The sequence below is a fragment of the Phoenix dactylifera genome, chromosome 2 (assembly GCF_009389715.1).
Source record: "Phoenix dactylifera cultivar Barhee BC4 chromosome 2, palm_55x_up_171113_PBpolish2nd_filt_p, whole genome shotgun sequence".
NCBI classification, from domain to species: domain Eukaryota; kingdom Viridiplantae; phylum Streptophyta; class Magnoliopsida; order Arecales; family Arecaceae; genus Phoenix; species Phoenix dactylifera.
In genome coordinates, this window is record NC_052393.1 from 6,217,312 (window position 1) to 6,339,240 (window position 121,929).

The window sequence follows — 121,929 nt, forward strand, 5'->3', positions numbered from 1 at the left end:
TAACTAGAAACTTCTTTTTATTTTTTACGAGGTCTCGCGGTTAATCTTTCATTTTTCTCACTCACCATGAAGAACCTGTTCAAATAACTTCCACATATTCGACGCTTTATTTTTCCACGCACACCATCAATTCATACCCATGCCATCGTGTTCAATAGTAGAAAAGAAATATTAGACGCATTTTTCTTTACCATTGACACCTTACATCAAAAAAAGGTTTCTTTCGTTATTTGGCATTGCTTTCATATTCTAAACTATTGCTCTCAGTAGTTATTTCAAGCTAACTGAGATACATTGATAAACAAGTTAATGTTCACTAATGTCTAATACTTTAACGGAGAATGATAGTGAGACATCTCACTATGTAGACAATCATCGGGACATCCTTACACGCCATTGGCTGTTGAGGTATCCTTCCCACTGGGTTTTAATAGCAAGTGGGACCTAATTGCTCCATCCAACTTTAGTTATGGACAAATATCATCCCATCACGAGACGGCCCAACTTCAAGGTAACAACAACGTGAAATTTCCTAATTTGCCAAAGCATGGTCTATTATTTAGTCCGCCTTCAATCTTCCATTCCTATTTCCTGCATTATTTTATCTAAGTTGGGTTGGCGAGGCACAACCAGGGGGGACGCTCCTTAGTGCACATGGAAAGCAAATGATCAAATGGGCCAACAATCTTTAGGTCTGCCAGCGACAAGGATGTAATCTATTTCCATTCTGTGGACACCATAATGTCCACATTGACAATTTAATTTAGTGCGCATTTAGGTTGAGATCGGAATCGAAACAAGTTGGAATAAAAATCAAATTGGCCATATTTTTCAAATTATTTAAATACTGCCTACCAGATCTAGCTTGCGAGGAACGTTTGGACGTTTGGGAAGATCAGTCCCCCTCCGAGGGTAGTGGTGGAGAGAGTGCGGCTGCTAGCGATGGAGGCCTCTTAGGCAATCTATTTGGAGAGACCTTTAATAGTTCGGGACACTTGGGGCTCTACTCCTGCTCGTCGAGCGCCCCGCATGGTGTTTTTCATGTGGGAGCCTCCATCTTCAAGTTTTCTTAAGGTCAACTTCGATGGTTGTATTCTGCAGGGGAGGTGTGGGCTTTGTTGCGAGGGGCCCGGATTGCAGGGTGATTGCTGTCGGTGGCTGCCAGCTTTTTAATATCTCAGTACCTGTGAGGCCTAATAATTCCACATCGGAAAGACTCGTTTCAGAACTTGGGCATATGAGGCGGGTATCTCCAAATCCCGTATATATGTTTTGGGTGGAAAACAAAATCGGGGAGGAGTGAAGGACGCTTGCGTGAAGCTTCAGAACCAGACAATATCTAGCAGGGGAGCCTTGTGTTCTTCCCTCATGTGGCCCCCACGTGGGTACTGGGTGCCTCACGTGCCCCGCGCAGGCGGAGGCGTGACAATACTAGAGGCGGAGCTGAGAGTAGCCTGGTTAGGATTGAGGTATGTGCGGCGTGCGTTGCAGGCTAGAGCTGTTCTCCTGGAGGGCGACTCTGCAATGGTCATTGGATGGCTTCGACAGGCCACAGGCGGGGTCGGTGATTACCACCCGTTGGTAATAGATGTCCGGGCCATGGTGCTTGATGGGATGGTCATTCAGGCGGAGCATATGTTCAGAGAGGCGAATGGGGCTGCGAATTGGGTGGCTTCCTATGTCGCCAACCATTCAAGGGACCATATATGGGTGGGAGAGGCAGAGTTGCCGCGATGTTTTGTTTTTTGACTTTTTTAGTTGTATCCATACACATTATGTATTATACTTCCGTTCCAGAAAAAAAAAGAAGAAGAAGAAATATCATGTAACTCTTTCGAATTAAACAGTTGAAGTGGAAATTACTTAATTCTATTTTTATTTTTGAGTTTACTGATTCCGATTAAGATGATGGATCTATTTGTGCCGTCTAAGGTTACTAAAAGAGCATGAAATTTTATATGGTTGAAGTTTAGATGATGAGAGGGTGCAGACCCGTGATGATGATTATAAAAAGATGGCGCATGTTTTTTAAATTCCCTCTCGCGATCGTTTTCCTCGGGTTTTGGTCTACAATTTGGCCTGATAAGGGTTCTCTTACGTCCCCACTGGTACTTGGTTTTTGGTCTACAGTTTGACCTGATAAGGATTCTCTTACATTCCCGTTGGTCTTTATTTAAGTCTCAAGTCCCAACGACCGCCAATCACCCCAATAAGAAACAAGGAATGGGTAGTTAGAACAGCCAGATTCAAACGGCATTCTATCCATGATTTTTTTTTTTTGAGTGTCGTACGTATTATTAGTTTTTATCATGGCAGGCCGTATGAATCAGGTTTAGTCTGTTAATAAAATGACTGATTGTGAGAAAGACATCTTGGTTCCATGTTAACTGCATTGGTTTAAGTAATTCTTTCACAACGATTGCCATGAAAAAAAGGTATCCATGCAATTATCCAATGAAGCGCCCCTTACCGAGCAGGGTTAGCATGGTGGTACATGAGCGTGAGGGCTTCTTGACCTTTGACATTAAATATGTAAATTTAATATATAAGAAAAGAAACAAATAAATATGCAAAAGAGCTCGATGCATTATTCTTTTGCATTATAAGCGGCATAAAGATCAAGATTAAAATATTATAATATTAAAAAATTCTGTTCGGATGGATTTTTGTGAGGTTCGCCAAGCGTGCTCGTAGAGTGTGCCTGGAGAGGGACTCAGCCATGGTAATCGGCTGGATACGAGGAGAGAATCGACAGAAATGTGGGCATCCATTGCTGTGTAACATTTGCAGACTGGCGAGTGATTTGGACTTCTTCTAGATTGTCCATATATTTTGGGAGGCGAAAGGGCCGCTGACTGGGTCGTCTCGTTTATTGCTCGATACTTCGGAACGGTTCTATGAACGTATGTGTGATGTAGTGACCCTTCTTTTTTATGCCTTTTTTTTTTATTCGATTGGCTGTACTCTAACACGAGTTGTATGAGCTGCCGCTGTGCCAAAAAAAAAAAGAAAAAAAGTTTATCCGAGCCAATTAATGATACTTCATGCATTTCACGATAGATATTGTCAATCTTGCATTGATAAGAGATTAATTCGACTTACAATGATATGTAAAGTGATAAAGAACAAGCGTGATCTTTTTTTATTTTTTTGTGGAAAGAAAAAAAATACTATATTTCACTTCGTGACTCCAAATTATCCCTTCAGGAGATCAACTCTCTGTTGCTAAGCTTGGTGCTCAAGCTTCATCACGCGACTCCAAGACGTCTTGCTAAACAAAATATAGTTTGTGACTTATAATACGTTTGCTGTCCATCTTGCTCAAGTTATGCCTCGAGGCTAACCAAGCGGGGCTAATGCAATTCCCACGCTGTGGTGGTCCGCAGTTTGAATGAAACCTTAACCAGCTTGAGTTGGTATGAATGCAATCAGGTTTCATCCGAGTTTGGTCCGTGTCTTATTATGAGGCTCATGTGTTACTCGTTGTTCTTTCTTCACATACATATTGGTGCGTGCATTTATTGTATATATTATCTGTTCTGAACAAAATTTGGAGCATCCGTAGATTGAGTTTGTCAAATTCAAAATGAGAGAATGTCTCGCCATCTCTCGTGCTGCATATAGAGCTCTAATTAAGGTGTAGATAACTACCAGCAGATTGAAAAGAAAATACTGAGCAGAATCATCTAGAAATATGCTTCAGATGCCACCTTTCCCTATATGAACAGTACATGCCAAAATCTAATATAGATTAAACGTATGGCTCCTGTGCTCGGCAACATATTCGACAATTTGGTGCACGTCATCACACATTCCAACAATGTGAAGTTACGAGCCATATTAGGACTCGTTGAGTTCCTTATGTTGTATAAAATATCTGGATTTTCTTAAACTTAAAAATATTTTTTAAAAAATATTTCAATTTTTGGCCAGTGAAAAATGGCTTTTTTATATCCTATCTAATTTTTTTATAAAAAACAAAAATATTATTTTTATATAAAAAATATTTTTTATTTTTTAAAAAGTAACTAAATATAAAATTTTTATTTATTTATTTATTTTCATCTTCTCCCCGTGGACAACATGAGTTCCTACTTCCGAGACGGCTCAGCTCCAGCAGCTCTGGCTTCGGTCGTAGGGGTGAAGCGTTCGATCCGGCCGTCACCTCCCTTTGTTGGTTCGGGAAGCTTCGATCACGCGGACGTGACACCACCCATTCGGACGGTACGGTAGGCTCGCCGTAGGGCAGCGAACTTTTGCGAAATGGGTGCACGTAAGCGTGGCCCGTTCCGACAGTCCGCGGTACGTACACGCAAATGATTGGTTCGTTGACATAAATGTGATTCCAAAATTAATGCGGCCTGCTCTGTGTTTGGGCTATCCTCGATATGAGTTCCACAAGAGTCACCTCGGTCATGTCCATGGATTGGCCATGAAATGGATAGACTAAGTTCTTAGTTTTAACTCGATGAATAAGATGGATAAATAATTTTAAGCGCAAAATACGGAAGTCTGGCCGGCAAGATGGTCCAAGATCAATAATTTCATTGACCTACTGATTTTGAATTCAAACCTAATTTTACATGGCAGTAGAGATGATCGAAAAAAAGCCAATCCTACCAAAAAAAAAAAGGCAACATATTTATATTATATTGGTTTATATTGGTTGAGAATCTGGAGATTGAGACCTACTATATACCATATCAAAGGAGGTTGGGCATCAATATAAATTGATACCCATCTATCTATATGTATGTATGCATGTTTGTAATCTTTTTTGAGCTGGGTTTAGTTTGGGTAAAAGCAGAGCCGGCCCGGGCCCTAGGCGACTGAGGCGGTCGCCTAAGGCCCCGGGCTAATGCAAGGCCCCCGGGAGGCTGACCAAAAGGAAGCAAAGGCCTCGATCTGGGGCTGGCTACGAGTCTTCTCCCTTGATGGAAAGGAGGTGGAGAGTTTTCTGGCCTGCAGAGGGGCAATTTGGGATGTTGGGGACAGTAGTTTTGTTTTGGGTGGGGAGAGCGAGAGAGAGAGAGAGAGAGGAGGGATTTGGTTGGCTTGATAGACGCCTGAAGCCACTCTTATCTTTCATCCCTTCTCTTTTTTGGTTTTGGTCTTGGTTTTCCTTCCCTCACATTACTCCTGATCCAGCTGGGCCATCCGGAAGAAAGATAGGGGGATTGGAGATGGACTTCTTCAAGGGTGGAGATTCTTTTAGTTTTCTCCTCTGGGTTTCTTCTCCCCTCTTGGGTGGTACAGAGAGAAAAGGAGGGAGGGGGTTTAATGGCTGCTGTGCTGTGATGTTGCAGTTGCCGCTTGGGTACTTACTTGAAGGGGGAGATGGTGGGATGGGGTGAATTTTCCATAATGACCCTACTTTCTCTTATAGAGAGGTTCCTTTATGGAAAAATTCTTTCCTTTACCTTGACTATGAAGTGCCATGGGATGACATTTTCCTATTTGGCTCTTGCTTGACATGGTAAACAGTATTGCCAAGCATTATCTCAGTTATTTAATCAGTTTCATGGCCCTTCATTTAGTATAATTACTTTTATGTGCTTCCATTCAAGAATTATATTAAATAAAAAAGATTTTTTGTCTATCTTTGTTAGATTCATGTATCTTTGTTAAAATAGTGTACTTGATAGCTATCTATTTTTATATATTTTTTTAAGTATTTTATATTTATTAAAAAAATTATTAAAAAAAAAGGTCTTGTTCATTGGATTCGCCTTAGGCCTCAGAATGTATTGAGCCGCCCCTGGGTAAAAGGCTTGAGTAATTTTCAATCCAACCAAAATCTACTAGCTCGCCTAGATTTTCTAGTCAATCTTTAATTGATAGAGGCCCTAACCTATTCTAACCCAATCAAATCCAGCCTGACAATGACTTAAAAAGTCAAAAATATTGATATGATAAAATCCCGACCAACCTTGCTTGACTCAATATGATCAAAACTATACTTGGAGTTGGCTTAAATTTGGTTTTGGGCTCTCTAATTCATTGTTAGACTTGGATTTGTATTGTTATCTTGGATCGTTATATAGGCTTTTGATCCAATCCAATCCAATCCAATCCAATATACAAATGGCTTCACTATACCATACGAGCATGTTTAATCCAATATACAATATGATAGTTATATAGGATCAATAAATTCAAATAAAATTTTCTGGCTAGTTTTTCAGATGAGATTCTATGTTGCTACAAATAATATCAGCACAAATTCAATCCATGGTCCATGTGTGAGTAGAGGATACTGAATACAAACTCGCTAGAGGCTGATCAAAAAAGTTGATCATGATGTTTGATTGCAATAGAGTTGGACTCTTGGCTTGGTGATGACACCAAGACTTAAACAAGGAGAATATGCATAGGCACATAGGAACCTATGTTTAATTCTATATCTGGAGAGATCTTGTACACATGTATAGGTAAAGAACCCCAAATAATGTCCTTAAATTAGCTTTAATCCAAATAATGCCTTCAGATTAAACTTTTTTGAGAGAGGTCCTTGACTGATGCAAACCCAGAATATGATACAAATGATATGGAACTAAACACATGCTGGTGCAGGGTCCTACAAATGATACAAATTTTATTTAGATTGCAATTAACCAATTCAACCTAAGACCTCCTTTTAGATCTATCCTAGCTCAAATAGTGCAAGATAAATATGACTTCATGTTCTAGGTCTATCATTCTCAATTGTTTCTACCTTGAGTTGAAGTTGAAGAGTTGAATTTGGTATTTTCAGATGACTTTTGGACTCTTCTAGTTGAATTTTGTATTTTTAGGGCACTTTAAGTTTTAATTTGGCGTAATTTGACATGCCCAACCTCGACCAACTAGTAGAAAATAAATATAGTTCAATTTATAAGACCACTCATCAAGTCCATGGAAATTGTTAATTAAGATTATTTACAGGTTATGAAAGGAAATGAGCTCTGCTTATGTTTAGAGGAAAAAGTTATCAATATTTTATTTACTTTGATATTTACATGACTTCTTACTTTCCTCTTTCGGGGGGAGGGGGGGTGGGGTTCTGAAGCCTGAGCTCGGCCTAGTATTTTCTAAATGCTTAGGACTCGTTTATTTCGTGGAAAAAGAAGGAGAAAAAGCATGGTTAGCAGAAAAAAAACAAGATCTCTTGTTTAGTTGTTTAGTTGGAGTTTGCAAAGAAGATATAAAAGTAGCATTTCCATGAAAATAAAATTATGGAAACGAAAAACTCATGAGGGACATGGAAAAGCTTGTTTTCCACCGGTTGAGAATTGAAATCTTTTTGTTTTTCTAAAACTACTTTTAAGCCATCAAAATTCATAGATAAGGTCTTTTTCTTTATTAAAGGTATAATAGATATTTCACACAATTTTTTTAGAAAACTAGATGCTCAACCAAACATAAGCCATTTAAAATATGTCATTTTTTCATGATCAACCAAATATGTCAAAGCTATTTTCTCATGTATCATATTTTCAGAAATCAGCTTTTCAGAAAAAATATTTCGATAAGAAAATTTTTTTTCCGCTAACCAAAGGAGTCTTCATTTCGCTTGTAAAGCCCATGGGCTGTCTTAACCTACATGTGCCTCCCCAGCTTAAAGGTTGTTTGGATGCCTTCGCTTGATAAGGGATACGTAGGATTGATGAAGGGTGGAAGAGGTCGATTTGTGGTATCCTAATATGTATAAAGATTGTCGGAGTTGCAATATAGTGTTCTAAATACCTGCATGTATGTCAAGGATAAAGGAAGCAAACAAAAGCAAGCAAGAATTCCTTTGAAGGGAGGATTTTCTTGGATGCTGAGTTGCTGACTAGCATAAATTGATCATTACCATTCCTATTTTTCTGTCACTTCTCTTGGCAATGTAACATTACCATTCCTATTTTTTTGTGACTTTCCTTGGCAATTTAACAATGTTCTTATTACTATTTAAAGGCTTCAGTAATTTTGTTGGGATGTAAATGTAAGTGCAGTGAACTTTGTAGTCCAGTCCATATCCCATACTAAATTGCGTTTGCATAACTAAAAGAGTATTTCCCTGATACAATGCACCAAATGCATGAGATGCCCTTGATATGGTGCTAGAGGTTGCCAAAACATGAAAGGAATTATGTTGGGAAAGTTGCAATGAGGCTTGTGGGCAGCATTTCATCCTTGATGAGGGTGGAGAAGAGAGATGTGGGCGCGAAGGAGCGCAGGAATACCGGGGTCTGCGGAGGATCATGACGGCCTGGTTAAAGTGGTGGAGTGGCGTGGGAAGAGAGATGGTGTTCTTGCAACTTGATGAAGGCCAACCTCGGCGAAGCAGAAGGGGAGGAGGTGGTGGATGGGGTGGTGATTGAGGGCAGGGCGGAGGATGGGGGAGGTGGCAGGGTTGGTGCAAAAATTGAGTGCGCATGCACCATCCCTAAGGGGGCATTTGGTATGGGGTGATCGGCCCAGGATCAAGGGTGATGGGGATGGAGGTGATGAGATCACCGCATTTGGTTGCACCACGGTGATCCTAAATTACCTCCACTCCTCAAATCACTCCCCAATCCGATGATAGGATACCCGTCCTTGAGGTCGGAAATCCAAGATCACCCCATGACAGTGATCCTAAGTTGAAATTTATAAACCAAAATATCCCTTAACTATTTTTTATCTCGAGTCATTACCTTTTCCTTATCTTTGCTTCGATCTCTCCCATCTCTCTGCTCTCCTTTCCAGCGAGCGCAAAAGGAGTCCGACGGCGACTTCCGGTGGGGATCCGAGAGGCCTCAAAGATTCAGGCATGTACTCTCTGCTCTCCATCGCGTTCTTGTTTTTTTTTTGACTTAATTGATCTGTAAAAAAGAAAGGAAGCTCCCCCTTGATGGAAGGGAGGTGAAGAGTTTCCTAGCCTGCAAAGGGGAGGGGGGGAGGAGAGGGAGGCTCGATGCCTGACCAAAAGGAAGCAAATGCCCCATATAAAATAGGAACAGGAGCTGGCTACGAGTCTTTCCCCTTGATGGAAGGGAGGAGGAGAGTTTCCTGGCCTGCAGAGGGGAGGGGGTGGGAGGAGAAGGAGGCTCCTTGCCTGACCAAAAGAAAGCAAATGCCTCATATAAAATAGGAATATGAGTTGGCTATGAGTCTTCTCCCTTGATGGAAGGGAGGTGGAGAGTTTCCTGGCCTGCAAAGGGGAGGGGGGAAAGGAGAGGGAGGCTCCCTGCCTGACCAAAAGGAAGCAAAGGCCCCATATAAAACAGGAACAAGAGCTGGCTACGAGTCTTCCCCCTTGATGGAAGGGAGGTGGAGAGTTTCCTGGCATGTAGAAGGAAGGGGGGGAGAGGAGAGGGAGGCTCCTTGCCTGACCAAAAGGAAGCAAAAGCACCATATAAAACTAGAACAGGAGCTGGCTATGAGTCTTCCCTCTTGATGGAAGGGAGGTGGAGGGTTTCCTAGCCTGCAGAAGAATTGAGTGGTTGATGTGCTGTGATGTTGTAGTTGCTGCTTGGGTACTTGAAGGGGAGATGGTGGGATGAGATTTTTATTAGTTAGATGGAGTGAATTTCTCATAATGCCCTTGCCTGTGAATTTGTCCCTTTCTTTGTAACTTAAGGTGTGCCAGGATGGTATGAACTGATCTTATCTATATTTAAATAATTCCTAATTCTCTGGATTTCCAATGTCATTGCCTTTATTCATTTGCGCTAAGCAATGTTGTAGTTCTTAAACCATCTTCTCTCACCTAAGTTAAACTCACGAATCCATAGCCAAGTGGTGTATCTATTTCTTTTATGCATTCAAAATCAATTTATGCTAACCTTTGATTCATAAGATCTTTGTAAGGGATCTACTTAATTCTCAGCCTTGTCTTGACTGTGATGATATCCATTTATAAAATATGAACTGATTTATTATTCCATTTAATAGTTGAACATGTCAAAAAATAATGTAAATAGTTAAAGACATGAAATAAGCTGACAAGAATATAAACTGGTAGGTATATATGCTTTACTACATAGCCGCATTTTTTTTAAGTGCTCAATGTTTCATTATAGTTCTGTATTATTAGAGAATTTGTGTCTGGATCCTTTTTTCCTCCTCTCTATGGCTACTTGTTGGTTATTGTAGCATGCCAGTGAATTTGTCCCTTTCTGGACAAATTCTTTCCTTCACCTTGACCAAAAAGTGCCATGGGATAACCTATTCCTATTCTGGTCTTGCTTGATATGGTAAAGATAAGTTTATAGATAAGTTCCTTATGTGGTTTTCTTTTGAGATTAAAAGAAAGCTTGCCATGTAAAATTAAATTGTTTACATTATTGTTTGCAGTAATGGCTCGATTTTCAAGGTCAAGGCATTTGCAGTTACTTGGTGTCTTACTTTTTCGAATGAAAATGATGGAGCACATGTACTTCATCATACAATTGCTTACTACTCTCATATTTAGGAATCAATCTAATTTGAGATTAAAATGGAAAATGGATTTAGTTAGTAGGCAGTACATAAGGTCTAGAACTACCTCGGAGCACTTGATGGAACATATATAAAAGTCAAGGTAGAGGAGGTCGACAAGTCTAGGTATCGAAGCCGCAAGGGTGAGATTGCTACTAATGTTCTTGGTGTTTGCACTCGAGACATGCAATTCATTTATGTATTGCCTGGGTGGGAGGGATCAGCTACTGATTCTCGAGTGCTTCGAGATGCCATTTTGAGGAGAAATGGCTTAAAGGTGCCCCAAAGTAAGTAAAAAAATGATAAATAGAGTAGCCAAATTCTCATACCAAGTGATGCATTACTTATTTTGAAAGTAATTATCGTATTTTACAATATACATGTTACTATTATCTATGTGATGCTGGATACGCAAATGCTGAAGGCTTTTTGGCTCCTTAGAGGATAAAGATACCATTTGAATGAGTGGAGATAGAGTCAACGACCCACAAATGCTCATTTGTTCTTTAACATGAAGCACTCTCGGGCTAGGAATGTTATAGAGAGGTGCTTTAGGTTGCTAAAAGGAAGATGGGCAATTCTAAGGTCTAAGTTATTTTACTCTGTAAAAACCCAATATAGAATCATAAGTGCTTGTTGTCTTCTTCACAACTTTATCAGAAAAAAATGCGTATTGACCCAATGGACATCGAGGTTGTTGAGGATGTCACTAGCTCACAAGAGGAAGAAGTTAGTGATAGAATAACCTATGTAGAGACAAGTGATGCTTGGGCTACTTTCAGGAAGAATTTGGTGAATGATATGTTCGAGCAATGGATGAATAGTCGAAATGCATAGGCTAATATGTTTAATGAAATTTCTATTTGTACTTAAACAATTTTTTTTGTTATTTTTGTAATGTCATCATCTATTTTGCTGTTGTTTTATCTATTATGTTTGCTATATAATATTCAATGATTTATTTGTCACTTCTTTTATTCAATTAAATATGTACAATTACTTGTGTCCAATGCGTGCAATATATTATTCTTTCTGTCTAATTTTTAGGATGGAAGAACCACTTTTTCAAGAAAATAAAAAAGCAAACTCAAGGACAGATAGAACTACTTCCTTGAAAAGAATTTGGACAAACACTGAAGATGCAAAGCTGGTTGAGTGCCTTATTGAGGTAGTGAATGCTGGTGGTTGGAAGGGGGATAGTGGCACATTTAGGCCAGGATTTCACCAGCATTTGGAGAGAATGATAGAAAAAAAGCTTCCTGGTTGTGGATTGAGAGGAAATCCACACATTGAAGATTGAAGATTTGAGTGAGGACGATATGTTGATTGCTAGCAAGGTCATTAGCAAAGATAAGTCCAAAATTGACTTCTTTTTTACCCTGCATCAACAGTTCAAGAGAAGATATGTGCTAAAGCAGTTAGAGGGCGGTCCATATAGACCCTCATTTGATTTTGATCCAGTGTGATGCTACCTAGACCTCCTCACAGTTATATTTTAGATGTTTGTCGATTTGGTGAAGTTTTGATGTTTATGGCTTTTTATTGATTCGGATGTTACAATTCTTAGTGTTATCAGTATATATACTACTGTTTTGCTCTCTTTTCGAACATTCCGTTCGTGTTGGAAGAAACTCTCTACAACATGGTACAGGTCCAAACTAATATGTCCATCTTCTGTACTAGCTTTGTCTTATCTTGAAAAAAGCTTCTGCATCCATTAGTACTCGAGCTGATTGCTGACGCGGAAAACTATACATTTCCATTACATGGAGTTAGCTGAATTTTATGGTATTACATTAATACACTAGTTTGTCAAGCAGCTTCTGTATACTTATCAGTGAATTTCCTAACTGGAGAGGCTGACTAAATTTTATAGTATTACATTAATACACTAGTTCATTTGAAAAGAATTTTATTAGCATGAATGGCCGTCAAAGAATCAAAAAGAAATTTTTTATAGGGGAATAAGCAAAAGAAACTTATTAAGGGCTATAAGTGACAAAATTATAGAGCTATTATAGGAATTAGCATATTGACTTATATTTTTATTTATGAGAATTAAAAACACATAAAAATCTAACTAAGATATATCAGGGGTATTTGTGATATTATGTGGTCGGTGATCTTGGATCCCCGTACTATACCAAACAAGTTACTCATGGATACTCAGGGATTTTTAATCACTGGACCATGGCCAACCAAACACAGTGATCTTAGATCACTGGGGATCAAATCACCCTAGTATTCGGATCATCGGGGATCTTAGATCACCGTGGCGATCCTGTTGGGGTTACCAAATGCCCCCTAATGAAGATGGTGGCTATGTTTGCTAGAACGTGCCGCATGTTGTATTAGGCTCGGAGGGAAAGAAGGAGATATGATGGTGGTGGTGAGTCTTTGAGGAGGATTTTTGGAGTCTTTTATCAGTGCATTTGAGAGCTCAAAAGTCCAGTAGACACAAATCAACACACATGCATTGCTAACACATTTTTAATAAATGATGCACACATAGCATATAATGAGTTGTATGCCTTTTCCAAGGATGTAACTTTTTGTTTGACCCACCATTCAGGAACATTCATGGACTTGTTTTTGGCAATACTCATATTCTGATCAACTATACCCGCAGTGTCTATTAGTACAAATTTCTTTATCAAGAAGACTAGGTACAACACTCTGATGCATACATAGTATTCGATACACATGATACGCTACTCGATACACACTTATATTTTTGGGCATATTGAATCCGATGCTCGGCGTACACTTACTATTTACTCGATATAAATATCTTTTCTTAGTGCACAATTATGTTTATTGTCTAGGTCACCAAGGCATACACAAACAATTTAGGCTATATATATAGTTATCTATATTCATTATATACAGTATAAGTAGGTATTTACTTTTTATCATTGATGTGCCAGTGCCTCCTCTGATTCAAAGCAGCTTGGAACCATGAAGGCTGGACTAATATCTCCTTTGAAATCCACGAGTAGGTCCTCGAACAAGACTAGGGATGCATGGATAACGAGTCCTCAAAAATTCTCCCTCGTGCCAGCTATGGAAGAATCAACTTTAAATGGATTAGAGGAAAGTAAGCTGTCGAGAAAAAGAGCTTGACCGAGAGGAAAGTAGCTGGCTGACACTTCATTTCCTCCAAGACTCACTCACAGATGCTCGCCCCTACCTTCCCTCCCCCGTCTTCTCCTCCTTTGGGGTCAGGTCTCCCTCTCCCTTGGCCCCGCTTCAAAATATCAGCACTTTGACGAACGCCATCATCCTCTTTCCGTTTACTGGACGTTGCGCTGCCCTCCTCCATGCCCACGTCACTCTACTTAGCCTCATCCAGAGCACTCATCCTTGCCCACCCCCTCTTCTTAACCGTATGCCTGCCTTGATGAACACCCATCCCTGACTTCTCTCGCATTGCTGCCGCTTCCTTTCATCCCCTCGGACATCCATTTCACTTGGACAATATCTTAAATATAACGCTTATCTTATGATCACTCTTATAAAACCTCCTTTTTTAAATAAGCCCTCACGACGAATGCTGCAGGAGTGCCATGCTATGCAGATCAAGCATGTCCTACAGAAGACGAACCAAGTTATTGACTAGATCACCTCATTTGCTACTCAAGAATTTTTTTAAACTCAGTGGTCTTATATTTTTTTTATTTTGTGTAACCTTTTTGCCAAAGGTGTAGTGTATAAAAAAACTAAATTATTCTGTATTATGCTGCTTGTATTTGGAAGATAGAGGAGATGGACGGGCCCCACAATCATAGTCGGTGTACCGGCTGTTGGCGTGAAACACGTCATATGCAAAAGAAGAAGAGGAACCTGAGTGGGAACAGAAATTTAGAAGGTCACGATGAATGTTGACCAGGGAAGGCACGCGTTCTGGAAAGAATTTTCTTTTTCCTAATAATTTATTTATTTATTTAATTTTAAATCCTGTGAGATGCAAACGAAACCAAGGCACCCACAAGATGGCCTGCACAAACGATATAAAACGCGTCTGGCGAGCAGTACGGTCGGTGGAGGTAAAACGGTGACCGAATCAAGAATTTAGCGGTGGTGGCGAGAAGTACAAATCTTTTACTCCTATTCTTAATTCTCTTTCTATTTCTTTCCTTCTCGATTTCCCTTCTGCCATCGAAGCCCCGATCCCTGAAAAAGAGGTGCGATTACAACATCCTCGGAAGATTCTTGCTCTACGACATCCTCTCTCTTCCATCTTTTCGGAAATCTAGGGTTCTCGTTGTTGTTTTTTTTCTTGAGAAAATTTGGCTTCTTTCGCGCCGTTTTCTGGGAGGGGTTAGGTTTTCCTCTTCTTTTTCTTTGGGAGAATTTAGATATTTCGCTTTCTTTTACTTTTTTTCCATATGGTTTGTGGTTGATTTGCATGCTATAACTTGGATTCTTGCTTTAATGAATTAGAGATTGGGCTTCCAGCTCTGGTTCTGCTCCGGGTTCTTGATTTTAATAATAAGGTGTGAATTCGGGTTTCTTTTTGTTGTTTCGAGTTTGAAGGCTCCCGGAATGAGATCGTTATTGATTAGTTAATATCAAATCTTGGTGTTCTTTAGTTGTTTTAATGGCTATACCAGTTTCAGCTCTTAGGGTATAATATGGAATTGTTGATTTCTCAGTTACTTTGATTGAATTCTTGATTTCAAGATCGAGCTATCGGATAGGGTTTCTTTAGGATTGTCCAGCATCAATGCAACCAGAAGTTTCTTTTCCTTTCCTTTTCTTTTCTTTTTCATTTCTTTTTCGTTTTTTGTTTTGATGGAAGGATGGCAGATCCATCCAGAATTCATTGACAACAAGTTCTCATTGTCTCGTTGTTCTTTAGTTTATCAAATGACCGGACCTGTTCATTTATTAGTTTCTGAGTTGAACTTATGAATTTATTGTTCTCTTATAAGCTGATGCTGCACTACTTTTAAACTGCAGGAAAGGAACGCGGTTTGCTTTGACTGCACGGTTGAAACTGAATGTTGATGTGTACCAGATTTGCTAGGTTAAAACATCATACCTTGTACGCCACTTTCCTTTTATTAGTTGAATTTATGATGTATCGGACTTGCTAGGTTAAAACACTAAACCTTTTACTGTACTTTCCTTTTATTTATATTTGAATTCTTTTTCTTTATCCATTAGTAATCAAAATTCTGTGATGAAATCATGCTCCCTAATTGCATTGACTTCTTGTAACATTTGTTCGACTCTCTTGGGTTGTTTTGATGCTTATCAAACCATTGAAAAGTGGAAGTTGGGTTTATACATTTGATAGATGCTTAGTAAAGTAGGCTTTAAGGGGATGGTGTATGCATTTCTTCTCCATTTCCTTAATCAATTGTAAACATTTGTTGGTACTGGGCCAAGGAGGCAAGAGGCCTTATTATGTAGCAGTTGACTACCTTCAGTCTATTGTCTTGTTTGTACAGTTGGGCTTAGTTCACAGTCACAAGTTCAGTGTTAAGGTGCAAGTCGGGTGGGTGTAGATATTTGAAATTTGGAACCCAATGTGGATGGAATGCCAGAAGTTTTCAAAGGATCCAGATTTTAAGTTTTCTATTTTTATATTGTAAAAATAAAAAAGATCATGTGATTTTTTATAAATTCATTTAAAACCAAACATGGCCAGGAAATGACAGTAAACACTAGCTGCACCACCAACACCAAGAGCAAGATATAGGCTCATTAACTTGCAGTCTATGGTTTTTCCTTGAATTAATCAACAAATAATTTTGTACCATCTGTAAATCATTTATTTTTTTTGACCAATTTGATTATTATGGAGGAGTAGCTTGAAGAATCTCTCGGCTAATGAACAAAAAATTTCAGTTTTTTAAAAAACTTTGAGCAGTGTTGATAATAGTGTTACTATGATTACAACAGTCTACCAGACTGCAGTAGGAGACAGAGAAGCTTTGCTTTTTCATAATTCAAGCATATAGTTCTTGTAATTAATGTGAACTTACTGAAGGCTTTTGCCTTGATGATCTTTGAAATGTGGAGATCTTTTCTGTACCTTTTTTTTTTTTACAATGTCTTTAGTGTAGCTGCACTGATATCCTTGTACCTTTGCTTCTTGCATATGGTTAGGCAGGTGATCATTTCCATGGTACTGCTAGGAAATTATAAATGAGGCCAACTCATATATAACACCCGCAGTTAATGTATTCTATCCTTTTGTTTGATTCTTCTCAATCTCAGTTAAAAAAGCTAAACGATGGTTTTTACCACCTGAAGTCGCCTGAAGTCACCTGGTCACCTTTCTGTCAGAGGGTTAATAGCCTGTTTGTGGTTACTAAACTGGATTTGGTATGCACCGCTATGATCTGTAGAATATGTGTGGTTGTTTAATGATTTAGAACATTCTGAATTCTTAAAGCATTTGCTCTAGGAAAAGCAAATTTGCATTTGCTGATCCATCAAGTTTGTTTTGTGTGATACATAAACATTGAGTTCCCTTCTCATCATACATATGGATCTCTTTAAGGATCTCATTATTAATGCTACTGATTTTTAAATGAGGCTTTTCTGCTCTCAGAATCTTAGTTTCCTAGTAATGCATCAGTGGTTTCCCCCACTAGAGTTCTACTCTGACAATTAGATTTATGCAGGTTGGAGCAAAACCATCTCCATAGATGAGTAGGAAGGCTGCTTGCCTGCTTATCTCAATCTGTTCCTTTTGCTTCTCAGTATTTTTTTCATGATTCTCAGATGATTAGAATGCTTGTCTGCAGCTAACTTCATCATGTATTAGCTAATTTCTTCTTACTCAAAGTAATAAGTGAGCCAGATATCTGGGCTAGGCACAATGACTCAAAAGGGTTAGGACTCATTAACTTGAACCTAACCTGACCCATTTGTTGGTCAGGCAAGACCAATCCATATCCAACTCATGGAATGAATGGGTCAGGTTAGATTGGTCAGCTATAACTTGGATCAGATTTGGTAAAAGGGTCTAGGTCAAAACTGCAACCCCTAATTATACTTAAGAGTTTTTTTGTATGGACACCCTCCTAAATATCAAATTTTGTATGAATACCCTTCCAAAATTAATATTTGCATGTATACCCTCGTAAAACACTTGTTTTGCTATTCTACCCTTTTTTATCCTTATTTTTGCATATATACCCACATTATCTAATACCGTTAAAAAATTAACAGTTTTAAATTAAAATAACTAAAATACCCTTAATGGGTAGGTATGCAAAAATAAATATTTATAAGATGATCGTGATGAAGGACAAAAAAGTAATTTCAATATTTTATTTTATTTATTTTTAATTAAAATAAATATAGTTTTTATTAACGGTGTTAGAAGAACTGTTATGTTAGGGGCATTTGTGCAAAAACAGCGTTTTATGAGGTTACAAAAATAAATATAAATTTTAAGAAGGTATTCACACAAATTTGAATTTTTAGAAGGGTATTTATGCAAAAAATTCTATATTTAAATGTATAAGAATAACATCTTAGAAAAATATTTACTCTTTGGGAAAATATTAAGAGCGCCCATGGCATTAACCCTATTAACTTGGAAGGTGGGTAATTACTTAAGATGCTACTTTAACTTGCAGTATTAGGCTGATGGAGTAGGTAAAACCCAATGATTAATCCTCCCCCAATGGATCAAGTAATCTATATGTCATTTTACCTTGTACTTTCAAATTCTATATTATATTTTTAAATTGTAAATTATTTCGATCATAGCTTAGTTGTTACTTGTTTAGTTCTTAAAAATTGAGATAATAAGCTTATCTTCCTAGTAGTCAGCTCGAAGTTCATGGTTTTTGGAGTAGTATTTTAGCTCTCAGTATTGAGCCTTGCATCGGTAATCTTACCAGTATGATATGGTGTGGTAATGTTCCCTTATCAACACATGGTGCAATATTGGAGTTGGCACACCATCTGTACAATGTGCCAGTACAGGGGTTCGATAAGTTATCGTGTAAGTATTGGTAGGGGTGCAAATGAGCTGAGTAGCTTGCGAGCTGCTCAAGCTCAACTCAGGTCTAAGTTCATCTCGACTCAACTATTACCGAGCTGGAGTAGCTCGAATCATTTTTTAGGTCAAGCTCAAGTAGCAAAATACCCGGCTTACAGCCTAGTCGAGTATATATATATTTTTAATAATATTATATTTTACTTATAATACATATTATTAATTTAATATTTTTGAATACAATATTTAACCATCCTTTTGGATTATAATATATAGACCGCTCCTTGCCTTTTATTTTGTATTTTAACTGTATTTTTTTAATTATGATTAATGATCGAATTTAAGCTTGAACTCGAGCTTGAGCATAGCTCGATTGATATCTAGGTCGAGTCGAGTTGATCTTGAGTATTGCTTCTTTTTTTTTATCGAGTCAAGTTTGAGCTTGGATATTAAGGCTTGATCAATCTCGAGTCGAGTTTCGAGCTTGAGTATTTTGAATGGAGTCGAGCTCAAGGCTCTTGTACATCCACGCTTCAATTGAAAATGGATGTAAACACTATACTAAGTTTCTCAATGAAAATATGATATGACACATTAACAGTATGAAAGACCAATGTTTTCGGCATGTATCCATGCTTGACAAGTTGAAAAAATTATGATTTTTATTCAGATCATATAAGGTTTTGTTATTGGTGGTCAACAATTTTACAATACTTTAAAAGGAGGAGCATGGTTTCTGTTATAGTTCTACACTTCTACTGTTCCTCCACTTTTTACTGATATTGTCTGACAGAAATAACTTGTCTTTCAGTTAAATAATTCAAGGGAATATGCGTGACCCTTTTGAAGTGCAACGAAATGTGGTTAATGCAGACCGACGAGCACCAAATGAACTTATGTCACCTGATCTGATGCCATCTGGTACTAGCAATGTGCTTGGAAATGGTGATGCTGGATTTGGGATTCCAACCTCTGATTCTTTAATCAGGTCATACTCAGTAAAGAGTCGAGTTTTTTTTTCTTTTTTTTTTTTTTAATTTTTTTTTAACAAAATTAAATCTATTTTTGCTCAATTTTGCTCTATATCCATGATATTAAATTTACAAGATCTACACAATCAACCAAATATCAGACATGTTATTGTTTTAGCAAACAACTGGTTTTTTCATAGGCATCAAATCCAAAGAGCTTCTGGTCCAGGGAAATCAAGAGGAGATGAATTTAATAAGCATTTATTGGACCCAGAGATCATGGTAATGGTGCTAGAGAATTGTATTCGAAGACTATATTAGGTTATTCTATAATCTTGTAATTTATTCTTGAATAACTAGCGCTTCAAAATGATTTGCTTAATTCAATTTTTCTGCAGGAACTTTACTATAGATCCCGATCACAGGAAGAAGAGATCCTGCTACTTCGCAAGCAAGTTGCTGATGCCTTTGTAAAAGTACAGATCTCATAACCCTTTGGCATGATGATTGGACCATAACAATCTTCCAGTTTCTTCTAATGTTAAGTGCTCAACTAAACTATGTGATTCTTGTGGCTTTTAGGAGCTTCAGTTACTGAATGAGAAGCACATTTTAGAGAGAAAGCTATCTGAGTTGCGGATGGTTTGTACTCGTTGAATTGATATATCTTGATTGGGAAGTCATTTATATATGTTTCTTTTATGGAACTAACATATATACATTGTGCAACAGGAACTTGATGAGAAACAGGATGATGCCATATCGAGTACCGTGAAAGAGCTGACTAAGAAGAAAAATTGTCTTGAAGAGAATTTAAGACTAGCAAATGATCTAAAAGTATGGTATCTCAGTACATTTCAAGCAGATACACATATGCAGTCTGAACTGTAAAACAAATATCTTTTGCACTATTCCGTCTCTTTCATTCAATAAAAAGTTGTTTATCTTAAGTTTCAGTTGTTACCTGTAACTATTCTTTGATCAATTCTTGTTTGTTAAACTAATAGATGTTAATCAAATAATGGAATAAGTAGTATTGGACTGATTCGTCTCTAAATTAATACAGCAAGTCTGCCCCAAGGCATCTTGTTATTGACATATAGGCAAATGAAATGTACCAGATGTGACAGTACGTCATGGTTTTATGATAACTATGAATAAGGAACTGAAAAATATGGTTCTCTTTTATCAGATCTTCAGTGAATTCTTTTTGCAAGCTTTTTCACGTAGTATTAGAATACATCTCTCAGATGAATTGCAGGCTTAAATTACTGAATCATATGACAGGAAGAATGCTGGTAGAGTTAGTGACTTGTGGAAACATAATCAAGTGCTAGAACATTTCTAATGCCTAAGCTTTTGTATCATCTTAAGGACTGAAAGTCGCATTTATTTATTCCCCAAAACATTGCATTTAATGAACCATGAGACTATTTTAAGTATTTTCAAGAATCAAGATACTAATCATCAATTTGATGACGGCATTACTAATTATTGGTTCAATATATAATGGTGACTTGGGAGAGCATTGACATGATGAGAGAAAACTCTTCCTTTATCCACTTTCTTGAGCTCATTTTGGTTGAGCAAGCTTCTTTGAGTTGAAATTGATGATTTGAGATTCTTAAATCAAGTTTATAAGCCAAGAAAGGAGGAAAATTAGTCTAGTAGAGGTTATGGCATGGTTTGGCCATCCACTATACATACAAGGAGGAGGAACCTCTTCCTTCATAAAGCTTTTCTCTCACCATTCGATTGAGCTTGAATTTTATTTATTAAAAAAGTTTGATGCATTTGACAATTGGTATGCTTATTGTTAATTTTATACATTATCAGAGTGTGCATTTTGTTGGTTGTAGCATAGATAGTTTCTGTTCCTAGCTTGTGTTGTTGGCCCAGTCATATCTTGTCTGGTCTGGATGGTCAGAACTCTTCTAGTGTTTGGCTTTCTAAAACATGGATAATCATATCCTCCTCATCTGCCAACTGTTTGAGGAGTGTTTTACTTCGTTAGGTCCATTGTGAACTTGCATATTTCCTGTGCAACACTCATGCTGGAAACATCATTAAACATTGCAACAAAATCTGATATTACATGACGGAATGCAGGAGAAAAATCCCATAATTTTTGCTAAGGGAAACTGTAAGTATGAAAGAGTAAAAAATCTCTACCGTTCCATTCAAAAACTCAAATAATTTCTGAAACTAGGAAGGAAAGAACTTAGTAAACCATATGCCTTAAAACTGACATAACAAACTTGATGTAGTTAGTATTTATCCTGTTCCTGATTGTAAATTATAGCTTAAAGACCTGCTACGCATATAGTAGTCTTCCAAAATGCCTGGTAAGTTTGTGATGTTCTAGAATAATCAGTTTTTCCCTTTCTGAAACATACAAATCATGGGATTCTTTTGAACATCTTTACATGTTCAATCTGACTATCTAGCTTTTTGTGAATATAGTGATTCTTGATTTAGAACTTTTGGTTATTGTCCTACTTTTCAAGGTTCTGTTGTTCTCAATGTAGATAATCTGTGTGTGGTCTGGTCTACCAAAAGAAAAAATAGTAATATGTTCTGAACAGCATCTCTATCTCCTGATTGACTGATTGATCTGTGTTGTTATGTTAGTTGAGATCTCTCGGGGAAATGATTTCTTTCACCCAGAATTTGTAAATTGTTAATAATAGATGTTACACCCAGAATGACGTTGTGACATTAATTGAGATCTCTCAGGGAAATGAATTTCTTTTGCCAAAATTGTATCATTATGAGTTAGCTTTTGGTGTGGCTAGCATGTTACATGGTTCTACAATTACTGAACATTTATTGTTGACAATTTTCCATGATGGTTTCATTAAGATTTTCTTTGTAATTCATAAGCACCATATCCAGCATCTAAAATTGTTAATAATAGATATTACAACCAGATTGACTTGTGCTGATTCTGTGGTTCCAGTTAAAAGTGGTTATCGATTCTATCTTTGAATTCTTTGTGTCCATCCATTTCAATAAATCATGGCTAATTTTGCTATGAGGTTTAGAGCCACTTAACTGGCATTGAAATAATCATGCTCATAAGGGTCATGATTTTCTTCCCTTCAGCTGGTCTTGTTATCATGACTTTGGACTCAGCATGTGGATGCCTGTCTTATTCTGTTGGGTGCCGTTTGATAGGAGTATAAGAAAAATGGGATAAGGACAGTCACACTAAGCGCTTATGCCAGATGCTTTTTCTTTCTCCAAAATTTTTGCAATAAGCTGAAAATTTGAATAAACTGTCCAATTTTTCTGAAATGCAGCCTTGGACTGTTATAGATAATTCACCCAATAATATTATTATTTTAAATACAATATTAATATTAAAGAATAATAAAATATATTATAATAATATAATTTTATAGCATATATCATATAATAATATTAATATCTTAAATATAATATCCATATTAAGGAGTAATATTATATATTACTTATTATAATAATGTAATATTATAATATTACAGTATAGTATATTATTTAGTGAAATGTATGATAGATAAAATATATTATATGGCATTATGATATTAGTATTTTAAATACTATCGATAATAATAATATAATAATTATGCTATAATAATATATATTATTTTATTACATCAACATGGTCTACATATAATGCTATAATACACCATTTGAATTCTATATAATGATATTATGACATTAATCTTAAAGAATTATTGTAACTAGTTTGAAACATAAAAATTCAACATTATATTATAATAATATTATATCAATATAATATAATTATTATCTAATATATAAATTTATTAGAGATTTATAATCATTCAATAGTAATATCAATGCTATTATATTAATAAAATATTATATAAAAAAATATGATAATAGAATATTATAATACAATACAATATTATGTAATATTAGAATTATTTTAATATTATTGTTTTAACTATAATACTGATTTTATAATTGTGTACAGAATATTGAATACTTACTATAATGGTACAATAATGTTATAGATTATTATATTATGATAATATCATAATAATTATTATAACACATTGTGATATAAAATATGATAGTAGAATATTATAATACAATACAATGTTATGTAATATTAGAATTATTTTAATATTAATTTTTTAACTAAAATACTGATTTTATAATTGTATACAGAATATTGAATACTTACTATAATGGTACAATAATGTTATAGATTATTATATTATGATAATATCATAATAATTATTATAACACATTGTAATACATTAATATCATGTATATTATATATTATCATACAAGACAATAATATTATATTTTTGTTATAATAGCAAAAAATGATAATATTTTATCTTAGTAACAATATATATATATATATTATACTATTATCATAATTATAATATTGATTGCCATGTTATAATATTTACATAATATAATTATAATGTATATCTAAATTCAGAGATACAATTTAAAGGGGTGAAATGGGCATGAAAAGTGGGCATAATTCTATTCCAAGGACCCGTTTGAGAGAGCTTTTGGAGGGCCAAAAAGCACTTTTTGGCCCTCCAAAAGCACTTCGGTAAAAAAGAGTATTTGGTAAAAATTTCAGAAAGTTGTTTTAGCTTTTTCAGAAAACTAAAAACAGCTTTTTAGGAGAAGTTCCATTTTGGAGCTTTTTAAAAAAGCACTTTTAGGCTCCGTCGGAAAGCTATTTTTTTAATCAAAATACCCGTGATAAAATATAACAATCACACAAAATATCTCTTTATAATTCTGAAAAATTAATTGCACTAATAATTATAATATTTTATATCTTTATTATTGTATTATACTATAAATATAATATTATATTACGTTATATCATAATGCATTAATATGTTATGTTAAATAATTTAATATTATATTATATTATAAAAAATTAATTTATGCTAATAATTATAATATTTTATATCTTTATTATTATATTATACTATAAATATAATATTATATTACATTATATCACATTATATCATAATACTATGTTATGTTATATCAAATAATTTAATATTATATTAAATTATTATGCTATAGTATGCAATGTTATAGTACTATATTATAATAATATTATATTACATTGCAGTAATGTTATACTATATCATATATTTATGTATTAATACATATTATATTTTATTATACTCTGTTGTATGATACTATGTAATATCCGTTATGGTCATTTTGTCATACCAAAAGTACTTTCTCAGTTTGTTTACCAAACACATGTTAAAGTGCCACAACACTTTAAAAATATAGTTACCAAACAATATACAACTTTTTATAAAAGCTCTACTTCAGATAGCTCTGCTTCCAACAGCTCTACTTCCAAAAGCTCTACTGCCAACAACTCTCCCAAATAGGGCCCAAGATGAACTTGGAATAGCCTACGCCTAAAAATGGCATAAGGTGGTTTTACTGGGCATATGGCCTATTTCAAGTCTATTCCCATTTCGCAAATACTATTGGAGTTCCAAGTCCTGTGCCCCTGCCAAACACTACCTTGCTTTTAACCTTCTCAATTCATTAGCTGAGACACTTCATGCAGTGATATTGGTTGCTTGTCCTGCACCCTATTTCTCATGGTTCATACACATTGGTATGGATTCACAAGATCATGTATTTAGAACTCCTTAGCGCATTAACGCACTAGTTTGAAATCTGTGGTTTCAAGAAAACAACACTTTTTGTACCAGATAATGCAAATTTTGCCTATTAAATGAAAAAAGATTTAGAAACCATTGATTTGTCTCGGAATTATTAAATGATTTTAGTGGACAACTCTTGAACAAAGGAAGCAAAAAACATTGTGCTTTCAAATTCAGAATAGTTCAGATTTAGGACCTGAACTCATGCTCTTTCTACAAAGCTTACGAAGTTGCTGAATCAAATACCATATGATTGATATCTATGCTTTATTTTTTTTACGAAAAAATGTGTAACCTTGTTATTTTGCTTGCATTTTTTGTTATTTTTATCCAAAATTCATTTATTGGATCACAAGATTCTTTTTATAGTTTTGTATATTCTTTTATAATGGCTAATTTGTTTAGGTTGTAGAGGAAGAGCTACATATATTCACTTCATCGTTGCTAAGCTTATTAGCTGAATTCAATATTCGACCCCCGATGATGAATGCTTTCACAATTGGTAGTGGTGCTAAGGTAACAATCATTTGGCTGCTAATCTTCTATATTCATCTCTCTCTCTCTCTCCTCCCTCTCCCCATGGTCATCATGAGGGCATGCCCTTATTTGTTAAAATATGGTGCTTTCTTTGGTCCTTGCTATACACAAGTAAAGCTGCCTAAGCTTGTTGTTGCTGCTCCTACTGGAAAATTATGCTTTGTATTCACTTCCATTTTTTTAAATTTACAATTAGCTGTGCTGCCCAAGGAGACAACCCAATAGGGGGGTGAATTGGGTTTTGATTAAATATTGACCAATTAAAAATTAGGTGAGTGATTAACTAAATTTATTGCAAGTGGATTAGTTAGATCACTAGATGCAATGAGTGAAGAGAGAGAAAGAGACAAAGACCAATACAAACACAGAGAGGTTTATAGTGGTTCGGAGCCAACACTTGCTCCTACGTCCACTCCCCAAGCCGCACTTGGGAGTTCACTGTAACCCTAGGATTACAGCCGGTTGTTTTGCAAGCTCACAACCAAACTTGTTGTTTTCACGAGATCACAACGAAGTCGGTCGGTTTTGACAGACTCACCGACTAGAACCAAACAATTGTTTTTCCGGGGTGACAATCAAACCCAGTTGATTTTTTCCGGTACACCAACCACAATCTTACACCGTTGGTTTTATCTTTGGCTGACCAACAAACCTTACAACCCTTGATTCAATCCTCTGATTGAATCAAGTACAAAAAGCAAGAGTTTGAAGTTCACAAGCAGAGCTTCTGAAAAGCAAATATGAAACAATATAAACAAGATTGAGTTAGAAGCCCTCAAACAGATTTGAGATGAGAAAGTGGGGCTTCTCGATTTCTGAATTTCTTCTTGAATGAGTCGGAGGATGGGGAACAGTTGGTAGAGCTTTGAATGCGAAGGAAGCCTTTTTGGTTTGAGTTGAATGCACACTCCCTTCTTTTGCTTGGATTCGCTCTTGAGATGCTTTTGGTAGTTGAAAATCTTTAATGCTCAAATGGAATAACTCTCTTCTATTCTACTACTGTTCACTTTGGCTATTTAAGTGATCCCCTTTGAAAAATACCCGTTAGAGACTGATTTGGAGCCGTTCTGACCCATCTGCACAATCTGACAATGTATCCGTTGGGATCGGAGTCGACTCGCGCGATCTGGAGTCGACTCGGCTGTTACTGGAGTCGACTCGTGCTATACTGGAGACGACTCGGCCACTGTTCCAAATTTGAATTAAAGTGCATGCCTTGTCCTGAAGTCGACTCGGACCAAACTGGAGTCGACTCGCCAACAGCTGGAGACGACTCGGGCACTTAGGAGTCGGCTCGTTCTCAGGAATCCAGATAGCCCATTTTCTGATTTTCTTCCTCGAGTCGACTCGGGTTAACTTGGAGTCGACTCGGCTGACTTGAGAGGCGACTCGAGATCTTCGGAAGACGTCTCGCTCTCAGAGACCGAAAAATTGATTCTCTGTCTTTTTGAACTGATCTGCCTCGGAGTCGACTCGGGCCTCGCTGGAGTCGACTCGACTAATCTTGGGAGTCGACTCTGGATCCAGTGGATACAACTCGATATCAGGTCCTCAAAAATCAACTCTGCTGTTTTCACTGTCTTCTTCCGGGAGTCGACTCGGGACCATCTGGAGTCGACTCGCCAAGCACCGGAGTCGACTCGCAACCTTTTGGAATCGACTCGCTCTCAGGGTCGAAAATCCAACGTTCTGTTTTTCTGTCTGTTCTCAGTGGAGTCGACTCGGGATTATCTGGAGTCAACTCGCCAAGCACCGGAGTCGACTCGCTCTCAGGATCGAAAAACCGGTCTTCTGTCTTTCTATCGGAGTCGACTCACTCTCAGTCGGAGTCGACTCGGGTGCGTGCTAGTTCCAGATTTTGTGCCGGAGTCGACTTGGGAAATCTAGGAGTCGACTCGAGTGCAGGGCACATGCAAGAATGATTCAAATGAAGTCTGAACTTTATCCAAATGCTTTAAACTATGTTTTACCCTGAAACACTCAGTTGAATTCATTAGAATAACAAAAAGTATGCTCAAGTGTTTTGGATTCATCAAAATCAATTAGGAAAACAAATCAATCACTCCACAAGCTGGATCATGTTTTATGTAACATTAATATGCAGTCACCATATGAAATGTTTTTATGGAAATTACACAATACTGTGATACAGTCAACCCGTACTCTTGAGATAAATGATTTGTTTTCCCATTTGAAATGACCTTTTTCTGTTACTCTTTTACATTTCTATCCATTGTCTCAACTAGTCGCCTTCCTGCATAGCTGTGTTTTGCTAGTTCAATCCTTAGATAGGACTGCTGATTGCATGCATTGTGTCTAATTATGATAGAGTTTATTTTGTAAGGTAAAGTTATCTATTGTTGCTGTCTCCTTTAAAATATAAGTACCCATTTAATCTTTATTACTTTCTTCCATAATTTGGTGTAGCTTTATCTTTCACATTTCAAATAACTATGACTTGTAAAATTTTTGATCCAATTGTTTGTAAGACTAAATTTTGTTTTAATAATTCTTGGATTCAGTCTTTTGTATCATGAGTACAATAATTGATGATGATTGTTGCACTTAGATATTTGACATCTTTTTTGGTTGGTGTTTACAGCGTTTATACCATCATATGCACTGGAAGATAAGATCTGCGAATGTAAGTCAGCCATCTTGTGATCTCCTCAAAGTCATTCTTAAACAAGATCACAGTTGTGAAATAAATATGGAGTGTCTACATCATACCAGGAAATTGATTATGATGGGTTTATTTATAATTGTGCCTTCAGAGATCTGTAGCTTGTACCTTACTATTTAAGCTGCTTTTATTCAAATGCAGTTTGGTCTACGGTTCCATGTAGTTAACTATAATCTTTCCTGGTGGGTTTCCTTTTCTGTTATTGAGTAATTGGACATTCTTGAATAGTTTTACATACACATCGTGATGTGTCAAGTTGCTAAGAGTATCTGAGTGGGCGAGAAGGATATATATAGTGTCTTTATTCACACCAAGCTAAAACTTGTCTCCAGAATACCCACAAGAAAGTATCTGTATGTCTGTGTTACGTCTATATATATGTACTTGCATGAATATATGGACATATGCACATACTTGAGGGATTCTAGATGCCTGTGTTATATATAGTGCATTTTGTGTATTTGTCTTCATATCGTGTTATATTACTTGTGTGGTCCTCTCACCAAGCTGAAAATGATCTATTGGATACCATGAAGAAAGTATGTGATACGTCTTTTTTATGTATATATGTATGCATTTGCATGAGTACGAGGTTCTCTTCAGATTGGTGATAATACCCCACAAAGTACTAACATACTATACAAAGACCATACATCGAAATGCACTATACACTAAATATTGGCTATTAAAAATCAAAGAATAATTCCAGACACCATAGCAGGTTGCCAAGGTCCATGACATGATAGAGGAGCGCTGAAATTTCACAGCAACAGCCAGAGTTCTCTGAATATACGTCACGTATGCTAAAATGGATTTACACTATACTGATGGTAAAATTTGAAAAACACAGGCAAAAATCAATGAATTGCTTATTCCCTTTGTGAAAATGTAAGGTGTATTATGAAATTAATAGTATGCACCATGGTCTGCCGTATCGGTCGGTACGGGCCGGTACCGGATCCTACCGGTACGGTACAGCTACATATTTCGGTACCGAACTGTACCGGTCCGTACCGATGCGTACCGGCCCGTACCGACCGGCACAGGCCCGAACCGACCAGTCCGTACCGGCTTCTATTTTTTTTTGGCTTTTAGCCCCATCGGTACAGTACCGGTTTGGCTCGGTTTGGTTCGGTACCGTATCGGTACCGATGCCCACCGGTACGTCGGTACAGTTGGTACCGCGTACTTTGGTCTGCACCTTGCTTTTCAATAGCATATTTAAAATTTGAATTTGGAGAATCCTAATATAATGACAAGCTGAAACATTGTCATCAAGTAAGATGGTCTTAAAGTATAATTTATGTTAGAAATATAAGAATATATGTTATGGATATGCAAGGTCCATTGCATTTCTTTGTATGTTGGTTTGCTGCTACTTTTATTGCAAATTGTTAATTCATTGACTAGTTACTCTAGTATTGTAATTGATAGTGATTAGAATTTTCAGTCAATTGAATCAACTGCCATTTTTCATGCAGGCTGGTTTTGATGATATAAACCATCTGGTAGGAAATCAACCTAGTAATCTGACAGCCAGTTATGGTCATCAGCCTTCAAGTTCTTCAAAAAGTCAACTTTCTCAACCATTCATGGTATTGTCTTCATGGTGTACCGTTCTATTGCTGTCAAATTCTCTTGCACACTTGCAGACATAACAAAGTGATATTCTATGATAGGGGTCAAAAGTGAACGATTTTCCTCAATACAATTACTATCCAATGGATATGCACGTCGAAGCAAGATCTAACCAGTCAAGATTTATTCGAGACTATGACATGCCATTATCCAATAATGACAAGCCAAGGTAGTTGCCATCGACTGTTTTACAAGTTAGTATTGTAGTGTTAGTCAGATTTAGTATACCATCAGTAAATGGAAAATTTAATGCTTATTTACTTTTCTTCTTCTTTTTCCTCTTCTTTTCTTTTTAATCATTAAAGCGATAAATGAATTTTAAAAACATTGTGATGCATCTTCATTTATTTACTGCTTACCAAGTTGCTTTACTGTGGATGCCCTTTTATGTTACCCTTCTTTCTGTCTGTAAATTAACATGCATGCTTACCTGAAAACATGCCCGCCCATACAACTACACAACTACACCTGTATTGATACATATATGTGTGTTTTGAGTGCATGCATACATATGACAAAATTTATAAATGCATGCATTCATGTGTACATTTGATGGTCTGGAACATACATGTGAATTTGCTTGGCTTGGACTTCAAATGCTCAATAAATAGGTTATTGCCCTTTCAACAATGCTTTGGGTACTTTAGAACATTCAGCATGAATCTCAAATCAAAGCAAGTCCATGGCAGTGCATCTAATTATTAGACATCGTTTTTACTACATTATTTTTTTTTTATTTTTGTTCCATAGAAAGAGTTTTGGAACACATTAAACACCAAACAAACTTGAATAATATATCCAGTTTCAACATTTTGTATAAGATTCTTTTGGCTCTATTCTGCCTCGCAAGTTCAATTTAGTGAACCAAATTTGCAAACTCCAACCTTCTACAAGTGCTGTAACCAACCCCTGAATATTTGCAAACAAAATAGCAATTTTGCTCATATTGATTGGTATTAGGAACTTGCAAATTCACAAATTACATTATCAAACAGGAATAAGGTTTGGCTAGTGTAATTAATGGTGCAACAAATGTATCAATTATTTTGCAGTATGTATATCCTTGTAATAATAACTTTTTTGGGCGTAATACATAATAAAAATCATTAGGTGATGCAAAAGAGTTAAGCAGCAATATCAGCAGTGTGATTTATTAGCTCTAGCATCTTTACACGCTATTATTGTATGTGAGACATACTATTATGTCCCCATAGTTTTTCTTCCCTATTGCTTCAGACCACTTGAGCCGATTTTGCATTGCCTCTCATGTTTTCCCCACTGATCTGAGCAGGCTCTTTATTAAGTTTGTTGTTGGGCCTCTCTTTGACCTACGATCCCTACTCTTAAGTTTGTTGTTAGAACTCATATATTTGCCTCAGTTAACTAGGAATTGGTGGTGCTTATGGTGGCAAAAATTGAACCCACCTAATAATGCGACTCAACCTGACTCTGTTTGGTGGGGTCTGAGGGTTTTTTCAGTTTGGATTGGGTATGGGTCAAATTTTTTGACCATAATTTTAAGTGGCTCAAGTATGTGTCAGAGCTTTGACCTGACTCGGGTCATAAGGTTGTTCTATTTGGGTTGAGACGGTTTTAAGTTGACTAGGATTACCCTGTGTAAGAATCTTATGAGTGGTTGGTCTTTATTTAGTAGTAGCTCTTTATTTAGACTATATTAGAGGTCCAATAGGTCAAATTGGGTTGTGAGGATCGATCATGTGTGGGTATGGCTAGAAGAGTCTTGACCCGATGCCAATTTGGGTAGGGTATGGCCTAGGTCTTGTAGGTTGTTGTCCTAACTTGACACAAGACTGACCTCAGCCATTGCCACCCGTACTGGTGCCCTGCATCCTGTATCTTTGTCTACTTTGGCTTCATGCACTTTTTAAGCAGTTTCGTCCCTGATACATTTTTTATTAGTATAGACTGATGCTGCTTGGACTTCTCCTATTTCTTGTAAAGGTGGCCATAAAACCTCATTCTTTTTTATGAATGGAAACACTTCTTATTAATTTGAAGTATCAAGCATGTCTTCTCTATAAAACACTGGCTGCCAATTTTTCTACATATCGCTTTGAAGTTTTCAAGGCCCATAGTTTTAATTTTGGTTGCAACTACTTGTCTTTTGGCTTATATTCTTTCTTATATGGGAACTTGGCTTCTTCTTTCCAGTCTTCTTCACTGCATTAGTAGAATGAAGCTGTTAACCATAGGTATTTGTATAGTCATTGTTTTGCTTCTCCCTGCTTTCGTACTAATTTTTAGCAGAGGTTGTTCAATAGATACCTCATCAACCATACATCTTTTGAGGTTATTGTAGGCATTCCTGCTTTCTATGTTTATACTCTCAACCTTGTACACAAAGGCTGAAAAAGGCACAGGATACTATTTACATATTTGTGTGTGATTGCATGACAAACTTTTCTTTCACCTTCTCTGATATGCCCTTTGGTTGATCTTGTCTTCAACCACCCCCCCCCCCCCTCTTCTCCTAAAAGATACGCAATTTTCATGCATAGCCTCCTTAGATGTGTGATGGACCACGTTCAAGTGAGCCAGCCACGTCAAGCTCACCAGACATTTCATGGGCTGGTACGAGCTTGGCTTGATTACTTTATTGAGCCTGCTTCCCGAGTTCAGGGCCATATGTATTCATTAAAGCCAAAATTGAGGTGATCATGAATGATGTTCATGGGATTGTCAAGTACCTGAGGTAAATCAAGCTAAACACAAACTCTCATAAATAGACCTCTCTACTGGAAGACCTAGCCTCCTTTTCTGATTCGTTTCCTTAACATTCAATTATGTCTATATTTAGAGATCGATCTTCAAAGTGCCTACTCTGGCTTCAGATCTCATCATTTTTTTTCCTTGTAGATGACAAACATGAATAAGAACCTGTCTTTCATAGGCTACAGTAGAGAATAATTTATTCTATGGAACAGCTTTTCATTGGCTAACTTTATGAGGATTTCCTATAGTTTGGTTGATGTTCTTTATATACTTATGAGCTATGTCATGCAGGGAGGTTGGAGGTACTTCTGCTCCTAATTTTTTTGAAGATAATACTGGTGAGTCATACAGGAAATTGATGACTGATTCCCAATTTTATATGCCTCCCCCACATGACAATCAAGCATCCTCTGTTTCAGAAGGTAATGCAAAGTTTAAATTAACATTACCATGGATGTTTATAATTCTTGATTTATAATAATTTTTTCTAGCAGGTGAGGCGTCTCTACCTGGTATAGAAGGATTTCAAATTATTGGTGAGGCAAAACCAGGAAACACATTAAGAGCATGTGGTTATCCAACAAATGGTACAACTCTTTGTATCTTTCAGGTACTTGGCTTCCTATTTTTTGATTTTCACTTCTCATCGTGGTTATAGGATGTTCAACTCCTTTTTCTTCAATTTTATTATTGGATTATAATAAGATTTACATTGTTTTTTAGTGGGTTCGTCATCTTCAAGATGGTACTAGGCAGTATATTGAAGGTAGGCATTGGGGCGCTTTCAATGTATTTTGTGCATTAGATTTATGTTGTTGCATAACAAATTTAATGTCCCAATTTACTCTAATCATCTTTCTAGTTTACCATCTAATCCAGGAGCCACTGTCCCGGAATATGTGGTAACTGCTGATGATGTTGACACACTTCTTGCTGTAGACTGCACACCCATGGATGACAATGGTCGTCAGGTGTTCTACTCATTATTCTCAGATATTCTAGTAATGCATGGTAGATTTTTTTTATTACTCTAGATACTTTCTCATTTTATGCCTATGATTCTTATTATGATTCAGTTGTGTTTGTTGTCCATATCTTGATTGTATATGATGGCACTCATGTAAGATGGATGGGATTCTAATACACGAGCATGGGGTTTATTATATTTTTAATAAGGTGTCTTCACTTTCTGTTATTTCGAGTGTGTAAAGACTTAATGAAGTTTAATATTGTGCACTTGGTACATACTTCTGACCGAAAACGGATCGGATGTCTATGTAGCCATATCTAATAACTATGTTCTATTTGGCAAATATGAAACGGATAGGAATATTAATCAGATGCTAAAATTTGTATTCAGATTTGTATTGAACAGGTTCGGATACAAACCGGATATTGACAAATATGGATATTAATGCAGATGTAAATTGGGCAGTTAAATTTTATGGGTAAAATATTATTTCACTTTATATTTTTAACTCATTCCAATTATTTAAGCCTCCTAACTTATCTTTTTTCTAAAACAAACAAATGATTGTACAAAAAGCACTAAAGATAAAATTGCTCCCTCCAATTAATCAGCTGACTTTTTTTAGTGGACCCTATTAATTCTAATAAGTTACTTTGGATTAAAAGACTGATTAGTAAGGATGCAATCCACCAAATCAAAGATGTCACAGTTGGAAAGAAGATTAGACCACAGATATGATGTTATCATTTTTTTTTGAGTTTATGAGAGCTATATGAAACTAAATAGTTGCAAATGGAATCAAATATTTGGATCCAGATTGGATATTAATGTGTCCTTATACATATCCTCTGTTCTTTTATTGTTTCAGATACGGATATGGATGTTTGTCGGATGCTTTAATTTGTGGCACTACACGGATAGATTCAGATATGGAAACGGATCCAAATGGATAATATCTGATCTATTTTTAGTGCCCTAGAATTATTACATCAATTGGCTGCATATTATTCTGTGTAGTAGTCTGCTATACTACTGTACTAAAAGTTTAAATTTGTGTCTCTCATTCTCTCTGAAACTTTTTTTTATTATTTTTGTTATTATTGAAATGACCTGCAACCTGGGTGATTCTCTTTTTTTTTAAAAAAAAAAAAATGTTCCACTTGGATTAAGTCATTATTTCCCATCGAGGTGGTTATGTAGGCAGGGCGAGGGTCGGGGAGTTAAAAAAAAGTTAGTTGGGGTGTTGGTCCTGTATGTTTACATTATTTTTTGATAAATAAGATAAACATTGTGATGAAATCCAAATTCAGTATTACGATGATTGTTGAAGACAGTCGCAATTTAGTGTGTCCTTTCTGTTTTGGAATTTAAATTTTGTGATGAACCAAAGCAACACTAACAAATATACTATAAAAGATATAAGCTCAAATTATATTTATAAAAATGCTGTTGTTTTCTTATTTACAGTAAAGCATGGAAAGAGCTTTTGTTTATTGCATCCAAGAGGTAACAATAGAGGACAATGAAAAATAGGAAAAAGAACTGAAAATTTTGAGTCTACTTAGGCAGTGTCACCTCTGCAATTACAGTCGCGACTTCCCCTTTATAAACTAGATATAAACATTACATTTGAAGCACCTTATAATTATCTTTGATAGTTTAGCTGAAAAGAAGTAAATCTTTTTCTCAAGAAAATTAAAGAAAGGTTAGAAACAAATAAATCATGATTGTGATAAGACCAAAGCTTCAGATAAACATAATTGTACCCAAAAAACATAAAAGATGACAAAAACATATTTGAAAAAGATTGCAAATGATTTGACTTATTGGAGGGGATTTATATAGATGATGAGCAGCAAGGTTAATTGGGCTCTCAGTCCAATAAAGAACATTTGGAACTAGAGAGGAGGCTTTTAGTAATATTTGGAGCTACAGAGAAGGAGGCTTTTAGGTGAACATTTAAGAGTGATGAACCAAAGAGTTTATAATAAAGAGAGATCAAGTGGTCTTTTGTGGAAAAACATCAATTGGTGAAAAAGGAAAGCTTAAGAAATAAGAAGCTTTATTACAGGTTTTTAAAGCGATTCAGTTGAGGGCTCTTTTAGTTAGGGTTAGTAGAAATACTTAAAAGGCAAGGCACTGCATTATTTGAAGAAATTTTACGGGCATGGCTAAGGGGTCGATGAATAGGGTAATTATGAAACAAGTGTAATCTTGTTTTGATAATTTAATCTGAGGCATTTTTGACTGGATATCAATAATATATCCTTTGTAAAAAAAAAGAAAGAGGCCAATTAATGGTGTGCTTTTTTCGTATTTTCTTCTTCAGTGAGTGTTTGTTAATGTAATAATACATGCCACTTCTGTGTTCTGTATCTAATATTACCATATCCTATCATTACATCGCCTACTACTTTTGTATCCCATCTTGGATCTTTTTATACAGTGAGTCTCATAAACATCCTGTACTGGTGTGTGCTGTGGGTTTTTACTTGTACATTTCTTTTCACTATTATATTACAGCAACACACTATAATATCACAGCAGTGTTGCATTTTTTTTTAACATTATAATTCTGAAAGCCACATCAAAGAGTGCATTGCATTTAGCAATGATTTTAATTTTGTATCATTGTTTTTTCATGATCGTGTATGCCACTAGGTGCTTTTTGTTCCGTGTTATTTACTGCCACTCTTCCCACTTGAAATACATCTGGTTATGGTACTGTAAGCTGTTGGCTTTCATGTATTGTACTTCTATGGTTCAACAACAAATTTATGGTTCCACAGACAAGACTCCTGCCAGGTTAGAGCTGGATTTGATAAAATTTGGTTCCACTAACCTAGCATGCTATTTTTTCCCACTGCAACCCATTATGGAAAAGATATCTTTCTTTCTTCTTTTTTTTTCAATTTTACGTATAAGAGGGTATCAAAATGTTTACTTACATCTCTATATTTTCCTCTTTTTTAGCATCATCATTAGATGATTGATCCTCTGTCTAGACATTAGACAGTATGGTTATGCACCGGGATTAGGAGTTGAATGTGGTAAAATCCTCCATCTTGTACTACCATTGGCACAATCATCATGAGTTTTGTAATAATCTTTATATACTCTTGTTGTCTTGAGTTGGTTGTACTAGCCAGTGTCCTATACTCCTATTATTGTTTTTTCAATTCAATATATCATGGTAATTTCATGGATTTTAGTGCCAATGAGCATGATGCAGCATGAGATGATATGTACCAGGCTAGTGCCTCCACTGACACTGGAGCTATGTGCCGTTTCTTGGCATGCTGCCCTGCCAGTGAATGCCAAGCACTCTGGACTGTCGAGGAATGTCATGGCAGGGCACTGCATTCAGTTCTAGGACGACACACAATTGGCACGTGACACTAAATCCTTCCGTTATCATATGCCAAAGTGGCAGTACTCATGTAAATTTCAGAGCATAGAGAAATAGTGAGTTGGAAAACCTAGGGGTGGTTGAGAGCGTATTAATGAAGCAGGATATTTTCTTTTTCCTTAAGAGTGCTAATGAACGAAGCCTAGCAGTAAGTTTCTCAGGTTCCGCTCATCAAAAAAAGGTATTCAAGCTTCTATTTACTTTCGCAAGCCTGAAGTGTCCAGGTTTGATTAGCTTATGGATCTAGCTTTGAAAAAATGTTTAAGCTTGGGTTGTTTCCTTGCTGAATAAGCTCAACTAAGCTTGTCATTAATCGACTCTGAGCTGTTCACGAACAGCTTTATTTACCCTTATTCAGAAACACATAAAGAAAGTATATTCAAAGAGAAAATAAGCCAATTGGTGCTATGAAGTAGCTGAAGTTTCATATGCACATGCCATAAAACAATATTAGCTGTAGTAAATTGATCAAACAGGTCTTCGAGTATATATCTTCCAAACAAATTTGTTTGTACCATGGTAAGCCAGTCACTTCTTCCAGCTGCGGAACTAGTTATGTCTTTGCTTGTGTTTGCAATGAAATGCATCAGGTTGCCATGATATGCTTAATCTCTTCTTGTTTAACCAAACTTCATATTTTTTTTGCATTTTTTTTCTATAGCAATGTTTATCTCTCCTACAGTATTACATTTCGAATTATCTTCAAAATCATGTTATGAAATGTTTCATCATATCCTGAGTCAGTTATATCCTTTATATAGGGGGAATTGGTGAGGCAGTTCGCCAACAATCAAAACAAAATAACATGTGGTGAGTTACTATTGTGCTTGGACTGCATAAATCTTTATCTGCTGTCATGAAGCTATTCTAGACCTGGAAAATTTAGATTGTGGTTTTCCCCTTTTCTATTTGCTTATATTTCTACCTATTTGTGGTACGTGTGTATGATAAGCTTCATCCCACTTATAACATCTGCTCTTCCAGTCCCCATTACATTTGAATGAAGAACTGAAGGATCCTAATTTACAAGAAAGAGTCAACTATAAGAAATGCCAACGAATTCAATTTCTGAGATAAGAAATCCAACAAATCCAGTATCTTTGATGTTCTTTTCTACCTTAACAAAAGAAAGAAGTATATGACATATTCAAGAATTTTGGGTGCAACATGCAGGTTGCTTCCTCTTAAAACATATGGAATTTTTGCTATATTAATGTTGTATATATACAAACATGCTGCTAATATAAGATTGCTCTCTTATTTTCTTTGCATACTCAGTTATAGATGATTAGTTGGACTGCACATTTAACATTAAACTTTTGATAAAAGACTTGATGTTTCCAAAATCAGTAGTGGGCAATACAAATCAAAGATCCATACAATTTGTTATGATCTACACTTATAAAAGCACCTAAAGATAAAAATTGTATTGGAATCTCCAACTATGCTACAAGCGAGTGCAAAAAATGGACAGTGCCTATTGTAGTAGTGTTCTAAGGTACATGAAATGGTATTTAAATTGCAAATATAAATATTGATCATGATCTGCACATTTTAAAACATTTATAGATTAAATGGTTTTTGATGCTTGGATCATAGCAAAACATGGTCTTGTATCATTAAAATCATTCAGTTTTGCACTTAGTTGAAGCATAGGTTAGATACTAATAAAACATGTAACTTTTGTTTTCTAGGCCTTTTTAGTGTTGTACATCATGATCAATGGTGCGGATCTCCAATTTGGATGCCTCATCATTGATTTTGAATCATCATCTCTTTAATCAAATTTTAGCTCTTTAAGTATGCAGTCCAAATCAAAGTATGCCATACCATACTGAACCGAACAATATGGGGTGTATTGTACTATACCAGCACCGAATTGGTACACAACATGGGGCCCAATAGCGAGACAGCGCACCTTGGTCTAAATCATAGAGGATTATTGATTTGTGTGATTTTTGCTTAATTATTTCAATATGCAATAAGTATGTTGAATTTTACTTATTATTGTAGATTCATAGTATGCACATTAATGCATGCATAAAATCAAAATATTTATATAGTGTGTTATATCCTTTTTTTGGATTTATGGTAATTCAAACACCCCATAATGGTGTCGGACATTAATTCTGTATTATTATTAAGCAACAGAACATTGATTTACTAATTGCACCATTATGTTTGTTTTTCATGCTGGTGTAATGCTAACTGCAACATTTCTTTATGAGACATGATGTTTCTTATTTTATTTTAAATTAATGTATTTTATTATGGATGAAGCTTAAAGCATTCTACATTCGAGGCAGCATCATGGATGCTTGAGAAAATTTAACCCATTCGTCACTTTTTGGACATTATTTTTCTGAATTATAGTTTCACAATTTATTTTATTTTAGACTAATGTATTTTATTGTGGATGAAGCTTAAAGCATTCCACATCAAGGTTTGTCGTACCGGTACCGGACTCCATACCGGTGCCACACTAACATAGTTATGGTACGGTACGGAGTTTTTTGGGCGTATCGAGGGTCGGTATGCCACCGGTACCGGTACTGAACCGGTATGGTACAGTATGCCTGGTACCGTCCAGTATGGTACGGCATACCATATTCCACATTCAAGGCAACATCTTGGATGTTTGAATAAATTTTAACCAGTTCTTCACTTGAATGGACGTTATGTTGTTTTTTGATTTTGAGTTCCATGTCTTGAATACCATTTCACTAGCTTGACCTTGTCTAGTTATCTTTCAGTACGCTTTGAAATCTCAAAGCAAAGTAAATAATCAAACCATTACACAAACCACATACGAACTAATCAAATGTCAACATCATAGGTAAATAGATTAGATAATCACATATACTAGTTATTCTACAGACTTGACATCTGCAGTAAGATATAAAATTAAGCCACAAACATAGCTTAGGATCTTAAGCTTTTGCTCCTGTTTACTTCGAAATGGCCATCTAAATCTGACTGATATTTTGCAGATCAAGACATGCAGCAAGAAATTGAAGGCTATATCTCTTCAGGGAAAGCTCAATTTAACGTGTTATTGTTGGTGGGTCAAATTTCTTGTGCTTTTGATGCCATATGCAAAGTAGCTTCGACACCATGCGACAATATTTAAGTGCTGAAATACGAAAGCATTGCAAGCACGGTTTGCTGTACCGGTCAGTACATACCGTACTGGTATCGAACCGATATATAGTCTCGTATTGTACCGACACTTGGTACACCTCACCATCTCGTACCATACCGCATACCGACACTATAATAGGATGGTACTAGTACATGATTCGGTACAAAGATGGTGAACCTTGATTGCAAGTTTTCTTTTTTGTGTTTATTTTGTGTTTGCATAGTTATACTTACAGCATGACATAATGGCCCGATGAGGCTGAATCTCAAACTTTTAGTAACTAGTACTACCATTTGGTACTACCTCTTGAATTTTGAGGATTAAAAGATAGTCATTTAGTTTCACAACTAAGTACATAAAGGATATGTATAAACTGTAAACTCGTATTTTTTAATAAGACATGGGTGGTGTCCACTGTCCAGTAGCTACTCTATTTGCCAAAAGCATGACAAAGGCTGGAGAAGTGCTCTAAGGCATATCTTGCGTGTTTGCCCATTGCCAAGGCATACAATTTTGCACATGTGGTGGTCAAAGAGTAGCTTATTAGCATTGATGCTGTCAATAATATGAGATTGATGTAATGTTAGGTTGTGCTGCACAAGAATGTCCCTAAATCCATGCTGTACAAATCATGGCCTTGGTACTTATTTTAAAAAGTGATTTGGTGGAAACTCTGATAGTTGCATACATGACAATAGCTAAGGTTCCATAGAAACATAGTATATGTTTCAGGTGATTAATTAGTTTGAAGGAGCATGTTGTTTGGGTTGTTCCTCTACTTTTGATTTTAACTAGACCTGCACTAAAAGGTCCAAGCCGCCATATACATTACTTATGGTTGATCCTTATGATGGTTATATTTCCTTTGAGAGACCTTCTGACTCTGTAATTGTTAAATTGGAACTACAAGAACAGATATTAACTCTATCTCCTTTTTCCCTCCCTCCCTTCCTCACTCCCTCTCTCCCACCCACTCCTCTTTCTTTCATATCCTCTTGTCTTCATTATTTGCTCTTGTTTTGATATATGAAACCTTCCATAAGATTTTTAAAATCTTTCACCATGGTTCGACTTGTTATAAAATCTTGTCTTCTAACCAACCATTCCCTGAGAGCCAAAAGGCTTCTCTTCTTTCATAATGGGGTAACCAGGCATATATTAGTGAATTTGCATTTGCTTACCTATCAAGTTGATGCGCTTTGTTTGTATATGCTTCTCTTTTGTTAAAATGAACTTGTGGAAGCAAGGTTCAGAAGCTTGGTTTTGATTTAGGGCAAGTCAAGTGAGTTTTAGTTTCAAGACTTTGGCCATTTTTGTTCTTTAACAGTTTCAGTCAAAAAAGAACAAAAGGTTGCTGAAAAATCAACAAATTAGGAAAACATAAGATAATGAAGGATAAATAAGTTGAGAAAACAAGTAAGAAATTTTTTAAATTATATTATATTGTTTAGGGCTGTCCATAATGTTGCTTAGGGTTTCATGCTGGAAAGTTTTATGCATATATGTATGAGATGCATGCGTATAACATTTTTCAAAAAGAAAAGAGTTTATCATCATGCTTCATTATCCTTTATATTCTAATACATCGACATATTAGATGATGATGTGAATTGGGGCTTGCCCCAATTGTTACAACCCTCTGCTCAGCAACCAGAGGTTCAATTCTTGGGTGGTGCTTTCCTGAAATCTGGACTTGGATAATTATAATGAACACGGGTTTCCCTCCCTCTCTCTCAGAAGAAAAGGATGACAATTGAACACAAAATAAATTTCAATCTTGCATGAGTTTTAGATAAGCCAAGTCTATGTCAAGACATTTACTTTTTCTAAATTTCTTTGGGACCCAATATCATGATGCTTCCAAATATTCAGTAAACTGGCAAAGTTTTAGCATAATTTTGGGAAAAAGCTCCCCGTATTTGGAAAAAAATGAGGAAATGAGAAAATGTTAGCTTGTAATAGTACTAGCAATAAATTTGGCCAATAAGCTGTTTTTAGCTGAAAATCCGAAATGGACCCCACTTTCAGCTGAAACTTCAAATCATGCTCCCTATAACATGGCTTCAACATTGGATTGATGCCATGCAAATTCAAACTATTAGAGAGAACTTTTCAATGTACAGATCAACAATAAGGAAGGTGTGTCCTTGAATATGTTGACAGTTTGCATATTTTTGATCCTCAATCGAGTGTAAAACATGCAGATACACGTGAGAACTGAGCACAAGTGGAAGAACATCAAACTTGAAACTTTCATGCTTGGAATGGAGCCCTATACAGTTTGTGCCTTGTTGAGTTGATTCAATCATGTAATAAAAGAATACTAAAAAGTGGTTGCTGTTGTCATTCTTCACAGCAATTGGCAGCATGTCCAGTCTAAGATGGAGGACACAAAATATGCTGAAACTTGACATCTCAGAAAGCACAATGTTCGAATAATAATTATCTTCATCATTCACCTGGTCATTTTGTCATGTAAGGTATGAGTAAAAATGGGATTTGATTTATATGTAGCAGTGTGAAATGGCCTTCATAGCAATCGTAGGAGTATTTCCATAAGATGTCATTGTACTTAAGATAATGTGCCTTAACCAATAATAAATAAAATATTGTCGAGGGTCTGTTTAGCTGGAAGCCTGGAAGTCATTCACATTGAGTTGAATATCTATAGCTACTGGTACAAACTTGAGAAAGCTAAAAGGTGCAAGGTTGTGAGAGTGGGAGTTGGAACAATTTTTTTTCACTTTCATGCGCCATTGAAATTTTAGAAGCTGTACTTTTTTAGGAATTCCCTTTGCAAGAAAATAACTAACTTTCTAGCATCCGACAGTGCTCAAGACATTCAACACCAAAATCTGACACTTCTCCAGAGATATTTTTGTCTGGTTGTCTGAGGAGATCATGGAAGATGAATAGCTTCAAACCTCAAATGGAGATGTTGTCTAGCCAATCACCATGAGAGCTTCCAGCCTTCTGTATTATGATTAAGTTGGGCTCTAATTCCTGCTTTTGTAGGAGCAAAGTCCAAGATAATGGCATTGCCCCACAATTGAGGGAAGTAATTTCATGAGTTATGTACAAGATCCAATAGTCGCTCGGTAATTAGCATATCACAAAAGACCAATGATTGCAAAAGTAGTTTGTATAACTAATATACAATAAAATCATTTTTATAGACACTAAATATAGATATCTATTATCATCACAAATATTTTCCCTTGTGCTTGTAAGACTATATATTGCACATCATGTCCCTGCTGTGCTTCTTACGTTTTTTAATTTTAAAAGATTAAAGATCGTATGGAATTTTGTCATGTTCAACATTTATTCTTTACATTCCTGAATTGTTACATCAATCATTCTTTAGATGGATTCATCCGAGGATTGGGAACCAACAACTTTGACTTTGAAAAGATCTAGCTATCAGATTAAGGTATCTCGTACAGAAGCAGTGGTAGTGGAAGAAAAATATTCGCCTAACTTATATGTAAGGTTTTCTTTACCTGCAATGTTCATTTGTCCTGTCAATTTCCATATTCTTGTGATGCTTTTTTGTGACTTTGCGGTTTTCACAGATCAAAGTTCCTTGTGGACACTCAACCCAGTTTGTGTTAATTTCTTTTGATGGAGCTAACCTACCATTCTGCACGGATGGGATGTCTCAGCCATATTACTTTGAAAATGATGTTCGGTAATTCATTTCATGCAAGTTTCTTTTAAATCATTTTTAGGCCCATTTCTTACTATTGGACTACATCTAGTTAGTTAATAATATTTAAACAATTTATGGTTTCCTTCTGCAAATACACTATAAATTGGAGGAAAGAGAACAGTTTTTACTAGCATAATATTGTCCTCTGCACTATGACTTGTATGAAATTATTCAGTTATTCATAACACAAAACAAAGATGACAAAATTCCTGCTAGATCAATTCGTAATAAAATTTATTGGCTACAGTGCTTATTTATATGAAAGTTGGAGTAAGGGTCCACAAGTTGAAATTTTACTTGAAAGAAAATTAACCTAAAAGTGCAAATCAAATCAGGTTAATTATGCAGAGAACTGTTAAAAATAAAACTCTTCACCAGGTGTGAATAGCATGCTCTTAATTTATTTTTCTTCTGAAGGGGTGAAATGTTCATGCTAGCACCTTCTTCGTACAGATTTCATGTTATATATAGGCCTATGAGGTTCAGTCTGATATAAAACTTGTTTGATTTTTCATAACTGCGTGAAATTTATATCGAGATATTGATATAAGCAACCAAAATAAAATTCTAATGAGCTTGATTAATAATCTGTCAGTTACTATCCTGTAGAGTATAACCAAATATTATCTGAATTGATGTTGTAGATTGCGGGACATTATCGTGATGACCATGAGATATTTCCAGTCTAAGGTATGCCTCCTTGTAGCTAAACCTGCTATCATATTTGTATTAAGCAACGAAGGTTTTTACGTGAAACAAACTCTTGAATGCATCTAGCAACTATATATCTTCCATATGTTGCATAAAACAGGCATCTTTTTTGTCTGTTTTAGATATTGGAATAAACTATAAGGTGTGAGGGGCTGCAGAGACATGGGGAGTGGAAAACTCATAACCTGTCTACGTGATCCACATAATACCCCAATTCGTCTCCTAAAGTGCCCAGGTCTGGTTGCATAGTTGTGCACTCACTACGGACCTTTTATTATACTTGATTTATTATAAGTTTCTTAGATGCCATGCGTGCATTAAATTCTTTGGAGAAATAGATGGTTATATGGTATGGAAATACAAAGTAGCTGTCATATATATGGTTTTAGTATAGGGTATGATGAAAAAGTAGATTCAGGCAAAGATGACAATCAGAGCAATAATATTGATGGGCATGTGGCCTGACCATTCTCTGGTCCATGTAGCTTCCAGATTCATGGAATTAGTGAATGAAGGTACTGTTAAACATTTCTTTTCCTTTCAATCTAAAGGAACGTTGTTTCTTTCATCTTTATGTCGAGTTTTGATTGGTTCTACCTTTATAGCAGTGTTCACCTTAATTGAACTTTATTTTTCCATTTAGTGGTGTTTATCCGGGCTGATTCTTCGATGGTGAAATTTGGAATCCAAGTAATTCAGAAGGCATTAGGTAGTGGGCCATAAATCTATCGTCCATGGATAGAACATGTGCTTGATTATGCAGACTCGTTGCCAGAATACTAAAATTTTTGCAATCCATGACCAATATGGGCAAAATAGGATGGGTAGCCAGGCAATCCTAAACAAAAGAGAGATTTTTCTAACTTCATGGGTGAACGGTGGTAAGTGGATAAGAGTAACTAATATGGGCAAAATAGGATAAGTACACTAGAATTTCTTCTTGCAGATATACTGTTCCCATGAGCCTTAGGCTGGAAGGCTTCATTCGGTTGGGGGTAATTTGGCATGGAAAAATAAATCTCATGTCAAATTACCATGTTTAGTACAAAAAATGATGAGCAAGATGGTAAAATAAATGATGAATCACACACCTATTTTATTGAGAAAGAAGGTAAAAGAAATACCACAAAGAGGATGGTATTTTTTTCCGCACTGGATTATTAAGTGGAGATAATCTCAAATTATTATTGCTGGATAGAAATGCCCTTGCTTTTTTTGTTGAAACCCACGAATGCCCTCTTTTAAGGCCTGTTTGGATGATTGGGCTGAAAATCCTATGAGATTCGTAGGTTGGATCAATACAACTAGCAAAATTATAGAATTACATGTTGGATTAGGATTTTCAGCCCGATCATCCAAACAGTCCTTTAATATTGTCAATCCCACAATAATCTCAACTCAAAATATAACACCAGCTGATTTAATGACTTAATTTTTTTGCAAATTAATCAATTAGCAGTGTGGTTGCTTTTAAATATATTTACTTAATAATAAATATATTATCTAATATATGTATAATTAATTTAAAAATATTTATTAACTCATATAAATATTTTCAACATTCGAAATGATCTGTATTTATAGCCTTCATGTAAGTGGGCCATAAATGCCCAAAAAATGGATTGAAGGAAAAAAGTCATTACTTGAATTTTTAATTCAAGGGCATTGTAGAAAATTTAGAAATATTTTCATATAAGATTACCTCCAAACAAACATAGTAATCTTTTTATGGTGCCATTTTTTGGAGTAATTTTTTCACCAATAAAACATGATAAAATTTATTTTTTCCCACAATCATTTTTCCAAATAAATGATTTTTAGGAATTGTCAGATTGCCCGATAATCTAACATACCCCGACCAAATGAACACGGGGATTATGTTTATTCAGCAATCTTAATTATCCAAGTGTTCATGATAGATAAACAAAATCAGTTTCCAGTTGGACTTTTCCAAATTCATGAACAAAGTTGATGGATTATGATTTTGTTAGCTGTGCAATTTCAGAGAACATATTTACTGAATGCTTTAGGAGCAAAACTCCTGCAAATTAAGTTCAGGTTCAGGTATTATAGTCTTAAGAAATGAATGTCACTTCGGCTGAACTATTCTACTGCATTGGCATTCAGAAGTGTCAATTTCTAAGTTACCCAAAGTTCAGTTTCTTTTATGTAATATTTTGGTCATAAAGTTCATTTTTTTTTTTTGACATGGCTCAAAAAATGTTTTGGCAAGTTGTGAAGTTGACTATACTTGGCTGCTACACCAATTTCCACAGCACAGCACATTATTACTGTCCTCAGAATTTTGGGGTTCAGGTGGAAACTGTAGAAGTACAACGATTCATCCCATCTTTAATTTCATGGAAGCATTCACTACCTATTTGACATATGGAAAATTAGTTATCCGTGCCAATAGCTCTTACCTCAGCTGGTTGGCACCCAACTGTAAACAACCACCATATTGCTCAAAAAAGAATATTTATCCATGTTCAACTAAAACCCCATTTTGTATCTGTACAACTGAAGTGAGATAAAACTAGAGCAGGATTTTATACTCATTATATCTTAAGATGTTAGCATTATTACTGTTATTTATACTTTGTTGTCCAGCAATTAGTTGATTCTGATTGGGTTTCGTGCAGGCTTTAGATGGTAAAAAGAAAGGCAAGATTTAGGCATCATCATCAATTTTGAAAGTTTTGGAGAAGCTCAGTGATTTTTTATAGATATTTTAATCACAAAGGACATATTTTGTATTGCAATGATGCGTACATGTAAATGAATATTCTCTCATAGTTAGTATTGTATATGAAAACAATAATTCCGAGTTCTTCAAAGAACTGTGTATCATGAACATGTATCTTAATAGTGGCAATTGTTCGATCTTTTGTATTCAATAAAATTTATGATCGTCATCCTTGAATGGGGCAAACTTTTGGATTGATGAGTTTTAACAATTCCTTAAAATATAGCATGTGATCGAACATCCAGGCCTAGAAGTGGAACCATCCCATGCTAATTTATAAACATGAAAAGGTTTTTTGTTTATTTTGGCATTATTTTATGCCTGAATGACCTGCATGGAACGGTTGGCCGTGTCGTTTTAGACAGCTTTTGTAGGCACCAGTCTCAAATCTCTGTTGGCACGTCTCTTTAGGGACCTACTCTTAGTTTAATGCGATCCATATATATATATATATATATATGTATATGTATGTATATTGTAAAAAAAACTGACTCTTAGAACATGTGAGGTGCTACCTCACGGAGGTTTGTGGAAGTAATTCGTAAGGAAACTGACCGAGCCGCGTTGCCCTACAATAGCTTGCTAGAGAGCTTTGAATTACGCTTTTTCCTGGCAAGAGTTACTGTCTGTGCAGTGTTTACAAGATTCATTCGACAATCCGAAAGTTTTAAGCAACATTTTCCATCTATAATTGAAGGGAATTATTTTTAACTCTCTCCCCTTATGGGGTACAAAAAGCCTCGTGCCGAGTGATGTCAAGTGATTGAAATCTTACCTCTAATAGGAGACTGCCATGGATGAAGAAAACCAAGCGGAATGGAACCCATAAAACACTTAAAAAAGAAAAAAAAGAGTATTAGTGTATATTCTTTTTCCTTATCTCGAAAGGCGACCGGAGGTTGAGGCTGGTGATAGCGAGCCCGTCCGACTCTCTGGAGACAGCCATATACGCGGCCCAGGGTCACCTGAGGTAACAGCACTCCCATGGGGGGTGGGGTGGGGGCGCCTGGATATATGAAGGGGCCAACATCCCTAGCTACTCGGTCTCCCTCACTCTCTCAAGCCTCCTACTGCAAAGAGGAGGAGGAGCACCGTGAACTAAAATCCAGCAGCGTCGCTTCTCCCTCATCTTCTTCTAGTAATGATGGGTAACAGCACCAACATGGTGTGGAGCACCGTCAACTTCTGGACTACGCAGATAATTGGTGATACAGAGAGGTACTCTCAGACGTCCCATTCTTAATAGCCGATCATGTCTTGTATCATGTTGTTTGTAGTGCTGAACCTTAATCTGGTGCAATGTTGATCTTTATGTTTCTCTTTATCTATTAGACTATATGCTAGCAAGGCAAAAAAATTAATCTCTCAGTGCACCTATAATGTTTATTCTCCCAGTGCACCTATAATGTTTATGTTTGATGAATTAATCCATACTTGACCTTATGCAGTGGTTTTGGGAACCAAGGCTGTTTCAGAGTTTATAGCACCAGTCTCTTCAGCATGTTAGCTAATGATTCCTCTCGAATTTTTGGAGTAGGAATCGAAATCTTTTCTAGAGTTATAAACTGTGTCTACCAACTCCAAGATCCTGCGTTCTTTCTTCTGTGCTATTGCTTGTTTGTTTTTTTTTTGTGTGTGTGTTAGCATATTGTATATTTGTCATTGGTAAGATGCCATTTGAGATAACGCGATTCTTGTAAATTCTATTTATGAGGAATTTTTTGATCATTGATGGCATTATTTGAGTTTCATTTGGTCTTGAAGCAACCGAAGCATTTTGGCTTGGTGTTTCAGCAGAGCTCTCAACAGTTTCCTATAGGATCATTTGAGGCTGTGTTGAAAGTTCTCAATTTTTTTTTCTTTGGCGCATGCGAGTAATTGTTTATTATATGTCTGTTTATATTGGACAAAGCAAATGTCTAACAAGATGCAGCTAGGAGTTGTCTTCTGGCATGTGGGTAGGATTTTATATTTAGTTGATTTATAGCTCACCATTCAGGAGAGGTTCTATGGACTGAGCTAAATTCTGTTTCTTTTTCTTTATGTCGCCTTCTTTCTTTTAGTGCTGAAGGTAGTGTTTATGCGACCTCATCCATCTTTACATTTTTAACTCAGTAGACAAGCGCACACCTATACTTCGTCCACCTTGTACTAGTTTTCAGAAACTATTCATCTATCTCCCCTTTCTTGCATGTAATTTTCTTATAGACTCAGAAGTTTGCTATGGCTGTTCTGTGGCCATTTGATTTTGTATCAAGATATCCCTGATTTTTGTGTCAATAAAAATTGCACTCCTGATTATTTATTTACTTATTTATTTTCTGTGAAAATTTCTTCCCTTAAGCTAAGTCTGTCATCATCTAAAAGTTTCCTCCTAGACTTCAGCACTCATCCCTGGTCTATTTAATTATTCACCCATTTCTCCAATTACTTATTTCTTACTTCTTCTGATTGGGTGCATACTTTTGTTTATATAGAAGAAGGGATTTCTAGATGTCTAAGAAACATTTGCTGGCGTAATTCTTGATAACCATTGTTGAAAAACGATTGCATTTGGGACATTGAAAATCCCACCCAAAATAATAATTTCTAATGATATTTTGTTCCCATTGTCATGAACTTTCCTTATAAATCAGGCTTAGGCTGCAATCGATTCCTTATAAATGGAATCGACTATCGGATGTGTGTTCATACGAACAACTGACAGATCCCAAGCAGTAAGCATCACAGTTAAATCTAAATACCTGTATTCCCATTTTGCTTCTGAAGGAAGTCGGGCATTGCATGCAGTATTGCCACATTGGAAGGAAATATAATCCAGCCCATCTCGAACATGTTAGCCTTTCTATCTTCCTATTTTTACGAAGAATGCACTGTGTTATTTCTTGTTATACATAACCTCCTTGTTCCATGTTGATTTTTCGATAGGCCAAAGGACATGGACACTTCGAATTCTCGACGGCTCTGTCGTTTGCTTCTCAGTATAGTTGCTATTATTGGATTGGCAGCCATTTTGACAATCTCTCTTTTGAACCAGCCACCAAAGAGATCTCAAAGGGTGTGGTTGAAGAAAGGGGATTCAAATAACGTGTCTCGATTCTTCGATCGCATGGCTTTGCAGTTGAATTCTATAGAGTGGCAGTGCCCCTGCAAAGCAATGGATGTGGTCGATTACGTTGTGGCCATGAGCTTCAATTGGACAGACTACTTCATGCTGTGTGCTCCAAGCTAGTGCGAATACCTCGAGGCCAATACTGCCAAGTGGGTTCTCTTTGCTGCTGTTGCTCAGGTTGGTGGCTTTGTTTCAGCCATGTTGTTCGCTCTGCGCACTGTGTGTTGGCCATTGTTCTGTATGCTCGTTGGTTGGCCTACTTGTTTCGAGACTTGCCTGAATAAAAGAGCAAATGTAAAGAGCCAAGGAAGTGATGAGCATGGAGACATTCTAATGGTTAATTGCAAGGAGAGTGAGAGTTACTCATGCTGAAACCTTGGGAATTCTTGTGCTCTAAAATTATATAGCCGCTATAAAATGATTGAGAAGTTTGCGCTCATGGTCGAATTTGCTACTCGCTAAATTTCTTCCTATACGTGGACATTTGGTAGGTTTTCTTGTCGATAATATGGACATTTGCGGCTTTGCTGAAATGTAATCAGTTAATGAACGGCGACATCCTTCTTCTTTTTTTGGCTTAATTGCAGAGATTATCTGAACATGTCATTTGGTCTTCCAAAAACGCTTCAGTTCCGTGGTTACCGAAAAAATTATTGGAATGATCTTTGGCTTGTATTGGTTAGTAGACCTCGGAGCCAGTTTGGAATTGAACCAGCAGAAGTTTGGTCCGAATGGCTGATGAAAGTTGGAGAAATCACAGCTGATGTCTTTATTGCTTCCCGCTCGTTCTTGGCTTGCTTTGCATTTGGGCTCGCAGCTCACATGTTGGGTGAATCATATTTAGGGGTTAAGGTTAGTTTATCTGTTTTTTTCTGAAAAGCTTAATTTGCCCTCTCCCTCACACTCACACACACACACACACACACACACACTAGCCCATGTTTTATTGTTTCTGGATAATATATACTAAATATTTCGTTATCTTGACTTTGAACATGGATTCTTACAATATGACTCATCCCGTGCAGATGACCATCTTCGGACCCCAAAGACCTTAAGCCCATTTACTCTGTTTGAACCGGACCGTAGACTTGAGAACTTTATACAAGCCCCAACCTGGCTATGTTATTCTGAGATCGTAGTAGCAAGTGTTAGAATAATTTTAGGAATCACATAACAACCTTCATGGCTCATAATATTTTTCTTTATCAGTGTGATTCTGTATCAATTTATATTAGTATTTTTTGTTAAAGTAATTTTAGGAATCACATGACAACCTATACCATCTATAATATTTTTTATGTATTGAGTCCAGTATGTATAATTTCTAAAATATATCGAACATATTAAAAAAAACATAAAAATAGGCATCTCCTCGCAGCAGTGTGGAACACCTAATGACCCACAACGTTTTTACTTGTTTTCTTCTCCGTCAACGCCAGTATCGTATTTGAAGGCATAGAATGGGCTTTCATTCAAATATTGTCATTCCTCTACCCATAAAAATGACCCATCCGTCTCTTCCGTTCTGTAGTCCATGCGCCCATCCCTTCCAACCAGTCCTAAAAGATTGCTTCCCCAAAAAAACTTCCCTTCCAACCAATTGCTATCATGCACTTGGAGTTATTTATTGTGCATTCAAGAAGCAAGAGAATCATTGCAAGACAAATTCCATACCAGACGCAACGTTGTTCCCCTGCCATCATTTTTTCTTCTTTTTTTTTGGTATAGCATCTGGTCTCTGATAGTTAGTGAACCATTAATGCACTATTATTGACCATGGACCACATTAATGTCCTATTCTGGGGAATGCTCGAGAGAGGACTAATGAAATCACCATATATTGAGGGTGCGGAGTAGAAGAATATGACCAGAAAGAACGCGTAGAAGTATAAAGTTGTGCTTCCCCCAGAGCCTCTTCCGGAATGGTTAAAATAATACCACCTGCGACGTTTTCGATTCATATTCTTCAAGCCTTATTCTGGATATCTTGATTTTTTTCCCTTGCACGCTGAATAGCAATAGCCGCCTCTTTTGTCCACGAGCAATGTACAAGCTTTCTAGATTTATTTATTAAATAAATAAAATTCGAATTTAAATTTTTGACCCATTTAATTTGTTTTGATCTATTTAACAATAAAATTTAAATTTTATTTAATATATTTAAGATATGTTTAATACATTTAAAACTTAATTAATTTGTTTATATTTTGTTTAATCCGATATGCTTAACTTATTTAATCCGTTTAAAACCATTTAATCTATAAAAAAATCATATAATCTATTTAACCCATCAACTTGACTTAACCTATTTAATAAACGAATTATGTAGGTCGGATTTCATTACTTATTTAATAAACAAATTAGATTTAAATCTGAATTTTTAACTTATTTAATAAACAGATCAGGTTTAGATTGATGAATTTTTATTCTGATCTGCATCCAATCCGACCAATATCCAACTCAACCCATTCCGAATGCCACCCCTAGCCCAGCTCAGCTAAGTTCCAACCCTTTGGTGGTATGATCTGACAGAGGTTATGACAGTAGCAGCACATGATAGAGTTGGTAGGATGACGGCACTAATGATTTATATTGGTGGTAGAGACGATAGCGGCACGATGATAGCGGTGGTGGAAATGATTGTGGTAATAATGGTGGTGGAGATGATGACAACAATAGTGGTTCCAATGATTGTAGGAGAGGATAATGGCAGCGATGCAAATGATGGAGGCAACAATGAAGGTGGTGCTGGCGATGATAAAAGATATAAATTTCTTATTTTTAAAAATAGTGAAAATAAGATCTTCTTACTTTCACATTTTTCAGAATAATGAAAATAATTTTTGAAAATAAAAATAAAAATAATAATCTCAGACATATATTTTGTAATGATTTTTTTAATTTTATTTTGAAAAATTAAAAATAAGAAATGAAAATGATACCAAATAAGTTTAATGTTGTTTTCATTTTCTAGGACCATCTGCCGGTGCAATAGTTGGTGTTCGCCGCATCATGTCTCGGACGTTCAGTCCATCCCCAAGCTTTGTGACCCACTTCAAGCAAACTATTCCAGAAGTTCAAGCAACCTAAATTGGATTCCAACTTCAGACTCAATGAGGTCAACATATCAACAGCTATTTCAACCAAAAGAAACAGTCTGCTCCCCATGGCCACCAATGTAGGCCACATTCAATGCCGTCATGCTAGCTCTGGACAACCATGGAAGATGCCTTCTAGTTTGCTGATAAAGTCTCTTAGCAGTTGTGCCACAGTGTAAGTGATAAGGTTCAGGGGAGCTCATGAGTACTAAATAAGGCTATTAGGTGGCCAAGAATTGCCCGCATGCATCATCCGTACGTGCGTGTGACTACATCGACAAGCATCCACCATTTGCAATGTACTGAATTGGCTCATAAGCCTCAATTGCTTTCTTTACGTTAAAACAAGGCCTTCGCCAATTTTGATCCATAGACTTACAGCTTGAGTTTCGCACGGAGATCCTATGTGAATATAAAATATTGCAGCATCCTTTTACACCTTATGTACAATCTCTTGATTAAAGAGGAGATTCTCGGCATGCAAATTTTGTTTAGGACGGAGCCATGGACCGTACTCGACCGTAACGATCCTACTCCATTAGGCTCTCCTTTTGAAACCCAGATAGAAAACATTATTCTTACGGACATCTGATCCAGGTCCGACTCTGAAAGTCTTTCCACGTTCCAGCTTTCCACGCACTCTTTTATTCTTTCCACACCTTGGGTGACTTGAGCCTTAGCTACGAAGCAAGCACCAAAAGCCAAGCTCTTCCAACCACAAGGCATAAAGCCCGTTTTGCTCTGCCAAAGAAACGCGTTGGAATAGGACTACAAATGATTGCTTGAACACGTGGACCGAACCATGCCCCGGGCAAGTCGATCGAACGCCAAAGTTCACCGAAAGTTTATCCTGGAGACAAGAATTACCAACCAGCAGCCACATAGGCGAATCTAGAGTGCTTCATATAGATATTGTCCTTTACATCAAAAAAATATAGATATTGGCTTTGGCTGCATCTCTATCTATGATCAATATAGAGTGCTTCATACGAACCTTCTCCTGACGTTCCGAACGCTTTGTTTGCAAGTAAACGCTTGGTTTTCTTATAGTGGCATCTGTTGCACTCGAATAACTTCTCTCGGCTGAAGTTCTTTGGAAACTTCCTGTGTCTATACATACACATAAATGTCCTTCCTTTGCTCCATTTAACTTCTTCGTAGTCAAGATTTTATGCAATCGGTAGGCAAGATATCCTAAAAGAAGTCTCCGACTCAAGTCTTGTTTGAAGATATTTCCATAGACTTTCGAAGCCCTGGGGTTTGACCCAAGTCTCCCAACTTTGTGGCAGCTGTCTGCACCATGGCGAGCAGTGATTGGAAAACTTTTGCACCCCCAACCAACATTATTGATCGAGGTGGAGTAGCCGAGTAGGTGTGAATCTTATAGAAGACCCCGAGTCATCCCACTCGCAGCTGCAGCAAAAAGAATTTTCTTTTTCTTTTTTATGTCTTGGATGCGTTATTTGAGGCTCTTTTAGCACTGCTCTTTCTGGATGATTCCATACACCCCCTTTCTTTTGTTTTTTTTTTCTGTGATTGCTTAATCAGAGGCCTCCTACCCTTTTCCTTCTCTCATGCCCTTGTTTTCTGAGGGACTTCACAAGGCTAGGGAAAGCAAGCATCCAACAGTACTCCCTTGAGATTAGATTAGTTCAACACAAGGTGGGTCCATAAAGTCTCGTTCCTCACGGGAAGAAAACTCGATCCAGCATTTAAATCATCTGATTGTTATATGTTATCAACGAATTGAATTGGTCATCGAATGGAACTTGTGCCAATCATGTCTTTTTTATCAGATAATTAATTAGAAGCTAGGTGCGAAATGTATATTAATTGATCCTATGAAGGGTCACCCTAACATAGAAAACTCCAACTAAAATATAAGTTACCAGTCCGTCCTATGTCATTCAACCATTCAAAATAACACAAATAAACAATCGTCAGGATTCAACTAATTGAGATGAATTCAAGGCAGATGATTATGATATTAAGCTTATAATAATTGACGGTCTTGCACGTAATCTAATTTCTATATACAACTCCCCTTATTAAAGCATCAAAGTCAAAGATAGGTATGTTTTGTTAGAAACGTTACCAGTGTCCATCAAATCAACTAGGCAAAATAAATAGGTCGATGAATACTAGTCTCAAATCAACATCATCAGAATGGAAGAAATTAATGTACACAGCCCATCTTGCCCATCCCATTTCATGCTGTTTAATGGATGCCTAGCTAAAGTTGTGGCAATCCATGCCCTCGCGATTATTTTTCACCAAAGAGGACACACGTGGACAATCTGACACACGTGCGAGCACGGAGTCAACCAGGTCGGCTGGTGGTGGGACCCAGGGCGATGGCCGCGGTGGATGGCGCGAAAGCGACGCGTTGGCCGGCTGGCGCTGCTTTCCCGGGTCCTTCCTGGCGTGCCGTGGATGGCGGCTTCCACCGCCCACTGCCTTGACCTATGGAGCCGCCCCTCCCCCTCCGCTGGTCAACACCCGGACGAAATAATAAGCTCCAATAAAAATTATATATCAAATTAAAAATAAATATTATGCGTTTTTTATTTTTATTTTTCCAGATCAATTGGTTTTATACGCATTGGTTATTGAATCGATGCGACCAGACGCAATCAAGAAAGATGGTGGTCTCATCACGGTAGTGATCATGTGGGTGATACGTAGCCACGTAGGTGGGTGAGGGGTGGACGAAAGGAGTGCACCGCGACAATGGACAACTTGGTATGTATGGTCAGTTTGAGTCCTGTACATGCCCATCAAACGCTGGTCATCCTCGCCGACGAGTGAAGGCTCGTAAGAATTTATTTAAAGCTAAATCGACCCATCAGGTGAACTTCTACTTCGCAGCAACCATGCAGTGATACCGGAGGATGCCCGGAGAAAAAACTAAGCTGCCTTGCACCATCCAAATCATAGATTGAGGTTGCTCCTCTCTTCTTGATTTGATTATTTAATATATATATATTGGTGTTTTGCTCGAAAATATTCATTGGCGAGTTCGATTTATAGGGCAATAAAAATATAGAATAAGAAGATATTACACATTTAAAGCTTCAATGAAACAGCCTCTTTATGTAACATTTAGCTAGTTATGCAATTAGCTTATACATGAGGCGGCATACATATTTGTTTGGTTTATTCTTTAAAGTACATACATAATTATGATTCCAAAGCATAAACATAGGAAATTAGGTTAAACAGCCAAATATTTTTTTATTGCCTCCGTGCTAGGACCACATAAATTGCATGACACTCGACAAAGATCTCCAATAACAAGGGCGAAAATTAAGGAAGAAAAGAAAAATAATATTATCATCTTTACTTATTTATTTCAAACAAAAGATTGGTAAAAGCCCCCAAACTTATATATATTTCACAACTCCGTATCAGAATAGGCATGGCTACCTGAATTTATCTATCCATAAAAGCAAAAGAAAAAAAAAAAAAGGCGTACCGGTAACACCATACCAACACCGGACCCCCGGCTTCGCTGACGGTTTAAGCTATAAGCCCTTGGAAGCCCAAATGCTGCGGGAACTAGCCGATGCTACTCCGGCCACAATAAGTTCACTCTGCCTTTCTGAAAATGAGAAGCATATAAGATACGGCTAAAAGAAGACAGCATATCTTTCTACGTGCCAGAAACCTAACAACCCGTCTCCTGCGGCACTATTCCGTTAAGCCATGATATCATCCCCCCTTAGATTTTTCCAAGAGTCAATTTCGTCAATCTAAAACCAGGGTTTCCCATAACCACAGGCCAAGGTTTTTCCATGGGGGCAGCAGCACTAGAATTAAATAATCCTATCCACCCTCCACTAGAAGATTCCCCGATGGTTCTGTCCACATTCGCCGAATTGCGCATAAATCGGACTTTTTTCGGAAAATAAGGGATGATAACTTGGTATCGCAGACAAGCGTCCCACCTCCTACTGTAGACCTTCCCATGGACCATCCCTGTCTCTCTTTGTTTGTCTTCGCTGATCTTTCTAGAGGCCTATAAAATGACCGGATTGGCCTAGACCCCGAGCAACCGTCATTAAAGAGGCAGTTAGTGGATGATGAAATGTTCATGTGGTTCGATTAATTGTCTTTTCTGGTGGAGGTCGGTTTGGCTTGGATGTTCTCTTAAACTTAATTGGCTGGAAGAGGAGATAACGTCTGACCAAGTGGCTCAAGTATGAAATCCACTCCTCTGCATGCTATAAATGAACTGTATTCTATTTATAATTTTATTGGCAGGATCGTAATCAAGAGCCTCGTGAGTCAAAAAGATTAGGCAAAGTGCTTTGGTGAGGCAAGTTTCTTGAAGCCTATGCGTCAAGAAACGAGAAACTATTCAAGCAATATTCAGTTTCCGGCTTCTTCTGCGAAAGTGTTTAAAATTACATATATCTTTCGCTAGTATGATTTCGTTCATGCTACATAATTAATACGTTACCAATGTACCAATACATTAAGTACAAGTTGATACGAACTCTTCAACTGTCGAACAACCAACTGCTACATATCCGGCGTACAAAAGAAATTCCCAGAATCAAACTAAACGGTTGATATGGAGGCTCTTGCAAACTAGTGTACGCACGATTTCAAGCGTTGCCGGCATGTGTCTCGCCCAAAAAAGGTAGGGTGTATGCTTTGGTCTAATTGGCAAGAATGTGGTCTGTGGCCTAATTGATGATTATAACATGGTAATTATTTTTTTATCTCTAATGGTTTTGGCACCATCGTAATTGATCCGCAAACTGATTCCTAATTAAATAAGAAGTGAGGCAAGAAAACAACGTACACCTAATTTAAAAAGTGGCATCAGAAATAAACAAATGGGATTGATGGGTTGGGGGGAAGATGTGAGGGAGGGCCCAAGGCAGCTTAGGCTCGGAGGGAGCCTCGGAGGAGAAAGACTTTGAGCGGATAAGAACAAACCAGACCCCTTCGTCCCACTCACCCCTTAAGTCTACAAAGACCTTAATCCCATCCCCCACAACTCCTTCTAACCCCTTCTCTCTAAGCTCTCTCCTCTCTCTCTCTCTCTCTCTCCCCCTCCCCCCCCCTCCCTTCCCTCGTCTTCCGCCGAGTGCGCCTCTCTTATCCTTGAAATAGAACGAGAAAAAACGAGAACACTTTGCTCAGCAAACTGGCGATCGATCACGAATCCCCCTTCAAGGAGCTCAAAATCAAGAATAGAAGGGTCATGGTGAGCTTACTGTTCTTTCATACTTCCTTTCTTGTTCTTGTATTGGCTTGTAAGTTGTTAATTGTTGTGTGGAATGGGGATTAATTGGCCTTGTTAATTGATGTGTGTTATGGGGATTAATTGGCCTTTTGGAACAGGGAGCAGGAGGTCCGGACGACGACAACCGGTGGCCGCCATGGCTCCGGCCGCTGCTGTCGACCAGCTTTTTTGTGCAATGCAAACTCCATGCCGATTCGCACAAGAGCGAGTGCAACATGTACTGCCTCGACTGCATGAATGGCGCCCTCTGCTCGCTCTGTCTCGCCTGCCATCGCGACCACCGCGCCATTCAGGTATTTTTGTTTCCTTCAATCTCAATACTTCATTCAGGTATTTCTGTTTCCTTCAATCTCAATACTTCATTCAGGTATTTCTGTTTCCTTCAATCTCAATACTTCATTTACGGATTTTTCTTCCGATAAATTTCTTCTTTTTCTTGCAATTCGTGTTCCTTTTTTCAATAAATGCTAAACGGTTGGTCTTACCAATTAAGAATCCTGTTCTCCTTTTTTTTTCTCCCCCTTTTTAGCTATCGGTTTTCTTGTTTCTCAGTCTCGTAATCCCACTTCCCGGATTTGTGTGTTATTTCCCTCTCAATGCGACAATTTTTGGGGCATCTGATTATTTCTACTTGTGATGAGACATAATTTCTTCGGTAAATTTACTACAGATAAGGAGGTCATCCTACCATGATGTTATCAGAGTGTCGGAGATACAGAAGGTGCTGGACATCAGCGGCGTCCAGACTTATATCATCAACAGCGCCCGCGTGGTGTTCCTCAACGAGCGCCCCCAGCCGAGGCCCGGCAAAGGCGTCACCAACACCTGCGAGGTCTGCGACCGGAGCCTCCTCGACTCCTTCCGCTTCTGCTCCCTCGGCTGCAAGGTATCCATCCCCTCCTTTATTCCCTTATCTTTCGCTTGGAACTATGTCTATTGCCCCTGCAGCGCAGATTCAAATTCTAGTCTTTTAATTGAATGTATTGCTCGATGAAATGCCTAGATTGTCGGGACCTCCAACGATCACAGCAAGAAGAAGAGGAAGAGAAAGAAAGCAGCGGCCTCGTCGGCCTCCGACTCCGAGGAGTCGTACACCAGCACCAGCCGCGGGAGCGAGAAGAGCAATGCAGTACAGAGCTTCACCCCGTCGACCCCGCCGCCGACCGTCCTCAGCTACCGGACCGCCAAGAGGCGAAAGGGCATTCCCCACAGGGCCCCCTTTAGCAGCCTCATCTTGGAGTTCTAGACTGCTCCGATGCTACCGCAGGATGCATACCAGTATAGACGTAATATATACGTATATATAAGAGAAGATAAGAACCACCAACCCAACTCTCTCTTGATGTCATATAGTTCATAGCTACATGGGGATCATCCACGGCACTCTGCGCTTCCTGACGAGAGGCCGGTGCTGGGAACTCACATCGATTCACAGAGAAACAGAAGGGCAGATGGAAAAAGGACCTCAGACAGCTCATAGTTTAATTAGGCTTGGAAGTGTAGCTAAAGACCGTAGTGAAACAGATGTTATCATAGGTTCTGGTGTTTTAGATGATATAAATGGTGGTATGCGTTTACTACTCTCCTTATACCTAAGTTTTGTGATAATATGTTGGTTTAGCCTTTGTTAAATGTAAATATCAAGGAAGACAGAAGAATGTTAGAGAGAGAGAGAGAGGGAGAGAGTTTGTTGTAGCGAGGGAAAGGAGACAACGTCTGTAAGATGGGGAATGTAATAAAATGCTCCTTGTTTTCTTCAGGGGTAGTCTTGATCCTTGGATCGTACTCTGCGCAGCTCTCAGAGCACTCCGAACTATTTTTTTTCATCTGTCTGCGCGGATCCTGAAGCGATTATTGCGCAAAATCTAACCGCGGCTTCGCGCGAAGAAACGTTAATCCTTCTTCCGCGCGAAAGATGCGAACGCCGCTGGCTGGCTGGATCTATCGGGTCGCTTGTGGGTCCCATACCGGGGGCCGAGTTGTTTTGGTCCGGGTGGCGTGGGGGAGCTGCTAGACTTCTTGCTTGCGTGGGCTGGCCTGATGAAGACGTGGCTGTTCATGATTGGAAATTGGTGGGGTGTACCATACCGCCTCCGTTCGTGACCCGTTCTCGGAAAGCAGCCCTTGTCCTCCGTTTTGATGAGCAGGTGGTCCATGGAGAACGACCACCGCGTGATCAGCATTCGATGGTCGCGACTCGCGAGTTTGTTTGGTGTGAGTCACCGTCCTGTGTGGAAGATATTGGGCAGAATGCTCGTTTCCCAGGGGGCTTGTTCCCGTGATCCGATATTTGTTTCATAGCACGAAATATGGTGCTCACCATCTCTTAGCGCGACGCTTTATGCAAAGAGGAGAAGAAGAATACACGTGGCAGCAGAGTGGCCATCCGCTGCTAATGGCGACGCGCTTGCTGACGAAGGACCGGGAATGCCGTCTCCGTCGTCGTGGCTCCACTTGTAAAAGTTGGGTCCAGCAGAATAGTGCCACGTGGCTCACGCGGGCTGCCAATAATTCTCCGCACCTCGACTCTCCGCCGCCCAAGACTTACCGACTCCTCTTTTAACTCTTCCGAACTCGTTTACCGACACGTGCGGTCCCTCCGTTCCACCAATTGGGCGTCGATTCGGTTGTCAAAAGACTCAGAAAACGAATCGTATTGGTTTTAACTGCTAACGAGAAGCGTTTTTCTGGTCGATGCGTTTCCCACGAGCAAAGCACTCATAGGTAGAGTGGGAGTGGGTGGAGATGTGGATCTCTCTAAAGCCTTTTTTTTTTTTTTTTCTTGCCTCTCCCAATTCCCAAACCTGGAACAGCCCTTAATTTATTAGATTCGGCTCCTTGTGCTCCGCCCACTGGCAAGCACAAAAAAGCCCCGCCTATGGGTCGTTAAAGTGGGTTTGGGTGGAGAGGAACTGGGCCCCACCCCGGACCCTCTGTTTCACGGATTGGCCTAAGCCATGATGTCATTTGCTCCCTGAAAACCTTCATCGACAGTAAACCAAAACCGCGACCTCTCTTCCACGGCGGTGGGCCCGGCCTTCGTTCGGTCAGCAGCATCGATGGGCCCTCGCATCCGCCGCTCCGTTGATGGCCGGATTTTCCCATCGTTGCGGCCGACGTATGTTAGGTGTTAGGTTTCTGGTTCAAATGAGAAATCTAAGGCTTGGCAATTAAGCTTAATTGGATACTTTCATGTGAAAGCAACAATGATCCGGTGTACTTGTTCTTGCTTTATATGGTGGTAGGACATGGTTCTGGCAAGCTACTTTTCTTCTTTACTTCGTGACAGGAGACGGAGTGTGGGTGGGTTGAGGTTGATGAGAACCAACCGATCTGAGAAGTGATAAGGCATTGAGGCCATGAACGTCATGTCGAAATATAGAAAGCCAGGTGTTTTAATCGTCCGCGACCCACCTCTTTTGTGGGGTCATCTTTCTTTTGTCCTCAAATAATAGAGGACGAAGAGAAGGAAATAAATAAATAGATAAATAAGAAAGTAGGAAAGAAAAAATAATAATTAATTTTAAGGCAGAGATCCTGAGGGGAAGGGATCGCAAGTAATTACTACAAACACATTTACATTGCATAATTAGAATGTGAACGTTTTGGGATTAAGATTAAGGAACCTCTTTTGTGCAAGTGTTCAAAAGGAGGTACCTAAACTGTTTGGCCTTTATATTTGACAGTGGAGAAGTCACATGAGAATTTTGGAGTGCTACGGCCAACTAGTCCATCATAAATCATGACTTATGAGCTCGGTTAAGTTGCGCCTGAGACATGCGCAATGTCTCGTGCCTTGAAAGCCCAGTTAGAGAGTTCTATCTGAACTTGTCCTTTGTAGAAGGGAAGCATACAGTGTCGGTATAAATTAAGCAATCTTCTAGGTTGCATTTCTGAAATTTTTAGCATACAAGAAAAAAGAATATGTCACATGATTTCAACCGAAAACAAACTCAACAACTTTATAGATATATTGCTGAGGTAATATCATTATACTTCGGTAGATCTAACCCTGTTGTAGGCCAACATCAAGCTAGCCCCAAAAATAAATCATCAGAGCCCGAAGATCCATTAGGAGTAAAAAAAAAAAAAATGCACCATCCTAAATCAAACTATGGTGCGCTAGCCACTATAAAAGTCTTCTGATGGTGGTTCGAGGGTTTCTGACCTTATTAGATAGATTTTGAGTCTCAATAAATTGATGATTGTGCTATTCATCGACAAATTATCCAGTGATGCCATAATTGGCGTTGGAAGGCAAGATAGCTTAGTTTATTCACTTCGGAGTTGTTTTTATTGTTATTATTGGATTCTGAGAATACCTAAACGTCCCCAGCTTTATAAGGGATGTAAAGCAAATAATGCCCTTTCTTATACTTAGTTTTAATCATTGAAAAATTAATATTATTTTTCTTTTACTGGGTGCATGCTGATATTTTCCTTTTATATGAAGATCTGCATGATCCAAGGAGATTCTGAGAAATGGCAACATACCTAATTAGTGGTGTCTTTAGTCATAGAGTATCTTAAAAGTATCGGTGGACTTATTGACGACGATGTGACCCTCTTAGTTGTCCTTTCTTTTATTTTTTTTTTACGATGTAGAATATATTTGAAGGTTTTTCTGAAATAATAATTAATAAACCAAATAAACTAACAAACTGTGCATTGTCAAGTTAGGTTTTTTTTTTAATCTTATCAAGTCCCAAATGCCAAACTGGAGACTTATCCCTAACGCTTGAAATCTAAGGTCTTCGGTGGAAAGTTCCAGGCAAAGATTAGTACAAGAAATCACATTTTGGCAAGCTAATGGTTGTGCTAGTCCACTTAATCTAACACATTTAATAGCTGGTCAGTTCAAGATTGATAGAAGTGTACTTCTATTTGGATAGAAATCATCAAGCATATTAGCTAGGAAGATATGCTTTATTAATGGTTAGCTGCTTATCGGTAGAATATGTCCTATGACCTGATAACTCTGTTCATGTAAAATCCAAATCCACAAAAATTAGAGGATAAATGAGCAATCTTGAGACTTCATCAACTGCACACTCAAGACTCCTAAAACTAAAAACAAGTACAAGGACTACAAGAGTATTATTGTACACAGTATATAGAAAAATTTAAAAACTACTTTTATGTATACATGTGTTATGTATGTAAGTGTGTGTGTGTATATATATATATATATATATATATTGTTTAGACGCGTGCATCACAGTACATGAGTACGGACATACCTATTAGAATCTGAAAACAAAATATCGCGGAAAGTCATAGGCAGCTTTTTCTCCTGTGTTCAGAGAGTACTGCTTGAGTGACTAGCCACGTAAGAAGCTACTCAATCCGCGGCTTCGTTGGTTTTTCTATAAATATGCTTGGTCAGAAAGACTTATCCATTTTTGTTCATGACCCAAATGTCTCGAAGTAGAAAATAGTCCTATCCAATATCCTCAGATTTTTTTAGATCCATCCTATGATAACAGCCAAGTCGTCCTCAAGGATTCACCGGTCACCAACATACAAGTCAGTAACTTTCAGTCGGACAATAACTTGGCGGTTGGGACCCAAAAATAACCATTTTCTTGGAGCACAAATTCAGTAAATTTTATATAAAATTTCATCTGCGTCTCCACGTTGGCACTCTGGCGATGTTTATCCTCTAAACGTAAAGAAGCAAGGCAAGTTAATTTCCAGGCACGTGGCCCACGTTTTCCAAAGCTTGATGGACACAATCTTCGATGTCAAACTTTTCTAACGACACAAACTTCGATAAATAGCCAAGAGAACGTGAGCTTGCCCAATTACCATGATAGCAAACCACTTCGCCTCGCGGTTTCACCTTTCCTTTCGGGACATCGACGAGGCTGTTGGCTCAAAACATAATGCAACCGGCCCCACTCCGTGGCTGTCGGATGTGCTGCAATTGTCTAAATTATCTCTTAACTTAGATAAATAAAAATATTTTAATTCTAATTATATCTACAGCAATAGCTATAATTGCTGCAATAAATTATATCAATAATTATACTAACTATGATAATAACTTTTAGCAATATCATTTATTATCATTATCTGTCAACCATTGGGATAGATTTTATTAATAATTGGTCATATTTTTTATCATGATTTTAACTGCTACTTTATATATTTTTTTTGGTTTGTAACGTGTAATTAGGCCAAGAGTTTTGCTAATTGCCCGATGTACACGTGCGTAAGACTCATGCATCTTATGGGCCCTGCACGATCGGCATGTAAGTCTTTTATGACCGTAGCTCTATAGCGCCCGTGAGTACGTGGGACCTATGCGCGCATGCACCTCTAGTGCATCCTCGAACTAAATGATGTTGAATTGTAATTATCTCAACTCGGTGGTTTTTTGGACGACTCATTATGTTAGAACATTTTTTTAGAAGAATTGTTTCTTCTTCAATCTGTTCGTTTTTTTTTTTTTTTTTGATTTTGCTGGCTGCACTCATACATACATCTTGTGTGAGACGCTGTTGTACTAAAAAAATATTTATAAATATTTTTTGTTAAAAAAACTATTTGGTTGCTCCAAAAATTATTTATTTTTTAAAAAATTCAACAAACAATCAGTTTTTATATTTAAAAAATATTTTTTTGACATAAAATAAACTTTGGACCATCATACGGGTGTCCTCTAAGTAAATGCACAGCTTTGGCTAATTTAATACAAATATACTGACAGCAACAATGCAAATAATACATGTTGATCTTAAATTATATTCTTATAATTGGTCGCGAGAATAGGAATATAATGGTCCAATAAAATTTTCAATAGGTACAAAAATAATTTTCTTTATTTTCGATTTTTTTAAAAAAAATCATGCAATGGCCGGGACATCCAACAAACAGTCTTATTATTATTATTATTATTATTATGACCATTTATCTTTGTATACAAACATTATTTTCTATTTTTTTATTTATAGTTCATAAATAGAAATTGCGTGGATTGATGGAACCTTTTGCCGCAGCACATTACACGTTTCAAAGAGTTCGCAATTTGGTAGGATTAGGAATCAGTCCTTTTTTTTTTTTGGCCAAATGGGATCAGCCTTTCATGAGCTAGTAAGCTAACTGGCTTGAAAGATGGGATAGGTTAGTTCATGGGTTCTTATCACGACTTTGGTCTCCTGACATGTTCCATCTGTCGAAGATTGTCACCAATTTTTGTCCTCCAAACTATCCCACATACTTTGCACCAGAAAGAACTATTCCGATGCCAACTTGTTTTTTTCTACTGTGAGCGAAGGGTGCCCTCCATAGGTTCATCCCGTGCTTTGAGGAGCAACATATTCCTAGGCGGCTTAAATAGGAGAAAAAATACCATGGGGGGCCCTCCATAGGTTTGTCTCGCCCCGGTTCTCTGGAAATATCGCCGTGGAAATTAAGCTTCGACAGTCACGGGTCCTTAATTCTCATTTGTTTAGTCTGAAGTCTGAATTATGTTAGTCAAAGTAGTCAAAATCATAGACCATGACTTTTTCCAAGTAAGCCATTTGAATGGTTCCAAATACAGCGTTTGTTTGTGGAATTAGTACAGTCTTGCTTGGAAAAGGTTTTGGGTCGGATATCCGGTTCTTGCTCTCCATGTTTGTACTCTACTTGCATAGGTTACTTTGGGCTTCGCCTCCCAAGTGTTTTTTTTTTCTTCTTCCACTAATTCGATTTGGTGATTTGTTTGTTTTCTATTATTTGCATCATTCCCACCAAAGAATAATTAATCTTTTTTTACCGTACTTTACGGAGATCTCCAAGTGCAATGAATCTTTCCTTCGTCCACCTACCTAGATTTTAAAGTAGCCATTTTATGATCTAACGGTTGACGTCATGAAAGAACATAAATCATTCTCTAACCCGAACCCAATTGAAAGTTAGCATTTACATCAATTCTCAGTTGCAATCTTAGCTCAAACTGTCCAAGTTATTAACTGCAAACACCAAAATCCATGTTTGGCTTATTTACATCTTCAAACTCCTGCCTTCTCATTGTCTGCAAGATAAAGATCCAACAATCTCTTGAATTGCACACATCACAACTCTTCCAAGCGATGGAAGGATGCAAGCTTTCATTCGGTCAAACTGTAATGTCACAATTTTCCAAAGTTTACCAAGAAACGTTGATGGAATGTGGCCATCTAGATTCAAACTTAGCCTCCTCTCCAGCATCAGAGGCTTTGCCGAAGCTCGCGCTCAACGGCAGGTGAAACCCTAACATAGATTCAAATAATAGTAATTAAAAAAAGAAAAAAGATCTAAACCTAGAAGCTTTCACCAACCTTGTGTTGACATGGATGGTCTGTACCACCGGACCCTTTGTATAGTGAAAGCATACTAACACTGCATTGCACTGCTCGCATGCGATGTGGCATAAAAAAATCCATGCAATTCACAAGATAGGTGCAATATAAGGTGATTATGGTCTATAGTATTAGTAGGCAGACTTCAAGGCTGTATAATAATTTCTCACGAGCATGTGCAACACATGCATAGCATAAGCTATATTGAAATAGACTATCAAACACCACAGGGGAGGAAGCAAATGCCTTAGATGGTTGGTCTTATGACACATTTAAGGGCCTATTTGGATAGCCATATAGGGTTGGGCAGAAAATCTTATAAGAATTAGGTTTATTGGCCCATCTAGGTTGCATTTAATAAAAGCCAATGCAAGTCCAACCCAAATACTAGCCCTTGAACTGCAGGATGATCGAATAGAGAATTTGGGTTGGGTGGTGTTTGGTTGATACAGAGCCATACTTAATTGAATGGCTCAATATATGAATCCTACGAATTTTTCAACCGATTATGCAGGAATATCCAAACAGATCCTAAGAGTCGAGAGCCTATGGGCTTCTATAGCGGGTTCACCAACATCGAGAAAAAATAAAAGCAAACAAATAAAATAAAAATATAAATAGAAGAATCCATCAAAATGCTCTCCACCGTGGTGCAAATTATAGGTGAGTTTGGGCCGACTAGGGCTTTCAATCATGCTAAATTAAGGTCACAGAACATCGAGGACCACTTGCTGGGCTAATTTGTTATGAAGTGTAAATTATGACCGGAATTAAGTTCCCCTTATTTTAAAAATTGAAAGTGACTTGTTAAATAAAAAAAGCTTTCATTAAATGAAAGAAACATCAATCAGAGACTTAGATATAGCGACATGTCATATGGCAAAAACAATTAAAACATTGTGACTTCAAGGATCAAAGATCACCAGCTGCAGCACGGAGTCATGCATAATTAAACAAGCAAAGCAAATATTCGGTGCCCCGCTATAGAAGGCTGCTTTACACATCCACACCCTTCTATGCAGTAACTTCAGGGAATCTCCTATCCATCGTCTCTCAATTAGTCTTATCTGAATTTCACCTTTATTCCCTTCCCACCACAACCAATCCTTATCACCACACTCACCACGCAACCTTCGTCCCACCAAAATCTCACTTCCATATACATTGCAGTACCTTAGTGTATTGCCCTACGACCATCATACATATACTATGTGTAACCTTGCTTGTATCTCCGGAAGAGCTCACCAGTTCTGGTAGTCCGTAAGGCATAGCAACCCATCACGAAGACACAGATGAGGGCCAGCAGAGTGACCACTAAGATCAGATCTGCCCTCCTCCATTCCTTCCTAAGGTTGGCCAGGAGACCTGCCTTGCATGAGGAACACGAGTAGCAGAGCTGTGTCTGGTTGTTACTCCACAGGACGCAGTCCATGTCGAATGTGATGCTGATTGGGCTGATCCAGTATGTTGGGTTCACGAATGTATACCCACATTGGGTTGGTGGCTTGCAGCATCCTGACTGGGGAGTGTGCATCAAAGAAAAGAAGCGGTCAGTATGGATGGAAAGAATGACCGAGATCGTTCGAATCACTTAGGAGATTGATCTGCTTATTGAATAGTTTAATATGTCTACTTACAGACCACTATTTTTTGTAAAAAAAAAAATATTTTTTTTTGTATTTTTTTTAATAAAGGCCGGGATGCTTTGCCTCCCCCTCTTCATCAAAAGAAAAAAAAAAAGAAAAGAAAAAAAAAAAAAGACTCCTTGCAGTTTGTGGCACATTATGGGCTGGACATTGGGAGGTCAATAAAGGCTGGGCCCGAATCGTTTATGGCATCTATTTGGTTGTGTTTGCTCATGTGAAAGCTCATCAACAACTGGTGTAGATGCCGGGCTTACTAGTTCTTTAAGTATAGTTATTGTAGCCAAAAGAGATGACAAATGGAGAATTGTCGCCAGCCTATGGTCGCATAAGAATATATGCCTGCTAGGCTTGTGCTCCTATACGGATTGATGTCATACCAATGAGATTTACTAGAAAGGAAAGCATTCTATATTTTATTTTGAAAATTTAAAAAAAAATAAAAGATTTACAAGGAAAAGGGAAAAACTGATGGTATCCAATGCTCTAATGCTCGCATGGACGTACCCAAGATATATAGAAGCAAAATAATGAAAGCCGAGGAAGTTAAAATTCACCTATAACTTTCATATTATATATAAGAACATATCACGATCATACCCTTTTTTTTTTTCTGAGATATTGTCATGATCGTACAGTGTACATATCTCAAGTTATATGTACATATATTGCTCGTGGTAGACACGTCTAAGGTTTGTTGCATGAGTTTTTATGATTCCTATAAATTCTCGCATTAATATAGGAAGAACTAAAAGAAAACGATGTATATTGATAGCAGTAATAGATGGTCCAATTTCTGGAGACAGATATTGAGATTATGTCCGAAATATATGTCATCCTATATAAGCTGAGAATTAATTCAATATGAAACTAGGATTCCTCGGTAAGACTTATAAAGCAATCCACAAAACAAATGCTCAGATTTGCACTCACCTCTAGGGGACTGATCCTTGCATTGAAGAAATCCTGGGCCTCTCTATAAGTTTGGTTCAACTCAGCGCATGTGGAAGTCGAGCTAAGACACTTCTTGATCCGATCCCACTTATGGGAGCCCTGGACTCTTTGTCGAAGCCACCCCGAGTAGTCCTCGAGCCGGTACTCCAAGTAGACCCTGCCTGGGGCAAGGTGGGCTTCCCCACGGTTGGTGACGACGTAGATAAATATCACCAAGCTCGCGAGCAGAAGAATGAGGACGAACATGGCGACGAGGTAGAAGAGGAGGAGCCACGGCATGCGCCAGAAGGCACCCACAAAGCCTGCGAAGGCCACGACAAGGATCGCGATGCCCAGGACGATGACCGGCCATTGGAGGAGTTTGACGCAGGAGTTATCGGTTTGCACGGAGAGCCAGATGCCGGCTGCAATGACTGGGATGGAGAGCAGCATAGCCACGAAGTTAATAGAAGCAATGACGGTGCTGCTGAGAGCCATTTCGAGGAGAGCTGGGCGAGGAGGATCGATGGAGGATGGTTTTGTTATGGAAGTTCGTTGCTTGGGAATGAAGGGAGGAGGATAGCTTGGGGGTGCAGCCTTGCTATCGGCTGCACTCTTCTGCCCTTCTTTGATATGGGGGACATTGTTGGAAAAGCAAAGAGATATCTATAGGATCCTTCAGGAAAAGAGAGGTTGTCTCTTGAGGCAATGCTATTTTCCGTATTCCCTTTTCAGATTGGCTGATGAACTTATGGCACGGCAGGAATATTATGAAGTTTTTGGAGACATGCATGCAGTACCTCACGCACGCATGACAGCTATGAGACGCTTCTATGACTCAAATCACAAGCACCGAATCTCTCCAGCCATCGTCTGGCCTGTAGATTCTAGCCATAATTGACCGTGCCTCGTACTAGTAATTTGTGGATACGAAATCAAAGTTGTCTTTCGTCTTTTCTCCGGGTCTCTTAAGAGCATGCCAGTTCCTACCGATCCATGTTGAAGATTTCTGGTCTACATTGCTTGTGTTTTTACGTACCATCCTGATCAATCAATCGATCAGTTAATTATCATTGATTGGTCTAATATGATAGAGGAATGTTTATCATTGAACATGTACTTCTCTTGGAGATCTCTTTATTTTGGCTTAGAGCCTCCATTTATCCACTATGCGAGGACGATGACAGGATGCTGTCCTTTTGTCTACCAGGGATACATATGAGATGATGGTATGATCCAATGTCCTTTTATTAAGACTGGAATGAGCATCATATCAGCCTTGTAATGGAGATTGTATCACGAAAACCAACTATCTGATAAGATTTCATGACTGTCAAATCTCCAACTCATATTCCATAATCCTTGAATTTGTGAGTGATGCTGCATCAATAATTTGGTGGTCTTCTTGAGATAGAATCGTGCGCGCGCGCGCAAGTGTGTGCATTCGTGTAGGACAAGGAGAATCAATAGGTCTGGACTTAATGAAGATGTTGAAATAGAAGAATAAGAAAAGAAAATTGTATTTTTGCCTGTTAATTAGAATATACAAGAACTGCTTTTATATAGTACTAGGAGACTAACGAAATTTGGTAAAGCCAGCTAAGTTTGGCACAATTAATCACAAATCAATCAAGATGAAATTTGATAAGACCGATTAAGTTTGGCACAATCAATCAATGAATGAATTCTAACATAAGAAATGAAGTCATTCAGAGCCTTAGATATACCACACACCCTTGTTTTTGTCTGGTAGCTTGGATGAGATGAGGTAATTTAAAAGTCTTAAATAGTAAAGCTTTGATGAGTCATGAGATGAGGCAGTTTAAGATTCTCAAATAGTAATACTGTAATAGTCAAAGCAAAATCGGAATATATTGACGGCCAACCATATATACTAATAACGTAATATATGTGTACGTTGTTGCAATCCAAAAAATAGTTGAACAAAATAATTAAAAAAATAATAGAGAACTAAATGTGCTCGACATATCAAATTTTTATGTGGTTTCTTTAAAATCCGTGCTTCATGCACTGGGAAAGTGAGAAATCAACTATAACATTCGGAATAATGAGCAGCTTATAATGATTATACGGCTCGACCAAACTCTGGTATAATTTCAGGAAGAATTATATAAAAGAGAGTATTACCAATAAATATCTTGAAAGAGAGATATATAAGAAAAATCTCGCTACGATCAAAAAAAAAAAAGAGGAAAAGTAACTAGGGAGGAAACTTAACCAAACCAAATGACACAAAATGCTCTGCCTTCTTTTTATTATTATTATTCTTTCTTCTCCCCGTTTTACTCTTCTTTTGTCACGCTCCGAACCCAACATTTAAGTCCGGAACGCAACATGGTCGATAAAGGAGACGACTCAATCTACTGTCCTATTCACCTTCCAGACGCATGTGCTGCCTGAAAATCGCTCATATCCTGAGCCAATCGGCGAGTCTTTTGGATGAGAGGATGTCCATCACCATTCCTATCTACTCCTCGGATCCAATCGATCACCACAGATGAATCCCCCTCGAGATGCATCGACTCGGCACCAAGTATCTGCCTCGCATAGGATAAGCCCTCCCAAGCTGCCCGAAGCTCTGCCCCAATAGCAACGAGTCCTGGCGTGCGGTGACCATCGGCTGGCTACTATCAGCCTGTCAAGAGAGTCTCTGATCATAAATGCAACACCTCCAGATACACCGTCCGCCGATATGCTACCGTCAAAGTTTACTTTGAGATGACCAAGAGGTGGACGCACTCAAGAAACAAGAGTGAACCTGGGCACTGTGCCAGCGGAAAGAGTACCCTAGATATCCCTGGCCATCCTAGAAGAGAACATTTGCGGCAGCTACGGTGACCTCCCCCACATGTGGCATAGCTCTATCCACCCTAATCCTCGGAGATGATCTCTTGCCCTCAAACAAGCCGGCATTTCTATCCAGCCATATATAATAAGCCAAGTATGCTCTAAGGGTCCTCGCCTCAACAGAATTGGGACCCGCATGGAAGCTCTCAACAGGTGAATCAAGTCCTGTTTCAACTCCATCGAGTGGGGTAGAGGTATAGGCGACCTACTCCATATCTCTCTGGCTCTGGGATACTGCAGAAAATCTCGCGATTATATGTATTATGCCTATTTGCACAAATACCTCTACGATTCCTGATCGTTAATATATAGAGTCCACTGAAGTAGAGGCAGAATCGCATGATGACGATACAGAGAATGAGACAAAGCCTAAAAGGGAGAACACTTAGACATTTCACTTTGAATACGGGAGAAGAGGTTGGGGTTGACACGAGGTTTTCAGACTCAGGCGGGTAAGATAGGCTTTTTTTTATTTGAAAAAAAAAGGAAGACTATGCCTTCCCATATTGAATACGAATAATAAGTAATAATAGCATGGCACTTCGAGTTCGATATGAGCAAACCTAGAACATGACTAATGGTCTCTTCGATGTCCGTACACACCTCACAACATGGAGTAATCCGTACACTTTGCCGAGCGAGCAAATTTCTGGTTGGTAGACAACCCCAAGTAGGACAGTCTGTTGAAGAATTAGGGTTACAATCCAAAAACCTTTTATTATTATAACAAAAGTATCCTAAGATTTTCATTAATGATTCTTTCTCACAAGTTATCGTCTACATAGATTTACTACTTACCATCTATTCAAGCATCCTACAATCTATACATTTTTTTAATAAAAGATTCATTTATTTTATAGGAAGAATTATTTCTTTATTGAAATATTTTTTCTTAAAAACTGATGCCTGGATATATAATATTTGGAAAAGTAATTTTTGTATGCTTGATTAATCATAGAAAAGTATCATATTTTAAAATAATTTATATTCGATTGGGCATCTATTTTTTAAAAAATTATGCAAAATATCTATTATGCCCCTAATAAATTTTTTTTACTCCATTCTTTCTTAAAGTTCAAAAATATGTTTTTTTAAAAAAAATATCTCAATTTTTAGCCCATAAAAAGGTGACATTCTCATATTCTTTATTTTTTTTAATAAAATACAGAATCTTTCCTCTAATATTTTTATTTACTCTCATTTGAAAACTCTAATGTTTTTTATTTTTTTCGTTAACCATATTTTTTTCTCTCCTCTTCTATGAGCCAAACGTGCCCAAAAAGTATGGAAGTGTATCTACCGTGCGTCTGGATCCTTCACAGTCAAGGGTCGATTAGGTTAAATTTTGCCGAAACAACTCCTCCTCCTCCTGCGCGAGGATGGCAGCAGCGTCTATGGCCGTCTGCACCAACCCTAAATCCAGACCGAGACGGCCAAACCCCTTCTCTCCCCTCCTAAAACCCCGCATTTCCCTTTGTACCTCTACCCTTTTCTCCAATCCCCGGTTCTCTCCCCATCCCCCTCCTACCCGCCTCTGGGTCACCGGGAAGATCCTCCGCTTCCGGCGGTGGGGGAGGAGAGAAAGGGAGCCGAGAAGGAGCGCGGCCGCCAGGAGAACAAGCGGAAGGTCTACATTGTGGACTTACCCTGGATCTTCTTGGCTCTCGATCTGGAGAATCTCGCTGGCCCGTGCGGCACCCCAAAAATGTGGAGGTAGCCCTGACCACCATGCTTTTCCTTTTCTTTTTTATTTGTCTTATTCTTTGGGTTTTTTCTTTTCTAGCTTCTTGGCTGGTTATAAATCAAGAATGGGAATAGCAGAGGCTTCGCCTTCCTCTCTTTGGCTTCGGAGGAGCTTGATTCTGATGTAAGGAAATGTGGATCCTTCTTCTAAATTCTGGTTCCTTTTTATTTCTTGCTTCTTTATTAGTTTTGTTAATGTGTTTTAGTTAAATTATAGTTTGGATTGATCTCGATGGATTTGAATTCTTGATTTTTTTTTTTAATGCATTTTCTTGGATTTCTTATACATCTAAAGTTAGGGATGGCGCAACTTGGGCGGTATTCTCTTCTTATTATGGCGATATTTAGTTAAATTTCATCGTTGTGGGTAAAATCAAAATTTATTATAAAAAGATATATCCTCCCTGGTAATTTTCTCTTGTTCTGACTTAAAACCTGAATCTCTTCCCAACCAAAACTCTGAGAAGCTATATGATGATAATTTAAAGTAAAATATATTGGAATAATCCCCTACAAATGAGGCAGTCAAAGTCACTGCCCATTTGGACGCTGACATTTTATCTCTGCCTATTTCATTGAGGTTGTAGCATATTTGTATAAAAAGTGCACTCTTAGGAAGATGCTGGTTCTCAGTGACTTCTCTATGGGCTGAAACTCAGCAACCAGCCATGTTGAAGGCTGGATATATGTTCCAACCTGCTTGAGGATGTAGTATCCAATGAACTATGAAGAAATCTTAGAATCCAATAACCTGTGCTTGGACCAGACGCGTGAAGGTCGATGCTTAGTGTCACTTTATTGTTGATCTAAAAATGTCCCACAGTGTTGATCTTCTCGCGATCGCGATCAGATTGATAAATTCCCACCAGAGGATTACTAGAGTTTGCTCAATATCAGGAATTTGAGAAGATTTTGTTGCTGTCTGCACTTACCCTAGGAAGAGTCTAAAAATGTAATGCTATGTGCTATAATAGAGAACAGAAAAAAAGAAACTATCTGCCGAAGAGGGGAAAAAAAATCTCCTCTTGCATAGTGTTATTAATTATGCTTGTGGAGGACTTCCTAATCATGTTCGGTTAAATATTTTGTTCTCGGCTTGCCTTTTTTATTCATCTTCCATCATTAATCCTTTCCATACTTTATCAACTTTCAGAACATTTTGATAACCATCCTTTGATGAATTTTCCATGGACATGGATGTACAGTTGAATTGGATATATATGCATGCATGCATGCTTTATGTATAATTAAGATCTCTGTCCTTTAAATTTGATTTCATATCAATCTGCGGAGACTTTCAGTTGTTTAAAACAAATGAATGTTCATGGATGTTGTATCATATCTGTTAGTTTTGATAACTACTTCTTTGTTAACTATTTTTTGTTGAATCAAATACTATATATGACCATCTGACATTAGATCATGGATTAGAGTATGGATGTTGGTATATTAAGCGTTGCTTGAGCAATGTTGAAAATTTTTATCTTGTGTGTTCAAGATATAACGAGTTTTTAAATTTATTTAGTTGATTGAAACATGTCCATTGTTTACAAACATGATAACTGTCAATGGTAAAAATTGTTTACGTTAGAAAATTCATTGGTTTGTTTGTTTTTTGCATCTTTCATGTGATTGTTGCTTGGTCTAGCATGGCAGTGATGGCATCATAGGATTAAATGATTCAGGATAAATGACACATACTTGATACATGATATTTAACATCGATCAGAGTTTACAGGCATCGTGGACCAACTTTGATTTGATGATACGAATGGATTTCTAATATTTTCTTCTTGTGTTTGTAATATAAATGTACACCAACCAGGAACTGGTGGGAAGGATAACTAGGGTTGAATTTGCAAAGAGATTCAGAAGCCACGATGTCCTCTTCCAGCTGGTGCCACTGCTGTAGATGCACGATAGAAAAAAGTTGTCTAGGTACATTGGTGAGGTCTACATTTTTGGGTGAGGTCTGCCTGTATCAAAGAATTTTCCTCTGCAAAAGTTCAAGCCACTATCTGCATGGGTGGTTTTTGGAAACCCATCAGGGAGATCTGCTGGATGGGGCTTTGTTGCTTTTGCCACAAAGGAGGAAGCAGATGCTGCTATTTCTGAACTGGATGGAAAGGTAACATGGAATTTTAGTTCTTGATATATTTAAATTTTTTCTACTTAATGTTGTCTAGGTACATTGGTACTAACTTCATTATATTGACAACATTTAAAAAGCCAGTCTTTTCTGTTTACACGAGTGTTAATTTGCCTGTTATCCTTTCTACACACTGTATCCTAGTGTGCCATATGAGTCATGGTGCAACTATAATTTTTTTATATATCCTGCTTGTTTATGGAATTGGTTCATGTGCCATAATATGAATCAACAAAACCCATCAGTTCTCATACATATTATAAATGGAATAATTGAATGAGAGTTATTCATTTTGTAATGACTCAGGATCTCACCCAAAAAGGCCGGCCAATTAGTTGTTATTTGATTTATTGGTTTGATATAAGGACCCAAGACTCTCCAATGCACAACCAACATGGGACTAGCACATGCCCTTACGGGTACTCATACTCCCCTAGTTTGAGCCCTAGGTTGCTCGCTAGGCAAATTCAATCAAATCCAATCATAAACACACCATGATAGCTTATCGTCACCCCCAAATGGGCCTATGCTGTAATATCTTCTAGTCCACATGAGTAATGGATTTGATCCGCTCTGACACCATTTTTAATGATCTAGGACCTTAAGCAAAATGGCTAACTAAATATTTTTTTTATTTAAATTTTTTGGCCCTGTATAAGTACCCAGGATCTTCCTAGCACACAACCATGTGGGACTAAACACATGGCTACACAGGTTCTCAGATATATGGCTAAACCAGTTAAAATAAATCATTTTAAACTTAACATTACCTGCAAGCCTTATCCCTACCTTATGGGCTCAGTTTTATGGATTATGGTATGATCAATTAAAGTTCAGTAGCTTTCGAAAATCAACTCTCAATCCCTCAGACTCTCCACAGCCTACTCTCAATATGAATTTAATTTTTGTCATGTGATGCTGAGTTCATTGCAAGGCAACAAATGCTCAGATGGGCCTGCCATGAAATCTAAACCTAGAAGAGTAGTTAGCCTTAAAGGAAATTGGCAGTGATTATGTCATTTCTGTTGATTTGGCTTGATTTTGAAACTTTGAAATGTTGAACTTTCATTTAGGGGGTGAAAGAAGATTAGTTTGATGAGAAATTTTTTGAACCTCTTAGCATTCGTAGTTTGAATATATCAAATAGAACTAGCACATATGCCATGATATATAGCATTCTTGTTACATAATTAATTTGTCTTTTTTTTTTTCATGCTACTGGATGATCCATGACCTGTATCATACTATTTGGATCATTTGGCACTAAGCAATCCAAATACAATAATTTATTTGGAGCAAGGTTTACAAGATCAATATCGAGAACTGTACGGTATGTTATTGGTTCTGTAAGGTACGGTTGGTAGGGTATGAATTGGTACACACTCATACCAAGATAGGATTCCAATACCTTTTCTCACCCCTAGCCATGACGCCACTCGAAATTGGGTCGGTATGGGTGGGTACCAAGTTGTAGGGAATAGTTCTGCTTGGTTTGGATTGGTATGGACCATTTTAGTTTGTGTACCAAACTGAACCTTAGTACCGTGCTGGTATGGTACGGTACAATCAGTACGGGGCAGTTAGGGTTGGTATAGCAAACCTTGGTTTGGAGTCATATTAGAACATAAGATAACAAATAGATCTAGTCATGTGCATATTCAACATCGTTGAAAGTCTTTGTTTTGTTTATTCGACTCCTTCAAAATTAGATTAATTTATTTATCTCTAATGAATCTCTAACACATATAAATGTGGTTCTTAACATTTAAGACTAGCGAAGAAAACTACAGGGGTATTTGAGGTATTGCAAAGTAGAGGCAAATATCCGTTTCTTTGCATCCATTTGTTAAAACTTCCTTCCTTTTCCTTGTAATGTTCAAGTTAAAAACAAAGTCAGATTGATGGATCTGGATGTCTAATTCTGACAGCGTCTTGGTAAAACTGTCTCATGGTTCCGTATAAAGTTCAATTGAAGGGTGTAGAAGAAAATATGTTTCTTCTTTGGAAAAATAGAGGAAACTAGGTGATTCTTTATGCTGAATCCAAATAGGATGATGTTGTTGATCAATAATTTATACTGTCTGTTATGTGGGTCTATGTCTATATACATTTTTCTGGTGATATTAGGATATGCTATAAAATTCTCTGGTGGCATCTATGTATTAAAAGCGTACACATGGTACTCATTTCTTGGACATGCTATGCGTGGGCTTATGGTGGGTGAAAGCAAAGATGTTCTATACACCATGTGATGGGTTTTCTCATATAAGTTATCACGACTTATTTTTCATTCCCGACAACATGATGTCTGGCAGAGATCCATCATATAAACAGAATTACATGTGTGCGTATACTAAATAATATGTGTTGGACATGATGCTCCATAAGGTCATGCGATATTCAACTTAATCTGTTATATTTATGGTTGAAGTTCACATAGATTGATTTCTTAGTAAGATTCAACATAGATGATTTATGAAGGCAAAAGTATTATAACAATCATTCGCTTGTTAAATGTATAGTTTTGTTAAGTATTATCACTTCCTCTAAAAGTTATTACTATTCTAATGTTAGTCATCCATTGTGAATATGGATGAAAATGGCAATTGATTTAATATGCCTTTAGCTCATGAACAGCTGGGTCATAATAACTGGATGGATGAGAAAGTTAGAAGGTAATCAGAGAAAATAATTTTCCTATTCTGCATAGAGGCATGCTGTTGAGTGTAGTGGCGAAGTTGGGATGGGTTGGGACTTGGGACTGAGCATTATTTTTTGGTCAGTATCTGACATTCAGGTTAATTGGTATCAACTTTGCATACCAGAATTGTCTCTTTTTCATCAGGGCAATAGATGAATCATGAAATGCATCTGAAATTATCATAATCCTAGTTGACAAGGTATCTGATTTTGATGGATCCTTGAATAAATAAATAAAATAAATGAATCGATATCACATTATTTAATGAAGGCAAAGTTGCATGTTCAGAAATGGATATCGAAGTGGATTGTCCTAACTAAAATGTTAACTATAACAAGGGCAGTCTGACACCGTTGAAACAATGAACTAGAACTATACAAATAGAATAATGTTCCTTAAAGAAATGAAGCTCTACCACCATTTAGATGTCCAAAGGTTGAACATGTTCGGTATAGATACAGTTTGCAGAGGGTAGCTCGACAATATTTTGGATACCCATCAAATTAAAGGCTAATGTGTTAAATGTTTTGAGTCAAAAGAAGCAATGCATTTAAATATTATATTAATGGTATTGAACATGCATGCCATGAACAGAAAGCTGATCGTGATACACTTGGATCTGTATAAAGAATATTTCCCAACCACTCTTCCAGTCAAACTTTGAATCTTTGCCAACAATATGTTCTTTGTTTTTTTCTCTAATCACTCCATGGAAAAAATTACACCAAATGGTAAAGAAAACATGTTTAACACAGTTTACCAGCGATGAGTGGACAGTATGCTTTCCATGGACAAAGTTCAGTATTTTGATTTTTTTTTTAATAGTGCATTTCTGTTTTGACATCTATATATATATTGTGATGTTTATGTGAAAGCAAGTGGAGTTATTATATTGTTTTGGCGTAGTACATGCTATAGGAATTGATGAGAGGACCTGTTTTTCATACTACATCAAAAGAACGATGATGAATTTGGAAGTGAGCCAGCAGAGTCGGGCAATACTGAAGGACAATCCAACAGCTCAGACAAAGTGCACAATCGCCAGTTTTTTCTGCTCATTTCCACCAAAATATCACCTGCAAACATTTATGGACATGTCATGTACCGCATTCATGTTGGCACACAAAAAAATCTTGGAGGGAACTTTTCCCTAATCTTATCTATTATATCATACATATAAAATCTCTTTCCTCAGTTTTTTTCCTCACATATTATGCATTCTATTTATCATATTATTTGAAATCTCTTTTCTATATTTCTTAATTCCTTGGAAATTAATTAATTATTGTATTTTATAATTTGAAATACTAGCTTGATTATTCCTTTTGCAATGTTGGATGATCACCTCAAGTACATCAAATGGCAATGCAAAAAAATTGTCAGCTGCTGAACTCCTTCTTTAAAGAACCATTAGTTGATCAATTAATCGGCTTTAAGCTCAATGTTGCTGTTAGAGGGTACTATTTTAGTTCCCTTATAATAATTGAGCATCACAATTGTGAGTACCATCGCGAACTTGTTTATTTGAGGTATAGAAATAATTGCTATTTTAATGTATGGATTTCACTTGGAGGAGCCTATGATTAGAGTTCTGTCTTTTTCCTTTTCATGTGTGCGTTAATTTGGTTACCACAGCTTATTCATTGTTACGAAGGTCGTGCAAAGATAAGGCCAAAAGCTTACTTAACCGCTGGTTCATTATTAGTTTGAATACCTGTTCAACATATATATCATGCAAAGTCGGAGTTTGCGTGCTGAAAATCTTGCATCTCCTTGGATGACTATGACATAATAATGTTTATGTGGCCTCTATAAGTAATCAAATTTTCCATTGCTTGACTGATTGAGGTTGCTTCATTGACATCAATTCACTCATAAAATCGTGATAGAAATCAGCCTCTTGTCACAGAGAATTGATTGAGTGAGAGAGAATAAAATTTATAAACCACATCATCAGTTCTTGTTCCAGCGCTCAGATATCATAATGACTATCTATTTATTTGTGAGCATGTTATTTAATTTTAAATTAGTTAAGATGGTGGCAAGATCTTCAGGACCACCTGATGAAGCCTCTCAATCCTTACAAAGGACTTTCAAATGCAACCCTCCTAATAGGACAACTGACAATACCAAAAGAAGGTTCTAGCCGGTGGGTGGTTGCTGTGTTTGGTCGGCAGATGAAAACACTTTACTGCGAAATAGATTGTCTTGCATTCTCATGAAATTTTTACGTCATAATTATCTTCAGAGGTGGTGCTTGGCGGGACTCCCACCAGTTCATTTAGTAGGAACGGGAGGACCAAGAGCCATCAATCTTTGTCTCCTAGAGTACCTGGTCATGCCCTCTGTTATCTTCTTTATAACACCTCTGCTTCCCAGAGGAACGGTATTGACGGGGGGAGCAGAGCAATGATATCTTTTTGCCAAAATCTTAGCTACTACGTCTTCCCCACCACTTTTATCCGTCTCCATGCTTTTGCCGCATGGTTGTGAGGTAGGCATGGCGCAAGGGAACGTAACGATCATACTGGCACATCATTTATACTATGGAGCAAGTAGGTTGGCGAGAAAAACTTCGTTGTTGCAGGAAACTTAAACAAATCTCACATCTTTCGGTCGCAAAATCTCTCAAATTTTAGCAGGTTGTGGAAATTAATGAACAACAGTTAGCATGTTTACACTATAAACAACATGGTTAAATGGTCATTTTATGTAATTTTAGCACCCCATCACCTCATTATCCACTAAACACCCCTTCAAATGACCATCTTTAAAGTACTCTATTACCTCATTCACATTTGCGATATATTTTACTTTTGTATTTGTTGATTCTGTTAACAAGAAAATTTTTTTAAAAAAATTGTTGATTCCAAAACTCGATGAAGTATGCCGCAGCCTTCCTTCCACTATGGCTGCGCAAGCCTTAAAAAAAATATGAATTCAGTGTCTTTTAATAAAGGAAAAAGCTTTCCAGCACCCACCTGCGCGTCCCCATCCACTGCACCAGATACTGTTTACCGCAGCGGACTGATGCCGAGGATGGAATGGGATGCTTTGCTTTGCAGTGCAACTTTTGCAACCATCATGGATAGCCATTTCATCTATTTCTGAAATGGGTGCTTCGTCTTCATCATCCATTTCAAAATGGGTGCCCCGTCTTTATCTCTACACGTGCCATATATCACACTGAAAAGTGCCCGAATATATTTCTAAGATAGATGAAAACCGTCCGTCTCCAAAATAGATGACGTGGGTATAGGACTCTGCAATGCAAAACTCACACAGCAGATGATATGAACTTGGAATAGAGTGAACTCTACGATGCAAAAGTCATGCCGCAGGTGATCCGAACTCAGAATAGAGTGATGTTGGGAAGAAGCAGCAGACTATAATAAATATTAAGATTTAAGAAACTAAAAATTTAACCGTACAACCATCAACAGGAATGCAGGTCTAGCGTTAAGTGATGTTGCTGCACTACAATGTTGCCTTTAAATCATCAACATTGGGCCAAGGTCAGCCGTCTCATCCCTTTTGTCACTGATACCGCTATGCCAAATTTTCTAACCCTCACCAGATGATGACTCATTAGTGACTCCCTTCTGGCTTCACTGATGCTGCGTCTTTTAAAAAAGAGAAGACAGGTTCTCCATTCTCTTTATAGCCTTTATTCCATATAGTGGGCCTTCTCTCTGAAGCTTGCTTCGCCGACTTGCTTTGTTGATTCCCTTAGTTTTATACTGGACTCGAAAGACAAACTTTGCAACAAATCACAATACGACACGCCGTCAATCTTGGTAGGAGCCCACTGAAACGATGAGTCAATGTCGGCTTCTCTGTTTTAGCTTTTAAGCCACTGGGAAACCAGGCTGGGCCGAGGTAGTCCGCTTTTATCGTCTAGATAGTCTCAAAGCCTCTAAGATTCGGAAAGATCGATAACAACAAAAGGGGGAATAAAAAAATGGAAAGCTGGTAAAGGGGTGGCTCTCAAACCGACCGTAAGACGAAGCCTATCATCTCTCAATCTCTTCTTAGTTTCTTACAACTAGAATTCTTTTTTTTTTTTTCCAATCCGGTTCCTCCACCACCGCGGACTCCGACCAGATTGAGGCATGATATACTTTTTATTTATTAAAAAAATTCAAGTGCTCTCTTGCGAATCCATGAAACAACTTTTATTTATGTTATAATCGTCGTTTGTCGGTAATGTTTTATTTGTTTTTTGGTACAGATTTGTCCGTAATGATTGCCATAACAAATGAAATAAGCAACTTATTTGGACTTTTTATTTATAGTGATATAAACTATACAATCTCTTGAGAAAAAAAAATAAAGGTTGGTGGTTGGTTTGTGGTTCCGCGAATGAACTCGCCAACGCCCTCCCGCGGGATCTCCCTTTCGTGCACGTCGTTTCCGAGAAAATTGCGATACGGCAACCAAACCCCCTCCCACCCCGCCAACCCGGCTATCTCGGTCACGTGACGACATCACATGAAAAAGAAAAACATGCAAATATAAGTTTCCATGACTAATTTTAACCAATATAATGATTATGGCCATTATTTATCACTCAAGTCTCTTACATTTATACCTTGGGTTGTTTTTCCTCCTTTTATTTTCTCATCTTAATCAACCATTTGACACTGGGTGAAGATGGAACTCGAATCTATATTCATACCAATTCTCAATGACTTTATTGACTGTATTAGTTGATTTTATATATTATGCTGATATAGGTGGAGTTCTTTATACAACATCTACTAGTTCATGACCATCTTGGTATTGGAGATAGAGGCCACATGCTATGATTGGCGAGCTGGAGCAAAGATGATAATAAGATTTCTTATACAAGATTTACATGCTAGGTTTGGCAAGTTGAAGTAAAGATGATAATTAGATTTCTTATACAAGATTTGGATGGCCCGTAAAAGTCCATTGGTTGATGTTAAAGATATTAAGCCTATTAGCGAGATGTAATGAATGCAGGCTATTTAGATTTACTGAAAAAAACATAGTAGCAGACAGTCTTGTCGACAAAGTTAGAAACAAAAGGCAGTGTGGGCTTGGGATTCTGATATCCTATTTAGTTTAGAAGAATTTAGTTTAGAGATTTAGGTAGAGAACATGTAATGTGGTGTAATCTTTTAGCCAATAGTATCATGGTCTTTTCGTCAACCCATCATCGTCATTATCATTTGTGTGTATGAGAGAGAGATCGATTATTGTTCACAAATGATCCAGTTGTTCTACCACTTGACTATGGTTCCTGTGGATGAGATCAGGAGTGTAGATAAGCCAGCTTGATCAGGCCTGAGCCTAATGAAGTATGGCTTGGAACTAATTTTGAGCTTGAGATTCAGCTTGATTTGGTTACCACTATTTCAAACTCAGATTCAAGCTTAATTTTGACTTGTATTGAACATTAACCTAGTTGATGAATTTGAAAATCTTAAATCGAGCTAAAAATCAACTCAAGCTTAAATCAAGCTAAATTCAAGCTCGATTCAAATTCGATTCAAACCCGATTCAAATTTGAATTAACATTTAGTGGATTCAAAAATTATGCAAATATTCAATCTTGAATAATCTTAATATTGGGGACAATTAGATCTAAGATCCGATGACTATCTTTTGAACTTGACATACAAATATACCTACTTGTATATATCTATGTATGTATGTATATTCGAATCTAATCAAGTCCATCTTGATTGAACTGTTTTTACTTTTAGCTGGACTAGAAACTAATTTTGAGTCTAACTTGCAGCCTGAATCAAGCGAACTGTTCATTATCCATTAACACTACTAGATGCGGCCCTACCTCATTAAGGAGGATAACGGGGACCCTTTTGTAAATTGATGATGTGGAGCAGGGCGTGGACATGATGTTGGATTCAAAGGAACCCTTAAGTAGGTGGGAGAAACCGGACAACGGGTGTGGCGTGGCGTGCAGGACGAAGAACGTCTCCTTCTTACCTAAAAAACATTTGAATTAGCCATGACTTAAAAGCAATTGAATTAATTAAAAAAGAGCACTTCAAACTTACCCAAGGAAAAGAACATCTAAACCAGAGGGTCTATCACGGAAAACTGCGAGAAAAGTTTAGAAAAGGTTAGAAGACGAAGAAGAGCCATCACGCGCTAAGCTATGAAAGAGAGAGGTTAGCTTCTATATATATATATATATTTTAATATACTTCTAATTACTTGTATACTCACCGCCCAAGTGTCATTTCGGCTACTTTATATTCTTTTGTTTGGTGAACTGAAAGCCATCATATAATGAGACACATTCCCCCTCATCTTTCATAACAAATTTGACTGGCAAGCCCATATGAAATTGTTGCAGTAAAGCATAGCAACGATATTGGAGTTGGAGAAACCATTAGCACTCAGTAGTGCTCACCACACAACCCCAGCACTAGTCGTCTACTTTAAATCAAAAAGTTTCCATATCCCCAGAGCTACGGCTGTACTTCTCATACGAAACGATGATTCATCTTTTGCTTTTTTTATGGCGCCAATCGCATTTCGTATAGATCTCAAAGCATTCTAAATTTTTTTTTTTATATACTGTCAGTGTAATCTAACAATTGATGGTGCAAAAGAAGATTGATCATTCTTCCAACCCGAATTCTATCTTCAGATGGTGGGTTTTAAATATTGCTATGCGGCCCAACATGTTGGATACCATGTTAAAAGCCAGGTAGGATTGAGATTTGAGAATCAATTTGATAAATAGTTTTTACTGTATAGAGTTTGTTTCCTTCCAAAGATCAGTTTTAAGTTCTTATTTTTTTTTCGTATTAAAGATAATTAAAGATTTTTTTTATTTTTTTCCTTCCAACTCTCGGTCCGCCAACCATCAACTCTATCCATGTCGACCCCTCCGCCTCTGTCTCTCTCCCCATCCACATCGCAAAGGAGTCAAGGAAAAAGAAGAAATATGCATAGGAGAGGAGAGAAAAAGAAGAGCAAAACAAAAGCAAACCAACCCTCTCTTCCCCAATACTTTTCTTTGGGGTCAAGCACTTTGGTTCCTTCACCATTCTCAAAAAAAAACCCTTCCCTTTAAGCAGAAGCTCCTAGTCTCTTACCACCCTCACTCGCTCTGCTCTCCTTCCACTGCCATCGATCACATAGCAATCTCCCAGTTCCCAATAAAAAACCTCATACCATCCCTCCATCTACAATCCAGAAACTCACAAAGATCCTGATGGTACTTCCACTTGAGAGAGGACAACCCCGCTGAGCCCCCCTGCTCTCGGACTGGCCTTTTGGCCATGGCCACCGCTGACAACCAGCAGACCTGGGTTCCCTATGAGCCAACTAAAGACTGCACTCAGGGCTTATGCAGCGTCTACTGCCCACAGTGGTGCTACATAATTTTCCCACCACCTCCCCCCTTCGAGCTCTCCGACGACAGCTCCGGCCCGACCTTCTCCCCCCTGGTGATCGCCATCATCGGCATCCTCGCCAGCGCCTTCCTCCTGGTCAGCTACTACGCCATCATCTCCAAGTACTGCGGCAGCTTCGACTCCCTCCGCCGGCGGCTCCACGGCCAGTGGGGTGCGGACGACCGCGAGCTCGAGGACGGCCTTGGTCAATCCCGCCGCGACGAGCCATGGCACGTCTCCCCGTCGAACGGGCTCGACGAGGCCTTGATCAATAAGATTGCGGTGTGCAAGTACAGGAGAGGCGATGGACTGGTCGACGGCACCGACTGCTCGGTGTGCCTCAGCGAGTTCAGGGAGGACGAGAGCCTTCGATTGCTCCCCAAGTGTAGCCATGCTTTCCATGTCCAATGCATCGACACTTGGCTGCAGTCGCACTCTAGCTGCCCTCTCTGCCGTGCCAATATTGTCTCCGTGGATTCACTGTCGCCGCCGCCACTGCAGTTGCCAGCCCCTCCTGAGCTCGAAAGCAGTCGTGCTGTGGCCGAAGGCGAACGCATCGAGGAGATGGCTGTAGTCCTAGAAGATCCGGACAGGGGAGGGGAAGAAGAGATCCGATTGAGGAATGATGGTGATGTGCCTGCCAAGGGACACCCCTCTCAAGTTCTTGGTAATCCGGAAAGGATGGCGGAGAGTGATCGTATAATTGAGATTAGAGATGATGGCGTCTTCCAACCACTTAGGCGGTCGTTCTCGATGGACTCGTCGCATCGAGGGCGGCCTTCGATTGCTGATGTCTTGCTAATGAGCATGGAGGATGAATTCTTAGCTGCCCAGGATCATGAGTCTTTGGTTGGCGTCGGTTCATCGAGACGGTGTGGAAGAGAGCACAGCAAGGCTGGTAGCAGGACCAGGGGCTTGCACTGTGTTATGAGCCCAGTCCCGATGAAGAGATCCGTGTCTAGTGGGAGGTTCTGCTTCGCTGGGCATGGAAGGGGAAGGGGTTCCGTCCTTCCTGTATAAAAGAATTATATACGAAGAAGGATACAGCACAAGCTGTTCTTCTCCCCAGTGGAAGCGTTAAAAGAAAGGAACGGTGTCTCATTCTTCAGCTATCCAATTGAAAAAGGAAAGACCCAGCATCCATCGGATTTTGGAATGATAGTATATGGATTAATTTCTTTGTTGAGGAAATCCTAAATCCTACGTTCAATGCTTCACAAGGGCTCTCTAAGTGTGTTAGAATAATTTGAAAGATCATGTAACAACTTGTATCAGCCAATATTATTTTTCTTTATTAGCGTGATCCTGTATCGATTGGTATTATTTTTCTTTATTAGCATGATCTTATTAGAGTGATTTTAGGGATCACATAACAACTTGTATCAGTAAGTATTATTTTTTTTAAGAGCATGATATTATATCATGCTATATTATTTCTTTTGTACGGCGTTTTGTATATATAACCCTTGAAATGTACCGAATATAATAGAACAGAGAAGTAAAATTATTTTTCTTTTTTTTTCTACAAATATTTTAACATGGTATCAGAACTACCAATCACCTAACTTACTGCCATCATCTCTTCCGCCTTTATTGTGGTCGTCGTCGCCATATCCAGAAGTTTTGAAGACCCCTATTACCGATCTATTGATTTCTGTTTTCGGATGAATCAACATCCGAAAATTCTCTATTTTTTTGGTGGATCCACAGATCCTCTATTTTTCCACAGATTCTCTATTTTCTAATGAATCAATATTGATCTCATTAGTAGATCTGCATATTCTCTACTTCTGGTAGATTACCACCTAAAGATTCTTTATTTTCTATGAATCTGCAGCTCCTCTTCATTACTTTTCTCTTCAGCTTCAGATCTTTGGTCGTCTTTCCTCACAATTGCTCGGCCCCATTCTCTTCATCTCTAGTTTTATTAATTCCTTCGGCTCCTTCACCCTCGAGTTCAAAGCCAATTGCTCTTCTTTAATGGTGTCTCCATTACGAGGGTTGTCGATCTTTGGTTACCTTCTCTCTGAGCTTTGTCCTCACTGTAACTATTATCTTCTATGTATCTTTTTGCCGCCATATATCAGACAAATTAATCAACTATATCAACTGTCAGTCTATTACGTCGGTCAGACAAATCAGTCTACCATATCGGCTTTTGAGTTGTTATATCAACTCCTAATCTGCTAAATTAGCTTTTGAGCTGCTACTTCAGCTCTTGATCTAGTATGGTAGCTTCTAAATACATTCTTAATATAGTTTCCAAACTCAAGTTGACACTTATAATATCATCTTGAGTTTGAAGGAGGATGTTAGAATAATTTTAGAGATCACATAACAACCTGTATCAGCCCATATTATTTTTCACTATTAGCGTGATTCTATATCAGTTAATAATATTTTCTTTATTAGCATGATTTTCTTTATTAGTATCGGTGAGTGTTATTTTTTTTTATTAGCTTGATGTTATATCAGCCTATATTATTTTTCTTGTATCGAGTCTGTATACAAGTGTATATAATCCCCAAGATGTACCGAATATGATAGAAGAGAAAAATAAAATTATTTTTTTCTTTTTTTCTTCTGTTTTCCCCCTTCTTCTGCAAATATTTTAATAGAGTAGCTTATTAGGCTTGTCCAAGTCTAAATTCTATCATGCGATTGTGGATTTGGAGTTGGGATGCTTTAGAAAACCTCATATCAAGTGTTCTTTTTTTTTTCTGTCATCTGTTCTTCTGTTATTGTTCGGACATGCGTATGCCCTCCTGCTTACATTATATTCTTTTTAAATGCAATATTGTAGTTATGCAGATGATTGGGTAAGTTATAACCGAGTAGGAACTGGAGATTTTATAATGTTTTTGAATATAATTTCACTGTCAAATTCTGAGATCAGAGAATTCTGTTTATTATGGTGTGTGCGGTCTTCCTTTATGTCAGCGCGCAAGCATTGAGAGCTTGATTCAACTGTCTAGGATTGTGCATGACAATTATCCTCAGCCACCAGATGGAAAAGCTCAGAAAGAGGTGTCTGGTTTTGTTTCATGACCCCCCGTGAATGCCTGAATTGCAAGCATGATTTAGGAGTTGGAGTAGATCTAGTTCAAGACTAACTGGATTTTGCCTATAGGATTCAGCAACCTTCTGGTGTTTCTCTATGCCGGACTTTGTTTGTTATGACATACTTATTCAGACAGCAAGGTATTCAGTTTGAGTCATCTAGAGATTATGAAATGGCGTGGTTCAAAGTTGGACCTAATTTTTGGGTCTCTTTTAGAAGCTTGGCGCCATGGGCAACCAATTCTTTTATGCTTCAAAGTAGGGGTGGCAATCAGATCGGATCGGAAATAAACGGGTCGGGTCGGATGCAGGTCATATCAGAAATTCATAAATCTGAACTCGATCTATTTATTAAACAGGTCAGAAATTACAACCTGAACCGGTCATATTTAATAAACAGATAATCCGATCCGACCCGTTTAACCTGTTAAATAAACAGATAACATGTTTGCCCAACCCAACCCGACCTGTTTAACCTATTTGCCCAACTTGATCCGATTTGTTTAACCTGTTTAGCCCAACCCTCATGAAACCTATAGATTTCAAACACCTAAAAACAAATTGGACTTTAACAAAGCTGCAAACTTTCTTCAATCCCCTGATAGAAATCCAAATCCTAAATTTCTCCAATATAATAAGTTTCGCATTATAATGTGCTCAATCGCAACAACAAACACTTAAGTAAATTACAAAAAAACACATTATAAAAAAGAAAGAAAGAGGAATCGTCGAATACTAACCAAAATCTTACTCTCAGAGGTGAGGTTCCTCCCTGACCCCAGTGATTCGGGAGGGCTTGAACGCCATGCCAACGCCGCGGAGCGTCTCGAGGATCCGGCGGTAGGGGGAGACATAGAAGTAGACCTTCCAGTCGTCGGCACCGTCACCGGAGACGAGGTCCTGTATCCAAACACCGCACGCCTCCGCCTCCTGCCACCCTCGAGCTGTGAGCTCGATCTTGGGGTCCTCTTCTTCTCCTCCCCCCCCCCCCCTCTTCGCCCTTGCCGATCTCTTTCGTCCTCCTCCTCTGCCGCCTTCTTCTCTCTTCTGAACTCGGACCGCATCTGGTCTATGGACCCCGCCACCCGCGATGCTTAGTGACGCTCCCTCTACGGCCTCTCCTACCCTCTCTTCGCAAACCTCTTTGACGAGCTCCAGCCCCTCCCCCTCTTCGTCAACCACGCCCTCGCCCTTGCCCTCTCCTGCCTCTGCCGCGGCCTCTCCTTCCCTACCCTCAAACTCTAGATCTTTGAGGAGCAAAGAGATCACTCACCGGGGAAAATCCTAATTCTAATCACCAGGTAAACGGTTATTAACCCGACACATATATTAAACGGGTTAAACGGGTTAGACATCTAAAATATGTATTCGACTCAATTAATAAACACGTTAAATAGATCAACCTGTTTACGACCCGAACCTGTTTAGACCAAACCTAAACCTATTTATGGCGGATCGAACACGGGTCGGGTTGGGGGGTCTGGTCATATTTTACCACCCCTACTTCTAAGGTGACATTCTTATATGCCGATAGCACACGACATCCACTTCCAAGAACCCCCACTCAGGGCTGGGATCAAAAACATATGTATTGAAAGAAAGAAAGAAAAGGTCAGCCATATGACCAATTTTAGCAGCATTGCAGGAAGAAAATATTATTCTGGAGAAAGAAAATTCAATATGATATTTTAGGTTCTGGTTTATTTCTTGAGTTTTGTATAGAAATTGTATCATATGTATACACACACACACATATACAGAATATCTTGTAAAATGGTGCTAATTGCAATAATATATAGTAATAACTTTTAATCAGAAAAAGATGGTTATTTCGAAAATAATATTGATCCTACTAAAATCATGTGTTTATATTGGTTTCTCGAAAGAAAAATATATACAGTCATTTATATATTACAATTATTTTAGGACTCTTAGGTTTTTAAGTTTTCTACCTTCAAAATCTGTGAAAACAGAAAACACGGGGACGTCTCATTCTACCCACCTGGGACTTGTGAAATGGAGTTTTACTTTGTACAGTGGATGCTTCAAGCACAACTAAATCAGGTCTGAGACCTCAACCTAAAACGTTCACAGCCCAGCTAAGCTTGAATTGGTTCGGGCCAGGGCCAAGATTTGAAATACAAAAGTATTCAGACATCAAATGGGTCAGGTCCGTGTCGTGAAAGAGTCGATCCAAGCCCCTTCAAATCCTAAGACGAAGCCTCTTATCTAATTCCAGGATCATAAATACCACAAGAGTGGTGGTGGGGTTCCGTGATCTTGGGCCATCCATAGGGGTGGGCCCACAGTAGACAAGCCGCCCAGCTTTACAGGAAAAAGAAGCCCATTAGATCAGAGGACAAAAGTAGACAAATCCGCAAGTTTTCAAAAGCGGGAGCTAGGAGAGCCCTCAAACCCCAGGGTGGTCCTAGACTCCTTGCACCCTTTTATTGGCTTAGAGCAGACACCTCTGCTTCAATCAAGGAGAGCATGTGGTGAACTGCGGCGGCGATATCGTCAACTGTAGTAAGATGGCATCCCTCATCAACCTGCAATTGTTGCCAGATGATTATACATTAGTTATCTAGGAATTCATTATATGAAAACAAATGTTTACATATACATAATATATGTTATGTATGTATATGCAGGCACTGAAAATTAAAATTGTTAACCCTACCTTAGCAAGGAAACTACCTTGTGCCATTAGTGAGAGATCACCATTAAAAAAAAATTCTCCACTTAGATATACATAGAATAGGAGCATTATTATTTTTTTTAATCCTTTGATATGCGTAACAGATAGATTATGCATGTGCATATGGCTGTCAATAGGCCAGGCCAGCCCAACCGGGCGAAATTTAGGCCCTAAATCATGCTTCGGCCGGGTTCAAAGGAAGCTGAATTGTTTTGGGGGGCTTCCGCCAAGGATTTACCGAAAACAGTTTTTAAAAGGCCTAAATGAGGCCCACTCTGGGCCCACAAATATGCCTAATGACGCTGCTCTCGGTACCTTGGGCCCAAATTCCCAAGTCCCAAGTTTAAAGCTGATGCATGGGCTAGTGTATGACCAGTTAAGGTTTGTAACATACCGATATTTCCTTTCTGTTGCTGGGACCCAAGAGAGTTTATATCCACAGTTCCATATTTATTAAGTTACATCATATGGAATAGTAAAGACATCCCAATTACCACAAACTTATGCTGAGAACAAATGGAAAGAAATAAAATGAAGATTTCCTAACAATGCAGAGCCAGTCATGCAGGGGTTTGAGTAGAGATATCAAATCAAAAACGAAATGACTATTGCACTAAATCTTATTACTGTGTTAGTCTTAAAGCTTTATTTTTCAAGAACAACTAATGATATATTATTCTCGTCTAATACGCCATGGAAAAGATAGTTAGGTTCGAATTTTATCTTTCACGAAACAATGGTTCATCTTCTTTTTTCGCGATATGCACTGTTGGATTGTGCAACAGCCGCTACGGGATCTATAAAGACAAATTGAAGAAAGAGTTTGGAGTGCTTTGAGATCTGTGCGAGCACGATCCAATTATTGATGTTGCGAAAGATAAAATCCGACACTAAGATTGGCCAAGAGCTTTCGATATTCACGTGCATGTCCACGTCCATGTGCATGAGCTTGTCTGCATGCATGTGTGGGTGTGGGACAGAGAGGGCAAAGGTAATATGCTATCTAAGAATAAAATTTCATCAAGTAGAAACTAATTTGCAACGTAATACTTCAACGATTACATATCAAGTAAACCTACAAGTATACTTCAACCTAAGATAGCTCACCTGGAGTTTCATGTCAAAAATTCGTTCGCAAAGAATGACTTTTCTTCCTCGTCTATTCATTTTTCAACTTAGATTATTTCTCAAATTAAGGTTTCCACGAGAGAGAAAGAGAGAGAAGAGAAGGCATTGGGTTGAAATTTGAAATCAAGTAACCATCAAAACCACCATTGCATGCATCCCTTTCTCACGTGGCAAATGTCAGACAAGCATCCGGCTAAACAACTTTGGTCGGGAAGATAGTTATGAAATATTTCTGACAAACATGACTGTTTAGTCCTGATTAAGATCTACGTCACATCCGAGATGGGCCCTAAAGTAGCAGTCAAATCAGAAAAGAAGGAATACAAGCCTTTTTGGTCAAAAAAAAAAAAAAACAGGGCATCTGCAGATGGATGGACCCTGGTAACAGGACCAGGACAAGCAAGCAACGTTCTTTTCTCCATCTCCCTTCCAAGAGAGGGAGGAGCTTCCGATGATGAGATACCATACAGAGAAAGAGAGACCCAAATGATCACTGAAAGGGCAAAACCTGTGGGTAAAATAGCAGCCTCAGATCCCTCCTTGGGTGATCCTGATCACATGATTTGGTTGGGTTCCATAATATTAATATCGCTACACCGAAAGAGATCCGACCAAGCTATTATTAGGCCCATGGTCCAATGGAACCCCCTCTAGTCATTCCTTATGATTGGATAGCCTAATTAGAACTCTGATTCTGTGTGTCCCCAAAATGAACTAAGCCATGATGCTAGCTCTCAAATATAAACGGAAAAAAAGGAAAAAGATAATTCACCTTGAGAAGTGGAAGGTATTGGAAATTTCAACTCCCAAGGAATCCAGAGACTTCAGACAACAACCCCTTTCTTTTTCTAATAGATATAAACTTCGGGTGTAACACCTAGCCACTAATTTTGGTTTTAAAATCGTATCCAAGAACTGTGCCGTCTAATAAGATAATAGATGAGAGACCACTTTAGTGCCACCCAAGAACGATTGACCATGAACAGAAAAAGGCAAGCGCGGGGGAAGAATATCTGACACTTCCCAACTATCAAGACGACATTGATTTGGTTTCCTAATCACCCACACAACATGCCCCCGTAGATCAGCACAAACCTTGACATGGATACTAGTGCGAATTTTGCTGCGAATTAGCACTAGGATAGTGTACAAGTATATGGACACAGATATTTACCAAGGCTCGGAGAGAAGAGTTTGGGCACATACCTTGGTACTGAGGGAGTAGAGCACCATGGAGTCCAGGGTGGTGACGTTGAGGTGTAGAATGGTGAGCCTGAGACTCTGAAGCCCGGCCACCATCTTGAGGAGCTGTCCGGGCCTCCTTGGTGAGAGAATTCGAAGATTTGCATGCGTTTCGATCAAGGTGACCTCGACGTCGGCCACCGCCGACCGGTTCTCCGGTGGGGGGTAGTCCCGGGGTGCATGACACCAGACGTACTGAGGGTAGGCAAAGAACTGAGCAAAGGGAGGGGAATCGGTGTCATCGGTGTTGCTGCTGCTGCTCCCTGGCTCAATTCTCGGCGTTTTCTCAGCCTTGCCCTTCTGCTGCTGGAGTGTTCTCTTCTGGGCTTCGAGAGACTGGAGGAGCTGCTCGAGCTCCTTCACAAAATCAATGGCTCCGCCTACGATTGAGGCTTGGTCGCCCTACAAAACAGTACCCGCATCTCCGCAGATAAGTGGGAGTCCTTTCGACTCAGTTGCTTTTTGTAGCAAGTACCTTACTTGAAAGGAAAACTATTAATAGAAATTTGGTGCTAAATGTATTAATATCCAACCAAGTGCCCACAAATAAGGTCGGATAGTAAAAGAAAATCTTTGTAGAATAGAACACTTTCTACATACTTTGTTTAAGGATACGAGAAGAATACACAAACAGAATGGATGAAGAGGGTGATGCGCGCGGGTTCCTTTAAACTACATGCTCTTCTTACACTAAAAAGAAAAGTAATCCTAGAAACCAGTAGTCATAATCGGACAACATCAATATATATATATATATATAAACCAAGACATATATATGGTCATGAAAGAACATCTCTCCAGAGAATTAATGAAAAAAAAAAGAATTGTTTTCTGGGTACCAATGAAGAAAAATATTCTGACAATTGCTTTTCCCAGCATGCCATTCATACCAATCCCTTTCAGCTAAGCATCCAAGGAGGTTTCTACAGAGAACTATTGGAAACAAGAGGGGCGGTAGTGGTTCATTCCAACCAGGTGCTCATTTTAAAAAGTGAGTAGGCATTTATGAAGGGAGAAGAATGTGATACTAAATCAAACACAGGTTAAGCGTACAGCAAGAATGAAGAACCACCTCCAAATTAAGTAGGAAGTTTACATGCAAACCATCCGTGAGAATTCTGGCCAAGAAAAGGAAGAAAGAAGAGGGCTAAGAGTTAGGTGAGGGCCAAACCCTTTGGATGTAAGACTCTGGCATCAGGGAGCGCAGGACGCTGAGGTGCTCGTTCATCTGGCGACGGCGGTTGCGCTCGACGGCAATGTGGGTCATCCGCTGGCTCTCCGCCTCCTCCTTATTCTTGCAGCTTCTCGGCCGCCTCCGCCGCTTCCTCCGCCCCTGCCCTGCCGGCGCTAAGCCCCCTAACATCGCCGGCGCTGAGTGAGCGAGGCCCAACGAGCTCACTCCATCGCCACCGCCGGCTTCGTCGAAGAGGAGGCTCGGGGTCGAGGAGGCCTCAGGGTGGTGGAGTGGGGTGGCGGAGATGGTGTCATAGATGAGAAACGTGGGGAGCTCATTAGAAGCCAGTGCTTCTAGCGTCATGGTGCTCTCCTTCTGTGCGTTTGTTAGTGGTGCTGTCTACACCCTTTTTCACCTTAGCTTAATATTTTTTTTAACAATTCCTCTCTTGGCCTCCATGACTAAAGCTCAAGAGAGCTCCCATGGATCACATAACGCTACAAAACATTTGACACCAAAACCCCACTTTTCTTTCGGAGGGTGGAGAGAGGGCTGGGGAGCTGATGAAATGGAAGGGTGGTGAAAAGATTACACGTGAGGGGTCAGAAAAGGAGAGGAGCTTTTCTGCTCCAAAAAAGTGATGGAAAAAGGAGAAGCCTCCTCTCTTTACCCTCACCCCCTTGGTTTCCCAAATCCAGAGATACTGTCAAGTGACTGCAACCCATTGTCTTTAGCTGAGGTGGGGGCCCAAAAAACCACATGCTAATGCACTCGGGACCAACAAAGCAAGCTGGTAATTGCCCATATAATAGCCACTCTGAATTTTTTCTCAAAACTAAATATCAGTGAGGAGGTGAGAGAGCACATGGGCGGTGAGAGATGATGACTTAAAAAGAGCCACGCAACCATCTCCATACCAAACTGTACTTCTTGGATCTCAAAGGAAATGATCTGTATCTCCAGAAAAAGCGCCGAAATAATAAATGAGTACGAACCCAAAAACCCAATGCAACATCCAAGCTTTAAATTATATGATAGCTTTGTCGAACAAAGCGTGCGATGTTGTAGTGGCCCAGGACGAGGCCTTTGGGTTCCATTTCCACTGGTGGCTACCTACTGAAAGCGCAATGCAAGCCTAGGTTTAACCTTCTGCGTTCAGCCTTTAATCTAATTACTATATGATTGTCCAATTACGTACAGTAGTGCCAACGAGATGAGAAGACTCCGAGAACTGTGAAATATAAATTGCTAGTGTGAGACCAACATTAACCATCAACTCTCTAGCTTCTAATCTAATGATTAGTATAACCACGAATGCATAAAATTGTCTGATAACGGCTAATGACTATTGCTCAACCTAGCCAAAGCCCAATGCAAGACCAACTTTTAACTTTTAATCTTAGCACATTTTGTATGCATAAAACAAAAAACAAGGGTTCTACTCATGGGGGGGGGCGGGGGGGGGGGGTTTGGGGGAACGCAGAAGGTCTATGTCCAAAATTGGTGAAACTACTCATGGTTACATACTGAACCCTAGTTAAGGCAACGTGTAACTTGGCACTCCAGTCTTCGATCAATATGAATGCATGTCTCATGAGCATGCCACTACAGAGGTTCCTATGTAATGGCCTTCATGACCTTTTTCCACTGATAGAGGTTCGACAGCAGAAGGATATATACTTGCCAAAGGATGGCCAATGGGGCTAAGCTATTGCAATATCGGAAGGGTTGGGGACCGGCTTTTCCAGGGAAACCTATCGGCAAAGAACGTAGGAACATATTATAGTTTTTGTAGATATATAGCGTAACGTAAGGTAGGCCCATCTTCTTGGGACAAGAGAGAGAGAGAGAGAGAGAGAGAGAGAGAGATTATTATTTTTAAACGAGTACTTGGTTTAACTATAATCACTTGGCAAGGGTGAGAGAGCAAATGGACCTTTTACGCATAACCCAATACGGCGCTTACTTTTAAAGTGTTTAAGCATCAAGCCAGCTTTAGCCCTGATGATTATACTATGAGCATACAATTATAAATAATTGGACACGAGAAGAAGGTTTCTGGTGTCCTCCATTCCAGCAAGCGGAGTTCCTGAGGCTCTCGAATCCCAATTCCCCAAAAACTAGGCCATCATGTCTTGAGCAGTACCCGAGAACTGTGTGTGTTAAGAGAAAGAGAGACGGGGGGAGAGAGAGAGAGAGAGAGAGATTAAATAATGAGATTGAGCAAATGTTCAGAGAACAAAGATTACAGGAGGAGAAAGGTGTGATAGAGATGAGTGAAAAAGATGACAAACGTAGGACATGGTGGACTCTGTTTCCCATACTGAGGAGGTTTGAAGGCCCGTATAAGGCCCCTAGGGGAAGGCCTTGGAGCATGGTCCAACTTGTCAGGGAATCCATGTGACACCATCTCGAGAAACACGTCAATGGGAGGGGCAATCATCCACACTCAGGAGTCACTACCCCCCCCCCCCCCCCCCCCCCTCTCTCTCTCTCTCTCTCTCTCTCTCTCTCTCTCTCTCTCTCTCTCTCTCTGTGTGTGTGTTTAATTAGAAAAAAAGAAAAACCAATATGTACCTATTCACAAGCACCTGGAGGAGCATCTTGCCAAACAGATTGACTGCATTTCGGTCTCATTTGAGCAACATCACGTAAGGTTAAGAGAGTATAGCCATTTTAAGAGGGAATCTTGGCAGGGGGAGAGAAGGGAGCGTTTAATGCTCCGAAGGAACAAAGAAAAATAAGTTGGAGAGGAAAATAGGAATCGTGTCTCCCGTAATGAATGCCAAAGTTGATGAACATCTGAATTTCTTGAGTTCATGGTCGATAGAGTGCAGCAATAACCTGTTAATCCGAGCTGTCCATCTTATCTTACATAAATGACCTGTAGCGAGAGTGAACCTCTGGTAGATTGTCGGATTGGAGCCTGCCAACCTGCTGCATGAGTTTGGGTACACTCGTGAATAGTAGAAGGATAAGATAAGGTACAAAGGGTACATATGAATTGCATTCCATCTTGGTACGGCGACTTTCTAGCCAACCAATTTGGAATCTATTTAGTGTAAGCTACTTACATGGCTGATGTTGTTTGGTCATCCATGGGGGCTTTTTTGTGGCTGATGCTTTTGAGATATATTTATAGTGGAACCTCATAATTCTCCTGATTTACCGAAAATATTTTTTATGGGTCGAGAACGGATCTGTTATCATATCGAGTCGCCGAACCTATTAATAAGATTTTACTATATTTGTTTGGCTAGTTAGGCAACCAGTTTACTTTGTGGTATCTCTTATATTGGTAAAAAAAGACAAACCTAAATGATAGAGTTGGAAATCAAGAGGAACAGAAAATCTAAATCTTGTGATGCCAAAATTTGTGAGGTAGATCAAGACACCTTCTAGAAGATCTCAATATCCAAGAAACTTCAACGCTAGCATTTTGTCGATTTCTTCCTCTTCTCTGATCCTTCCCTTTCTCTGATTTTCAATCCCTAGTGCTTCGAAGCTACTTCTTTAGTTGGATAATGGAACTAGCTTTTCATAAGTTGAACAGTGTCTCAAAGTTCATGAAATAGTCTGCTCTTACCAATATCTCTTACCTACTTCCATCGTTTTTCCTAATTACACTGCTACGGAACAGTGATACCCAACAGGGCGTTGCATTTAGACCAAAAAAAAAAAAGATCGAAGCCCAGCATGCTGCCTCTGAGCATCCAATCACGCCATGAAAGCAGTTCGACCAAGTACCAAAAGAGGGACAATTCAGGTAACAAGCAGTCGTCCCGTAGCTGACTTGCAGGTGCCCTTGATAGGGATGGAGCAGGGACGCAATAACGTGCAGCTCTGGACTAAGACACCACCACATATACTGAACAATGGACCTGGGCAATGTTTGGAATTTGGCTGGGTATTACTGTAGAATACACTGTACCAATGTACTCTCTCTCTCTCTCTCTCTCTCTCTCTCATGTGTCGAGTGGACCGAATAGAGATGAGATTCTTTTCATAGAGCCGGATGATTGTGGTGCAGTGCAGCTTTTGCACCAAATAAAATCCTCTACCACCATGAATAACCGCTACGTCATTCATGTTGGAGATGGGTACGCCATGGATATGAAAAAAGCCATCCATCTCTGACATGGATGACATGGCGACTATCCCTGATGGTGCCACAGACGTAAGGCACAACTGGCTTGAGATAACCTAGGAAAAAAAAAAGAAAATTCTCAATGGTGATCATGACAAACTTCACCATTTTAACTGAAAATAGACCAGTATTTCTCAAATTCAGTCGCTGACTAAATTTCTTAGCAAACGATATTCAGCAATACCAGCAAAATTACATTGTTGCTATTTAGCAAAATCGCGGCTCATATAGCTTTAGGTTAGCATCTTCATGATTTACCAAATTGTCATCAATAATTAACAGGCTATTCTCAAAATCGTGTCCAGATTAAGTTACTGCCATAATTCCCATTGCATTAGCGGCCTCCGTAGAAAGAAATGGATCTCATTCCGATGCAATGTCGGCCACTAGAACTATTACAGCGGTCACAGTAATATTAAAGCAGCTGTTATTTTAAACCACTGTACGGATCGAGGTTGCGATTCCCTACAACAGCTCTGGAAAAGCACAAAGGGTAGGAACTTAATACAGCGCTCAGAAAAAGCTAATAAAAAACAAATCAACTAAACCAGAAGGAACCGACACATGCAGAATATTGACTACTGTTCATACAAGTAATTTGGACGACACCAATAATAGAGGGTATCATTTGTGCATGAGTCTTGCTTGTAACCATACATTTCATGAGTAACTGAACAATTCTTCACAACCTGACTTACCTGAGAACAGATGAGATTAAAAAAATTCGGCAACGGATAGATAAATACAAGTGGTCGATGAAATGCCGTCGCCATCGGCGATATGAAGCAACAAAATGGCTGACAGGCCAAAAGTCATAAGCCACGAAACCAACAAGAGGATACATGTGCTGTGTACGCCATGGATGGAGCTCGCCCAGGGGACCAGAGCCGAGAGAGAGGGGGGGGGGAAGAGAGCAGGCAGGCAATGGAATCGTACTATTGACGAGAATTTTGGCCGTTGTGTGCGGGATAGTATAAAGAGTGACGCTCGGTACATGGAATGGGAGTCCGGTGGGGGGCACATAAGCCTTTCTTGTGACAGAGCCTCATACCGTGGGCGCCCTGGATTTCCATTGCTTGCACCAACGAGGACGGTTTTCAGTTCACGTGGAAGTGCTAAGAAAGCTTAGTACACTCATGGGCACCATGACCTAATAGTCTTTTGAGGACCCCTTTGTCGAAGTTACGCTGCAATTGACATCTATCTTCTGCATGATTTTAGTACGTTAAAAATTGGACTGTCCTTTTTTTTTTTTTTTGGTTGGTCGTAAAAATTGATGAACTTTGATGGTACATCAAGTGGTTTTGATATTGGATACACGTATGAGGCCTTTCATGTCATGCAACCAATCGATGATCCTAGTCATGAGTAGGTATTGGCCCAAAAAACACGTCAATCTAGCGACTATTAAGATTCCATTCACGGGCTCTCTCTCTGTTTTTTTGCCTTCACTTTTCTCAACAAAAGATCAAGGTAGCCCCATGGTCCCTGAAACCAATTTGGACTAGTTTGGTTGACAAAAAAAAATACTAAAATATTTTTCTAAAAAATTATAATATCTAAAAAAATAATTTTAGCATGTTTGGTTGATAATAAAAATGGCACATTACAAAGTAACTTATATTTAGTTAAGCATATATTTTTCTGAAACAAATTAAATAAAATACTTATTATATCTTTAATAAAGAGAAAGATCTCAACCATAAATTTTGATAGCTTAAGGATATTACCATCGAGATGGTAGCACGGTGGGAACAGAGCTTTGATTCCACCAAAGTAGCCCAGGTTCGAAACGCACGGACATAGATTAAATGTGGGGACCGGATGCCCTCCGCCTGATTTGCCCGGTGGAGTCGCTATCTGATCTACCGGTTGCTTAGGTGGTGCTAGTATGATGTATTCATACGTAGGGCTTATGAGTAAAACTTGTCTGCCCGTATTGAACATTCTCCAGTGAGGGTTGCTACGCAAGTAAAGTTCTCCTCACACCCTTCTTCCCTTTTTTTACCAAAAAAAAAAGCTTAAGGATATTTTTAAAAAAACAAAAACCAAATTTCCAACCGAGCTTTTTATGTCTCCTATAAATTTTTCTTTTTCATAAAATATGAAAATCTTATTCTCATAAAAATACTATTTTTTCATCTCTCTATCTTAAAAATTTCAATCATACAAGAAATATTTTTTTGTTTTTCCGTTAACCACACTTTTCTCCCTTTTTTTGACAAACTAAACGAGTCCAAATTTGAGCATGTTTGAAAACTTCCGGCCATATATAGATATATAGACATATACATAGAAAGGCAGATGGATAGATAGATGTTGCCAATGGCAACCCTCCACCTTCCGAGAGCCAAGCTGTCATCCAAGAAGATGGTCTCCATCCAAAATCTAGATACTTTAGCCCTCAACCTGGTTTCATCATACCTTCACTATAGAATAGTATGACAGGTTGAGCTAAGATGCAACTTTAGCTCTTGTTTGGATACAAGCCATCTGCTCATGAACAACATGGTCGACACTATCAGATTTCCACAAACATTTAATACGTGTCCTTTACGCATCCTTCTTCTCAAGGTGGGATCATCAACCGCATCTTTGCATGCTACAAAATTTTTATGTTCTTCTTCACGAGATGGGGATCATAAACCTCATCCTTATAGAGTACAATTACTACTATAAGTATACTTTGTGGCAGATCTAGCATTTCTAGGATTAGTGGGATCCCTAGAATAATAGACCACCCCCTTAATTATCATGTTCGCTTGACTACAAATCATCTTTACTACATTTACTCGATGTTTAAAAGAAAGAAATATAATCCATTTTTTGAAAATTTGTGTGCAGCTAATTCACTCTTACAAATGACTTTGAAAGAGTAATTTTGAGAAGCACGTAGGGAAACTCTAAATTTCTCCCCGCTTGAAGTTTCTGAACAAGTAAACCAAGACATTTAGGCATATATTGACTGAGAGTCATTTCCCTTAAAAACTTGGATAGAAGCACCGGAAAAAGGACTTCAGAAAGCTTACCTGCTGGAATTGCAGTTCACAGACAAGGATAGTGAAGAAAGTTCACCGTACCTCATGAACTGAATTCAAATTTATCTGCAGCTAAAAGAAGTGAAGCAAAATATAATGTATGGCAGTGTATATTTTCAGCAATAACCTGTGGCCACATTTTGTTGTATGTTCAACCCTTATGCGCTCTTATGCTCTGTTATTCATAATCGGAACAGTGTCATAGCCCTCTCTTTTATAGATGAGGGTGGCTGTGTGCAAGTAAGATACAGCTAAGATACATTTAATAATACAACTACTATACAGCTACAAGACAAGACAAGTCACATTCCTATATAGCTATAGGACAAGACAAATCATACAGCTAACATCCTCCCTCAAACTCAAGATGGTAACGAAGATGCCAACTTGAGTTTGTGAACCAAATCCCGATGATGCCCTGGTGGATGAGCCTTCGTAAAAATATCAGCGAGCTGATCTGCAGAAGCAACATGTATCAACTGAAGAGTGCCTTGCTTGATATGATGCCGAATGAAGTGGCAATCTATCTTAATATGCTTTGTTCGCTCATGAAACACATCATTATGAGCAATTTGCATAGCACTTATATTATCACAATTGAGAGAGGAACCACTAGTCAGAGGAATACCCATATCATGGAGGAGCCATCGAAGCCAGATGAATTCAGAAGTAGTATCTGCCAATGCACGATACTCAGCCTCTGTACTGGAGCGAGATACAACCGTTTGTTTCTTACTTTTCCAAGAAATGAGAGAAGAACCAAGCAAGAAACAATAGCCGGTGGTAGAACGACGATCTGTAGGGTCTCCAGCCCAATCAGCATCAGAATAGGCTTGAAGATCCAAGGTAGAGTGGGCTGAGAAATAAAGACCGTGAAACAATGTACCCTTAATATACCGGAGAATACGTAAGACTGCTGCATAGTGTGTAGAACGCGGTGCATGCATAAACTGACTGACCAATGTGACTGCATAAGAGATATCTGGGCGTGTAACAGTCAGATAGATAAGACTACCAATCAACTGTCGATACAAAGTCGCATCTATCAATGGTTCGCCATCAGTGGGAAGAAGCTTAACATTCATCTCCAGAGGACTTTCCACAGTCTTGCTATCTGTCAACCCAGCACGAGATATCAGCTCAGAAGCATACTTAGCCTGAGAAAGGTAGTAGCCATCTGAGCTGGATGTCACCTCGAGACCAAGAAAGTAGCTAAGGATCCTAAATCCTTCATCTCAAACTGTCGTCCAAGAAATTTTTGAAGTGCATGAATCCCTGAGACGTCATCTCCGGTAATAACCATATCATCCACATATAACAAGAGAAGAACAATACCGGCCTCAGATCGGCGAAGAAACAGTGCAGAATCATATGCACTAGGAGTGAAACCTTGCTGAGTAAGGACTGAACTAAACTTGGAGAACCAAGCGCGAGGAGACTGCTTGAGACCATAAAGCGCCTTTTGGAGGCGACAAACCTTTCCAGGAGGATGAGCAAGACCTGGAGGAGGCTGTAGATAAACTTCCTCAGCTAAATCACCATTGAGGAAAGCGTTTTTAACATCCATCTGATGCATCCTCCACCGCTTGACAGCTGCAATTGCAAGTAAAGAACGAAAAGTGGTAAGACGTGCTACCGGAGCAAAAGTCTCTTCATAGTCAATACCATACGAAAACGGGGCCGGTGGTGGCCTACGAGAGGAGAGTAGAGAGAGATGAAGAGGACTGCTTCAGGATCTCCATAGCTCTGATACCATGTTGAGAGAGAGATGAAGAGGACAGAAAAACAAGGAAGAAAAGCTTATGCTCTGTTATTCATAATCGGAACAGTGTCATAGCCCTCTCTTTTATAGATGAGGGTGGCTGTGTGCAAGTAAGATACAGCTAAGATACATTTAATAATACAACTACTATACAGCTACAAGACAAGACAAGTCACACTCCTATATAGCTATAGGACAAGACAAATCATACAGCTAACATATTGCAACCGGCCTGGCAGTGAAAAGGAGGCATGTCGATCAAAACTACGAATGAATGTTGAAATTTGAAAGTGCAAGCATTGCAGATTGAGGAACTCAACTTTTTTGAAGTAAATGAATGAGGACAGGTGTTGGAACGCAGAAGGAGACTGAAAGCTCCGGCACCAAGAGATAGAAAACAAGAAAAAAGAGGGAGAAAATGAAACTCAACATCTAGTAAAATAGTCTGTAATTGGATTACTATGATTGTTGAGAATTACAATTTTGAAACTGTAGGCTATAAAATGATTTTCCTTTTTAGTTGATACTTCATACTACTTGATTTTCTCCATAAAGATTACATGTTTGCTTTATCTAATAAAGATTTTAATTTATGCATATGTTTACTGTTTAAGTGTCTTGAGGTCGTTTTCCTCACCTCAAGGTAACATGTTTTCTAAGCCAAAATTTCCTTTCTACTAATTACATTTTGAAACACATATCAACTGGGCCAAGCAATAAACTTGTATTATTAGAAGTCCACAAAAGACACAAAAAGGTACTGCCACACCTAATCTGAATATTCAGGTTTATCCAATAGAAAACCATCTACCTGCAAGCTTAGAGCTGCATGGACAGCAAATACAATTATTGAGGAAACAATGATATAAAATTAGATAAATGAAATTTTATGTTAAGCTACTTTGCCTTCGAGTGCTTGATGATGGTAGAAGTAAAACTCTTCAAGAAATATCCAAGTTCAAGAAACTAATTTCTAGGAGTATAGAGTTCGCAATTAAGAAGAATGATATTTGAAACAACCCAGGTCATTGAAACCAAGCCCCAATGTCTTGTTTTACCAATTGTACTAGTTGGCACCTTTATATTAGCAAACAAAAAGCCGTAAAAGGATAGTAAAAAAGAGATTAAAAAGCCATAGATAACAGATAATCATATTAACTGATATCCGAGATATATCAATTTATATCAGCTTAGAAAAGCATAGTTAATAAGAGCTGATATTTAGTATCAGACCAGTAAGCGCCCACTACCAATACAATTAACCCGACAAGACTTGAGCTTTTCCTTTTTACCAGGTCCACTTTAGTCTGTGTATGTTCATGCCATCTTCGTCGGTTCTCCCTTGATTTTGTCACCAACAAGTGGAATTGACGCACTTCTCTCGCATTCCTTAATTCTTACCTTATCCTTTCTAGTATTAATCCAAAACCATCACATCATTCTCATACTGGCGCATCCACTTTATTTTCTCAGGCCTTCACTGTTCTGCAACTTTATGAACAATCCAAAGTGCTGGCCTCATGTTTCGTAAATTTGTCCTGGAGCCATCTCAAAAAATACCTAAACCACACCCCTCTACTTCATCTATCTCTATCTGTCTCTATATTCTTCTGTATGATGAATCCAACAGAAGAAACTGATGATGCCATTGCATATAATTACCATAATTTTTGACTATGGCTTCATTTATATTTCCATTTCTGTTGATATTGATGTGAACATATATGATCAAAAGTGTTTTGGGTCGGGATGATAATCTTCAGTTAGAATATAGTATCAGATCCTCGCATAAATCAAATCCAACAGCATATCTTGTGTAATTACATGGTCCATGTTGCTGGAAACTGGAGCCGGGGGCGACCGGTCCACTGGGAAGGAGGAGCTCCGGCGAGAACTGGCGGGCGGCGATCCGTCAACGGGCGGCGTCCTCCGCGAGGGGCCTGCAAAAAGCCGGTGGCCGGGGTTTCCGGCGCCGGCCCTCCGATGCCTAAGTCAGAGAGGGCAAGCGTCTCCAAAAGTGAGAGGGGAGAAAAAATATCATACGGACTTCAGAGTCCAATCCCCCTTTTTATAGGGAGATATAGAATTACCTGTGACATGACGGGGCAAAATTACCGTATGATTGAGCATGTCGTCGGAATTAATGCACGATTGTATATATTAATGCCTTGCTGTGTGAGATTAGGTCGGAGCTAGGAAGCTGTCATGACGGATCGGACGTAGCCGAGCTGAGTTGCCGTGAAGAGCTTGAGGTCCATAGATAACAGGAGTCGCGTGCATTAATTGTTGAGTGAGCTGAGGGTCTGCAGAGACCATGTGCATTAATTGTTGAGTGAGCCGCAGAGGTCATGCGCATTAATTGTTAGCGGCGGTGGCAGGGTATAGCCACTGGTTAAGCTTCAGAAGGATGTGACCGTGGTGGGTGGGCGGCGAGGTCGGGCTTCCGAGGTTGGCGAACTCCGAGGTCGCGCGCCTGGTCGGGCATCAGGCCGGGCATCCGAGGTAGGGTGTTTAGACCAAAGTTGCGCGTCAGGTCGGGCGCTTTCAATTCAGACGTGCTCAGGTCGGACGCCGGTAGCTGGTTTACGGGCCTTGGGGCTGTTTATTTTCCCCCAACAGTCCACATTAACTGTGAGGCCCAAGCCGAAGGAGAGGCCGGAATCCTTGGCTGCACCTTCTCGAGCGTAATAGGGGCGAGATCCGCGGCGGCCATTTGAATGGCCGATGAACCCGCACAACCGCCGCTGAAATCGCGGCGGTAATTTGAAAATTTTCTCTCTAAAATCCCCCATTGACCTGCATCTGAGATCCACCAAGCACTTCTCCTTCTCCACCCTACTCTGTCTCTAACCCTTTCCCTCCTCCGCTGCTAGGGTTTGGAGCTCGCATCAGTGCCGCCGGAGGGAGTAACCGCAGCTTCTCTTCGTAGCAAGGTAAACCCTAATCCTGTGTCCTTTCTACCTTATGATAATGAAATAAAAGAAAAGAAGAAGAGGAGAAAAAGGTGTACCTGTGATCGTCAGCATTGCCGGCTCTCGGCCACAGGTACCGTCCGGCTCCGGCCGTAGCCACCGCCAGCCGTCGGTGGGGGCTGCAGTCGGGTCGGAGCCCTTCCCCTTCTCCCTTCTGGTAGGACAAAGGGGGCGACTCTCGCCTCTTTCCCTGGGTGAACAGAAGAAGAAAGAAAGAAAGAAAGAAGAAAGAAAAAAAAAGGGGGAGGGGACTCACCGTGGGCGCCGGCTGCAGGCGCGGCCTGCGACTGCGGCGCCGGAGGCTGGGGGACGCCGGCCGCGGGCCGCAGGCGCGGCCTGCGACTGCGGCGCCGGAGGCCAGGGAACGCCGGCCGCAGGCCGCGAGTTCGGCCACGGCCGCAGCCGCGGACTGCGACTGCGGCCACGACCGCAACCGCGGGTGCCACAGGCCCGGCCGTAGGCACCACGGGTGCCGCCAGTCGGCCAAGGGGGGCGTCGCCGGCTGCTGCTCGGTCCTCTCGAGCCCGATCTCCCCTTACGGGAGAAGAATGAGGGAAGGAGAGATTAGAAGAAGAAGAAGAAGAAGAAGAAGAAGAAGAAGAGGGGAAGCTTCGGGAGAAGAGAAGAAAAAAAGAAAAGAAAAGAAAAGAAGAGAAAAAAAAGGAAAAAAAAAGAAAGAAAAAAATATAATAAATAATAATAATAATAATAATAAATATATAATTAAAATAAATAGAGAATTAAGGTAATAGATGTATTTAAATGAAATGAAATAACAATAAATAAATAAAGTAAAATAGAAAATGATAATCTGTCCTCTATGATGATGATAGGTACAGTGAAATTATTATCTGGTCTAGAGATTCGTGAGCGAATCAAGGTAAGTAACCCTAGCACTGATCTTATTGATTTAAAATTACTGTTTGATTGTAAGAATAAAATAATGAAAAATATATTTGGTATGATGTATTTTCTTAAAAGTAGGATCAAGCATATGATTGCATGTGATTTATGAGTTTGACTAAAATGCATCCTTCATGAATAATTGAGTATGAATTATGGTTATGATAAATTGCATGAAAATAAGATTTGTGGCATAATCATAAATTTTATACATTACGATGCCATTTGTCATTTTTCAACCTATGTATGAAAGCATGATTATGAAAAAGAAAGAATGATTTATGAACTCTCAGATAGCTATGCCCACCTCTAGAAATAGAGGTCAGTCGACCCCCTGGAGCTAGCATCCAACGAATATGGCCCTCTGCCAACGAGTTAAAGTTGGTAACGAATAAGAATAAGTTATAAAACTCGTCGACTACGAATATGAACCCTATCACGGGATTATAGTGACCATAGCAGCACATCCGTCTGAGAGTAAGATTTATAAAGTATGGATGAATGGCAACATTTTTATATGACTTGCATTGTCATGTTTATGAACTTGCATGGTTGGAGCATAATTTGCTTTATAACTTGTTTTGAATAATTTATCTATGAAATGCTTTATTTTCTGATAAGTTCTTCAAATGATGCATTGGCATGAGAAAAATTATGCTTGATCTAATAAGATAGTACATGGTTACTTACCGAGTAGCAAGCTCATACCCCTCCTGTTGTTTTCTTTTATTTATTTCAGATAATTAAGGCGATTAGGAGCGGAAAAGAGTGAATGAAAATTGGAGTTGAAGCATAGTTACAGGGACTCTTAGAAGTATCTATGTTAATAAGTTTGGGTTGTAATATTGCAAACTCAAGTATTTGATTTAGATGCTTGGTATTTGCTTCTTTATGATTAGTCAATAGATTTGATCGGATTTGGTTTTATTTTATGAAATAAAATTGTTATTATGGGCTGCGTGTTATTGTGGGCAGCAACCTACAATAGCACGGCCATGTCATAAACCGGATTTGGGGCACATAATATAAATTAAAAAAAAAATCATGTCCGGATCCGGGGCGTGACATCTATTAGTATCAGAGCGGACCCCGCCCATAACCTATGTAGACTAGGGGACACTGCAGCACGGATCTATTGGAATTAACCACAGGCTGATCGTGGTGTTTGTGATTAGATTCGAATGGATTTGAACCCTTAGCCTGACGAGGATGTCAGGGCTTGAACGGGGGGAGTATGTGAGGACCTTTGCGGGCGTGTGTTTAGTCCCACATCGGTTGTTCGCTGGGTAGATCTTGGATACTTATACAGGATCAAGGAACCCAAATAATAACTTCTGACTAGCCATTTTGGGTGAGGTCCTGGATTGTTATAAATGGTATCAGAGCCGAGGACGGCTCTTGTCTGATGGTGGGAAGGGTATGAGGCCCAATAGTCCCACATCGGAAAGACTCGTTCCAAAGCCTGGGCATATGAGGCGGGTATCTCCAAATCCTGCAGACGCGTTTTGGGTGGAAAACAAAACTGGGGAGGGGTGAAGGATGCTTGCGTGAAGCCCCGGAACTGGACAATATCTGGCAGGGGAGCCCCGCGGTCCCCCCTCATGTGGCCCCCACGTGGGCACTAGGTGCCTCACGCAGGCGGGGGCGTGACATTAACAGTACATACATGACTCCATTTATAATCTAATTGTCAATGCTGCACTGAAATGATACGATATAAATTATGAGACTAGCAGATAGATACAAGATAGCTGTCATATTCTTTCTAATTTGCAAACTGGTATCGAAAATTTTAAATGGTGTCATGATACCAAAATATGGAGATAAAAGACGCATCAAGGAAACAAACCGATTAGACGCAATAGATATTCGTACTCTACGTAGTTGAGTTCAACTGGCTTCTCGATGAAAGTCGAGAGAGGAGTGAGCGCCAAGGGCCTCCGTCCGAGATAGAGAAGAAAGGGCGGCGGGATTTGGGATTTTTGGACTGCGCCCTAGTTTTTCACGTTTCTTGACGGGCCGATCGAAAGTAATCCGGGTTCAAAGGATGTGCAGCCCAATCCAAGATGAGCGGTACGCTGTGCAAGTTCTCGCTCAACTTTAAGCAAACCAGCCTTATAGTTTTCCTAAACCAAATTAGAGAGGGAGAAAAAAAAAACGTTTTTCCTAGATTGTTAGAGATTTAGCATGGGAGAGAGAGAGATTTGAGATTTTAGAAATTTTCTGTAGAGCACCCAAAAAATGAGGATACCATAAATCATATCTTAGGAGGAGTCCAATATATGTAATTCTATGTATTGTATGATCTGCAACGTTCTGCGATGCTCAGTGCTATGCAGCTATAGATAGCCGAAATCAAAAGATAGTCCACAAGCGCATCTTGTATTATACACTGCATACTTTATTTGATGATCATCCATCTTCTTCATATGAGAACGGGTATCCAAAATTGCATGGTATTCTATAGTGCGCAGGCCGCACCGCAGAGAATCCTGGTCGCTTAACCTCACCGGACTAAATCCAAGCTATCTTCATGTTACAAGTTTTTGAAACGAACCAATGTTTTGAAATTATCTCGTTGTGGACAATGATAACGTGGGCTTCCCGCTACAAGGGTTCCAGCACCCTTGAGTTACAAAATGTATGATCGCAGGGAAAATGATAGCAGCCGCTTATAAATTTAGCATCGTAACTACTGTTTTTATGATAAACTATTTTTTTAAAAATTCACAATTGTCAAAAGGTTTTCTTTCGAAAAGTTCTATCTCACCTGAATAAAGCATTTTTTAAGTAGTATATAATAATTTGGACAAAAACATTGTTATTTTTAGCTCTTTTTCCTTATTTTCAGCTTCACGATCACTATAATAGTATATTAGTTAAATATTAAATAATTTTATATTGCACAGGATTGAACGCATGGTGACTAATATAAACAGTATAATAGTCAATAATATATATAGTAAAAGTCTGCAATAACATGATAATGCTGTTATTATTGGAACCTTGCTTCCCACATCACTTTTCATCTCAGGCTTTTCTAGTAATGTATCATATTTTATTTGAAAATAGTAGTAAAAAAATATTAGATTGCATGCTGTACCCATGTCCAGCTGAAAAACTCTCTCTCCATGTATAGCGACCAAGGTTTAAAATGACAGCGTTGTAAGCCATTACAATGATTTCCACGCCCCTTGTTGTGTGTGTGTGTGTGTGTGTGTATTTAAATAATGGGATAAAAGATAACGGCTATCATAGGTTATAACGTATTATTTAGCATTATAACAGTCCATTATAATATGAATAATGACTGCTATTTTGACCTCTTCTTTGTCTAACAAAATACTATTTCTTTGGAAATTTCAATTTTTTGCATCAAATTTTCTTAGACAAGAGATTTTAGTGTCTAAAATATGATGTTTTATAAATCCAATGAACGTTGAATGATCCCACTCTTGTTTTGATCTTAATTGTTTAAATACAAGGTGGTGTAATGTGGCGAGTGACTATTGAACCGGTCCACTAGGTCTGATCCATCTAATAGTTTTTGGTGCATGCATGAGACCCTTGTATAGTTAATAGCGTAACTGCAGCAAATTGTTTATTTGTGGATGGTGTGCTCAATTTAAGCATCTTTTTGATCCCGTTTATGGTAGCAATGCAAATAGTTGTATATCTTGAACCTGATACGTGAATCTGTTTACGAGGAAACACATTTCTTAAGGCAAAAGCAAGCATGAGTGGGAGGGGAATTGGCTGGAGATGAGCGCTGGTCGGTCACGAAAGCATATGCTGGAGAATATTATTGGATCACCCGAGCAAGAAAATCTCTAGCTAGAATTAGCCATGAAAGTAGAGGAAGAGTGTTAGGATAATTCTTATCGGTTTGAGTGAAGTCTTGGCCATGCGCAAGGTCTCAATTGTCCCAGTCGGCTGGTTTCCCATATGATTACAGCACGCAAAGACCATTCTTTGGTTGGTGCAGGTGGTCACGGATCAAAGGGGGCTACTACTCAACAGGAGAGTGGTTTCTTGCTTCTTATCTACCGTACAGGCGGTGAGGGATCGGGTCAGGTCAAGTTATTGATGAGTTAGGTGAGGACAGCAACATATAAAAGAAACACCAATTAGATGCAATTTCAGGTCAAAATCTCGTGAAAAATACCCATAACCACCAGTCATTTCAATACATGTATCTGACCTAGCTTAATTCGATTTTATAAAACCAAGTCCCTAATAAAACTATGCTAATTTATCTAATCCAATATCTACCATTCTTACTAGTTGATTTTTAAAATAATTTAAGCAATTGGTATCAAGAACATAATGCTTGCTCAAAAAAATACTGTCCAACAGACTGACCCAACCACATCTAAACTATTTTGAACCAAATAGAAGTACATGACTCTAATGACCTAAGTCATATCAAATTTTCGATCGGTACCGGACCCTAACCGGAAAACTCTAAACCAAACCCAATCTAAATAAGGCTGCATCTGGTTGGAATTTTGTAGGAGGGTTATTTTTTGCTGCCCCTCCTCAATGTAGTCCAAATTTCAAATATAACCAAGAGTACAAGGAGAAGCAACTTGCATGTGCATCTCCAAGATATCAGAATACCAAGTTCTATTTAAAGGCGATCTTCTGATCTCTACTATTCTGGGATTCTGCAAATCCAAACTTTCTAACATCCGTAAAACCTCCCCATGCTACCACCTCGTAATTGCTCTCATTTTAGGATGAGAAGGTCTCAAGTTTGGATGTCTCTTAAAATATATGTTGCTAACTATTGCATTTATCCCAACTTTAGCAAGAATGGAGCCAACACATACCTCAAGTTAGAGAATTTGATATAGGCAAGAAAGATACCATCATGGTACTGGCGGGCAATCTTCTACACGACATCCCCGTCTTCCTCTCAAATTCGATCTGCAAACGTGTCTAATTTTTATGATCGTTGCAGGAACTTCCTTGCATTTGCATTGAAAGCGGATCCGAAAATCTTGCATTTCGAGCGCGCTCTATTGGGATTCCATCCTCCGTATCAAACCTGCGCGCTTTCCGCGCCAGAGCCTTGCCCCTTCTCCCTCTTTTTTATTCGTTCTGGGCGACACGTGTCAGCATCTCCTATCTATACCTCCAGCGTGGACGTTTTCTAATCTTCGTTGACATTTTTATAGGATTTTCATAGGTCATAAGACATTGGACGCAACGCTTTCCGCGTCCTCAATTGGTCAGTGAGTTCCAACTGGCTTGAAGTCCGGATTCTTACGATCACTACGGTGACGAGACACCAACACCATACTTCCCACATCCAATTGTTCCCCGTTCCCGACCAATGCTTACGCCGTCCCTGGTTTCTTGCCCATTTCGTCTTTCCCTTTGAAAGTTTATCCACGAATATTCCTCCCTCGTTTCCCAATCCACGAAACCTCCTCCTCCTCCTCTTCCCTCTCGCTCTCTAGCTTTAAAACTCCCAACCCACTCTCTTCTTCCCACCAATCTCCTCTTCCTAAGACAAAAGGAAAAGCGAAGGGGAAAAAGAGAGAGCCAAAGAATGCCGGCCGAGAGCTTGGCCCAGGGGGGCCAGATCAAGACGGTGGTGGTGCTGGTCCAGGAGAACCGGTCGTTCGACCACATACTGGGCTGGATGAAGTCCCTCAACCCGGAGATCGACGGCGTTACCGGCCAAGAGTCCAACCCCCTCTCCACCACCGATCCCAACTCCCCCGTCATCCACTTCGGCGACCGGTCCGAGTACGTCGTCCCGGACCCGGGCCACTCCATCCAGGCCATCTACGAGCAGGTCTACGGAATCCCCTTCTCCGCCGGCGAGACCCCCATCACGCCGCCGGGGGTGGCAGCGCCGCCCATGAACGGGTTCGTGCAGGAGGCGGAGAGGGAGAAGGAGGGGATGTCGGAGACGGTGATGAACGGGTACAAGCCGGGTGCGGTGCCAGTGTACGAGGAGCTGGTGCGGGAGTTCGCGGTGTGCAACCGCTGGTTCGCGTCGATGCCGTCGTCGACGCAGCCGAACCGGCTGTTCGTGCACTCGGCGACGTCACACGGGCTGACGAGCAACGACACGAAGAAGCTGGTGGAGGGGCTGCCCCAGAAGACCATCTTCGACTCGCTCCACGAGGCCGGCTACTCCTTCGGCATCTACTACCAGTACCCGCCCTCCACTCTCTTCTACAGGTGCGTTCCCCCTCTCTATATCCCTCCCCTTCTTCTCTTTCTCCGAGTGCTTTAGATCTACAGTAGATGGGGCAGACCTGGCCTCTGGTCTGTGGCCGGGGCCCCCCAGGAGTCCTGCCATCATTTCAGTAATTTTTGGAATATCAAGAGGACGGTGAAACAGTTAGTGGAAAGGCTGCATTAGGAAACGGGAAACAGAAACAAATGAACTTGTTAAGAAGGTTGGAGATATACAAATATGTCCGGCTAGATATTAACACTATAAGGAAAAGGCACGACGCATCGCATAAATTGGCGAAATCCATGAGATCGGTTTGATCCATTAATCCAACTCTCTCATGTAAAGAGATTGCAAGATATATTTATTGGCAGTGGGACGTAGGTTGTCTTGTGGTATGAGCACCAACTAAAAATAAGTTCCTCTGTTCTGCATGGCGTGAAAAAGTGGTGTCTGAAAATTTTTTGATAATAAATCTGGGCCTCTGTTTTTTCTTACATAAATCAAAATTTCCACATAAAATATTAAGATTTGTGCCTAAAATGTTCACTATAAGTTAGTCAAAATAAGGATTGATACAATGAAAGAAAAAGGATCGAATAACAACTCGTAGACTGATTTAGTACTCATCATAAAAAATAAGAATAAGGAATAAAACAAAGATGACAGCATGGATGAAAATTCATCATCTCCCTCCAAGGATCTAAACCTCTCCAGGACCTGTTTATTAACTCACGATATCTATGGACTATTAGGGATAAGGTTAAACAAGTAGATGAGACATTATTTGACTCTTCTGAATTCATATTTTGATGATCAGGTGGTGTCTTGACAGATCATATATTCAAATATGTGAGATGCAGGATAAGTTTCAATGAATCATCCATGTCGGATTTCGTATGATTAGGGCTGTATCGGCATGACGCATATACGACAGGCGTTTCCTATACGACAGGTGTTTCCCCTTGGCTGTACGCATAAGAACTCGTTACCTGTCCACGAGCTGGTTCTGGCACCTCGTGCGAGCCCTCCCAGATACTATTCGCTGACAGGCTAAAAGCTGTGCTCCTCAGTGGCATCGATGGAAGTTTGTCCATCGTAACACCAGCCGTCCGGAGCCTTGCTATTCTCTCGAATTGTCAGGAAACGAGAGGGGATCCGTCCCAATCTAAATGGTCGGAAGCGTACCGCCAAATGTGGGCAAGTGGGAATAGCAAATGTCAATCCCTTCAAATTATACATGAAGGGTTCGGGTTGCATCTTTAGCAAAAGAATAGTCATCATTGAATCGCATTCTGCACAGATCTCAAAGTACTCCGAAGTCGTTCATTCGCCATCCGTGTGGATCTCAAATGGATCATTGCTCAGTTTTCTTTCACACGAAAGATACGTTCGCTGTTCATATATGAAACATTATCGGTTAGCTTTCACATCATGCTTAATTATTTACCCAAAGCACATACATAGTAAAATAAGTTAAATGGAAAGCAGAATTTGTCAAAGAATATAGGATATACTTGTCTATAGAAAAGGAATTGGGGTCAACGATCCCTAATGCATTCATAAAAAATCCATACACATTTAACGCATGCAAATGCAGTATACAGCTGAAAGTTATATTGGAAACATATTTCATAGATTGCATCCATTTCCTTGTCGTGCTAACCATCAAACACACGAGCCATGGGATACACGTCACTTTTATAACAGTCTCCAAACTGTTCTAATCCATCTTCCTTTGGAGAATCATAAACTTGTTTCATTCCATTAATAACCTATGTGACCATTACGTAAGTTTTTATAATCCTTGGAGAGTTTGTTCACAAGGGAGAAGGTTCGCTACCATGACTAACTCATACCACAGGTAACATGAATGGAAGGAATCGTTGCTCGGTGAGGTAGAATTGGTTGGTCAGAATTAACTACTCAACCATGCATCAATACATTACTCAGCTCACTTGAAACCACCAAGTACTTTTATTCCTCACTAACTGGAATTTTGTTGGTGGCAGGAACCTGAGGCAATTAAAATACATTGGCAACTTCCATGGATTTGATCTGGACTTCAAGAGGCACTGCAAGGAAGGGAAGCTGCCCAACTATGTCGTCATCGAGCAACGTTACTTCGACCTCAAAATCCTGCCTGGGAATGACGATCACCCCTCCCATGATGTCTCAGAGGGGCAGAAGTTGGTGAAGGAGGTCTACGAAGCATTACGATCTAGTCCTCAGTGGAAAGAAATCTTGTTCATAGTAACCTATGATGAGCATGGGGGCTTCTACGACCACGTCCCAACCCCTGTAGGGGTTCCAAGCCCTGATGACATTGTGGGTCCTGAACCCTTCTACTTCAAGTTTGATCGCCTTGGTGTCCGTGTCCCAACCATATTTATTTCCCCATGGATCGAACCTGGAACAGGTAAACAACAGCTGATTTCATCCTGAAATATAGACTGTGGCGTGCTGTTCTGGCCAACTCTTACTATCACACCCTAATAAGCTTAATAATTCAAGCTAAAAGAAAAACCATTACGTTTCACATCACACATACCATCATAGTAAACTAATAATGTATGGCACACCTTCCTGAAAAAGAAGGGGGAAGATATGGTGATGCCAAATAATTAGTTTTACATGACTTGAAGGTTGTGTGTGTGTCAGTGTGTGTGTGTGTGTGATTTGTAAGTAAATAAAAATGGCATGAGAAGTGCTAAAATGGTAACAATTTGGTAAAATCTTCTTTTTTCACCTGTACGTACGAGACAATAAATTTTACATAGCTATATGTACCAATTCAGTATCTCCTTTTTATGCAGTCCTATTTTATGATTCCATGCCATTCAACTCTTCCAGTCAATAGAACTGTATTTTTTCTTCGAAAATGGGAAACAAAAGACTGCCGGCAGACAATTGAAACCTAGCTTTACATTTAACCAGAACTCTACTACTAAGTTCTAGTTCTTATTGTGGTTGCAGTGGTTCATAGGCCATTAGGGCCATATCCTTCATCAGAGTTTGAGCATTCTTCCATTCCTGCAACTGTGAAGAAAATTTTCAATCTGAAGGAATTCTTGACCAAACGTGATGCATGGGCTGGCACATTTGAAAGTGTTCTCACACGGACAACTCCAAGAACAGATTGCCCAGGTTAACAAATCACTACACTCTTTTTCTTTTCCTTGATCAAAGTATGTTGGGAAATTCTATCATACTTGCATTTAATTTTATATACTCAAAATAGGTCATCAAGTAGCGATTTATACCCAAAAAAGAATTTTTTTTAGATTTTGGTTTATTCGAGGCGTTGCCGAGTTAGATCGAGTTGTCACCGAGTCGAACCATATCGCAGCAAGCCTGTAACATGTTTTTTTTTTCTTGGGATCTCAGAAGTCTTGCCTGAACCTAAGAAGATGAGAACAACTGAAGCTGCAGAGCATGCAAAGCTATCAGAGTTTCAGCAAGAGTTGGTGCAGCTGGGAGCCGCACTAAATGGTGATTGCACGAAAGAAATTTACCCCCACAAACTGGTCGAGGGAATGACGGTTGCAGAGGGTGCTCAGTATGTTCGTGATGCCTTCAAGACATTCTTAGAGGAATGCGAGAATTGCAGGAAGAAGGGGAAAGGAGATTCACATATTGTAGTCGTGGAGCCTGCAATGGAGCCAGTGGTACAGAAGAAGAAATCATTTGCTCAAAAGATGTTCGCTTGTTTGGTGTGCAACCAGTCCTAGCCTGGTCATCTGTAGTTCAGTTCAAATTGATTAATCTATTTGGATGGTTTGTAAATAAAAAACGGTAAAATTGTTGATCGAATGGTCAATTGACTCACTAGTCACCATTGAATCATTGATAGCATGTCATGTTTATATGCAACAAGTTTTTTCGTTGTATAGCTTCATAACAATAAAAGATGAAGTGCAAAAAGTTTTATCTTGTATCATCACATGACTCTGTTAGAGAATACAAAATTGTAGAAAGAGAAAAAGGAAAAAGAAAAGGGAGAACAGAAGATATTCAGTAAATATGGCCTCCATAGACTACTGTATCCTTAATGAGCGGTCGTACGTATGACATATACAGTGGTATGCTATATGTGGGCTGGAAAAATCCTAGTGATGTCACCAGGCCAATTATTTGAACAATAATTTTACATCCATTTTACCTACCGCTAGGATGAAACTTCCATGATTCATGAGGCTAAGTCCATGCTCTCTTTCTACATGCACCCATTTGTAAGAAAAACATGGCTTAGTACTTTTAGACTGTCAAAAAATATAAGTGTGCCCAACAAGTTAAGTAGACCATATATTCAGGACTCAATTGGTTAGTGGAAAGAATTTTTTTTAATGAAATGTTTTTTCTGAAAAAATAGTTTTGGCATATTTGGTTCATCATGTAAAAACGGTAAATTACAGAGTGGGTTATGTTTGGTTGACTATCTACTTTTTCTAGAAAAGTTTTATGAAATATCTATTATATTCTTAATAAAGAAAAAGATTTTATTTATAGGTTTTGACAGCTTAAGAATACTTTTGAAACAAAAAGAACTTCAAATTTCAATCAGTGGGATAGTAGATTTTTTATATCCTCCATGGATTTTTTTTTCCTATGAAACATGAGAATGCTACTTTTTCATTTCTTTTCTTCGAAAACTCCAACCAAATAAGAAGTATCTTTTTTTATTTTTCCATCAACCATACTTTTTTTTTTCTCTAAACCAAACGAGTTCTAAATATTTTTTTGGAGGATCAACTCTTTACAATTCTACAATATTCCATATATTTTTTTTTAGAAAACAGAAAGGGGTTTACTAAACACCACCCTAGTGTTGGTGAAATTTGGATATTAGTGTCCTTTTCTTTTAAGATAGTGACAAAGGGTTTGTGAAGCAAGATGCACATTCAAATTCAAAACAAGTGGTGCCAAATTCTGGTAAACTCACCAACCCATATGGTACCCTCGCATATGGCCATTCTAAGAATTTATGGCTCCCTTCCATGTTTAAGTACTTAATACCAAGAAGTTGTGCGGGCATCTATCTCTGCAAGGTTACTTGAATTTAACAAGAAATACTTCAATTGACTGCACCTCTCCCACCTCGCAATGCGCAACCAGAACCTAGATTCAAATGGCACTCAATGGCATTGCCATTGTATTTCTTCAACAAAAAAGAAAAAAAAAATCATAGATTTACACGTACGATGCAATACCGGTATTTTTAAAATTGTTGACCAATCTATTAAAATGAGAGGTCTAGAAGGAGGGATTGGTAATTTTTGATCTGACTTGTTAATTTGACTCATAAACAACCAGTTTTAAATATGCTCTAGTGGGACAAAAATGGATAGATTTATATCATAAACAGATTAACTCGTCTAGATCTATTTATTAGATAGATTAGATTCTAGTTTAAACCTTGGACCTATTTAATCTATTTTAATTTTAATAACAGAATTGACTCGTGATCCGACCTTTTTAACCTATTTAAAATCTGTTTAATATATTTAAAATTTATTTAAGCTATGTATAATCAACTTAACATTCATATTTAACTCGATTTACTTAACATATTTAATCTATTTAAGTTTTCAAAACTCTATTTAATATGTTTAATCTGTTTAACCTGATTCTATATATTTAATAAATAAGTTATGCAGATTATGATAGATAACCTATTTTCTAAACAATATAAATATAAATTTAATTTTTATTTTATTTAATAAATAAATAAATTTTTGATCGGACTCATATTTGATCGGGCTTGCCTGAATTACAACCCCTGTTTATCTCTACTTTTTTTGCCTTCTTTGAGCTTAATTTTTTTTTTTTTGGTCAAAACGGCAATTCATATAGCTCTAACGTGAGTACATCCTGCCAAATCAGAAGAAAGTAAAAAATACAGATGTGGCGGTAACTCCACTGTGGATGTCCAGTGGAGCTCCCCAGAATGTCGTGCAACATGGGAGGCGACCCAGTCAGCAGCCCTGTTCGCCTCCCGGAAAATGTGCACGGCCTGAAACTCTTCCATCTCCATCGCCAGTCTGCGGGTCTCCCGAATGAGCGGATGTCCATCTCCATACCTATCAGCACCCCGGATCCAGTCTATGACTATGGAGGAATCCCCCTCAAGGTACAGCCGGCCAGCCCCGAGCACCCGCCGCGCATAGGAAATGCCCGCCCAAGCAGCCCACAGCTCTGCCCCAACGACCGTGAGCCCCGTCGTGCCCCAGCCTCCTGCTGCCACCAAACTCCCAAAATGGTCCCGGATAACAAATCCAGCCCCTCCCGACCTCCTGTCCGTCGTCACACTACCATCAAAATTCACTTTAAGATAACCAGGGGGTGGGGGTACCCAAGCCACAATGGCAAACCTGGGCGCTAAAACAGCACTGCGGGTATCCCAGATGTCCCTAGTCATCCCAAGTGAAGGCTCGCCAAAACAAGAGAAAACCTCCCCAGCCTGAAGCACAGCTCTCTCTGCCACCATCCTCGCCGAGAGCCTCCTGCCCTCGAACAAACGAGCATTCCGGTCCAACCAGATATGGTAGGCCAGGTATGCCCTAATAATGCCCTCCTCCACCAGCCTAGGGCTCCGAACCGAAGCCCGCAGTAACTGTATGAAATCCTGTGTCGTCCCTACGGAGTGGGGAATAGGCGCTGGAGACGACCTCCATATCTCTCGAGCTCTAGGGCACTGCAAAAGCACATGCTGAATGGTCTCCTCAATATCCGGACACACCACACACTACTGAGGAACCCTCATGCCCCGCCTGACTAGCACACTCCTGGTGGGAAGGCAGCCCCAAGCCACCTTCCAGATGAATAGCGCCACCCGTGGATGAATCCGCATCCTCCAAATCCAGCCTCCCTCCATCCGTCTAGGTGACTCTCTACTGAAAAGGGCGTATAGATCCCTCGCTCGCACCTGTGATCGGCCCGACGGCACCCATACCAACCTGTCAGACTCCCCCTGAAAAGGCACCGAAAGACCCAAAATCATCTCAGCCAGCTGCGCCCCAAACACCTCTCGTACCAGCCCCTCCCTCCATCCGCCCAC

General features: G+C 38.9%; 7 protein-coding genes, 2 long non-coding RNA genes and 1 pseudogene across 20 annotated transcripts; 6 read left to right on the forward strand and 4 right to left on the reverse strand.

The window, feature by feature from the left end:
- Positions 1-14,312: 14,312 nt before the first annotated feature.
- Positions 14,313-47,503, forward strand: LOC103711776. 11 transcript variants are annotated; one of them, XM_039118959.1, is made up of 21 exons: positions 14,323-14,609; positions 15,388-15,472; positions 19,203-19,379; positions 19,563-19,644; positions 19,761-19,838; positions 19,945-20,004; positions 20,095-20,199; positions 25,446-25,556; positions 28,180-28,221; positions 29,742-29,855; positions 29,940-30,067; positions 32,923-33,053; positions 33,123-33,241; positions 33,355-33,397; positions 33,511-33,602; positions 37,772-37,820; positions 40,001-40,071; positions 43,520-43,639; positions 43,728-43,843; positions 44,509-44,554; positions 47,218-47,503. In XM_039118959.1, the coding sequence occupies exons 3-21, from the start codon at positions 19,222-19,224 to the stop codon at positions 47,248-47,250; spliced, it is 1,698 nt and encodes a 565-aa protein (XP_038974887.1). In that variant the 5' UTR covers positions 14,323-14,609; positions 15,388-15,472; positions 19,203-19,221; the 3' UTR covers positions 47,251-47,503. The 11 variants fall into 11 exon arrangements, 9 of the variants coding, with proteins under 9 accessions (XP_038974899.1, XP_038974887.1, XP_038974889.1 ...); XM_039118961.1 differs by having other exon boundaries at positions 15,388-15,454; XM_039118965.1 differs by having other exon boundaries at positions 14,323-14,515.
- Positions 47,504-48,200: 697 nt separating this feature from the next.
- LOC113463028 lies at positions 48,201-50,870 on the forward strand. Its single transcript, XM_026806458.2, has 2 exons — positions 48,201-48,539; positions 50,250-50,870. The coding sequence occupies exons 1-2, from the start codon at positions 48,463-48,465 to the stop codon at positions 50,551-50,553; spliced, it is 381 nt and encodes a 126-aa protein (XP_026662259.1). The 5' UTR covers positions 48,201-48,462; the 3' UTR covers positions 50,554-50,870.
- Positions 50,871-55,513: 4,643 nt separating this feature from the next.
- Positions 55,514-58,352, reverse strand: LOC113463030. The gene is made up of 2 exons (XR_005508353.1): positions 57,010-58,352; positions 55,514-56,022 (listed from the first exon to the last, which is right to left on the reverse strand). It is a non-coding gene; the product is annotated as an uncharacterized LOC113463030 (long non-coding RNA).
- Positions 58,353-58,555: 203 nt separating this feature from the next.
- LOC103711777 lies at positions 58,556-60,550 on the forward strand. Its single transcript, XM_008798056.3, has 4 exons — positions 58,556-58,752; positions 58,890-59,084; positions 59,462-59,677; positions 59,795-60,550. The coding sequence occupies exons 1-4, from the start codon at positions 58,750-58,752 to the stop codon at positions 60,035-60,037; spliced, it is 657 nt and encodes a 218-aa protein (XP_008796278.1). The 5' UTR covers positions 58,556-58,749; the 3' UTR covers positions 60,038-60,550.
- Positions 60,551-67,928: 7,378 nt separating this feature from the next.
- Positions 67,929-70,309, reverse strand: LOC103711778 (protein TORNADO 2-like). Its single transcript, XM_008798057.4, has 2 exons — positions 69,695-70,309; positions 67,929-68,637 (listed from the first exon to the last, which is right to left on the reverse strand). The coding sequence occupies exons 1-2, from the start codon at positions 70,190-70,192 to the stop codon at positions 68,326-68,328; spliced, it is 810 nt and encodes a 269-aa protein (XP_008796279.1). The 5' UTR covers positions 70,193-70,309; the 3' UTR covers positions 67,929-68,325.
- Positions 70,310-73,848: 3,539 nt separating this feature from the next.
- LOC103711779 lies at positions 73,849-80,364 on the forward strand. The gene is made up of 4 exons (XR_604834.3): positions 73,849-74,275; positions 74,346-74,429; positions 76,131-76,433; positions 80,062-80,364. It is a non-coding gene; the product is annotated as an uncharacterized LOC103711779 (long non-coding RNA).
- Positions 80,365-85,997: 5,633 nt separating this feature from the next.
- Positions 85,998-88,064, forward strand: LOC103711781 (E3 ubiquitin-protein ligase Os04g0590900). The gene has a single exon (XM_008798059.4). It carries the CDS (start codon positions 86,439-86,441, stop codon positions 87,570-87,572), a length of 1,134 nt encoding a protein of 377 aa, XP_008796281.3. The 5' UTR covers positions 85,998-86,438; the 3' UTR covers positions 87,573-88,064.
- A 3,391-nt stretch (positions 88,065-91,455) lies between these two features.
- LOC103711782 (transcription factor bHLH71-like) lies at positions 91,456-98,805 on the reverse strand. 2 transcript variants are annotated; one of them, XM_039119005.1, is made up of 4 exons: positions 98,432-98,805; positions 95,852-96,805; positions 94,645-95,082; positions 91,456-92,161 (listed from the first exon to the last, which is right to left on the reverse strand). In XM_039119005.1, the coding sequence occupies exons 2-4, from the start codon at positions 96,215-96,217 to the stop codon at positions 92,060-92,062; spliced, it is 906 nt and encodes a 301-aa protein (XP_038974933.1). In that variant the 5' UTR covers positions 96,218-96,805; positions 98,432-98,805; the 3' UTR covers positions 91,456-92,059. The 2 variants fall into 2 exon arrangements, with proteins under 2 accessions (XP_038974933.1, XP_026662269.2); XM_026806468.2 differs by having other exon boundaries at positions 95,852-97,085.
- A 3,530-nt stretch (positions 98,806-102,335) lies between these two features.
- LOC120106122 lies at positions 102,336-105,014 on the reverse strand (annotated as a pseudogene).
- An 8,777-nt stretch (positions 105,015-113,791) lies between these two features.
- On the forward strand, positions 113,792-118,812 carry LOC103711783 (non-specific phospholipase C4-like). The gene is made up of 4 exons (XM_008798061.4): positions 113,792-114,874; positions 116,885-117,291; positions 117,849-118,019; positions 118,260-118,812. The coding sequence occupies exons 1-4, from the start codon at positions 114,234-114,236 to the stop codon at positions 118,601-118,603; spliced, it is 1,563 nt and encodes a 520-aa protein (XP_008796283.2). The 5' UTR covers positions 113,792-114,233; the 3' UTR covers positions 118,604-118,812.
- The last annotated feature ends 3,117 nt before the right edge of the window (positions 118,813-121,929 follow it).

Bases quoted from the DNA above. Each gene is read 5' to 3' on its own strand.
- LOC103711781 (XM_008798059.4), top strand. From the start codon at position 86,439: ATGGCCACCGCTGACAACCAGCAGACCTGGGTTCCCTATGAGCCAACT.
- LOC103711776 (XM_039118959.1), top strand. From the start codon at position 19,222: ATGCGTGACCCTTTTGAAGTGCAACGAAATGTGGTTAATGCAGACCGA. The intron at 30,068-32,922 runs GTAGTTGCCATC...TATGTCATGCAG, and splicing joins TCCAATAATGACAAGCCAAG to GGAGGTTGGAGGTACTTCTG. The intron at 40,072-43,519 runs GTGGGTCAAATT...ATCATTCTTTAG, and splicing joins AATTTAACGTGTTATTGTTG to ATGGATTCATCCGAGGATTG.
- LOC103711777 (XM_008798056.3), top strand. The intron at 59,085-59,461 runs GTATTTTTGTTT...AATTTACTACAG, and splicing joins GCGACCACCGCGCCATTCAG to ATAAGGAGGTCATCCTACCA. The intron at 59,678-59,794 runs GTATCCATCCCC...TGAAATGCCTAG, and splicing joins TCTGCTCCCTCGGCTGCAAG to ATTGTCGGGACCTCCAACGA.
- LOC103711782 (XM_039119005.1), bottom strand. From the start codon at position 96,217: ATGACGCTAGAAGCACTGGCTTCTAATGAGCTCCCCACGTTTCTCATC. The intron at 95,083-95,851 runs GTTTGGCCCTCA...ACTGTTTTGTAG, and splicing joins CAGAGTCTTACATCCAAAGG to GGCGACCAAGCCTCAATCGT. The intron at 92,162-94,644 runs GTATGTGCCCAA...CAACAATTGCAG, and splicing joins TCTACTCCCTCAGTACCAAG to GTTGATGAGGGATGCCATCT.
- LOC103711783 (XM_008798061.4), top strand. From the start codon at position 114,234: ATGCCGGCCGAGAGCTTGGCCCAGGGGGGCCAGATCAAGACGGTGGTG. The intron at 117,292-117,848 runs GTAAACAACAGC...TTGTGGTTGCAG, and splicing joins ATGGATCGAACCTGGAACAG to TGGTTCATAGGCCATTAGGG. The intron at 118,020-118,259 runs GTTAACAAATCA...TTGGGATCTCAG, and splicing joins TCCAAGAACAGATTGCCCAG to AAGTCTTGCCTGAACCTAAG.
- LOC103711778 (XM_008798057.4), bottom strand. From the start codon at position 70,192: ATGGCTCTCAGCAGCACCGTCATTGCTTCTATTAACTTCGTGGCTATG. The intron at 68,638-69,694 runs GTGAGTGCAAAT...CACACTCCCCAG, and splicing joins CAAGGATCAGTCCCCTAGAG to TCAGGATGCTGCAAGCCACC.
- LOC113463028 (XM_026806458.2), top strand. From the start codon at position 48,463: ATGATGGGTAACAGCACCAACATGGTGTGGAGCACCGTCAACTTCTGG. The intron at 48,540-50,249 runs GTACTCTCAGAC...ATTTTTCGATAG, and splicing joins ATAATTGGTGATACAGAGAG to GCCAAAGGACATGGACACTT.